Here is a 144,179-nt window from a genome sequence, read left to right as displayed (position 1 = left end):
TTAATTAGCACATCGTTAAATAAGAACCATTCACTCATATGTGGAAAGAGCAAGAATACAATGGCACTTTCTTATATATGACACTTTGAGAAGCCTTGCTGCGGATGACATTCAAATGAAACATTTAACAGAACTGGAGAAAGGTAACCAAGCGAATAGATCACTACATAAACCAGGTTTGACGATGTTAACATTACATGCCTGCTTTAGAGATGCTGCTACATTACATATTATTGAACAGTTCCAGTTCTTAAAGGGATCATATGATGCGTTTTCATGTTTTTGTTTTGTTTTTTTCCTTAAGAGTGTTATGTAGCCGTTTGTGCTTAAATAAGATCTACAAAGTTATACAAAGCTCAAAGTCTCCTACAAAAAGATATATTCTAAAAGAGAACGCCGATCCAGACCAAGCTAAAACACCTCGATCGAATTCTCCCTCACCGAGCTACGTCACTCGGTGGAAATATTTGCAAAATACCGCCCAAATGCACAAAGAAAGAAGACGTGGCTTCAGTAGCTTTGTCTCTGCCATGAAATGGTGAAAATGGTTTCTATGCGAAATCAAAAGGAGCACTTTCTTTGAGCTTGGATGCAATTACGAATCAGTGGTTAAGATTTATTTACAACATTGTTCCAGAACAGTACAACCTAAATGTTTGTGTGTGTGTGTGTGCATATTTTTTTTAACGGAGGAGGACATTTTCCTGAACCTGGGAGAGTGCAAGACCAGCTGCACAAAGACTATTTCTAAAAATAAAAAAAAAGCTTTAAGTATGTTTGGTAACTTTATTTTAATAGTCCACTTTAGACATTCTACTAACTATAAGTAACTTTGCAACTACATGTCAACTAACTGTCATTAGAGTATTAGTAGACTGTCTGATTAATATTTACTAAAACTTTATTTTGTTGGTCCCCCAACAGACATTTATACTGACTATAAGTAACTTGGCAACTACAATTCAACTTATTCTACTAACCCGAACCCTAACACCTAACCATAACCTACCAGTAAACTAATACTCTGTTGACAGTTAGTTGACATGTAGTTGCAAAGTTACTTCTAGTTAGTAGAATGTTTAAAGTGGATTATCGAAATAAAGTGTAACCGTATGTTTTATTCTTTTCTTAAAGTATTAAAGATGCCGAACATAGATTCACTATGTGTTCTGTTTCACACTGCACCCATTGTGCTTTCAAACTGGCTGCATTTGTCGTGGATTGTGTGCTGTAAATACATACACGTATCTGGTTCAGATCGATTGGCTTGGTCATCTGCATTTTCAGAATCCGACTCGGTCTAGAACTGATATGGTAAAACTGATGACTTTATTAACTGTCTTTATAATTGTTTTGGAAGCCGAATCTCGTGATTATGGAAAGGGGCAACATTTCCAACACACACTTGAGGTGTTCGGCTCACAACGCACACACTGGTTCAGCTAGCCAATCAGAGCACACTATGCTTTTTGGAAATCAACGTGTTTTGGAAAAGACTGGGTAGGCCTATAGAGGAGCTACAATAATGTACAGTATGTGAAAAATTATGTATTTTTTGAACGTTAAAGCATGTTAAATCTGATTTAATGAGAAATATTCAGATATGACATAACATCAACTATACATTAGTGCTGGGCAAATTAACTCGTTAACGCGGGTGATTCATTTTTTTTTTCAGTTTAACGCATTAAAAATAATTTTTTCAGTTTAACGCATTAAGAGCTTTTTTCACCAAGCTGCTTGGCAATTTCCCCGTAGCCCTTTCCAGCCTAATGGAGGTGTACAATTTTGTCTCTAGTGTCTTTGGACAGCTCTTTGGTCTTGGCCATGTTAGTAGTTGGATTCTTACTGATTGAATGGGGTGGACAGGTGTCTTTATGCAGCTAACGACCTCAAACAGGTGCATCTAATTTAGGATAATAAATTCTAGCTGATAGACAGGTGTTCAAATACTTATTTGCAGCTGTATCATACAAATAAATAGTTAAAAAATCATACATTGGGATTTCTGGATTTTTTTTTTTTTGATTATGTCTCTCACAGTGGACATGCACCTACGATGACAATTTCAGACCCCTCCATGATTTCTAAGTGGGAGAACGTGCAAAATAGCAGGGTTATCAAATACTTATTTTCCTCACTATATATATATATATATATATATATATATATATATATATATATATATATATATATATATATATATATATATATATATATATATATATATATATATATATATATATATATATATATATATATAGTGGGAGAAATCGGGCCTGGTGACATACTCTGACTCGATGGCAGGCATGGGCTCTGTCTCTGGGTCCGGATGTGGGAACTTGCTTGGAGTCCAAGACATGCTCCCTCTAAGTGTAGCTCCCCATATCTGACAAAACCACCAACTGCGCACTCTGCGCACTGACCCAATAGATGTCACAAGAAGCCTTGTGTCATCCAGATTAGATAACTTTGCTAACTCACAAAAGTGAATGGAATATTCCAATAGAGGAAGTCCTTTATGGTGGAGCTTGGCTGAAAACCACTGCGAGAGCTTTTTTCTTGTTAAGGCCGTTACATACTCCGCAAGAACAGAGAAAAAAAGTTCTCGCTCCCAGGGCTGCGAGAACAAAATGACGTAATTTTGTTCTCGGAGCCCTGGTTTGGGAGTTCTCACAGCTCGTTCTCGACACATCGTCTGAGCAGAACATTTTTCAGAACTGTTGTGTGATTGGTCAGAATTTTAAAGTGGGCGGGGTTAATGCGGATGTTCAGCACCTGCTTTTCTCGTGAAGTATGGAATGTACTGGCCAGAACGAACTTTGTTCTTGTTCTTGCCACCTCGAGAAAACAAACAAATGTCTTTGTTCTTGCAGAGTATGTACCAAGCTTTATACTCATTTGAGGGTTGGGTATTCTGTCACATTTACTGTGGCAAGCAACACGAAGAAGGATACTCTTTAAATAGTCTTTAATAATAAAATAACGCTCTAGGAGTACACAGGAGATAAGGAAACCACACATTAAATAAATACAATAACTGAGAGAGGACTGAACTGAACAGTAAGTAGCAACAAACGGGGAAATCTCATACTTCTCTAAATATAGTAGGAGAAAAACAGTATGTGACAAGAGTAATATTTCTGAATTTACAGTATTCATAAAAGAGCAGGCAAAAAAATGATCTACTTCTTCCAGCAAGTTTCTGCATATGATGGACACTTTACTATCCCATGAGGCCAAGGGAGAGAATTTGTGAATGGCAAGCGACGCAACTGACGCTGGTAGGTCACATGAATATGACAGCATGGCGAATGTAGTATGTCCAGATTACATTCATACTACACACAGTCATACTATATAGAACATACTATTTTAGTGGTGCGAAGTAATTACTTATTCAAAATAAGTACTTACTCAAGGGAGTATGTGATTTTGGATGCAGCCATAGTCAGAAACCAAGTGGAAAAAAATAAACAGAGCGGGAAAACAGGAACAAATGGAAACAAAATAGAATGTCAAAATAAGAGTCAACAGAAGACAACAAAAACCTGACATTATGGAACTTCACATAATTAAATAATAATATTATTAATAATAATAATACATATTTACATGCATATTTACATATGCAAAAAGAAAGCTTTAAATTGAAACCCTTAGTAATTCGTTTCTAAACAATGGTGTCTAATCTTTATAGTTTTACACACTTTGCTTTTCTAACACCACCTCTTAATTGTGGTTAAAAAAAAATCTCATTGTTGTCGTTAGATATTAGTAAAGAAGCAAGTAATAATAAATGCAAGATGATAAAATCCTATGAATGAAGTTTTTTTGTATTATCATAAAAAAAAAATACAACCCAAAAATGATTTCCTTGCATCACATAGCATACCTCTATCTAAATCAGGGATGAGCTGATTCCAATTACCCTCTTCTGGATGAATAATGTATAGAGATCTTACCATCTCAGCAAACTCTAAAGAGAAGAAGAAGGGGCAGCCCTCCATTATCCTCCTCATAAATCCATCACTTCATGCCTTTCTGTCTCAGTCTATATCACTGTCAGTCTCTCCTCCATTTCCCTTTTTAGCTTGAGAAGAATAATGATTATTATTGTCTGCTTTGGAACTTTTCATGTCTGTCTTCCTGCCTCCCCCCAGCCCTTTACATCATATGTGCTCTGCCTGAAAGTATATTTTCAATTGCTTTGGTCTCCCTCTCCATTCTCACGACAAAGGGGTATTCTTTCATGTATTCTGCGAGTTTGTTTGCCTTTTGTGTGTCTGTGAAACTCACGCATGCATCAGATAGGTCACTGGCGGTGCGTCTGATGATAAATCTCATGAAAAGTGTAATATTTACAGAACGGTTTCGAGATTATTTGAGATAAAAACTTTCCATTTCATACATAACTAAATGATGGACTATACATGCATAATGGAAATTCACTGAAGTTGAGTTCCCATGAATGTTTCAGGAGAACCATCGGAGAGCTCTCTGGTGGAAACTTCACACTGTCACAAAGGAGAAGAACCGTGATCAATCATTTATTCATCTCTCAGACATGCCAACCAAAGAAAAGCATTGCAATTCCACAGTCACCAAGAACTGCAACTCACGTCTCTCTCTCTCTGGGAATTACTTGTTGTCTTAGAGACAATTGTACAAGTCATTATAATTCAATATTTCCCAAGCTAAATATAAGTGAACATGCTTCAGCCAAACATGGATATAATCTTAAAACTCATCCGTATATGACTGCTAGATTTCAAAACCAAAACTCCAGAAGTTATATCATCGTCTAGAATGTCAGACCAAAAAGTTGTTTAAGCTGTTATCTGACGAGGGAATTCCATAGCTTTGTGGAAATCAATTTTGGAAATTTCACAAACCAATCCCAATGATCAATAAAGAAATTTAGCCAAGATGAAGCAGAGGTATTTAAATTTGATTATTATTTTTTTATTTGCTTTTATTGTTTACATTTTCAGTTTTCATTTTAATGTTAGTTTAAGTTTGACTTATTTTGTTATGTGCTTTTGCCATCTATTTGGCTTCAGATATAGTTTAGGATAACACGGCTTAGATAGAAGATACGCTAAAGGAGTCACATTTATTATTATTTTAATAGGTTCTGCTGTGAACTTAAAGGGTTAGTTCACCCAAAAATGAAAATTCTGTCATTAATTACTCACCCTCATGTCGTTCGACACCCGTAAGACCTCCGTTCATCTTCGGAACACAAATGAAGATATTTTTGTTGAAAGCTGATGGCTGAGAAAGGCTTCAGATAGGCCTCCATTGGCATTCAGTACATTTACACTCACAAGACCCATAAAAGGCACTTAAAACGTTGTTACAAAATCCATCTCACCACAGTGGCTCTACAATAATTTTACGAAGCGACGACAATAGTTTTTGTGTGCAAAAAAAATTCTAAATAACGACTTTATTCAACCTCTTCTTGTCTTCCGTGTGTGCCTCCACGACGCATGCGCAAGAATATGACGTAGCGCCGGCGTTCGGGAATCCATGAAATGCGTACTTTAGCCCGATTTTGAGCACTACGCTGAGACCTAAAGCACGATCAATGTAGAATTCAACAGCTTAGATATGCGCGCCTTCCTCTGCTTGTAAACAAATCGCTTCTGGGTCATGTGTCCGAACGCCGGACCTGCGTAATATTCTCGCGCATGCGTCGTGGAGGCACACACGGAAGACAAGAACAAGTTGGATAAAGGCATTATTTTGATTTTTTTTTTGCGCAAAAAAACTATTGTCGTCGCTTCGTAAAATTATTGTAGAGTCACTGTGGTGAGATGGACTTTGTAACGACGTTTTAAGTGCCTTTTATGGGTCTTGTGAGTGTAAATGTACTGAATGCCAATGGAGGCCTATCTGAAGCCTTTCTCAGCCATCAGCTTTCAACAAAAATATCTTCATTTGTGTTCCGAAGATGAACGGAGGTCTTAAGGGTGTCGAACAACATGAGGGTGAGTAATTAATGACAGCATTTTCATTTTTGGGTGAACTAACCCTTTAAGTTTCATATTGGAAATATTTTATTAGCTCTTTGAACACAAAGCTTCCTCTGAGAGAGCCGTTGCTAGCAAGCAGCAACTACAAACTAGATGGATATTTAAGGGATTCGGTTGTCACAAGCTAGTTGCAGTAGAGAAGATACACTAAGTGTAGCAGTCTTTCATTAAATAAAAAAAAACCTCAGAACTTCACAGAACAGGATCAGGAACATAACCAACTACACACGGACGACGACAGACAACTGAACAGGACTAAACACAGGTGCTGCGTCCCAATTCGCCTACTTATACTACGTCCTAAAAGTATGTACTCTTTTTGTGAAGAAAAAGTACATACTTTTGAGTGTGTAGCAGAAGAGTATGCCATTCGTGTGTCTTTAATGCAGAGACTCCTCTCATGTGTTTGCAAAGTTAATGGCCAAACGTATCATTACAAAAGTTCACAATGCTGCTGCAGGTGAAATATAATGCGGCTAACATTGAATAAATATCTTTTTGTCAGGTTAAATACTGATAATTGCTCACTCAAACCCCTTTATCTAATCCTCTCTACTTAACCGTCAGACTCGCGTAACCGTCATGTTTGTAGTTTTTTAACACTTTTTGGGCCCTATCTTGCACCCAGCGCAATTGACTTTGTACACCGACGCAAGTGTCATTCCTATTTTGCACCCGCGCAAAGCGCGCTTTTCCCTCCACAGAAGCACGTCGCTAAACTAGTGAATGCACTTGCGCTCCCTGGGCGGTTCAGCGCAAAAAAGGAGGCGTGTTCCGGCGCAAACAATCCCTGGTGCTATTTTGCTGTTCCATTAAACAATTGCGCCACTGACCAGAAAAAAACCTAGTCTAAAGTCAGTGGTGCTAAGGGCTCATGCTTGACCATAATGTATAGCGTGCACAACGCGCATACACTTTGCTCATGTAATCTACACAGATGCAACAGTTATTTTGGCAAATCATAAAATGTTACACTAAAAAAATATTAACACATGAGATGACGGAAATCATTGTGGTGTGCCACGAAGATGTGAAAAAATAGGCATAAATCTAGCTTACAAATGATTCAGGCTAATTGTAATAATTAAGGATAAGACCTGTTTGCCCAATAGTGGCAAGACATATATGTATATAAGGACATCTGACAAATTGGTTTGTCCGTCAAGAACCAGGAAAAAAAAAATCGACTGAAAAACTGAAAAAACTGAAAGACTGAAAAAAAAAAAGACTGTGAAATCACCTTTACCATAATGTACAACATTACAACTTCACTTCTCTGTCTTTCACTGCTCTTACAAGAACATCAGTCTCCTCGGCTGTGAACCGCTCCTGGCGTGCGCCTGGTAAATACGCCATAATAATAGCAATCCATAATGGAACTTGCGCACCTGCTTTTAAAGGGAATGTTGGATGACGCTCGGATTGGTTTATTCACGTTACGCCCAAACCACACCTATGAATAATGAAGCTACTTCAGACCAACCCATTTTAGATTTGCGCCGGGCGCAAGAGCCATTTATCCCGCCGGGAAAATAGCAACAGCGCCGAGACCCGCCCACAAAGTTACTTGCGGTTCGCGCTTTGACACTTGCGTTTCAGATCGTTAAAATAGGGCCCTTTATCCGCGTTTGTAGTTCTGATTGAATCCGCGTCCATCTCGCAATGGGTTGTGGGCAATATCAGCCGTTAGAGTGTGCATCGATCTGGACTTCGAATTATGACCGGAAATAGTAGAACATCCGGGAATCTTTGGAATACTCTTTTCAACATACTATGATTTGGGACATACTAATTATTTTTTTCGAATACTATTTAGTTTGGATAGTATGCGAATTGGGACGCAGCGAGGGTTTAAATACATAGAACTAATCAAAGAATCGAAATGAGACTAATAGGGAGGGAAACAGGATGACAACACTAATTAACACACACAGGTGACAGGGATATATCAAACAAACTCTGTTCACACTACCCAATTTTAGCGCCGATTTTGACTCGCCAACATGTTTTGCGAAATCTCAGACAAATGCCCGAAATCATAGGCAATCACGCAGTGTGAAATTATCAAAGACGTGATCAGAGAGACTCCTGTGAGAAATTTGGCATGCTAAATACCTGGACAATGGACATGTCTGCAATTCAAACTCCTGCTGTGTGAAATGTGTTTTGACTGAAAACTACATCGGTGATGACCCTACAGCCAATGAGAGAGCAAGATACAGGGCAGCGGGAAGTTCGGGGAGGAGTTATAGACCAGTATCTCAGTATTTTAATAGATGTATTTACCATTATATCAAACAGAAACCAAGCACAAACATTTGCTTGACCAGCCGTAACAGCAGCACATTGCAAAATTATTTATTTACCTCAAACACTCTTTGCAGAACACAATCATTGCTCCCTGTGTCTCCCCAACCATTTCCTCCGCCATAATCTTTTTTTTCTTTTTCTCCTTTTCGCCGCAAAACAATCCAGACAATTTGAATCACAAGCTTTCTGCAGTCTATAATTTTAAAAACAATTCCAGATCGCGCAAGACAGTCCAGGCTGGGTCTGACATGCGTGTGATCTTGCATCGTTTCCATGCAAAACTTCCATGAAGAAAAACCATTAGCAAGTGTATAGCGCTGACTTTACCCGGACAACCTGGTGTTATCAGTTTTTATAGGTTGTTTATCAGCTATGAAACTTGCAGGATGTTTTAATGGTACAAAGACCTCTTACATGCAAAAGGGTAAATATAGGGTAAAAAGGGTAAATAATTATATATCACTTATACATTATTAAATACTAAATCAATAGTAGTTATTAGGATTACTGTGGTTTGGAATTGGTCAAATGTGCCTGGAAAAAAAATATGATCAGAAAATCAACGTGCCTAATAATTCTGAACTCCCTGTATAATTTCTCATGTCATGACCCCTTTAAATTCAGTCTAATTAAAAATATTCTATTTTACCCAGTATTTGCACATTCTATATATACTTTAATGATTATGTGTTTATCTTAACAACATGCTAATGTCAAAACTATTGAAATCAATTGCAAGTCGAGTCTCTTGTGCGCCACAACAGAAGGTTGTTTTTTTTACCCACCTGAGGTATTGACATTGCCATGATCACTCTACTTTTGCACAAACACATACACCTATTCACAGATGCATTAACAGGAATAATTCTCCGGGTTTATCAGGGTTTATCTGTGCCTGTCAAAAAGCAGTGGCCGGCGCTTGCTCAAAGTGGATTACCCAGGTGAGGAACTGATTGGCTGAGGGATTTAAGGATGCTTGTATGCTTCGTTTCTGTTTATTTTTTCTGGTTTTATCTACTCAGGGTCAGAGTAATTCCTTTAGCAAGGTCTCCAAACTCCATAATCTCCTCGAGATATACCGCCAACGCAAGGTCAAAACTCGTATACATGACCCTGTGGACGGGGATGCATAAAATGAGAAAATCCACAGACTGACAGAATACATCATGCTTTCATTGGTAAAATGTTATTGGATGACAGATAAGACACCTGAAGTCCACTTATAACGTCAGTCAAGGTTTCATAATCGTAATGGTGTCATAATGTATTTATATGTGACCCTTAAAGTAAAACAGCCTGTATTTCTACTGTGCCTTTAAGACTTGTGCACAGTTCATTTCATTCATGTTTACGTTCATGAACAGGTTAAGTTGCGGATTTGAGGTGATTTGTAAATTGTTGGCTATATGCTAATATATGGTTCTAAAGTCAAAATCTTGACGATTGCTGAATAAGCTGGGGGGGGGGTGCATTTTATGGCTTAAGGTGACCAGACGACCACGGATTTTGACGTTCTGTCCCCTACTGGAGCTGTCCACAGAAGAACGTAAACCTGGATGAGAGCAGAGCGCCATTATCGTCAAATATCAAAAGAAACATGATTATCGCTTTCAAGGTAGTAACATATTAACTATTCATGTTAAAATACGGTAATACTGTTTATATGTGCTTTATAACTAGGCCTCAACAGGGTGCGGGATTGTTTTGCACAGTTTTAAACGTCCCCAAAAGTTTCTCAGTCACAACTTAGTATTTTCCACACATATCAACAATGTATATGAAAAAAATAAACAATTACACTTGCAACACATACATTTACAGAATACACATACTTTCTGCTTAAAATAAGCCTAAAATGCAAAATAGCAATCCCAATTAAGGATAGGAAAGTAATTAAGGATAGAGACATTTTCAAGCACAAACGTAACAAAACATTTAACGTTAAAAAGGTGTAATTTCTGTATGTATAAACAGCTTCTGAAAATGAAAATATTAAAAACAATTATAAAATGTCAAAATTCATAATAATTAGTAATGTCAATAATAATATACAGTGGGGAGAACAAATATTTGAAATTGATACACTGCCGATTTTGCAGGTTTGCCCACTTGTAGAAGTCTTATTTTTACGATTCATGTTGGGATGGTGTTCTTGGGGTTGTACTCATCCTTCTTCTTCCTCCAAACACGGCGAGTGGAGTTGAGACAAAAATAGAGCTTTTTGGTCTAATCAGACCACATGACCTTCTCCCATTCCTCTTCTGGATCATCCAGATGGTCATTGGCAAACTTCAGACGGGCCTGGACATGCGCTGGCTTGAGCAGGGGGACCTTGCGTGCGCTGCAGGACTTTAATCCATGACGGCGTAGTGTGTTGCTAATGGTTTTCTTTGAGACTGTGGTCCCAGCTCTCTTCAGGTCATTGACCAGGTCCTGCCGTGTAGTTCTGGGCTGATCCCTCACCTTCCTCATGATCATTGATGCCCCTTGAGGTGAGATCTTGCATGGTGCCCCAGACCGAGGGAGATTGACCGTCATCTTGAACTTCTTCTATTTTCTACTAATTGCGCCAACAGTTGTTGCCTTCTCACCAAGCTGCTTGCCCTGTAGCCCATCCTGTAGCCCATCCCAGCCTTGTGCAGGTCTACAATTTTATCCCTGATGTCCTTACACAGCTCTCTGGTATTGGCCATTGTGGCGAGGTTGGAGTCTGTTTGATTGAGTGTGTGGACAGGTGTCTTTTATACAGGTAACGAGTTCAAACAAGTGCAGTTAATACAGGTAATGAGTGGAGAACAGGAGGGCTTCTTAAAGAAAAACTAACAGGTCTGTAAGAGTTGGAAATTCTGGTGATCAAATAATTATGTCATGCAATAAAATGCTAATTAATTATTTAAAAATCATACAATGTGATTTTCTGGATTTTTTGTTTTAGATTCCATCACTCACAGTTGAAGAGTACATATGATACAAATTACAGACCTCTACATGCTTTGTACCTGTAGAATCAGCAGTGTATCAAATACTTGTTCTCCCCACTGTATAGGGAACCCACAACAATTACAAAAACATAAAAAATGTATTAACCCCCGTTTTTTAAATTAATAGATAATAATGAGATTTCAGTGATATTTTGACCACTCAAATAGGAAATATCCACGGTTTCCATTTCATAAATCTGGTCACCTTATTATAGCTAAACGGTTTCGCATTGTGAAAGAGTGTGTATTAAATCAAACATTTTCAATAGAGCAAGAAAAATACTGTTTTACATGATTTACGCATTTGATTTTCTTATTTTCCATTTTCTTATTTTCCTTTTTAATATTATCTATAAGCTATAAGCAAGTGAATGGCACCTTCAAGACGCACAAAATCACTTTCACAGACTTTACCTGGACTGTTCCCTGCTGGTGCAATGGCTTGCCTAAAGGCCGCTACATACTCCGCAAGAACGGAGAAAACAGTTCTCGCTCCCAGGGCTGCGTCGGAGCCCTGGTTTGGGAGTTCTCAACACATCGTCTGAGCAGAACTTTTTTCTTGTGGGTGTTTAAGAACTATTGTGTGATTGATCAGAATTTTAAAGTGGGCGGGGTTAATGCGGAGAAGTTCGGCACCTGCTTTTCTCGTGAAGTATGGAATGTACTGGCCAGAACGAACTTTGTTCTTGTTCTTGCCACCTCGAGAAAACAAACAAATTTATTTGTTCTTGCAGAGTATGTACCAAGCTTAACTCAAGCCGAGCAGCTGAGTCTTTAGCCATTTTCAAAACTTTCCAACCTTTTCGTCAGCACTTAATACCAACACTTACTATCATTCTATTCTATCTATATATATTTTTTCTATTTATAAAAAAAAAAAAAAACTTGATATGTGTACTGTGCTAGACTAACTGGGACTTGTCACAGCACTTACATATTGTTTAGTGATCGACCGATATATCGTTTTCCCAATATTTAAACTTTCCCCCCATTATCGGGTATTGGTTTTGTAATATCGGATTCACCGATAAACGGCGCCATTGTGGAAAATATTAGACTATGTAAATTTATTTTGCCTGTTGTTATATGCTGTTGTTATAAATGAAAAGATAAACCAGCAGTAATGTTAAAAAGACTTAAGTGACATTGACCGCAATCTAACAAACCATAATACATACAATAGACCAGGAGAAAGCAAACGTGATGCATGGAACATCTTTTTTGAGAGAAAATGAAAGGTACATTCACACCATGTGGTAATGACAAGATTTCTACATGTAAAAAGTGCTTGTGTCCTCGTAGAGCTTGTAATTAATATTTGCTGGGAATTTTCTGAGAGCTCCTACTTGTAGCTGTTTCACAAAGAACAAAAACTATAAAGATAACTATAATTATAACTATATTAGCATCCACACCAGCGGACAATAAAGTTCTGTTTATTCTTGTCACAATGTGGTTGCAGTATTAAAGCACACAATGAAGACTTTTAATAGAATAATCCAAACAATAAACAGGAGCTTCAACAGGAGGAATATACTACATACACACTTCACATTAAAAAAAAGCTTGACAATAAAAGGACAGAAACTGAGGGCTTAAATAGAAGTGAAAACACAGGAGCTGACGAGATAATTATTGAAACATACCTGAACTGAACTAACACAATCAATTAGAAACCATAGAAACAAACAGGGAGAGAACTGAACTAATTAACAGACTAGATGATGAACAAAGAACAAAAACATGAACATAACAGAGAAACAGATCAAAAAACAAACTCAAAACATGACAATTCTAAGGAGGCACTGCATTTTTTTTTTCGCATGCCGCTTTAAAGCGGAAAGGATTCTGACGTTTTTATCATTCATCAGCTGGAAAAAAAATATTATGAATGTGATTCTAACGATACTGTTTCTCTGTGCCGTTATCGTTATAGTTGCGGTGTGGACTCTGCTATTCTTTTATATTTAGAATGATTTATAGATTTATAGATCTTTATTGTTATCGTCATAGTTCTCATCCTTGGTATGAACAGGCCTTTATGTGTTAATAGTGTTGCCATAGAAAAGCATAATTCCCAGTCCGAGGATGTGAACAGTTGAGTAGAACATCACGTGTTGTCATCTCTAAATTATGGTAATTATGACATGGCGTGAAAGCAGCAGAAGACAAAATTATAACTGAAAAGACTTTATTATAAACTCAACATTGCCCATCGTATATAGTCACACGAATGAGAGTTAATCTACTGCCTGTTAATCAACTCAAAACAGATCAATCAGAGATGTCACACATATCCAGACTTTCGGAGGGGATCAAGGCCAGTTTTCAGCTTATGCTGACCAAGAACTGCCTATAAAATAGCACAACTTTTTTCAACAATGATAAAATAATAATAAATAATGAATGTTTCTTTTTTGCAAGTGCATTAGGTATCATATGCTATTTGTTATAGCATTGAAATGTACATTAACAAATCATAGTATAACACAAAATCATTCAGATTTTTAAGAAGAGCCTGAACATGTATGACATACCAATTTACATTAAATACTGATCTGTTACAGTCATTAGTAAACATTAAAAAGCACATTCTCTCATATTTCTAGCTATTTGAATATATATTAACTAATGATCTGTTAAGCATTATATAATGTTTATTAATAAGGTAACACTATTTTGATGGTCCCCATTTTGACCATTCTGTTGACTAAGTAACTCTGCAACTACATGTCATCTAACTCTCAGAGTATTACTGTCTGCTTAATATCTGCTAACTCTTTATTGTGATGGTCCTGCAACAGACATTCTACTGACTATGCAAGAACATGTCAACTTCTAACTCTAAACCTACCAGTCTACTAATACACTACTTGCACTCTAACAAGAGTTAGTAGACATGTAGGTGCAACGTTACTTATAGTCAACAGAATGTGTTAAAGGGACCATCAAAATAAAGTGAAACCGTTGATGAATTATTAATGGAACGTATACACTCACCTAAAGGATTATTAGGAACACCATACTAATACTGTGTTTGACCCCCTTTCGCCTTCAGAACTGCCTTAATTCTACGTGGCATTGATTCAATGCTGAAAGCATTCTTTAGAAATGTTGGCCCATATTGATAGGATAGCATCTTGCAGTTGATGGACATTTGTGGGATGCACATACAGGGCACGAAGGTGGGGTCTTCTGCTGTTGTAGCCCATCCGCCTCAAGGTTGTGCGTGTTGTGGCTTCACAAATGCTTTGCTGCATACCTCGGTTGTAACGAGTGGTTATTTCAGTCAAAGCTGCTCTTCTATCAGCTTGAATCAGTCGGCCCATTCTCCTCTGACCTCTAGCATCAACAAGGCATTTTCGCCCACAGGACTGCCGCATACTGGACGTTTTTCCCTTTTCACACCATTCTTTGTAAACCCTAGAAATGGTTGTGCATGAAAATCCCAGTAACGGAGCAGATTGTGAAATACTCAGTCCGGCCCGTCTGGCACCAACAACCATGCCACGCTCAAAATTGCTTAAATCACCTTTCTTTCCCATTCTGACATTCAGTTTGGAGTTCAGGAGATTGTCTTGACCAGGACCACACCCCTAAATGCATTGAAGCAACTGCCATGTGATTGGTTGATTAGATAATTGCATTAATGAGAAATTGAACAGGTGTTCCTAATAATCCTTTAGGTGAGTGTAAAGTGTTACTACAATTCTGCCCTACAAGGGCAAAAGACCTGAACTCGAATGTGGAACTGAGAAAAATAACTTTAAGGATTTTTAGTTGTCCAGCCAAATTAATTATAGGTAGGACACTGGAAATCTGGCAATCAGATGTTTTAGAAATGGAAATTATCTACAGCTCAAACTTGACTTTTGACCCCTATTTTGAAGTTACTGTGACTCTGTAGTGTTTCCCCTACCATTGTTTTGGGGGGGCGGCCCGTGCTCCCAAAACCTTCGGCTGTGTTTTGATCAGGAGATTCTGTTCTCGTGCAGGAAATGCGCTACAGCGCCCCCTACCGTATGACATGGAAAGCCGGAAAATATCGTCATTGGTTATATAAATATTGAGATAACAAAAGACAAAAAAAAAAAAAAAATCACTCACTGCTCTTGACTGAATAACTTTTAATAAGGGTTAATCTATATTTAAAGGCAGTGACATATTTTATGCAGACTATGCAGTGATATTTTACATTTGATTACTATTTTTGTACCTGACAATCTAGTTTAGACCTATTTGTATGTGTTTGTTCTGCTGTATTTATTTGTACTTTTGCTCGTAATTTGATTATTTTGCTCTTATTTTATTACTGACTGTCTTTAACAATATAAAAAAAAATATATGAGTTAGGATATTAGTTTTTAGAGTCATAACCTTATTTATTAGGCTTGCATGGCTCAAAAACAATACTAGGCCTATTTTATTTTATTTATCCGTTTTTTGTGGTGTGGCCAGTTAAAATTCTGGTAGGGCAAGTAAAAATTTGAACCCCTGAAAAAAATCCTTAGCATTGAGCCCTGAAATATATTTAGTGGTAAAAATGTCGAAGATGAATGGAGAAGTTGACGAACCTAAACAGGCAAAAATGTGCTTTTTTTTTCTTAAAGCAACAAACTCCAGAGAAACAATTCAAGCAAAGGCAACCTCTTTTGTGCTGTAAATAGTTGTGTGATGTATAAATAAATGTTGTTTATATTTATTTACCAAATGTATTTATTTATTGTCTATGGCAACACCACGTATCCATAACACTCCAGCTCCGCGACACTAGTAGATTTCACAATCTGCTCAGTTACTGGGATTTTCACACACAACCATTTCTAGGGTTTACAAAGAATGATGTGAAAAGGGAAAAACATCCAGTATGCGGCAGTCCTGTGGGCGAAAATGCCTTGTTGATGAATGAATGGAAGAATGGGCCGACTGATTCAAGCGGATAGAAGAGCAACTTTGACTGAAATAACCACTCGTTACAACCGAGGTATGCAGCAAAGCATTTGTGAAGCCACAACACGCACAACCTTGAGGCGGATGGGCTACAACAGCAGAAGACCCCACCGGGTACCACTCATCTCCACTACAAATAGGAAAAAGAGGCTACAATTTGCACGAGCTCACCAAAATTGGACAGTTGAAGACTGGAAAAATGTTGCCTGGTCTGATGAGTCTTGATTTCTGTTGAGACATTCAGATGGTAGAGTCAGAATTTGGCGTAAACAGAATGAGAACATGGATCCATCATGCCTTGTTACCACTGTGCAGGCTGGTGGTGGTGGTGTAATGGTGTGGGGGATGCATATTGCAATATTGCATATTGCATATATGCAATTTCACATGCATAAAACCAAATTCACGTGCACAAAAAACAATTCACGTGCGCAAAATAAAATTATATATTCCTAAAATATATTTCACAAATGCAAAACACAATTCGTAGATTTACAACTGTGCGCAAAAACTTTCAAATGTTTAAAATTTACAAGTTCATCCTTGAATGTGAATGTGCAAATCGTCATTCACGTGTGAATTGCTTTGGATTTGTGCGTGTGTATTTTTGAGACTTCCCTGGCAGCGCTCGCCTCCCACCTGGATCAGTCGTACTCTTTAGCCAATCAGATTTAAGCTTATCAATCGGCCAATCATAATCGTGTGAGGGCGGGGCAGGCCCACCTGGGTGTTACGTCTTCAGCTTTCGACTACAGCTAGAGATCATGGCTAAGCAGAGGTATGTGCAGTTTGATCGGTTCATTTCTGTGTTTAGTTGTAGAATGGGAGCTTTTTGCCCTGGATGTGCATCCCACAAATCTCCATCAACTGCAAGATGCTATCCTATCAATATGGGCCAACATTTCTAAAGAATGCTTTCAGCACCTTGTTGAATCAATGCCACATAGAATTAAGGCAGTTCTGAAGGCGAAGGGGCTCAAACACAGTATTAGTATGGTGTTCCTAATAATCCTTTGGATGAGTGTATTTTGGATGATTTACAATTGCTTTTTTATATCGAGCATTTAGGTAGCCTATTCATTGGATAGCTGACTAGCCTATTTATGCTATAGGCTGCTATCTAGCGAAATGAAGTAGATTGCAATCTATCTAATTTGTTAGACTAATGCATATTTTGTGTTATATAATTTCTTACCTTGACCATCCTTAAATGCTATTAGTAAAAACAACCACTCAACTATTTGTTTTACCTGCACTTTTATTCAGGTATCGTTTGTGTCAGAAGTGCTTCAGTGACAGATGTATGACACAGGCTACACTGTAATATAAACGCTGCAAACTTTAATGGACAGTAAAACAAAGGCAGAGTACCGTAACTCCAGGCTGACACATTAACTTCCAAACAACAGCTAAACAATAGCAGAGTATCCAAACTCAGTTTGACCATTCTAAAACAAAGGAAAAGAACAGTAAGTGTTAAGGTGTTCTGCCTTGGTTTCTCCTGTGCTTTTGGAAGTTACCCATTATTTTCTCGATAAAACAACGGAATTGACACAAGATACTTATCCACATGATAAAGGAGGTCTTGAATGTCCCAAAAATATCAATAACTCATTTTTGACCAAAAATGAAGTTACTGCCTTTTGCCTTTGTAGGGCAGTATTACTATCCAAAACCTTACAAAAACCTCAAAAGCTTACAGTGACTTCAATCATTAATAGAGAGTTATCATGCTTTTCACTACTTTTCCAAATAATTGTATTCCCTCTGAAGGATTCAGTAATACTTGAGTCATTCCCATTATCTTCACTTTAGAATTAATTATACATTATGCTTTATAACTATGAACCTGTATATAGTTCTTAGTAGTCCTCTGGGAGGAATGAAAAAAATAGTTATTGATTAGTAACCTCATTCAACTGATCGCTATTGTTAATTAATCAATCAGAGATTCTTGTTCGTTAAGCAGTTACTATAATGTTAATATTGCGTTACTAATGTCCCTGAGTAGTCTTTTATTAATGATGGAACCGTATTCTAAAGTGTTACCAAAAACGTTTAGTGGACTGCTATGCCTTTAGGACAACAGCTTTCAAATGTACTTTAAAACATTCTCCATTCTTCATGATAATCAAAGTGCCGCCTTAAAGTAAGACATGATGACCTGCCATCTCTCGTCACAGTAACATGTGAGTATACATTGTTCACAGCGGACATCTATTGATCCAACACCACAGCCTTTGAGGAACTGGGGATTACGAGTCGTGTTTGGTCTGCAACCAGCAATTGATTTTCATTTCCCTTTCCTTAACACCTCAAGAAAGAAAATATCATATGTCCTTTTTCTGTCTATTGCAGGATCACAGTGGTCACTGCTGAATTTCATCTCTCACAGAGCAGCCAATTTTGCTTTCAAAGTCCAGATGTCCATTGGAGCATGAGTTTCCCTTCACACTTCTCGTGTTGTTCTTAGAAAGCATAATGTTGTGACCGTATGCTAAATCTATATTAATGCAGTAAGTAAACAGCCGCTCATTTAACAAAATTATACAACATTGTTTGTCAGAACTAATGCAATCAGTTTTTCTAATCATATATTTTAATCATATTGACTTTAAAAGAGGTGACAATGGCACTCAATGCCACCAGTGTTGTTATTGTTAAAGGTCCCATGGCATGGCATTTTTCTATTATTTTATAATGTTTCCTGAGGTGTACTTATATTGTTAGTATGATTTTAACATCATAAAATGTCATAATTCAGAAATAAAAGGCATTTTTTTCAATACTGATGTTTGCCTTCTGGCTGAATGCCCTGTTTCAAGAGGCGTGTCTGCTGTGAGACTTCAGTAAAAACGGCCACTGTTGTGATTGGCTGACATCTTTGCATTTGAAATGAGCGGAGCGGGCGTGGTTTAACGAGGTCTGCGAGGCACGAGCTGGCACGAGCTGCTGCCAGAGAGACGGATGGACCGGAGTTCACTTCACATCGGTTCTGTCAGTCTCAGCTCAGTGAACTGTTTTAGTTACAGCATATACTTCAGGTTATTAGTCTATTTCTAGTCGGAGGGACTGTCACTCATGTCAGAAAGTTAGTAACTTTAGTAAATTATGGATCAGCGCTGACTGGAGACGCGAACCGTTTAGAACGATTCAGTCCGATTTGGTGAACTGATTCGGTTCACTAAAAAGAACCGGTTCAAAAGAAAGATCGTTCGCGAACCGGACATCACTAACGTACCAGAGACGGAGCTCAGCGATTGCTAACAAAGTTATTTATAGTAACTACTGAGTTATGAGAGCGCTGTCAGTCAGCGCGAGTTTATTGTGTTTGTATCTGAGAGTTCTGAATAAACACGAGTCCCAGTCACGCCGAGTCCGTCTTCATCATTATTACCAACTTTGTAACACATGCAAAGTACCATTACAGCTGTCGAGATGAACGAGTTACGAGTAAGTGTTGATTCTAGCATTATTTTAAGATATGTTCCTATCATATGAAAACCGTCAGTGACGCGCATTGAGTACCAGGCACGTGCAGAGGGGGGGGCTTTGGGTGCTCGAGCCCCTGCCCTTTTTCAAAATGAATCAAAAGTGCCCCTCTCAGACAAATAACAATGATAATATCATGGTCAATAAAACTAAATAATTGTGATTATTATAACATGACATTGATGACAATGTATACAATAGTAACGAACGGCTCAAAAGTCGGACAATTTCTGTTGAGGCGTTGCCATAACGCGTTGCTATGGGTTGCGTGCGTTTTGATTGATTGCTGATTTTCCTCTGTTCGGAAGCGGCTCTCGAGACAAATATGGTCCTTTCAGAGAGTGTGTGGCCTTACGGGAAAAAAGTAAACCAATATTTTTTTTTCATCCATAATCAGAGCTAATGTGTTGATTTAAATACAAATCTATATATTAGGCTATATATTTTAAAGTAGGCTATTACACAATTCACCAATGCCCGTTTGTCATGTATATACACCAACCAATCGTGATCTGGCAAAGCAAGTTCAAATTCCATTGGGCATGTGAAGTGGAGCGATAATTTTCTGTTTTTATTCATAAATCGGTTCAAAATTACATGGACAGACGAACTAACGTTTCGGGCTTTCGGTATGGTGCGCGTGTGTACCGAACGTTTATGAATGTAATCTAACAGTTAACAGTCGGCTTGTTTAAAGCGCGGAACACACTTCAATCCTAGTTCCCAAACGAACATATTAAGTATTCAGTCCATTTTATCACGAAATTCAAACGATAAATGCCATTTTAACGCTCTATTATGTGACGTGACAGAGAGACGCGTATCAGTTCAACTTCAAGCGGCAGCGCGTGGGTGAACGCGATCATCTCTTCCTAAAGAAATGAATATCTAAAAGGTATGTTGAGGATACATTACAACTTACTGAAACGTATCATATGTTGTGTAATCGCTCCATCGGTGTTTCAACCGCGGAAAGACAATAAAACAGCTTGTAAACAAACAATGTCATGTAGAATCACATTTACCTCAGAAGTTATTCAGTGTCCACAGCTGTGAGTTCACTAGAGAGATTAACTCTTTCACTGAATACATGCACTATATTAGCCTATATATTCGTTATATTAGTCTATATATATTCATTATATACCACTTAGCCTGTTAGTGATGTCTTGTTTATTTAATGTATGTTTAAATAAACCTGTCATGAAAATTACAGCCACTAAATGATTATATTTCAACGAGTTGGAGAAAAAATAATAATAATTAGATTTAGATATTAATGCAAAAACTGCCTTAGCCTATTTGAAGCTTATGAGTGTTGATTTTTATATCTAAAAATAAATAGCAAATGAATTTAGGCTAATAGTTTGGGCTCTGTTGTTAATCTTTAATAGCAATATGTAAGGGCTCCCTATATAGTTTACAGCATTATCTTTAAGAAACTTTTAGTTATAACTGAATTCATTTAAGGACAGACACAACATTTTTTTTCATTAAACCACTGTTGAATAAAAATTAATAAAAAGCAATTTTGTAAAACTGCTGTACCGAATCCGTACCGAACCGTGACTTCAAAACCGAGGTACGTACCGAACCGTCAGTTTTGTGTACCGTTACACCCCTAATATATATATATTTACATATTGCCCCTTTTTTACATTTGAGCCCCTGCCTCTGAAGAACTCTCTGCACGGCCCTGTTGAGTACACAGCGCAAACAAAGACACAATAGCATTAATCGAATGTAATCCAGTTTATTGTGGGGAAAGCTGCCTAGCCCGGATATGCTCACGCTTACCCCCCTTCTGCTTAATCTTGCGCCGCGTTTGGTGCCTCCGCTGTGGGCTAGATGCAGTACTGGGGGTCGGGGATGTTGAAGGCCGACCGGCCAGTGCAGCCCGAGCTTCGGCGTGAGTGAGGTTTATCTCTAAAGATGTTACTCTGCTAATGTTGAGCAGAAACGACTGTATGCTCATTTTAGAACAGATAGACGCAACGAGGACGTACAAAAACACTGACTCACAATATAGAAAACACCGGGAGAGAGAGAAGCTGCTGCGTGTGCACGAATAATAAATAATTACCTACACATAAGAAATCAATGATCACAGATCAGAAGGAACTGAAAAAAGACTTCTGTTTTCATTTGTACATCCAAACACTGAGAAACTGCCAGCGTTCACAAGCCATGATCTCTCGAGTGCTTGCAAGGGCGTGCCTGATTCTCTGGGTGGAGGAAAGGGAGGTAACCGTTCCTGCTTGGATGTCAAACCAGGAGACTTCAGGATTGGCTAGTCTGGCCTGTCATTTTCTCAAAGGCAGAGAAAGACAGCCAGAACTCGGTTTTACACCGATCAACATTTCTATCCACTTGGGGACAATATTCAGGCTAGGGGAACTCATATTAATGTTGAAAAACCTCATAAAATGAAAATTTCATGCCATGGGACCTTTAAAGACAGGATAAATTGTAAGTCAAGATCCACATTTCTTCCCTATTGTAATATGGCATTATGACCACTGACAGGTGAAGTGAATAACACTGATTATCTCTTCATGGGTAGGATATATTAGGCAGCAAGTGAACATTTTGTCCTCAAAGTTGATGTGTTAGAAGCAGGAAAAATTGAAAATTTTTACAAGGGATTTGAGCGAGTTTGACAAGGGCCAAATTGTGATGGCAAAACGACTGGGTCAGAGCATCTCCAAAACTGCAGCGCTTGTGGGGTGTTCCCTGTCTGCAGTGGTCAGTATCTATGAAAAGTTGTCCAAGGAAGGAACAGTGGTGAACCGGTGACACGGTCTTGGGCTCATTGATGCACGTGGGGAGCGAAGGCTGGCCCGTGTGTCCGATCAAATAGACGCCATTGATGTAGATGCTACTTACCACCTACCTAAGCATTGTTGCAGACCATGTACACCCTTTCATGGAAACGCTATTCCCTGGTGGCTGTGGCCTCAGAATAATGCGCCCTGCCACAAAGCAAAAATGGTTCAGGAATGGTTTGAGGAGCACAACAACGAGTTTGAAGTGTTGACTTGGCCTCCAAATTCCCCAGATCTCAATCAAATCGAGCATCTGCGGGATGTGCTGAACAAAAGTCAGATCCATGGAGGCCCCACCTTGCACCTTAAAGGACTTAAAAGGACCTGCTGCTAACATGTACACTCCTGGGCCAAAAAAAGGGCCAAGCCAAAAATGGCAAAATATTTAGTCTTTTAATGGTCTTATCCATTTTATATCACAAATCACTGCATGGTCAGGAAATTAGCAAGAATCGCACAAACACTGTAGATAAAGTAACTTAGAACAGAATAGCCTTTCCCTTTGTTTTCTTTTTGTTTCCTCCATTTCACACATACTGTTTATTACAGTAAAAGCTGCTTGTGATTCAACAGGTTGTAAGGCAAATACAATCTTATTCTTAAACCTGGCCAAACATGAGCCTGATGGACCTGTTCTCAAGCCACTTCTTGGTTGTCTTTGCAATTTGGGCAGGAGCATTGTCTTGTTGAAAAATAACATCTGATCATTCCTCTTTTGATAAAAACTCTCATTTGTGGTAAGCAAGCTATTCAGCAAGATTCTCCTCCTGTACTCCAAATCAGTAAATTACTTTTCACAGTGAAGTAGCTCACCAATACAAGCAGCTAAAAAGGGTAACAATGACACCTCTTCCTCCATGCTTCACTGTGGTAGAGATGCATTTATTATTTTATTTCTCACTAGATTTTCGAAGACACCACTCTGGAGCATCACCATGCAGCTTGTGATTCATCACTCCACACAAAACTTCCCATATTCTGCCAAAAACTTAATTCTGACTGCAATAGCATTTTAAGTAGTATATTTGCTTAAATTTTGCTAATTTCCTGACTAATAATTTTTGGTTAAGACCATTAAAAGCTTAAGGCCCTATTTTAACGATCTGAGCACATGGTCTAAAAATCAAGGCGCAAGTGAACTTAGGGCATGTCCAAATCCACTTTTGCTAACGGCAGGAAAAATTGTCGGCACACCCGGCGTATGGTCTAAAAGGGTTTTCCTATTCTCTTAATGAGTAATGGGTGTGTTTTGGGCACAACATGCAATAAACCAATCAATGTTATTTTCCTTTCCCTTTAAAAGCCAGTTGCGCTTGAACCATAGCAGATTGCTATTTACATGGCAGAATATAGACATCCTCGACCTGACGGGTCAGTTTAAATACATGTGTGTATTGCCACCATAAATAAGTAGCCAATATCATTCGTCATTATTAGTGTTGGGGAGTAACTAGTTACATTAAAAATATAATGACTATTGTTACATGAGTTACGTAATTTAAAGGTCCTGTTCTTCGTGATCCCATTTTTCAAACTTTAGTTAGTGTGTAATGTTGCTGTTAGAGCATAAATAATACCTGTAAAATTATAAAGGTCAAAGTTCAATGACAAGCGAGATATTTTATTTAAAGAGCACCTATCATGGAATTTTGAAATTTACCTTTCATGTAGTGTGTAACATAGATCTAAGTGAACAAAAACATCCTGTGATAGCTTGAAATATGACAGTGCACCGTATATATAGTTATTTTCTTTCAAAAGTAAGAGTCGACTCGGAGTCATTTTTAAGAATCGTTAGAAGACCGAAGCTTTTTCTCTGACTAGTTGACGTCAACTTGTCAAGTTATTTGAATACGATACGCCCACTTATTGCGCTCCAAGACGCCAGTGAAAACTAGAAAACATCATGGCCACGAGACGCTGTGTTCTGAAGTGCGACTCAAAAGCAAACTTTTTTCATCTGCCCAAGGATGAGCATTTGAAGACTAAGTGGCTTGAAGACAAACCATACATCGTCGCGATTGAGTGTTTATTATTAGTCGTCAAATGTATGTTTCGCGATCTCAGGAAGCTTTTATTATGGACTTTTATTATGGCACATGGTATCTTCTTCGTCTGTCTGTACCATATATGGATTACATGTGCACAGAGCGCCCTCCGGCTGCCAGTATGAATTGAAAACAACACACAAGAGACTCAATCGCTCATGATTAGGCTATTTCTGCCCATTTTGAGGAAGTATTGAATAAAAAATACTCCTCTGTTTAGAAATTTGACACAGACATATGAGAACCAATCAATATGTCTCCTCATCTGCACACTTTTGAACTAAAAGCCCTGAGGGATGTTGATTTGTCGCGAGTCTTCGTGAGGAGTTTTTTTATGAATGAGATCAGCTGAGGCTCATATTACAATCAAACAGTACCGACGCGGTTTTCATATTCATAACTCCTGACACATATTAACAAATTACTGTCATTATAAGACTTTGATGGGCGTTCCGTTTCCGAAAATATCTGCACAGACTATACCAATCACAACTGACTGGGTCATCTGACCAATCACCGCAGATTAGCGTCACGTAAAGGCGGGGTTTTGAAAAGTGAATCACTAAAGGAATCATTTGAGAATCGCTGTCAAAACAGGTAAAAATAAATGCATATTATAAGAAAACTAAAGTCTTTTTTGTCATTGCATGCATGCAAAACTGTTGTTGGGGACTTCTAAAACAATATTTGGAACATTTTAAATGCCATGATAGGTGCTCTTTAACAGAAGTTCCCTTTCAAAGCCTACAGTGAACGGCCGGTTTGGACTACATCCCTGTACATCCTGCTTTAATGACGTCAGTAGAACAGTTTGTCGACTAACCTCCGCCCACAAGAATATGCAAAAAAGGGGGCGTGGTCTTGTTGCTCTCCCACGTGGAGAAGAGGAAGTGTTGCGTTCGGTTGTTGCGTTTGTAGTGTGTTTGTCGCCATGTCGTCCAGACGCTGTTATTTTCATCCCGGAGTCAAATCACCTTTCTTTGGCCAGGGACGCTGTAGTTTGAGCGCGTTCATCTCCCCGAGGCGTGACCTTCCCGGGCAACGTGCGCTAAGCTGCTGTCGAATCACAACACGGGAACCGCTGGCACAATCAGAACTCGTTACGTATTTCTGAAGGAGGGACTTCATAGAACAGGGAAATCTATCAAGCCGCTTTTAGGACAGTGAAAACAGCAGTATACAGATAAGTAAATTGTGTGAAAAATACTGTTTTTTTACACGCGAAACATGAACACATGTTATATTGCACACTGTAAACACAATCAAAGCTTCAAAAAACAGGAAGAACGGGACCTTTAATTACAAAATAAATGTAACTGTAATCAGTTACAGTTACTGAAAAAAATATGTAATTAAATTACAGGTACTTATGAAAATGTTAACAATTACAAAGGAGGGTTACATCTGAAAGTTTTTTGTAAAAAGCTAGTATAATAATATTTGTTAATTTATATCAATAATTAATTAATGTATCCTGCCATTTAAATACTGTTTAGTAAAGAAAAGCAATTTGGATGCTTTTGATTGGCTCTCTTGTTTGAATTTGCAGAGCACCACGGCGTCTGCCAATTACATCAATCCACATTGCCACTGAAAGCTTTAGGCAACAACCTGTCTGAGAGTTGCCAGTGATAAAAATGCGTTCCGGTGCTGGAAATTAGAAAAGTAATCAAATGTAATCAGTTACATTACTTTAATAAAGCAATATAAATAGTTACACTACTTAATACATTTTAAATAGGGTAACTTGTAATCTGTAACCGCTAACATTTCCAAAGCAACCTTCCCAACACTGGTCATTACTGCAAATAGGTCATTCTGATACATGCAATGAATGACTATCCATTATAGGGCTGTAACGATTTGACCAAAAATAAAAACCTTGATTAATTGAGCATTTTACCTTAATTAATCGTAATTAATTAATGACAGGTTTTTTTGCTTTCCATTTTTTGACCTCATAAGCTAAGTAAGTTCCTGATAAGGTTTTTACTGTAAATATTTTCTACTATTAAAAGGTGGAAATTTTTTTTCTAATGAAAAAGTGAATTTCTTTGTGATTTTAAAATGCTTGAAGGAAACGGTTCACTTTCAGCAGTTATTGTCTATGGGGCAGATTTCTGCTTGTTCTACATCAGATAAATTAACACAGTAGTAGACCAACATTACATTTATTTGAATGCATTAATGAGAGAGTGATTGTGTGTGTGAATTACTCATATGTCTCTATTCATTATGAAGCTGGGGTTTCTACTTACTTCAAAGGTATTAAAATATATGCCTATAACGGTTGAGTTTCTAAGCTACTTTAGGGACTTTAGTTTAGTCACAGGACAGCGTTTATACTGCGTTTCTGCTACTCTCTGCGCGCGATCTTCACGTGATGTGCGAGCTTCTGTCTGAGTGTTCGTTTGTCACAATATATCAGGCATTAGTTCAACATAATACACATCTGATGGTCTAAAATCGCGTTAATGTTCAAACTGGCAGGACTTAAAACACATACAAATGACAAAGCTTTGTGAGGACGCAGGTGAAAGAGGTCTGCCTTGTCACAGAAAAAAAAAGCTCAAGATCACTGAACGGATACGTTTTCCGTATTGTTGTTTTTGAATAGTGCACAATCGCTTTAAATGTTCAAACTGGCAAGAATTTAAACGCATTTCCTTGACAAACTTTATGAGGATGAAAGTGAAAGCGATCTGGCTTCGGGGCTTGTGCGCGCTGTCTGTGTGTGTGTGTGTGTGTGTGTGTGTGTGTGGCAGCGCGTAGGCTATAAGAACGGCAATTAACTTACCTGTATAAACGGTGTAAAACATGCAGTTACTATAGTGATTCTGGGCATCTATATACAAAGATAACTGCTCCTGCATCTCTCTGTGTGCCTGCAAACTGCACTTGATGTGACTGACGGGGCAGAGTCACGTGACTAAAACCGATTATTAAACCGATCGATTATTTTTCGATTAATCGTACAGCCCTAATCCATTATGACATGGCATTGTTCTTTATGTACACAAAACACAATAGTCATTATATTTTTAATATTTGGCATGTTTGTGTGCAATAAGCAGAGTGTACGCACTTTGTGCAACCGCCTATAGGTGCATATTACTAACGCGCCCTTTTCATAAATTCTCAAAATAGCAACAAGCCAACAAGGAGCCTGAACACACCTTGTTTTCAGACCAGCACACCCATGGGTGCACAAATGGGCGCAGATGCACAACGTGGCACTGGACGTGAAAATAATAACTGCGTTGGGCTGAAACTAGCAAAAAACACTTGCACCACGCCTGGCGCCGCATTGCGCCGGGTGTATGATAGGGCCCTTAGTGTTTAGCCATTTTGCGCTCGGGCCTTTTTTTTTTTCGTGCACTGTCATAAGAATCACAGAATGAGATTGCATTTGCCTTACAACCTTACAATTTACCTTTGTATCACAAACAGCCTTTACTGTAATAAACAGTATGTGTGAAATGGTGGTGTTTTCTTTTTTGTAGTTCACTGTGAGAGGCACCGTTTGAGTACATAGGAGTTTCAATCTCCAAATGGAGTCTGGATGATAAAAGTTTGAGATATTTAATCTAAATTAATTTATTACCAAAATCAGATGTCTTAGACTTTTAGACTGGGATCTGGGTTTAGAACGACTGCCCAGATGTATAACAGTGAAAATTGATGTTTAACTTTAGTAGAGCAGAACAAATTGGCCATAGTTTCTTTTTAATGAGGTAACATTTTATTACTGCACTAGGGATGTCAAAATTACTGGTAATTTGGCACAAAGTTTGTTCTAATATGAAAATCAAGTACTTTAAATCCTGAAAGAATCTCCATAATCATGAAAAAAAAAATCAAGTTGCCCTCTCCAAGATATATTCAATCTTCAAAAGGTGATTTGAAAAGCATACAAAATGCATCTCAACCAAATAATGCTTGTAAATTTGTTTCTTTGTTCTTTATTACTGACTGGAATAATTACTTGAAGCTATTAAAGTTCCATTTACTAACAAAAATATTTCATTTTCTTTCATTTTTTCTTTTAATAGGATATTTTAAAAGGACTGTGTTCAGTAGAATGTTACTTTTAAATGTTATTTCAGAAATGGCAATGAAAACTGAGACAACCACTCAATCATATGGCAAACAACCTGCAAGGTTACAAACATGACTTTTTGAAACAGATGAATCACTACACGTTATGGCCTTTGCAGTGACATGACCCAACAGCAGCAGCTCATTTCATTATTTATTAATTAGATAAATGTAATTTGCAGTGTAGCCGGAAACAATTGCGAGTTTTATTTCTTAATCATTTGATCTGTGTGTTAGGCAAACTTACAAACAACCACATTATCATCATGAGAGAGAGATAGATTATGAATTCCAGAGAGGGTTTAATGAAGGTTACTTTCAAGTATAGGAAAACAGGAGCTGTGTGCAAATTATGTTCCCTCAAAACTACAAGCCAGTTAATGGAGTGAGATATTATATAACTCTTGCACACAGCAGGTCATATCAGCAATCAAATCTTCCTTGATGTTTTCAGATAAAAAAGCTTGATTGACTATGGCAACTTATGGTAATTTTCAAAACTTAAAGCTGCAGTCCGTAACTTTTTGCGCTCTAGCGGTTAATAAACAGAACTGCATGCGTCTTGCGGAAGAACATTGCAGCCGGAGCTACTTCTCTATGTTTATGTCTCTGGCGAGTCACGCAGGGACTGTGCTCCTCTGCAGCGGTTCCTACCAGACCGATCTGAAATAGTCCCAATATAAACACTTATTATAAGTGTACCATAATGATTCAACATGCAAGACAAAAACACGGTTTGGAAAATGGATTCATGTTGTACACTCTCATTATATAATTTTTGTAAATCTTGAACACAAAAAAAAGTTACAGACAGCAGCTTTAAATTAATAACATGAAATATTAAAATAATGAATATTGTTATTCTTCTTCCCAAACTTTATATTTTGAATTATTCATGAAAATATTTATATAAAAGCATGAAGCAAAGTTGCCTAACAGAAAATACACCTCGCTAAAACTACAGACTCAATAGTATGACATGCTGTCTTGCGCACACAGCTAAATACGACATTTACATAGACCAAAAATAATATTAAAATAAAAAACAATTATGAACTCAGTAATAAGCTAATTCAATTGCAAATTGATGACTATAAACTGCCATAGTTAGGGGGCTTTTCAGGGGAAAAAAAATTATTGATATGCAATTCAGCGTTTCAATTTATCCAAATTACATAATATTATATAATTTGTCTCTGCATAGATAGGTAAATATGATCAAATATTGCTGCAAAAATAAATCTGCATTGTTTATCCTTTTGATCTATCGTTCAAAAAATTCACAAATACCTAACTCTTCATTTAAGTAAAAGAATGTAAAGTCACATTAAAAATCACATTAAAAAATAAATGTTTTTCTCCAAAACACGTTGACCACAATTATTGGCACCCCTAGAATTTTTTATGAGTAAAATATCTCTCAAGTATATTCCCATTAATATTTAAATTTTTTAGCACACCAGGGTGACTAGGAACATGAAATTTTCTAGCTATGACGCCTTCCTTGTTCCACAGGAGTATAAATGTGAGGAAACACAAAGGCCAAATTCCCTATTTGGTCAAACCAAATAATATAGTTCTGATGTGCAGCAAAAGATTGTTGAGCTTCACAAAATAGAAAGTGGCTGTAGGGAAATAGCTAAAGCATTGAAAATCCCCATTTCCACCATCAGGGCAATAATTAAGACGTTCCAATCAACTAATTAATTAATAATTTGTTACATTTATATAGCGCTTTTCTAGGCACTCAAAGCGCTTTACATATATAGAAGGGGGAATCTCCTCAACCACCACCAATGTGCAGCATCCACCTGGATGATGCGACAGCAGCCATATTGCGCCAGAACGCCCACCACACACCAGTTGATTGGTGGAGAGGAGACAAGAGTGATGTAACTAAAGATGTTACGAATCTGCCTGGAAGAGGACAAGTGTCTATATCGTCCTAATGCACGATGAAGAGAGTTTGAGTGGACAAAGACTCTCCAAGGATAACAGATGGAGAATCGCAGGAGTGCCAATAATAATTATTGTATCCAATGTGTTTTGGGGAAAAACATTATTTCATAATGTGATTTCCCCCCAGTTTCAATAATTTTTCTTCAATGAAAGGTTAGATTTTTGTGATTCTTTTTAATGATCAAAACGATAAAAAAAGGATAAACAATGCAGATTTATTTTTACAGCCATCTTTAATCACATTTACCAAAGGGGCTAATAATTCTAACCTCAACTGTAGATAGACAGACAGATAAATGTGTCTTTGAAACGAAGTTGCTGACTAAAACACAAACTTTGAATGCACATGGAAATACATCTATTGTTTGGTGATGGATCAGAAGCTGTATCTTTTTAGAAGAAAAAAAAAACAGCTGTTCAGCGGTTCACTGAAAACATAGTTATGTATATTGTATTTATGTCATTAGATCCTCAAAAATGCACCTTTAAAGTGTAATATAACAAATAACAAAATTAAAATACAATTAAATAGATAATATATAATATAATGAAATATATAAAATAAAAAGATGTAAGATGTGTTGATTACTGTGCACAGGGCCCACACAAGACACCTAACTTTCCTAAACACTATTTTATTGCCACGCCTGCAGTGGTATTTCCTTTAGCAATGTAAATCTAGTATAAAAACAACATTTTTTTTTCTTCTACATCAACAAACAAACCAAAAAACTGACAATGTTCACACTAGTTGGGATCAACAACTCTACACACAGGCCATGAAGCTTACACTACCATGGTACACTTCTGTTCAACATTAGACCTAAACATATCAGCACACAACTGAAAAGAACACTGAAAATAGTTCAGATGAAACATTCACTCACTCTGGGTTTTGATGACCGTTTAAAAAAGCCCATTCATGAACAGTTATCATGCTAATGAGATTATCACTAGTACGGTGGTCATTAAATTAAGGCAAGTTAAGAAAACATCTTCATCAGTTTGACAACACATGTGCTGCAAATACTCACAACGCAACCAAATATAGAAATGCGCTGCAAAAGTTCACAACGCACCCAAATACAGAAAAGTTTTGCAAAAGTTCACAACGCACCCAAATACAGACAAGCACTGCGAAGGTTCACAACGCACCCAATACAGAAACATGCTGCAAATAGGCTACTCACAACGCAGCAGAACGCACAAACGATCAGGATGTTAAAATAAACACTCACCTTGCAGGTCACCGACAACACCACTGACGACTGACGAGTAGATATTGAACAATAAGCGGTCCCAGCCAGGTTCGTAACTTGTTGGGGTTCCCTTGAAACATTTCTATTGCATGTGTTTTCTTCAGTTGCAGCATGTTGATGTGTTGAATCCACCTACAATATATCCTTCTAGTGATCCCATTGCAGGTAGAATGTTTTAGGTGTTCTATTCAGTGCCTGATCAATAACTTGATATTTATTTTAAAGTGCCTAAATGTAGTGTGTAACATTTCTAAGTGAATGAAAACATCCTGCAAAGTTTTATATCTGAAAGTGCACCGTAAGTTATTGTCTTTCAAAAGTAAGAGTCGACTCTGAGCCAATTAAACAAATCGTGATAACACTTTACAATAAGGTTGTATTAGTTAAAGGGTTAGTTCACCCAAAAATGAAAATTCTGTCAGTAATTACTCACCCTCATGTTGTTCCAACCATGTAAGACCTTCGTTCATCTTCGGAACATAATTTAGTATATTTTTGATGAAATCTGAGAGCTGTCTCACTCCTCCATAGGCTTTCAGAGGGAATGAAACTTGATGGCCCAGAATAGTAAGTAAAAACGTAATTTAAGGAGTCCAAATGACTACAGTGGCTCTGTATTAAGTCTATCATGCGACGAAAATACATTTTGAGGGGAAAAACAACAAAAATAACGACTTTATCCCACTATTATTGTTGTTCAATTTGAGCCTCTGACGAGAGTTCGCGGGAGTGCCACGACGCATGCGCGAGAACTGAGATTACGGTGTTCTTCTTCTACTACTACTTGTTTCTGGCTGCTCACTCTTTCGGAGTAGGGTTAATCTCAGTTCTCGCGCATGCGTCGTGGCACTCCCGCGAACTCTCGTCAGAGGCTCAAATTGAACAACAATAATAGTGTGATAAAGTCGTTATTTTTGTTGTTTTTCCGCTCAAAAAGTATTTTCGTTGCATGATAGACTTAATACAGAGCCACTGTAGTCATTTGGACTCCTTAAATTACGTTTTTACTTACTATTCTGGGCCATCAAGTTTCATTCCCTCTGAAAGCCTATGGAGGAGTGAGACAGCTCTCAGATTTCATCAAAAATATACTAAATTATGTTCCGAAGATGAACGAAGGTCTTACATGGTTGGAACAACATGAGGGTGAGTAATTACTCACAGAATTTTCATTTTTGGGTGAACTAACCCTTTAACATTAGTTAATGCATTAGTTAACATGAACTACTGGAAACCACGAACAACGCCTCTGTTCAGCATTAGTTAATCTTTGTTAACGTTAGTTAATAAAAATCCAGCTGTTCATGGTTTGTTCATGCTAGTGACAGTGCATTAACTAATGTTAACAAGATTTTAAAGATTAGTTAAAAGTTGAAATTAACATTAACAATGATTAATAAATGCTTTAAAAGTGCAGTTCATTATTAGTTCATGTTAACTAATGTTAACAAATGAAACCTTATTGTAAAGTGTTACCCTAATCGCTTTTCAAACGAATCGCAAGCTGTTTCGTTGTGCATCAAGAGGAAACATTAGCATATTGCCGGTCCACTTATTGTGCGCGCAGACACCAGGGAGAACTTGAACCACCGACCTCAAACACTGCAACGGATACTGGATAGCATCATGTCGAGAAGACGCTGTGCTCTACAATGTGTTTCATATTGTGTAGGTCTCTGGCTAACCGACTAACCGTTATTACTGTCTTACTGAAATACTACTGTAAATCAGCTGTGGGCTGCAGTATTACCTAAAACTGTGTCTATTATTGCAGATTGTCTGTCGTTCCTACTACTTTGAGTAAAGATAAAGGATGGAGCAAGATTTGTTTTGCAAATTTTAAAGTTACATCAGTCCTTCACGTTAGTGCTGGACTAACGGATGTGCTGTTATTGATACAGTTCCCACATGTGCACCGCAATAAATTAGAAACACACACACACACACACGGGTTTGTTGATGGACGCACACTTGTTAATGCTGATGGTGAGGAATTACAGTTGAAACATCTCATAATGTACCTCAAACTGAGTAGCACCACTGAGAAACATCCTCTGACCAATCAGAGCAGAGTATGCTCGAGTCGTTTGGGAATCATTGAACGTTGTGGTGATGTGCATGTATATTATGAGAAAATGTCTCAAACTGTTTTTTGACCTTTGATGCATTATTTAAAACCTGTTGTTGGAGACTAAAACTAAATTAGGAAACTTTAAAATATCATAATAGGGGCACTTTAATATCCCTTGATGATGTTGATTTATCACTTGAATATCACTTGAGGGCTCTGGATAGACACAGTGAAAGTTATGGGACTGTTTGTGTTCTTGTGCTGCCATGATCTAATCAGTGTTGTCAAGGGGCCTTTCCATAGTGATCCGTCAAATGACATTTACAGTTCAAGTGATTGGCTGAAGAAAAAAAAAAATGTTCCTAGAACTGAGTGCCCTGAGCAAAGATGGCAGCAAGCAGGTGGTGTTCTTCCAAGGAATATTCTGCCAGTCAACTAATTGCCATAGAGATGAATGGGGATGTTCATGGATACCTCTCTCTAAGTATATTGAACAAGTTTGGCTAAATTTTTTGGCTTACAGTCAGCATGCAATCCAATTAGCCAGCTAAGCTAATATATATCAGGCAAATATCATATCAAAATATTAACTATTGTGCTGTATGATGAAATGCTATTGATGCTATTGACGTTCATTTGAATATTTCCAGGTAAATGTTTTATTTTTTTAAGCACCAAAAGAGAAAGATACTTTATATATATCTTCAACTTTATTCCAATATTTCTTTATTTGAACAACTTAATACTTTAATTGTATTGGAAAGTAAAATATAGCAATATGAACATTATTATTGTTTAATTTGTACATTAGGCTATACTTATAATTAATGTTTTATGGAATGTGTTGTCTGGTCTAATTCTAATTTTGGATTTATACGTTTCTACCGTGTAATGTGATATGATGTGTGTATTCCATTCTGGCATTTATTTAATAAAAAGGTGGTCAGACTCTGAAGTATTGTGCATAGGCTTGTGAGTGCCTTTTTAAATAGGATAATGAAATATGGGTCGGAATAACATGACAACATTTTCCTAATTGTAAACTGTGGTTGATGTCAGGGGTTCTCAAAGTGGGGTCGTATTTTCCAGACTAGTCACGTTTTCTATCATCTGAAACATGTTGCAATTTATATTCCAAAGTGACTTATATATAATGCATTTAATGTCAACTGGACATTTCAATTATTTCATAAATGTATTTATCACATCTGTGCTACAAGTATTCGCTGAGTTTTTGTTCATTTTTGTGACGTTAAAGATGCCGATAAATCTAATTCCAAATTTTTATATAATTTTTGAGAGCCTGATTACAAAAACAACAGTCTCAACATTAAAAGCCATGTTCTCATTATAATTTTATGTAGCATATATAACAGACTTGCACAGTATATGTTGCATTTAACTGTATTTCCCTTTTTTTGCAGTGATTCCAATCATATTTCAAGCAATTAAAAACCATCATGGTGAACAATGCGCATATGAAGTGTCTCAGCTGAAGGAAATAATCCATTATTTATCGGCTTTAATATATTGGCCAAATGTTCTTATAATTAAAGCCAGTAGCAATAACATTAAAAATGAACATATTGGCCAATACCGATATGGTGGCCGATATATCGTGCATCCCTTGTTGTTTTAATGAGAACATACGTTGTTCCCTTTCAGTCGGTCACTACGACGTACGTCGGTAATAACCGACGAATTGGGATCACTTCAGAGAGCCCCTATCAGCTTCGAGAACTTAAGAACAGGCCAATGAACAATTGGCGTGCGAGATTTGCATCTCGCGCTCCGCCCCGCGCCGCGGGTATAAACAGGAAGCGAGAGCACCGCACTGACGTCATTCACTTCGGAGCCGAACCGGCGTTTGAAGTCTACAGACTGCTTCCTGACTATTCAGCGAAGAGATTACAAGAACAGAGAGAAGAGGATCGTGTGTGTTGGTGTGACGGCGCTTTCCAGCGGGACCGCGAACTCAAGCTGCGAGGAACAACTGCTGTTATCACAGCAAGGGAGCTTGTTGGTATCGGTGGGCGTTCCTTTTGAGTGCAAACACAGGCTGCACTATCCCCTGTGTGTTGCCGCGGTTTCCCTGGGTGCTTCAGCACTCTCTTAAAAGAGCGTTTCCTCACAAAAAGAGCAACACGGGTGTGACACTGCGTCTTTTTCAAGATGTCATTCCACCCGTGCGTTTCTGGATGCGGTCGTTCCCTCTCGCCCGCTGACGGCCACACTCACTGCATCACGTGCCTGGGCTTACAGCACGCTGAGGCAGCGTTTGTGAATAGCTCGTTTTCTCACTGCGGGAACATGACTATTGCGGTGCTTAGGTCAAGACTCACCTACCTTCGGGAAGGCGGAGTCCCCCTCCCCATACCTCGATCTAGAGCTATCCCTAACCAGGATAGACCTACTTCGACGGATGACCGGGGTGACCTGAGGATTACGTTCAGGACAAACCCGCCTAGTGTTCCTACGCAGGTCCCTGAACCCTCACAAGCACCGCTGCCGGTGGCGCCACCGGAAGAGATCGCTGGTCCCGCCCACGGGCGCCCAGTCATCTCTTTCGGAGCGCCCGCGGACGAGCAGATGTCGATCGCAGCATCGGAGGGGGAGTTCCAGTCCTCGGAGGATGAAGATTCGGCTGTACTGCCTCCCTCTGGGAGAGTGGCAACGGCCGAGTCGGACCCTGAGTTGACGGCTATGCTTTCCCGGGCCGCCGAAAAGGTCGGGCTTGTGTGGAACCCTCCACCACGTCCCGAGCCTTCTAGGTTGGATGATTGGTTTCTGGGGGGGGGTCGCGCTGGTTCTCAGCGTCCCGCCCCAGTACCATTCTTCCCGGAGGTGCATGAGGAGCTTTCCAGGTCGTGGACGACACCCTTCAGTGCCAGAAACAGACCTGGAGGCTCCTCCCTCCTCACTACCCTTGACGGTGAACAGGCCAAGGGTTACGAGAGGATCCCGCCGGTCGAACGCGCCGTCGCGATGCAGCTGCGTCCGGCGACCGCCTCCGAGTGGCGTGGTGATCCTCGTCTCCCGTCCAAAGCCTGTAGGTTTTCGTCCAGTCTGACTGCGAAGGCCTACAGGTCCTGCGGACAGGCCGCGTCTGCCTTGCATGCCATGGCGTTGCTCCAGGTGCACCAGGCCCAGGCACTCATGGACATGCACGAGGGTAGGTCTGACCCAGAGCTCCTCCGGGCGGCGACGGACCTCGCCCTCCGGGCGACGAAAGTTACCGCCCGTTCCGTGGGTCAGGCGATGTCCACCTTAGTGGTCCAGGAACGGCATCTCTGGCTCAACCTGGCCGACATGAGGGAGACTGACAAGAACCGGTTCCTGGACTCCCCCATATCGTCGGCCGGGTTGTTCGGCGACGCGGTCGAGAATTTCGCCCAGCAATTCTCGGCCGCCCAGAAGCAGACAGAGGCCATCAAACATATCCTGCACCGGCGGCCCGCTGCTGCCTCCACCCAGCCACCGGCTGCAGCACCTCCGCCTGCCCGTCGCCGAGGACGTCCTCCTGCGGCCGCCCCCGCTCCCGCCCCAGCCCAGCAGCAGCCTTCCACCGGTCGTGGGCGTGGAGCCGGTCGCGGGAAGAACGTCCAGCCCGCTCAGGCCGCTGCCAAGCCAGGTGGCAAGCGCCGTCGGAAGAGACCCTGAGACGGGCCGCCCAGAGATGGAGGAAACTGCTCTTCGGGAGATGGCTGCAGCATCACTTCTTCCCCCGGTGGAGGGCCGGGGGAACCCCATTTTATTTTCTGTTCCTCCACTGGCGCCAGTGGCACCCAAATTTTCAATAAAAGAGCAGTTTCTAACATCTCTGGGTGCCAAGAGAGCGCGTCTGGCGGCATGCGACGCTACCATGCCTTGTACCCCTCAGACACCTCTCTCCTCGCCAACAGGGGGCGTCGGTTGTGCGGACGCACACAAAGTGCCTCCCCACGCTCGCCCGTCCCCTCAGCGGATGCAGGTCGTGTGTCAGACCCAGACCCCTGCACGGACCACTCCCATGTCGTCCTGGGGCCCCTGCGTTCCGCTGCGCTGCCCCGCTCCGGGTACATCCGTGGTGCCGATGGTCCCGCTTGCTCGGTCTCTGGGGGCCTGGCTAGCGCTCCCCAGCCCGTCTCGCTGGATCATCCGCACCATCAGACTCGGCTATGCGATTCAGTTCGCCCGGCGTCCCCCGAAGTTCAGGGGTGTCCACTTCACTTCTATACCGAAGGAGGGCGCCCCCGTGCTTCAGGCGGAGATCGCTGTCCTATTGGCGAAGGACGCGATAGAGCCGGTCCCTCCAGCCGATATGAAGTCCGGGTCTACAGCCCGTACTTCATTGTACCCAAGAAAGGTGGCGGGTTACGACCGATCCTGGACCTGCGTTACCTGAGCCGCTCCCTCCACAGGATGCCGTTCCGAATGTTAACCCAGAAGCGCATCTTCAGATGCATCCGTCCCCAGGATTGGTTTGCAGCGATCGACCTGAAGGACGCGTACTTTCATGTCTCGATTCTCCCTCGACACAGACCGTTTCTACGCTTTGCTTTCGACGGACGGGCATACCAGTACAAAGTCCTACCCTTCGGGTTGTCCCTGTCGCCCCGTGTCTTCACGAAAGTCGCGGAGGCGGCCATTGCTCCCATGAGAGAGCGTGGTGTTCGCATCCTCAACTATCTCGACGACTGGCTGATTCTTGCCCAGTCGCGGGAGCAGTTGTGCGAACACAGGGACATGGTGCTCCGGCACCTCAGCCAGTTGGGTCTTCGGGTCAACTGGGAGAAGAGCAAACTCTGTCCCGTACAGAGGATCTCTTTTCTCGGGATGGAGATCGACTCGGTCGCCATGACTGCGCGCCTCACAGAGGAGCGCGTCCAGTCGGTGCTGAGCTGCTTGAGTATGCTCAAACGCAGTACAGCGGTTCCACTGAAACATTTTCAGAGGCTCCTGGGGCATATGGCAGCAGCAGCCGCAGTAACGCCGCTAGGGCTGCTCCATATGAGACCGCTTCAGCACTGGCTACACGACCGAGTCCCGAGATGGGCGTGGCACAGCGGGTCCCTCCGTGTCCAAGTGACGCCGAGATGCCGCCAAACCCTCACCCCGTGGTCGGACCCTTCGTTTCTACGGGCAGGAGTGCCTCTAGAACAAGTGTCCAGGCATCATGTTGTCTCCACGGATGCCTCACCCACGGGTTGGGGTGCCACGTACAACAGGCTTGCAGTATCGGGTCTGTGGACGGGGCCCCAACTGCAATGGCATATCAATTGCCTAGAGTTGCTGGCAGTTCGTCTTGCTCTCAGCCGCCTCAAAGGGTCGCTCAAAGACAAGCACGTTCTGGTCCGGACGGACAGCACGACGGCCGTTGCGTACATCAACAAACAAGGTGGTCTACGCTCCCGCCGTTTGTCCCAACTCGCCCGCCATCTCCTCCTGTGGAGTCAGAAGCATCTGAGGTCCCTTCGTGCTATCCACATTCCGGGCCTGCTCAATCGTGCGGCCGACGAGCTGTCACGGTTGCCAGTGCTTCCCGGAGAGTGGCGACTCCACCCCCAGGTGTTCCAGCTGATTTGGAGTCGCTTTGGGGCCGCACAGATCGATCTGTTTGCCGCCCACGACACGACCCACTGCCAGTTGTTCTATTCCCTGTCCGAGGGGACCCTCGGCACGGATGCACTGGCACACAGCTGGCCCCGGGCTCTGCGCAAATATGCGTTTCCCCCAGTGAGCCTTCTTGCACAGACTCTGTGCAAGGTCAGGGAGGACGAGGAGCAACTCCTCTTGGTAGCTCCGTACTGGCCCAACAGGACGTGGTTCCCGGAACTAGTGCTCCTCGCGACAGCACCTCCTTGGCCCATTCCTCTGAGGCAGGACCTTCTGTCTCAGAGACGGGGCACCCTATGGCACCCGCGTCCAGACCTCTGGAAACTCCATGTCTGGTCCCTGGACGGGACGCGGAGGTTCTAGGTGACCTACCGCAAGCGGTAGTCGACACCATCGCTTCTGCCAGAGCCCCCTCTACGAGACGGCTTTATGCGTTGAAGTGGAACCTGTTCGTCGACTGGTGCTCTTCTCGCCGAGAAGACCCCCGGAAGTGTTCGATCGGATCTGTGCTATCTTTTCTTCAAGACGGGTTGGAGAGAAGGCTGTCTCCCTCCACCCTCAAGGTATATGTTGCCGCCATCGCCGCAAGCCATGACCTCATTAATGGTGAGTCCTTAGGCAAGCATGATCTGATCGTCAGGTTCCTAAGGACTAAATCCTCCTCGCCCTTCTTCTATACCCTCTTGGGACTTGACTCTGGTGCTGACCGCACTTCAGAGGGCGCCCTTCGAGCCTTTACAGTCAGTAGAGCTTAAGATCTTGTCTCTAAAGACAATACTCCTGATTGCATTGGCCTCAGTTAAGAGGGTAGGGGACCTGCAGGCATTTTCGGTCGACGAATCGTGCCTGGAATTCGGGCCGGGTGATTCTCAGGTGATCCTGAGACCCCGGCCTGGATATGTGCCCAAGGTTCCCACTACTCCCTTCCGGGACCAAGTGGTGAGCCTGCAAGCGCTGCCTTCGGAGGAGGCAGACCCAGCCCTAGCTTTGCTCTGTCCCGTCCGTGCTCTCCGGACTTACGTGGACAGAACGCAAAGCTTCAGGACCTCAGAGCAGCTCTTCGTCTGTTACGGAGGACAGCAGAAGGGAAAGGCTGTCTCCAAGCAGAGGATGGCCCACTGGATAGTGGATGCCATCGTCTTGGCGTATGAATCCCAAGACGTGCCCTGCCCGCTCGGGGTTAGAGCGCACTCCACCAGGGGTGTTGCTTCTTCCTGGGCGCTGGCTCGTTGCGCCTCGCTGACAGACATTTGTAGAGCTGCGGGCTGGGCGACACCCAACACGTTCGCTAGATTTTATAGTCTGCGCGTAGAGCCGGTGGCTTTTCGTGTGCTCGCTTCCCATAGTCAGCTTCACTCAAGTGCCCGTTCTAGTGTCGGCTTGCTGCGCCATTCCCTTCCCCTGGAACGGATACGTGCGCTTATTTCTCCAGTCGAGTTCCCCGGGAAAGGCGAACCCTGTTGAGTCCTCCGCACCCCTCGGCAGTCGGATGTTGCGGAGCGTCCGACGCCAGGTCTGGCACTCGAATGCATTGGTGGAACTTGTGTCAGGCTGGGTTCCGTATGTCGTGACCCCTACGGCGGTCCCATACGTGTATTTCCACGGTACAGCTCCCTACGGCGAGCTCGTGTCTTTCCCTTGGCAGAGTTCTCTGCCGTCTCAGTACGGTGTCGTCCCCCGCCTGCATTAGGCCGGGGCCTCCCCTGGGACTCCGTATGTTGTGCTGCCCACGGCCAGCCCATACGTGTTCTCCACATGGTAACTCCCTCCGGGCATGATGTGGCTCCCGCAGCGTCCTTCGGGCACGCTTTCCCAGCGTTATCCAATCAAGTCTGCTGAATGGGTCTTGCGGAACAGCAGTATGACTCTTCTAGCGTGAATCTTCCCGCCCGCTTCAGAACGGGGTCTGAGGGGCTCTCACTGGGCGCTGGAAGTGGTAGTAACTGTGGCGTTTTCCATAGGGATCCCAATTTGTCGGTTATTACCGACGTACGTCGTAGTGACCGACTGAAAGGGAACGTCTCGGTTACGTATGTAACCCTCGTTCCCTGAAGGAGGGAACGGAGACGTACGTCCCGTCGCCACAGTTCCTTCCATCACTGCTTGGCCGGTCTCTGGTTCGGCTCCTCAGTGAAAAACGTCAGTGCGGTGCTCTCGCTTCCTGTTTATACCCGCGGCGCGGGGCGGAGCGCGAGATGCAAATCTCGCACGCCAATTGTTCATTGGCCTGTTCTTAAGTTCTCGAAGCTGATAGGGGCTCTCTGAAGTGATCCCAATTCGTCGGTTATTACCGACGTACGTCTCCGTTCCCTCCTTCAGGGAACGAGGGTTACATACGTAACCGAGACGTTTTAACAACATCTCAGCTGAAAGGCTTATTTGGCCATTATATGTAACATTTTAATTTGTTTGGCTATTAACATGTAACATTTAAATTATATTATGCTGAAATTAACGAAATGACTAGAAAAAATATTAAAATATCCGAGTCCGTAAAATCCGAGCTTATGTAGGAGTATAGCAAGCTTTGACGCCTCTCGCGGTTCAAACAAATAGGGATAGGCAACAAACTCAAGCCCCTCTTCTCTTATATCTTATAAAAATTCTCGTTTAAGACTTCTAATTCATGACCGTTGTTTTGTTTTGTTCTATCCTCTGCACTTCCGCGTTCGTCAATACGTCATGCATCAGGTCAGGGGTTACTCTTTCGCCGTAAATCGATATGTATGACCGTCTGCCCAAGCTAGTTATTTTAGTTTATAAAGTTATTTTTCTCACACAAATGCATCGCTTCGCTTCAGAAGGCCTTTATTAAACATCCTGGAGCCATGTGGAGCACTTTTATGATGGACAAATGCCCTTTTATATACTTCAAAACAGGAACAGCCATTCACTGCCATAACAAAGCTTGGAAGATCCAGGACATTTTTTAAAATAACGTTATTTTTTAGAGTATATTTGTCTGAAAGAAAAATGTCATATACACCTAGGATAACTTGAGGGTGAGTAAATCATGGGCTAATTTTCATTTGTAGGTGAACTTTCCCTTTAAGGTTTAGGGATGGTTCAGGGTTAGTTATTACCCAGTTAGTGTCATTCTTACATTAAATATGTATGTTCATGTGAAACAGGACTGTAAAATAAAGTGCTACTGAGAACTGAAAAGGGCTAAACTTAGTTTAAGATTAGTTTTCTTGATTTAAGCAAAAACCGAATTCCTTTTGGTTAAAAAAAAATCAGAAAACCACACTTAATGTGCCATTTTGTTTCTGTATCTTGGTTTAGGAATGTGTACTGGAAAACGAGACAAAAATATTAGGGAAGAAACTTTTTTTTTTTGCAGTGCATTTTGTGAGTTATGGATTCTGCATTGTAAATGTGTTCAAATCCAACCACTTCATATCTGTGTGCAGTCTGCATTGTGACTGATTTTTATTTGAAAAAATGAGTGAAAAAAGTGGCCAATTCGTTCATTTTAATGGGAATTCCTAGGTGTGTGTGTGTGTGTGTGTGTGTGTGTGTGTGTGTGTGTGTGTGTGTGTGTGTGTGTGTGTGTGTGTGTGTGTGTGTGTGTGTGTGTGTGTGTGTGTGTGTGTGTGTGTGTGTGTGTGTGTGTGTGTATTCATGTGAATGAGTTCTGCATTGGGGATGGTCTATAGTCATTTGTGTGGTTTTGTAGATTGCGCCTCACATTCCATTCAATCCTATGTTTAAAATTGAAGAAAAAAAAATCTGGTCAAAATGACCTGAGGGAAGGACGATTAAATTATTATCATATCTAATAGTTATCACAAAAAAAAAAATTGGGATTTGTCTCTCTAAAAGTCGTAGGACTCCAAACAGCCGCAAGCAACACCACTTGGCCACACACTCTTACACAAACAAACAAACGCGCTCATCCACAACTGTGTAGTTTAGAGCTGTAATGTCTTTCCACTGTCAAACATCTGCTTTGGAACCGTCTTCAGGCTTTCCCTCAGATAGCTGACTGTTGTGTGCTGGTTGCCCAAAGGCATCATACATAGCACACAAAGGCAGGCAGGCTGCCGAAACCGTGGCACATATCAAAGTCTGGGAAGTTAAATTTGCCCATGATGATGGGTTTCATATCGTTTCGGGTTATGACTATAACCCTTGTTCCCCAAGAAGGGAACGAGACACTGCGTCATCGTGATGACACTTCGGGGAACGCCCCTCGCGTAAAGCGTCTGAAGAAACTGTAGAATCAGCCCAATCCGATTGGTGTTGCGTGATGACGTAGTATGTGACGGCATACCCGGAAGATACAAAGAGACGTCTGAACGTAACAGAGATAACGTTCTTTGCGATGAAGCGAGCGCTCTGATGATTGGGTGGACACGAGACGCAGTGTCTCGTTCCCTTCTCGGAGAACAAGGGTTATAGTCATAACCCGAGACGTTCCCCTTCGAGGGAACTCGAACTGCGTCATCGTGATGACACTTCGGGGAACGAGTACCAACTATCCCGCACCAATCATACCCATCCCAGTGTGAAGCTGGAAACCAGGCACAACTAGGGGGCGAGCACTCTCGTGCCAGGCGTCTCAGGGAGATGCAGACTATAATAACGAATGAAGGTGTGAGGGGTGGCCTCCCAGCCGCCTCGCAGATCTTTTGCATAGAGGCTCCAGAAAGGAGGGCCACCGAGGAGGACATGCTCCTGGTAGAATGGGCCCTCACGGCTAAAGGTGAAGGCAAGTTGCGCACCCGATAAGCCATGGCTATAGCCTGGACAATCCAGTTACTGATCGTCTGCTTTGACACAGGCAGCCCTTTCTTGGGTGAACCAAAACACACCAACAGCTGGTCTGACTTTCTCCACTGAGCAGACTTCTCCAAGTAAATCCTCAATGCCCGCACGGGGCAGAGGAGGTGAAGTCTGCTCTCTTCCGCCGTCACGTGAGGTGGAGGATGAAAAACCTGGAGAACCACTGACCGTGCCACAATAGATGGCACCTTGGGCACGTAGCCCTGACTGGGATGCAAGATGGCCTTTACCATGCCAGGGGCAAACTCCAGGCAAGTCGGCGTGATAGCCAAGGCCTGGAGGTCCCCCACTCTCCTCAGAGAAGTGATGGCAAGGAAAAAAGCCACCTTGAAGGTCAGTATTCTCGCCTCAGCCGACTCCGGCGGCTCAAGGGGGGCCTCAGCCAAACCCTCGAGCACCACCGCCAGGTCCCAGGTTGGGACCCTGGAATGAGCCGCAGGCCTCATCCTCCGAGCCCCACGGAGGAATCGTACAACCAGATAGTGCCTTCCCAACGGCCCATGACTTAGAGGTGCGTGGAAAGCCCAAATGGCAGCCACATACGCCTTAAGTGTGGACGGGGAAAGACCGGCGGAGAAGCGGTCTTGACGGAACTCCAGCACTGAAGCCACCGGGCAGATAACTGGGTTCACCTCCCGCTCTCTACGCCAAGTGGAAAATATTCCACTTCAGGCTGTACAACCTCCTGCTGGAAGGAGCTCTGGAGCTGAGTAGGGTCTCTACGACACCCGCCGACAGGCCCTCTACTAGGTACTGGGCCCCCTCAAGGGCCAGACCCAGAGACCCCACACCTCTGGCCGGGGGTAGGCTTAAATCGTGCCCTCGGCCTGAGATAGCAGGTCCCTCCTCAGAGAGACCTGCCATGGGGGACCGTCCCGCAGGTAGATGATGTCGGAGAACCATACTAAAGTGGGCCACCGGGGTGCTACTAAGAGAAGGCTGATGCCCTCCCGGCGGACACGCTCCAGTACTCCCGGGAGCAGAGTGATCGGGGGAAAAGCGTACAGACGTAGCCTCGGCCACATCTGTGCCATGGCATCCAGCCCCAGCAGGGCCGGATGAGTGAGGGAGAACCACAGCGGGCAGTGGGACGTCTCTTGAGACGCGAATAGATCCACTTCCACCGGGCCCAACCGCTCGCACATAGCCTCCACCACCTCGGGGTGGAGTCGCCATTCCCCGGGCCTCAGCCCCTGCCTCGACAGGATGTCTGCTCCCTAGTTTTGGTCCCCGGGGATGTACATCGCCCTGAGGGATGACAACCTCCCCTGGGACCACAGGAGAACCTGATGCGCCAGTCTGCAAAGAGGGCGCGACCTCAGGCCCCCCTGGTGGTTTAGATACGATACTGCCGACATATTGTCGGATCGTATCAGGACATGGTTGCCGCGGAGGTCCGGGAGAAAGCTCCTCAGAGCTTTGTAGACCACCAGCATTTCCAGGCAGTTGATGTGCCAGGAAAATGCCAGGTCTCCCACAGACCTCTGAAAAAGCGGCCTTCCATGACCGTGTCCCAACCAGTGAGGGATGCGTCTGTTGAAACGGTTTCCCGACAACATGATGCTCCCAGCACCGGCCCCCAGGACAGGAACCAAGGTCTCTTCCATATGACAAGGGAACGAAGGCATCTGCGCGTTACCCTGATCATACAGAATGAATTTCCCCTCAAGGAAAGCTCCCTGGTTCACTTACGCATCAGGACATGGTGGCCGCGGAGGTCCGGGAGGAAGCTCCTCAGAGCTTAGTAGACCGTCAACATTCCCAGGCAGTTGATGTGCCAGGAAGAATGCCGGGTCTCCCACAGACCTCTGAAAAAGCGGCCTTCCATGACCGTGTCCCAAACAGTGAGGGATGCGTCTGTTGAAACGGTTTCCCAGCAACATTATGCTCCCAGCACTGGCCCCCGGGACAGGAACCCAGGTCTCTTCCATATGACGAGGGAACGAAGGCATCTGCGCGTTACCCTGATCATACAGAATGAATTTCCCCTCAAGGAAAGCCCCCTGGTTCACTTCCGCATCAGGACATGGTGGCCGCGGAGGTCCGGGAGGAAGCTCCTCAGAGCTTCGTAGACCGCCAGCATTTCCTGGCAGTAGATGTGCCAGGAAGAATGCCGGGTCTCCCACAGACCTCTGAAAAAGCGGCCTTCCATGACCGTGTCCCAACCAGTGAGGGATGCGTCTGTTGAAACGGTTTCCCGGCAACATGATGCTCCCAGCACTGGCCCCCGGGACAGGAACCAAGGTCTCTTCCATATGACGAGGGAACGAAGGCATCTGCGCGTTACCCTGATCATACAGAATGGTCTTCCCCTCAAGGAAAACCTCCCTGGTTCCCAGCCACCACTGTAGGGGTCTCGTGCAGCAGGCCAAGATAAATTCTGTTGGACGCAGCTGCCGCAAGTCCCAGCAGTCCTAAACTGCTGTACAGTGATGCCCGAATGGAGGAACCTGATAATGATACGCTTCGCCCCCGAAAGCGAACCTCAGGAATCCCCCGTGACACAGAAGGATGGAACATGGAAGTATGTGTCCTCTTTAGATCCACCGTGACAGACCAGTCCTCAGACTGGATCTGAACCACGACACTCAAGCATCTTGAATCTGAATCTCCTCGGAGAACGATCCAAGTACCTCCGATCTAAAGTTGGACGCAACTGGCCATCCTTCTTAGGAACTATGAAGTACCGGCTGTAGGACCCGGACTCCCTGACTGGCGGAGGAATACGTTCAAAGCCTCCTTAACCGACAGGGAGTGTACTTCCTGTTCCATTACCCGCACCTGCTCTGGGCCGACCACAATCCAGACCACCCCGTTAGACTTCGGGGGAGGGAACTGAACTGCGGCCTGTAACCCGTTCTACAGTACGCAGGGCCCATGCAGATATATTCTGAGGCGTAACCATGCGCCGAGATAATCTGCTAAGGGAACCAGCCTCTCGAGGCCGGCCTCGGGTGTCAACCGAGCCTCCTCCCCGACCCCCTGAAGCGGCTAACCGGCAGGGCGAAATCGAGGAAGATTTTCGGTGTGCGTACGCGTTTGCTGGACCGCCGCAGGTCTTGCTAGAGGCGGCTGGTGCAGCGCGCGTGCGCTGAGAAACGATGTGGCCCGAAACGTACTAGACGGCGGGAGCACAACATCGATTCCCAAAAGCTCCTCAGGGGAGGCGACCTCGATCGCTCCTACCCGGGAGAGGGGGCCGGCCAGCAGGGGTCTCATCTAAGGGAGCAGCTCAACAGGGCCGCAACCTCCAATCTTAGATGGATATCCAGACAAGTCAAACACGCTTGGGCGACAGACTGATTAAGGATCTAACTTAACAAAGTCAGATAACATGACACTCAATTCCTCAGAATTAAATGTCATCATAATCACCCAACCGTGCAACCTGGTCTGAATGATAGGCTGAGTAAAAAATACATCTAACTCCTATAGTCAGATAATATTTTAATTTAATTCCTCGGAATTAAATGCAGCCATAGTAAGGTGAAAGCGAATACTGTTCGATTATATTATATACGGCTCGAAAATCACACGTTGCCTCAGCAACGCGGCTCAAGCAGTTATAATACAATTGGCCTTCCTCCCTCGAGAAGAAAGCCAAACAGTATCACATTTCACAAATACAGTGAACATGGTCTGAATAATAGGCTGAATATCTAACTCCTCAAAGTCAGATCATATTTCATTTAATTCCTCAGAATAAAACGCAGCCACAATTATCAGACAATACTGCTTAATTGTATTATATACGGCTCGTAAACCACACGTTGCCTCAGCAACGCGGTTCAAGCCGTTATAATACAACTGGCTTTCATCCCTCGAGAAAAAAGCCAAACGGGCGCGAGGCTGAAACACCCGAAGGCGCACGGCAGTACGCGTCGAGATATTTCTGAATGAAAACAGCCCGCCCCCTCAGGAGCTGACTGCATGCCTCGCACCCACAGTATCCCTTCTCACCGTGTCACGTTGTATCACTCTAATAACAGACCCAAACCTGCGCGCCGCCTCGGCAACTCGAGGTTGAATCTGCATTAGGAAAGGCGAGCCTCGATACGGAGCCCATCTAATTCCTCAGAATCAGACAGCTCACGCATCGGGTCCTCCACCCCGGGGGAAGAAGCCGCAGCGCGGGCTTCCACGCGGAGAAGGAGAAAAAATGGAGCTGCCACCGGGAAGGAGAAGATGCATAAGCACTCTCAAGTTTCCCTGACAGACCCATCTGCGAGTCCATGATAGATCAACCGTGCTGCCTCAACAGCACGGGACCGGCCATGGAATTCGCGAGCCCTGTATGCTTGTGAAAACAACGTTGGTAGATAACAACACCAAATACTCTCAGACTGGTAACACAGAGCGCTAACGCTGAAGAGCAAAAAAGCTATCTCTGTTACGTTCAGACGTCTCTTTGTATCTTCCGGGTATGCCGTCACATACTACGTCATCACGCAACACCAATCGGATTGGGCTGATTCTACAGTTTCTTCAGACGCTTTACGCGAGGGGCGTTCCCCGAAGTGTCATCACGATGACGCAGTTCGAGTTCCCTCGAAGGGGAACAGCCTCTTATTCTAACATATTCAGTTCAAGTTAGGGTCACACCACTTTAGCATATTTATTAATAATGTAATTAGTTTCCACTTTTCATTTGGTGGTATAGTATTGCATCTTTAGTATGGCTTGAAATTCAAGTTGACAGAAATTCGCTTCACTGACGCCGATGGCACTTACAGTTATAACGTCTTCAGAGATTCAATATAAAGTTTTTGTAGTCTAGTCACTTTTACCTTTAAGTGCTGGTACAGGTGACTGAATCTGCCCTGATTTTTATTCCCTGATGTTTACAACCGTGTAGGATGAAAACGGTGAGGAAAAAAACCTATCAAGGTCAACTTCAGAGAATTGTCTTTGTAATTTTCTCTAAAAAGAGCATTATGCAAATTGAATACTGCATTCTTCAAATTCAGCTTTGCCATCTGCCTCGTAATTTTCTCAAACATTTTATCTGATGTGAGACAGCTGGAGTAGCTTATTATAGGGGCGTTCCAATTACATTTTTACATTTTATGTCTACCAGCAATGCTGTTGATCCTCGCAGGTCTTTTAAAAACGTAAATGCACAATAATTGCAGATTTTGGAAAGCGTTTTGTAAACTAGCATATGCTTTCTCAATGCATTATCTCCTTATTACAGTTTCAATCTCATATTATGTCTGCTTTGATTGCTTGTTCTACATTTAAGGAATGTTGTAACTACTTTATTTGTACTGCATTGAAGTTATTTATGTTTTAATGGATTTCAGCACAAATATGCAAGACATAGCAGTCTGCATTTCCCTGTCATCCTTCTATATGCCCCAAATTCATCAAAAGGTTGTAGTTCTTTTTTTTATAATTAAATTTGGTAAATATTTCTAGATTATGCATGCTCTAACAAATTATCTAAGTGATCTTTTTGTCATTTGGTCATGTTGTTGTCTTTGGTGTTACTGTTAGTGGGTTTACTAGTCACATCACATGAATCATTTATCGGTTGTTCAAAATAAAGACGCTTTTTTAATTATTTAAACATTTATGGATGAATAAATGCTAAACGTGTATTGCCAGAAGTCTAGACATTTTCTCATTTGAGTTGGTGTAGAATAATTAATGTATATGTTTGTAAACTTGAAGGTTAAATGGAAAAATGACTTAAATATGGACATGAAATGTGCATTCTAAATGCATATTCTACCTAAACTTTCAGAAATCACGAATTCAGCCAATCATACTCAAGCGTGTGGTTTTTAGAGTTAAGTTTGCAATATTGGATTACTCCCAATGTGTCAGGAAATAAACCCAAATAAAGATTTCATTTTCATTCATTTTTAGTCCAATTTTGTGTATAAACATTTATGTGGAACTTTTGTCAGTCACTGCTGATATTACAGTGCTTCTGGTTTGTTTGGTCTACAAATGGAAGGTCATGTAGGTTAAGGTTATTAAGGCATGCATTCAAATCTCCAGAAAGAAAGTAAAAGGGAGTCAGAAAGGTCAAAGAGAACATTATATATTTTCATACTTCATTACTTCTGCTTCAGAGGTGAGTCTGCTCCACTGTGGCTCTGATAATGAGTGAGATTTTAATTGCCCACTGATCCTGTGCATCTGCTGTGATATAGAGGATCATTAGAAATGTAATTTCTGAATGGATGAGAAATGTTTGTTTGGTTACTTCAAACAGTAAACTAAACTCAATAATAGTAGCGCAGGGATATTTAGGGAACTTTGTAAGGGAATTACAAATAACATGAGTTATAAATTGAATACACACCCAAGCTGGCTGGTTCCTGATAAGCATGGCGCTCATGTGGTGTGAATCTGAACTCTGTTGTGTTGTGCTTTGATCCTTTTCCCCTAAAATGTCCTGCACAAGAAAACGCTTTCCTGCCATGACAAGGTTTTACGGCTTTTCGTTATCACTGTTATACGGTAGGGGGCACTATTACAATCCTGCTGAACGAGTACAGTATCTCCATATCAAAGCACAGGAAAAAAGGAAGCAGAAACAAGCAATGTCATATGTAAGCAGATGCATATGTGAAATGTTGACCAAGGACTGTGCAAGCTTTAGGGGTGTTGATGGACTCGATCTACCCCATCTGTGTTTTGCTCATCGTACTGAATCTTATCCAGACATAGTCTTTATGCTCAAAATGTTGCTTTTTTATGAAACTTATGTCACGGTGTGACTTTTCCTGGGGCGGAACCATAGTGGCAGAGATTTGTTCCGCCCGGATCAAACACCACTACTTCCGGGTTCCCGTCCCCGCGCCAAAAATCATAGAGAATCGGCGGCAGGTGCTCCAATAAACAGCGCGATCTCCGGATTGGGTGAAGGGGAGGTAGGAGGAGTACAAAGAGGGCCTCCAGAAGTCAGTCGGGGTCAGTCGTTGCAACGTCCTTTTCGTTGGTTCTTCGCTATACCAGCGCTTCAGCGATCTTCTATCTAATTAATTTTCTTCTAATTAATAAAGACTTGTAATTTTAAACTTTACTCCAGTGTCCTCGTGTGTCTGGTCGTCTGGGGTATCACTGGGAACCTCCCCGAGGTGAAAAATAAGGGAGGAGCGGGACTCACGCGGTCCGCTCCGACCTGTGACACTTACCCACACTCAAGTGTTGATTAAAAAAAAAAAGCATGTAGCTAGAATAAAACAGATTTTTTTTGTTTAAAAGCGGAAGGTCTGTTCTTTCTTTTAATATATTGCATGTTCATACACCACTCAGGCATAACATTATGACCTATTGTGTTGGTCCCCCTTTTGCTGCAAAAACCGCCCTGACCTGTCGAGGCATGGACTCTACTACACCCCTGAAGGTGTGCTGTGGTATCTGGCTCCAAGATGTTAGCAGCAGATCCTGTAAGTCCTGTAAGGTGCGAGGTGGGGCCTCCATGGATCGGACTTGTTTGCACATCCCACAGATGCTCGATTTGATTGAGATCTGGGGAATTTGGAGGCCAAGTCAACACCTAAAACTCGTTGTTGTGCTCCTGAAACCATTCCTGAACCATTTTTGCTTTGTGGCAGGGCGCATTATCCTGATGAAAGAGGCCATAGCCACCAGGGAATATTGTTTCCATGAAAGGGTGTGTACATGGTCTTCAACAATGCTTAGGTTGGTGGTACGTGTCAAAGTAACTTGCAATTCTGTTGCTGACTTATCAAGCATGCTTATCAAGTATGTCAGTAAAGCCGAGCATATGCAGCTGGTTAAGTGATGCAAACTCCAAAATGTTTTTGTTTACAAATCATGCACTTAGGTAAAAAGTGTTGAGGTCATAATATATATTGTGCAAGGAGCCACGTGCAAACAAGTCTTTATTAATCCATAATCTGCCCTTATAATCATAATGTTTTATGCATAATGTTTGCTGTTTTACTGCCTCCAGTGTTCATTTCTGTTGGAAACTGCAGTAATATGTACGTATTGTTGCTTTTTTCAGCTTTTTAATCAATTTTAATTTGGGAGCAAGGGTATGTGGATGGTACAACTTTAGGTGATTTTGGATGGATTTTAGGAAATGCGGCCTACTCCTTTATAGTATCTTTTCCCTTTTTCTAATGATGGTACAACTTGGATTAATGAGTCATTTTCATTGTTCATTTAATTTTCAAGGTTTTGAAAATCATCTTTGGCCTCACCAAAGTCCATACTACACCTAAATGGATTTTTACGACTCCTATCCCACACTAGTGGTAAGAAAGCTCGGAATAACTTTATTCATCCAATATGTACAATTGTTGGTAATCGCCCCACTTATGTGGAACTATCTCCGGCAATGAAACACTGACTGAGCGAACACTGCTTATATCTGCACATTGCTACCTTCTTGAAAACCTAATTTGCATAATTATAAACCAAAGCAAAATAAAAGCCATCTTTCTTTGGTTTTCTCCTTTCTAATATGCATTCTCTACGCCACAAATGCGATGAGTACTGCAGCGAACAATAATTCAGCTGTTATTGCCATGTCAGAGACCTGGATAAATATTGATATTCCAGATTCAACTGTAATTTTTCCAGGATATATCCTTCAACAGGATTGCGAGGAGAGCAGGGGAGGAGGAGAGTTGCACTGTGTGTCTGTAACAACATCACACAGAAGAGACTCACTTAGAAGATGATGAACATGAAGCTCTATGGGTCTGGTTATGAGACAATCGTCTTTCTCGAGTGGTTAAGGTGTATTATTGTTGCCGTGCAGTACATTCTACCGCATTCTTCAGCAGCGGCCCAACCTGATATGTTAAAATAGTCAATAATGTAGTAAATCATTTTATCAATAATTACTAATTTAAACGTTTTTTTTCCCCTGTGAAATAGCTTGAATGTAAATCTACACCCTTGCTTCATTTAGTATACGTATACAAAACTGAAAATCATTAAGATCTTTGTCTCAAAATATAAACATTCATTTTATTGTATTCATTTCACTTAAATCTACGACATAAAAAAAACAACAAAAAAAAAACATAAAATATTAGATCAAATTAGTGCAGAATCAACTTTGCGTTGCTGCCCGCGAGATCGCTTCAAAAATCAGACAAATTTCCATCTTGAAAAGCGGATGTTTTGGAAAGGGCTGCGGGCAAGTTTTTGTGTCTTGTTAGTCTATTACCCTGTGTGTATAGAGGGTATGCATTGACGCAACTTTCGCGCCGGAACATGCCCCATCTGACTGAGTGGCAAAAAATCTGCAGCAGCAGCAATAATATCAAATATTGGGGTGACAATTTGGCCATATTTTATTATGCTGCAGGAAACAGTAGTCTATGCAAGTATTATATTCTAAATGCAGAACAAACAGCTGACTGCTGAGTGTCAAAGTTAGATATATTTATGCTTTGTATATCGTAAAGTCTACATACATGAAACTAGTGCAATAAAAATGTGCTTGTGTAGCATAATTTTCCCAGGTGGTGAGTGCATGAAATTGCTGTTTTCTGAATTCTGTTGGTCTCTCGCTCTCTACCCCACTGGCTCCATTCATCTTCACTCCAGCAGATAAGTGCAGACTTAGCAGGACACACTATCTGAAAGTTCTCTCCTTAATAAACAGGAAGCTGAGACTTAGGCTTGGTAAATACTTTGCAAGAACAAATACATTTGTTTGTTTTCTCTAGTTGGCAAGAACAAGAACAAAGTTTGCTCTGGCCAGGACATCCCATACTTCACGAGAAAAGTAGGTGCCGAACAGGTGCCGAATTGATGTTTCTCTGCATTAACCCCGCCTACTTTCTGACCAATCACACAATAGTTCTCGGACACCCACAAGAAAAAAGTTCTGCTCAGATGATGTGTTGAGAACAAGCTGCGATAACTCCCAAACCAGGGCTGTGAGAACAAAATTACGTCATGGGAGTGAGAACTTTTTTCAGTTTGCTTTTGGAATATGTAATGGCCTTTACGGTTTACCAATTTCCCCATTTACAACAGAAATGGCAGCTCACACTGAGAGGAACAATACTCTTTGATATCATGACTAGAACTTTAGCTGAAAGCTAATTCCAAACAATCTCCAAAAAAAGAGCAATTAAAGTTGCAGTGTTTTCTTCCAGGTACTTACGAGAACATCGCCTCCATGTTGTCTCTCTGTGTAATGACTTCTCTCAGGACAATGAAGACACTGCCGCTAAATTTGGTTTCTCTTCTGAGAGCTTAATCTCGTTCTGTACACACAGAGTTCAGTCATTTGCAGGAGTGTATTGTACAAGTACAACACAGTTCATTCCCCTAAAATTTTGGTAGCGTTTATTCACTGAAAATCCCTCTGCTGGAGCTCTCAAATCGAACATGGAAATCGAAATCGAGGTGTAAACATTGTTAATGGAAGAATATAAATGCACACTCAAAGCAAATGGTGAAGTCAGTGTATTAAAAACGCTACATTTAAAAATATATTGACACAGAGAAAAGTTCTCTGTATTATATAGCTGTGACTGTGGTCGCTGTATGCTATGAATACAAATGGAAACAGCTGGAAAGCTCAGGGGAAGACATCTCCACCGAGCTTTGCTTCAAAGTCAGATCAAACTAAGTGTGTGTGTATGTGTGTTATACGGAAAGAAAGGTCAACATAATCTAAATTGACTCCTCGTACTTGCTTAGCATCTATCTATCTATCTATCTATCTATCTATCTATCTATCTATCTATCTATCTATCTATCTATCTATCTATCTATCTATCTATCTATCTATCTATCTATCTATCTATCTATCTATCTATCTATCATCTATCTATCTATCTATTGTTTATTTTTATGGTAGCTATGTACATTTTACCAGTATTTACCACATTAAAAAATTAAACATTTAAATATAAGAAAAATATGCAATATGCAAATTATTTTTAGATAAAGAATTTTTGTAACACTTTCGAATAATGGACTGTCATTAATAGGGTCATAGGTCATAGAATGCAGAAATGCCGCCTCAACAGATAAATATGTACGCCTGCTTCTGTATTCCCACCCACCGACGTGTGTAAGACATAGTGCGTTTGTTCGCTTCATTTCACCGCAGAATCGTTCGTAAACAAGATACAGGTCGAGACTGGATTTGCAGACATATTGAGATTAAAACACAATGCTCTGCCTTCTATATATTGGATCCGACAGGAATGGTGCAACACACTTAAGTGAGTAAAACATGTTTTTTATATGTGATAGTATTGCATTGTTACAGATCGTATTGATTATGTGTACGTGTCTAGCTTAACATACCTTAGCACGCTGTCACAGGCTGGTGTTATTGGTTAATTCGTGATCAGACTCGGACTTGTAACGTTATGGGCCGGGGCTCGCAAAGCCCAACGTCCCAGGCCTATGTGTTTTTCAGACAGGCTACCAAAACGTAAGCCCGGCCTCCCGACGGGCTGTCTTAAAGAGTGAAATAACAGCTCGCGTGTGTGTGTGCGGGTCGTGGTTATTCACCGATTGGTCCGGCCAAGTAATAAAAAAATAACATTCCAATCAATCGCGGATGGATGAGAGATGAATAATTGTGTATGTTTGATAAAGATATTTTGCGAGCCCTGTGTGTGTTTCTCCACACGCTTTCAAAACAATTTCCACATGTACTGAGGGGAGCTGAAGCTCATTAAATATGCAAATCTTATTGAATCCTAGCCGTGGGCGTTTACTTCCAAGTCTTCAGTACGACATGTCCATCAAAACCAAGTGTGTCTTGAGAGAGCCTCAAAACCAGGGTAGAAAATAGCCTATTACTTATTCATTATGATGTTTTTGAATGTAAAAACCATGCGAACGTCATAAGTTGACCTCAGACAACAGTATTTTTTTTTAAAAGCCAGTTCATGACCCCTTTAAAAAACGAGATTTGGTCTTCAAAAAACCTTTTTCCAAAAGGTACATCTTGAAAAAGGGATGGGAGGTCGTCTTATATTCAGGGTCATTTTATATTATAAGATTAGGATTATACCATAGACAATATGGCAACTGTGGTGATTTCTGTGGCCGTGGCTAGACAATGTCAATGTTGCATGATAATCTCACAGTGTGTTTGATGCTACGAACTACTTCTAATGACTAGCCAATAAAGATGCAACATGAAATGGAGGATTAATCAACGCAACATGGAGCTAAAACTACTTACCTCTTTTCCCTAGCCATGACCGCGTCCATATTCTTCTCTTTTGCTTCCTCTCTCATCTTGCTCTATTTGTTTACCACTAGCGCATACTGATGACGCTTTATTCTTCTATACTAACTTGTATCTTAGCCTATTCAATAGGTGTCATCATCGTACCGTCTACATACATGTCGTACCCAGGTTTATTAGATCCATGTCTGATTTATAATTATCTTCTAGGATTGCTGAAATCGAAGTCTGTAGCAGGCATAAAATGAAACTCAGCACAGGTATTCTCAATTCAATTCTGAATTGTGCACACCCCTGCATATTTTAGACAGACACCAAAATCTTCCTGTGAGATAAACACCAGGCTTCAGTGTTATTTTTGACTTTTCCAAAGAACTTTTGCTCTAAAATTATTGTTTTCCTCTTTGATTTCCTCTATTCTTCTCTTCTCTGTGGCCCTTTGATGAGAGGTCAGTGGCGAGGTGCTAGTAGATGTGCATAAGAGCTCTGGTGCTGAACATAATGGGCTGTTAATGGATAGACAGGCGCACCTTCAGAAGCCCAAGGCACGGCGGCTTCACGCAAAACCCCTTGTATCAATCAGCGGGTGTTTGTGTTTTCTGTTTCATCTTTAATGAAGCCAAGCTGGAAGCCCTCATCGCTGCCTCCTCTTTAGCGCCTGTGCTGTTGTGCGACCCCAGAGGTCACCGTGGCGGTATAATGAGAGAGCGTCTGCGATTAGAAGTCAGAGTAAAAGTACCTTATTCACTTTACTTCAACTGATCTGTCTTGATTAGACAATATACTCTGACTGACGTCTGGAGGTTTAGCGGCGGTACTGCAGGGGATCTGCTGATTTAGTTTGATCGCAAACTTTTTTTTGAGAAAAGTGAAAATATTTCAATCAAACCTGAAGTTAAGAAGCTAAAGTTCAGCTAAGTTGTACTGTCACTCTCATATCAAAATGTATTAAGTCAAATTAAAATGGTATGCTCATATACACATTTATAATGAAAGGTAAACATCCCCTCAGAAATAATCACTATAGCTAACTAGTTGCAAAAATAACCCAACAAACCAGCAATACATACACTGTACATACACTTTTTTGTGGTAAATAAAACAAAGATTAGTGGAGTACTTTTTACAAGAAAACACTTCTAAATTTCATGTTTAATTGAATGTGTTACTTGCCATTTCTTTGTTATTGTTTGTGAAATGTACTAGCAATTTCTGTGTGAAAATTGTTTCTACACATTTTTTATTTTCATTGTAGACTTGAGACAAAATGGGGTAGTACATTTTAATAAATTGTTTAGGAAATTTTGAAATGTGCCTGAAATAATCATAAAAATTAATAAAATATTAAAATAACATGTTTTTAATTGTTTTTAATAGTTATGCTCAGTGTTATTTATTTATTCCATTTTAATTGTATTACTTAAACTTATTTATTTCAGATTTAAGTTCAAGTTTAAGTTTTTAATATAATATTTAGGTTTTAATATAAGGTTTCTTTCAGAACTATTTTAAATAGATGTAGTTTTTAGTTTACTACTAACAATGCTTATTCTAATACCTATTTCAGATAATAGATATTGCTATTGTTTAGAGTAAAACTTGTGAGTGAATTGTTCTTTTTAGTTAGTTCCTTTTAATCGGTCAACTGATAAAAAAATCTCAATTTGAATGATTTTATGAAAATTTAAATGACTGAAAAAGGTGAAAAAGCGATAGAAATTCGAATTGGTTCAAAAGCACTCTATAAATCACACACTGCAATGCGTATATAAATCTCACGCTGCATTTATCAATTAATTTGCATTTTTTAATGCCAGATTTGCTTGACCTTTTCTAATACGGTTGATATGGCTGCTGTGCTAATGTGGTATTAATGTCATTGCAGAATGAGTGTCCTGGTTTTTGCTGGTTTGCATAGCCAACCTAGTTGGCAAGGATAGTTGACCAAAGACGTCTTGCTGGTTTATGTCTTGCTCAACATTCGCCGGTCACCTTCTCTTTGCAGGGTAACAACAGGTCTCACCGAGTTAAAACAATCACCACTATCAGTAATGAAGTAATAAAATGAAGTTCACTTTTTCAACTGTTTGAAATTCTTGCCTCAAGGCATTCGGATACTTTTATTTGATGAAAAACACTCAGATGGTAGATGTTTGCTTGTCCTTGGCAAAACAGTCATTGACCGCAGTTACCTCTCCATGGTGCAATTTGGAACCACGAACGCGGCTCTGACAACAAACAGACGACTTGAATATTTTCTGACAAGAGTCTCTCTGAAATATGTTCTTGTCTTCTTGATGGCTGTCATGTGTTGTCCTTGTTCCTGCCAAACGTACGTCTCAAGACTGTTGCTCTCTCTCTCTCTGTCTGTCTCGCTCTCTGTCCCGTTTTAACTCAGTGGTGTTCGACGGCTACGGAATCAAGGCTCTCCGGGCTTGTTGTAGGACTTTTTAGAAGTCATACGAGATTGTAGTGTCTCTTGAGGCCTACCAACATCAACGCTAAGCCCTCAGGTTCTTCATTCAAAGTCACATCAGTATCTCTGTGGGACCTGGAGGGAAAAAACTGAGAATAAATACAAAGGAAAAAGCACAAGTCAGTCCCTGATTTTTTTTCCCCTCACTCTATGCAGAATTGCAAACAAAATAAGATCAAACACTCTGTAATATCTGAGGGTTTGGAACCAGACAGACGTGTTGAGACGCAACAATGAGCTGGACTACACGTATCAGGATGGCTTCATGATGTTTATGAGAATAGAAGTTGACCTATTCATGAAGTTTTACTCACTTTGCTGACTTCAGGTTACCTCGTTTTCATTAACCAAAGCACTAATGTGTATGACCTTTTACACCTGGTATAAAGATGCATTTTGGTCAGTCGGATCACAAGTGGACGATGCTAAATACAGGTGTAAACATGTAGATACTCATGTGGTCGAATGTGTTCGAACAGCTGCAAAAGGCCGCATACTCTCCGCCTACTGGCCTAATGTGTAAACATTATGGGAAGCGCGATAGCCAGACGGGATTTAAAGTTTGCCTGCTGGAGACCAAAGGTTGGTTTGATCATATGTAAATGTAAATTGCACAAGCTTATTTTGTTCATTAGATCGAAAGACCTGAAAAACAACATTATACCCGTCCATAATGTTCCTCCCCTCGAAGAAAATAGGATAGAAATGGTTGAAAGTGGACAAAAGAGACAAATTAAAACACAGGAATGTGTCTACACTGTAAACAATGATTAAACAAGCACATTTTAGCTAACTTTACTTTTTGCCTAAACTAAATTGTAAAAATCTAGTAATCTGTACTGTTCCCATACTATGCCTTTTTTACTCAGAAAACCCAAGTTAAGATCAGTGTGTGTGTATATATATATATATATATATATATATATATATATATATATATATATATATATATATATATATATATATATATATATATGTTTTGATACAGCTAAAAAACGTAATATGTCACTGTATTATGCCACTGTCTTCACAAAGCAATGTATAGAGTCATGAAATTATTATTTTTAGTCATCAACTATGTTTTGTCCTGTTGTTTTATGATATTTTAAGCAGGCTAACTTTTTGGTGAATATAGTCTAAATCAGCCTGCAATGACAAACAGAATTAGAAGGAAATGAATACATATGGGTGGTGTAATTTTATAATAAAATGTCATGAATCACATATTAAGATAACCCATGTTATTTAAATGACTAAAATACCCTAAATAGACAATAAAGAGCAATAATAATTCACCGCACTGTATAGGATGTATGACAAAGGGCGACATACGATGTACATGTGCAACGACATATTCAAGCACACAATTTCACAGAATTTATTATTCATTTGTTTAGTTATATAATTTATAATTTGAATAAGAGAAGAACATCAATAAACTTGGGGTAATCATGAAAATTGTTTTATTCATTACATCATAGATCAGAAATATTGTTTTTCAGGAAATGGGCAGACTTGAATAAATGCAACACAGTAGCAAACAATACACAATACAAATTTCAAAACAAAAATGTATAATTAATCCAAAGTTTGAACATTTATAAATAGGCTAAAACATCTTAATTTGATCGTGCGTTGTGGGACTGTTTACAGTAAGCCTAAAAGTTGCTCAAATACAGCGCGGAAATAAAGGAATTATATAGGGGTAAATTTGACCCGCTGGTGCTAGGTATACATTTTTTTATCTGGTTTTATCTGAACAATTTTTAACAACAGGGAATTGTAAATAACACAATTTTGCAAATAACAGCATTTGCTGTAGCAGTTGTTTAGCAGTTGTTTGCTGTAGCGCTTTAGAAACCTCCACCTTCCCCAGCTCCACCTGTATAGAACTTTTCTGTTTAGTGTACACTCTTAAAAATAAAGGTTCTTAAATGGTTCTTTGGAAGGGTGTATGGTTCCATGAAGAACCTTTAATATCCAAAGAACTTTTCCATTGCACAAAATGTTCTTTGTTGCGCAGAAAGGTTCTTTAGGTTCTCTAGTTCTTTAGAAAACAGTTCGAAAAAAAAAATTTATTTTAGGAACCTTTCACAAAACAGTTCTTCAGGGAACCAAAAATGGTTCTTCTATGGCATCACAGTGAAAACCCCTTTTTGGTTCTTCCTGGCACCTTTATTTTTAAGGGTGTACACTCGCATTTGTTTGCTGAAAACATAGCCAAATTAGTCTGATTTTGTCACTTGCAAAATAAAAGTGCCGACATTCAGTCGTAAAGATTGCGTCAAACAAATTCCTGGACCCTTTTGTTAGGAGCATGTCATCCTAGTAGGCATGAAAATGATATTGTTCACTGGCTGCTTCAACTAGTTCTTTTGATCTTGCTGTTTCATAAATGATTTTTGTCACACGCAGTGACAGTGAGGAGTATGTTGCGCTTTACCTCCTCAGATGAGGGTTGACGCATTAACACTTTTGATTAGCATACTGCAGTGTCCTCTGCTCTCCACACCTGTGTTGCGTTCATTCACCTGTTAAACACGGTTCTGCTCAGTGTTGTTTGTGCTAGGATGATGAGTGAGGAGTGTTTTGGCACCTTGTCATGTCGGATTTCACCAGACCTTGTTATTTATACATCAGAAAGCTTCAGGGTTGCACACTTCTCTAAGAGAAACATGTTCTTTCTGTTGTCAGGGAGAGAAGAGGTGGAATTAACCACTCAAACATAAGTAATTATATCTTTATTAGTCTTTATCTTAAAGGGATAGTTCACCCAAAAATGACCCTCAAGTTGTTCCAAACCTGTATGACTCTCTTTCTGCTGCTGAACACAGAAGATGATATTTTGAAGAATGTCGGTAACAAAACAGTTGATAGGCCTCGTTGATTTCAATAGTATGCATAAAAAAATTCTATGGAAGTCAATGGGGCCCATCAACTGTTTGGTTACCGACATTCTTCAAAATATCTTCTTTTGTGACTGAAATTTTATTTTTGGGTGAACCATCCCTTCAATTCTTACCAGCTTAGTATGTTCAGTGCATGTTTTTGGATATTTGGCAAAGTACCATGGTATTTTTGGAAATGCATAAATGAAATTTGTGCACCATTTGCAGTTTAATCTAAGAATATCATGGTACCACATACAAAAACCCATGGCAGTACCATGGTATTCTTTGTGAGTGATACTGATAAATAAGGTTCCATATAGTATTATCTGATACTGTTTTGGGGCAGCAAAGAAAACATTTGGCAAAGAGAGATCCACTGACTACATAAAAAAAATGAACCTGCACTCTTCTGAATAATTTCTGAAATGTTCCTCAGAAATTACTTGTAAATTTCACAAATAATTACAAAGAAATTGGGTTACACTTCATTTTAAGGTGTTACATGTATACAGTTACATACTGAGTAATATCAATTAACAACATGTAGGCCTACTTACTATAGGGTAGGGTTAGGAATAGAGTTTGGTTTAGGTTCCCTTTCGAAAGGGAACTCTCGCTGCGTCTAGCTGACGCTATGGGGAACGCCCTCGGCGTGACTGGTGTCTGAAGCTACTATCGAATCACGGCAAAGTCTTTGACCGACGTCAGCCCATGACGTCATCATCGTGCGACCCGGAAGTATAAAAGGGCGCCGTGCCAACACATACACATCTTTCTCGTCTTCAGGGACTGTCTGTTTGAACTGCTATACGAGTTAAGGTAAAACAAATTCAATTATTAATACACACGAGTGTGTATTTACTGCCTGGGATCAAGAGCATGCACAGTCAAGTTCATTTGAAGTTGTTTGTGTGTTAGTGTGAGCGGTTTTCAATCTGAGATCGCTCCACTCTAGTCTGGCTTTTTTCCTGAGGGAAGAGAGTTTGGCATCTGGGACTGGATGATGCTGTTCCGCTCACGCTGAGGCTGAGCGTTGGCATACATCATGGGTTCTCAGATGCAGCTCGCCGATCGTCGCTAACGAGACTAAAACAGCAAGTGCTCTTAGGGATGGCTGGTGAGAGTGGTATGAATCCTCTCAGCCACCTTGACCGTGTATGCTGAGCTGATGAATGTTATGGAACGTACTGCAGGCAGGCTGCGACTGCCATGTTGGCGCGTTAGAGGAGAGATCGCTCGTGATAGATTGCACGATCGATTTCTCCTTGGCCATAAACCATCAGCTCAGATGAGCCTTCCATTGATGTCGAGGGGATAGGGGAATGTGGATATGTTGAGGCTACCGACTGGCGAGGAAAGTTTGTGAACTTTTCTCGCATTTCGTGGGCATCAACACTGAGAGCTCAAATTCTGCCTCTCTAAATCACGTTGTGCTTTAATGGCAGGGGCATACACGGCAGCAGGTCAGGCTGGTGCTGCTTTTCACACCATGGCGGTGTTTCGGGCGTACCAGGCGGACCTGCTGGAGGATCTCGACCAGGGGGCCGGGCTGTCCCCTGAGGCGGTTGCTGAGCTGCGCCGCACCACAGATCTTTCTCTCCGGGCCACCAAGCAGACTGAAGAAAAACTGCTGCTATCGGCCGCTCTATGGCGGCTATGGTGGTCACGGAGAGGCATCTGTGGCTGAGCCTGGCTGATATCGGGGAGAAAGAGAAGGGCTTTCTCCTCGATTCGCCGGTTTCGCCTACTGAACTTTTCGGCACCTCCGTTTAGGCGGTGGTTGGAAAGTTCAGGGAGGCGAAGGCGCGCTCAGCGGCATTTAAGACATGCATACCGCTGAGATCCGCGCCCCCACCCAGGCAGGCGGGACCTGGTCCTTCACGGTCTGAGGACCGTAGGCAGGACCAGAGGGCTAGCGTCTCCTCTCGTGCCCCCCCCCCCTCCATGGAGGGGCGGGGCACAGAGGAGACGGGATTCCCGCGGGAAAAAGGATCTGAGGGAGGTGATCCAGGACAAACGCTCTCAAAGAGGGCGTTGGTGATGGATCACTTCCCTTGAGGGCGGTTACATCCTAGCCCTCTCCTTTTTCCTTTTTAATGTCTTTTTATGATTTTTTACCCAGGCGCTTCTTACATCAGGCCTGAGGCGGCCCATGATATCTGCCCATGATAGTAGAACTATGTTCTGATGGCCCGCCCGGACTTACTCAGTGAGAACGCCCCTTTCAGGCATTCAAGGGCGGTAGAACATGGTGGTGAGAACTGCACAATGAGTCTTCGCTCAACATGCCGCAGGTGAGAGTGGTCATTTTTTGTGTATTACACTAAAAATATGTATTTCTTACAGACCCCAGGTTCCTGTATAGAGTTGGGTATTCATCAGAGAGAACTGTCTTTCCCCTGTTTAGTTGGCTTAGCACAGCGCCAGACTCTGGGCTGTGTAGGTGAGCGTGTGTTGGCTTTCCCTGGTTGGTCAAGATGGCGCCAGGTAGGCCACCGCGCATGGTTATCAGAAGATGGGCCTCCTCTCATATTGAGAGTAGTGTTTAGGCCGCCGCTCTTTTCTTTGAAATGTTTGCGGATTACTAGGCGGTAGCACACTTTTCTGATAGAATGGAGTGTTTGTCTAACGCTTAGGGTTACTATGTGTCTTCGGTTCCCTAAGCCACTGCAGGTTGGATTAGTTTGTCTCTGTTACGACTGAGCGCTGCGGCATCAGTTGGGATGTGGATGAAGGCGGCGCGTTGCTGAGGCACCGTCACCTTTGGTTGTGCACCACTTGGATCGGAGGCCTCCTCTCATTGAGAGTTGTTGGTTTAAGTAGCAGCCAGTTTGTTTCTGGCAGTTATTTCTCGTCTCTGCGAAACTCGTACAGCTTGTAGGCTTTACAAGCCTCCCTGGAACGGGTCCCCATAGCAATGGGTAGCTATCATGTGTTAGGCCTCAGCAGGCCTCCATGAAGACGAGCCGTAGGGTCTAATATTACTACAACCCACATTTTGCAATATGTCTGTTCCCAGTTAGCAGGCCTCTAAAGTTAGGCCTCGCTGGAGGATTGCACCGATTCAAGAGAACGGTGACAGTGGTAGGCCTTATCAGGCCTCTAGTAAGGCAGGTGCCAATGCTGAAGCATCAAGGTACTACTAGCCTAGCTGGCTATCAGGTTAAAAAGGGGCAATTACGCTCTCCTGAAGGTCGGCTGTCAATTGTAGGCCTCAGTAGGCCTCTTGAACAAGGCGCATTTGCAGTTGGAAGGTTGTAGGCCTCACCAGGCCTCCCTGAAGACCAGCTGTTAAACTCTAAGACCTTACTAGGCCTTCCTGAGGGTGAGCTCCCAGATTGTGGTCACTCCCAGAGGCAGGTTGTAGGCCTCATCAGGCCTCCCTGAAGGCCTGCTGTTAATTCTAAGGTGAGCTCCCAGATTGTGGTCTCTCGAACGAGGTAGTAGGCCCCATCAGGCCTCCCTAAGGCGTTCCTGGGACCCAGTCATTTGAAACAGTTAGCACGAATTGCAAACAGGTAGCAGGCCTCTCCAGGCCTCCCTAAAGGCTGGTTATCAGGTAGTTGGCCTTAATAGGCCTCCCTTGAGGGCGAGTTCCTTAATCAGGATGCTCGACTAGCCTGCGTAGCTTGACTGTCGAGTAGTAGGCCTCAATAGGCCTCCCGGAGGGTGAGTTCCCAGATTGTGGTCACTCGAACGAGGTAGTAGGCCCCATCAGGCCTCCCTAAGGCGTTCCTGGGACCCAGTCATTTCAAACAGTTAGCACGAATTGCAAACAGGTAGCAGGCCTCTCTAGGCCTCCCTAAAGGCTGTTTATCAGGTAGTAGGCCTCAATAGGCCTCCCTTGAGGGCGAGTTCCTTAATCAGGATGCTCGAATAGCCTGCGTAGCTTGACTGTTGAGTAGTAGGCCTCAATAGGCCTCCCGGAGGGTGAGCTCCCAGATTATGGTCACTCGAACGAGGTAGTAGGCCCCATCCGGCCTCCCTAAGGCGTTACTGGGACCCAGTCATTGAAACAGTTAGCACGAATTGCAAACAGGTAGCAGGCCTCTCCAGGCCTCCCTAAAGGCTGGTTATCAGGTAGTAGGCCTTAATAGGCCTCCCTTGAGGGCGAGTTCCTTAATCAGGATGCTCGAAAAGCCTGCGTAGCTTGACTGTCGAGTAGTAGGCCTCAATAGGCCTCCCGGAGGGTGAGCTTCCAGATTGTGGTCACTCGAACGAGGTAGTAGGCCCCATCAGGCCTCCCTAAGGCGTTCCTGGGACCCAGTCATTTGAAACAGTTAGCACGTATTGCAAACAGGTAGCAGGCCTCTCCAGGCCTCAAAGGCTGGTTATCAGGTAGTAGGCCTTAATAGGCCTCCCTTGAGGGCGAGTTCCTTAATCAGGATGCTCGACTAGCTTGCGTAGCTTGACTGTCAAGTAGTAGGCCTCCTTGAGAAAACAAGGGTAACCTCAGCAGGACCATGCTTCGCTGGCAGGTGGTAGGCCTCCCTAGGCCTCCCTGGAAGTGAGCTTGAACGCTCTGAAAATTGGCGGTATTGCTGTCAGGTAGTAGGCCTCACTAGGCCTCCCTGAGGACGGAGTCCCGAGCCAGGATGCTTGGGTTGCCAGCATGGCTTGCTGTTAGGTAGTAGGCCTCTATAGGCCTCCCTGGAAAACCCACTATCAAGTAGTAGGCCCACAGTGCCTCCTTGAAGGTGAAGTTCCTGAGCTAGGCACTTTTGATTACCAGTTCTCTGTGAGAACGTGTGGTAGTTAGGCCTACAGCTGGAGGTTACTCACCAGGTAGGCTCAGCAGCTCCCCTCAATGAGGGTCGTCTATGAGCGCTCAGCCGCCTGAGCCTGGTCAGACGGTCGTAGGCCTCTCATGAGGCCTCCCTGTTAGATCAGTCCTTAGGCCCTTTCGGCCTCCCTACTGCTTTGAAACACAAGCACCTGGTAGATCCTTGATTTGAGCAGGCAGACTCCCCTCGCTAGCAAGGGTTCTAAAGCGCTACGCTGAGTATTGCTCTCTTGGATAACCCGTCTCTGAGTTCCCGGCTAAGTAGGACTGCCAGTTTTTCAGTCCCTTAGTTTGGATGCCCCCTGGGCACCATCCAGAGGCTCTGTTTTTGAACAGACAGGGTTGGCTAAACCGAAGTGTCCATAACACTTAGGGCACCAGGTCAGGCCTCCCTGGTGGCACTCGGGAGAACTGGTTTCCCGAGTAGTGACTGGCTGGGGTTCCTTCGGGTCCCCTAGCCACATTCCCTTAAAGGGACCCCTTCGGTGGAACTAGTGGTCCCGGGCCTTCGAGCTGTCTGGATGGAACCCCACGCAGTGCGTTAGGGTTCCGTTTAGTTGCATAGCTTGGGCTATGACCGTAGGGAGTGCTGTCACTGTCAGCCCAGTGACCTGAGGGGGAATCACTCAGGTTTTTCTATGAATTACTTGTGTTGACAGTTGTCACTGCCAATGGGAAGACACTCCCCTCAGCATGGCGGCGTTGGTATTTCGCTCCCCATAGCGTCAGCTAGACGCAGCGAGAGTTCCCTTTCGAAAGAGAACGTCTAAGGTTACGTATGTAACCTCTGTTCCCTGAGAACAGGGAACGAGCGCTGCGTCGCGTTGCCATGCTTCAGGGCCTATCTGCCATACAGTCCCTTCAGACGAGAAGATGTGTATGTGTTGGCACGGCGCCCTTTTATACTTCCGGGTCGCACGATGATGACGTCATGGGCTGACGTCGGTCAAAGACTTTGCCGTGATTCAATAGTAGCTTCAGACACCAGTCACGCCGAGGGCGTTCCCCATAGCGTCAGCTAGACGCAGCGCTCGTTCCCTGTTCTCAGGGAACAGAGGTTACATACGTAACCTTAGACGGTTAGTTGCTTGTAATTATGCATAATTTACTGTTATTACTACAGTAAGTACATGTAACATATGTAACAAGGACACTGTCAAATAAAGTGTTACCAGAAATAGTAAGTAAAACTGAATGAAATATGGTATTTAAAAAAATAATAATTTAATTGTAATTCAATAATCTTTGTTTTATTTGACACATTCACACCATGACCAGGAAAATCTCAAATGATCCTGTTTGGGAACCCATTTCCTGAATTAGGATCATATTTAATCAAATGAATGTTTCATTGACCTCATTAAATGCTCTGTTATGTCACTCGTGGCACTTATTCAAAACAAGTGAGACTTTTTACATTGTTCCCAAGCTAAGAACACACAGTACTTTGGGTGGAGCCCACCAGATGTTCTGGGCCAATGAGAATAGAGCCTCATTTCCCTCTTGTGGTGATTCAGTGCCATAGCGCAGAGGATTTTCTGTCACAGTTTGAGGTTTACAGAGGAGAGGAGTCATAAAGTTTATCTAATGAGATAAAGTATAAATCATTTAGTGTAACAGGCAGAACATTAAATAAGACTATAAAAAGTGCAAACAGCAGTTAGGTACATTTTAAAGGTTGAGATTATGGGTTCCATTCAAAGATGATAAATAATGGATGAATTAAGTAGATTTAAGAAACAAACAACTGTCTAAAAGATTAAAGACACTTTATGTAATATAAAAGGCTTCATATAATACACTCTAAAAAAAAGGCACCAAAAATGGTTCTTGGCTCGTAATCATAGGGGAACCTTTTTAAGTGCTATATAGCACCAATTTTGGTGATTCAGTGGTTCTTCAGCGGTTCTTCAGAGGTTCTTCACCGGTTCTTTGACTAAGGTGCTATATAGCACCGCTAACTAAGGTACTATATAGCACCGCTATCATATACAGAGCATGTTAAGATATGGTGCTATATGGCACCAAAAGTGGTTCCTCTATGATTACGACGAAGAACCATTTTTGGTGCCATATAGAACCTTTTTTTTTTTTAGAGTGACATAAGAAATAATGCTTACTTATATAAAATATTAGTATCATTTGCAGAATTGCAGTACACTTGTATTTCAGAGACAATCAACTAGAAAATTCCTTATTACTTAAAGGGATAGTTCACCCAAATATGAAAATTAGCCCATGATTTACTCACCCTCAAGCCATCCTACACTCTAAAAAAAAGGTTTTATATGGCACTAGAAGTGGTTCTTCGTCGTAATCATAGAGGATACACTTTTGGTGCCATATAGTACTTAAAAAGGTTCCCCTATGATCACGAAAGAATAACCAATTTTAGTGCCATATAGAACCTTTTTTTTTTAGAGTGTAGGTGTATGATATTCTTCTTTGAGACGAATACAATCAGAGTTATATTAAAATATGTCCTGGCTCTTCCAAGCATTTTAATGGCAGTGAATGGCAGCCCAAAATTGAGTATCCATCCGTAAAAAAAGTGCATCAAATCCATCCATTATAAAAAGTAATCCACGCGGCTCCGGGGGTTAATAAAGGCCTTCTGAAGCGAATCGATGGGTTTTTGTAAGAAAAATATCCATATTCGTAAGTTGTATATGGAAGGCAGTCCATTAGAAAAACACGTTATGTTTTAATTTATAACGTGTTAAAGGTCCCATAGCATGGCATTTTTCTATTATTTTTTAATGTTTCCTGAGGTGTACTTATATTGTTAGTTTGATTTTTACATCATAAAATATCATAATTTAGAAATAAAAGGCATTTTTTCTATACTGCTGTTTGCCCTGTGGCTGTAGGCCCTGTTACAAGAGGCGTGTCTGCTGTGAGACTTCAGTAAAAACGCCCACTGTTGTGATTGGCTGACATCTTTGCATTTGATATGAGCGGAGGGGGCGTGGTTTAACGAGCTCTACGAGGCACGAGCAGGCACGAGCTGCTGTCAGAGAGACGGATGGACCTGAGTTCACTTCACATCGTTTCTGTCAGTCTCAGTTCAGTGAACTGTTTTAGTTACAGCATATACTTCAGGTTATTAGTCTATTTCTAGTCGGAGGGGCTGTCACTCATGTCAGAAAGTTAGTAACTTTAGTAAATTATGGATCAGCGCTGACTGGAGACGCGAACCGTTTAGAACGATTCAGTCCGATTTGGTGAACTGATTCGGTTCACTAAAAAGAACCGGTTCAAAAGAAAGATCGTTCGCGAACCGGACATCACTAATGAACCCTATGAATGAACCAGAGACTGAGCTTAGCGATTGCTAACAAAGTTATTTATAGTAACTACTGAGTTATGAGAGCGCTGTCAGTCAGCGCGAGTTTATTGTGTTTGTATTTGAGAGTTCTGAATAAACACGAGTCCCAGTCACACCGAGTCCGTCTTCATCATTATTACCAACTTTGTAACACATGCAAAGTACCATTACAGCTGTCGAGATGAACAAGTTATGAGTAAGTGTTGATAATACCATTATTTTTAGATGTTCCTATCATATGGAAAGCGTCAGTGACGTGCATTGAGTACACAGCGCAAACAAAGACACAACAGCAGTAATCGAATGTAATCCAGTTTATTGTGTGGATAGCTGGCTAGCCTAGCCCAGATACCCTCACGCTTACCCCCTTCTGCTTAATCTCACGCCGCGTTTGGTGCCTCCGCTGTGGGCCATCGGGGATGTTGGAGGCCGACCGATCAGTGCAGCCCGAGCCTCGGCGTGTGTAAGGTTTATCTCTAAAGATGTAACGACTGTATGCACATTGTAGAACCGATAGATGAAACGAGGACGTACAAAAACACTGACTCACAAGATAGAAAACACCGTTCTGTCGGGAGAGAGAGAAGCCGCAGCGTGTGCACGAATAATAAATAATTAGCTACACATAAGAAATCACTGATCACAGATCAGAAGGAACTGAAAAAAGACTTCTGTTTTCATTTGTACATCCAAACACTGAGAAACTGCCAGCGTTCACTCGTTCACAAGCAATGATGCAATGATCTCTCGAGCGTTTGCATGGGCGTGCCAGATTCTCTGGGCGGAGGAAAGGGAGGAAACTACGGTGGCCCAGTAGTGCACAACACAACGAAATTTAAAAAGCATACATAAGTTCACAACACAACGAAATAAATCCACAACACAACGAAATCAAGCCACAACACAACGAAATCAAGCCACAACACAACGAAATCAAGCCACAACACAAAGAAAAGTCCACAACACAACGAAATAGCCACAACACAACGGAAATGCTCCCGACCACTCGGGGGCACTCGGAGCGCTGTAAAGTTTGCACTGTTCTATAGAGTCTGCAATCTTACAAAGAAATCAATACCACAATTAGTTTTAACAGTATGTAGGCTAACCATTGTTTATCTATATGAAATTTTAATTTAAAATCACCTACATGCATTATAGCTGCATATTTATGCTCGAGAATGCTTTGACCTGATACCACGGCGCTAAGGGAACGTCTGCCAATTCCACCAATTGGTTGAAACGTATAATTTGTATGAATTAAAATTACTTTTAACATTTAAAAACAGACATGTTAAAATTCCACAGCTTGATTGTATTGGTAAAATTAACTTAATAATGCACAACACAACATTGGAATTTGAAAATTAAAAAAAAAGTTAATTTAATTCATACAAATTATTTTTCAACTTGGTGGAATTGGCAGACGCTCCCTTAGCGCCGAGGCAGCGGGTCAAAGCGTTCTCGAGTATAAATATGCAGCTATTATGCACGTAAGTGATTTTTAATTGATATTTCATGTCGATATACAACTGCACACTTAAAACTGACCGTAGTGTTTAAATATTTGTGAGATTGGCGAATCTATATAGAACAAGGCAAGGAAAACTAACTTTACCGCACTCCGAGAGTCCCCTAGTGGACGGGAGCATTTCCGTTGTGTTGTGGCTATTTCGTTGTGTTGTGGACTTTTCGTTGTGTTGTGGATTTTTCGTTGTGTTGTGGCTTGATTTTGTTGTGTTGTGGATTTTTCTTTGTGTTGTGGCTTGATTTCGTTGTGTTTTGGATTTATTTTGTTGTGTTGTGGACTTTTCGTTGTGTTGTGGATTTTGCTTTGTGTTGTGACTTGATTTCATTGTGTTGTGACTTGATTTCGTTGTGTTGTGTCTTGATTTCGTTGTGTTATGGTTTCATTCCGTTGTGTTGTGGATTTATTTCGTTGTGTTGTGAACTTATGTATGCTTTTTAAATTTTGTTGTGTTGTGCACTACTGGGCCACCGTAGGAAACCGTTCCTGCTTGGACGTCAAACCAGGAGACTTTAGGATTGGCTCGTCTGGCCTGTCATTTTCTCAAAGGCAGAGAGAGACAGCCAGAACTCGGGTTTACACCGATCAACATTTCTATCCACTTGGGGACAATACTCAGGCTAGGGGAACTCATATTAATGTTGAAAAACCTCATAAAATGAAAATTTCATGCCATGGGACCTTTAAATATGGATTTTTGTTTTAATATACAAAAACCCATTGATTCACTTCAGAAAGCCTTTATTAACCCCCGGAGCTGTGTGGATTACTTTTATAATGGATGGATCCACTTTTTTGGTCTTCAAATTTTGGGCAGCCATTCACTGCCATTATAATGCTTGGAAGAGCCAGGACATTTTTCAATATAACTCTGATTGTATTCGTCTGAAAGATAAATGTAAAGTAAAGTACCATGGTATTATTAACATGTACCATAGCACCACAGTTTTTTTGTTTGTTTTTTTTGTTTTGTTTTTGACATTTCAATAGTAGTACCTACCATACCATGGTATATTGGACGTACCTTGAAGTACCATGGAAATGCCATGGTATGGCAAAAGTAATTTATAATGAGACTGATTTATGTGCCATTGTATTTACACTATGGTGCTCTAAGGTACTTTCAAGAATAACATTGGAACTACCATGATATTTTAGGAGGTGAAGTTTGTAACCCCGATCTGCTCAGAAAACGTTGTAGCTGAGTGACTCTAGTCCAAATGTCCTGTATTTGTAAAATCTCTCTCACTGTAAATTCATTAGACTGTCGAGTCTGTTCATTGTCAGAGGAGGGCGCTGTTGAGTTTCTAATCTCGAGAACTGGAACTCTGTTGACATAATTTGCTCTGACGTTCTGTAGCAACTCATAATGTAGCAACTGTACATAATGTCAAAAAATGCACATAATGTAATAAGTATATTATTATTATTATTATTATTATTATTATACATTTTTCTCAAAATATAATACAATCTTGAGCTCAAAATATAATAATTTTTAAATTATGAGAAGATGATTAGCCTACATTATAAACACCAAAAACGCGTCATATTGTCATTATTGTAATAGCTTTTAAAACATAAAAAATATTAGTATTCCTTAAAGTAGGCTACATTTTAAAAAATCTAACGCCAACCTTAAACTACCTGCGAAATGCAACATTTAAATATTCATGCAATTATTATTAATTATTATTATTTGTAGTAGTAGTAGTAGTAGTAGTATAATCTGGTGGATGTTGTTGGCAGGTTGAGACTGGATTTAAGGGAATACTAATATTTTTACAATATTGAAAATGTGACATGTTTTGGTGAGTTATACATTTTCCTCAATGTAAAATTTTTTTTATTACATTATGAGTTCAAGATTTCATGACGTTTTGAGAAAATTATTACATTATGAATGTTTTATTATAATGTAATACATTATATTATGTGCATTTTATATCGTTTGCATATAAGGCTACATTATGAGTTGATATCCCGTCTCCGGCCGATCAGACTGCGCTTAAGCAACTGTCAATTTTTTTTTTAACATGTAGGCTAATAAAAAATATCAAAAATGATCATGGAATTAAATGTACCATGTTGATATCATGTTGATTATGGAGATTCCATTGTGCTCTTTGAAGTAGTTACTTTCTAATACGTTACCTACACCAGTCTAGGCTTCACTGAATAATTACCATGCTACACCATGTCATACAAGTAGGCCTACTGTTATTCGGTATTTAAGTAAGGGGATTTATTTTTGAGGGAATTAATGTAATATAGGCTATATTGTATATAACTACGTTTCAAATAATCTCTCAAGAACACGAAAGAAAAAGCGATACAGATGAAATTTGATCTGTTATCGTGTTCGAAACACAAGGTGGCATTGTTGTTCTTTCCCAGCTAACCGAGCTGCTTTCTCTTTATCCTGCTCACTGGGGAATTGGCCGTTCAGAATGGTAGCAAGATTTATTCATTGCCCCACTTGTTGAAATATGAGACTAGTTTACATATTTCCTGTTTCAATTGCATGAGTCGCCTGTAAAACCCCTTTCTTCTCCTTCTCCTCATGCAGAGGTTCATTACAGACACTAGAGGGCTCGTGAACTATTTTTATTATATTATATCATATTATATTATAATATAATTATATTATATCGTTTGTTGTTATTATTATGATATATTTATGTATGTATAAAATGTTATATTATGTCTGATTTAAGCAACAAAAACGACCATGTGTGTGTGTGTGTGTGTGTGTGTGTGTGTGTGTGTGTGTGTGTGTGTGTGTGTGTGTGTGTGTGTGTGTGTGTGTGTGTGTGTGTGTGTGTGTGTGTGTGTGTGTGTGTGATCAATAAAATATGAAAATATATGAAAATATAACAAAGTGTATATATATATATATGTGTGTGTGTGTGTGTGTGTGTGTGTGTGTGTGTGTGTGTGTGTGTGTGTGTGTGTGTGTGTGTGTGTGTGTGTGTGTGTGTGTGTGTGTGTGTGTGTGTGTGTGTGTGTGTGTGTGTGTGTGTGTGTGTGTGTGTGTGTAACAATAAACACACACACACATATATATATAAACGGGGACCATATTTTATGGATACATTTTTTATTATTTATTTACAATATTTTATTGATCTCTCACAAAAAAATATTTTAAAAAATGTATATATATATATATATATATATATATATATATATATATATATATATATATATATATATATATATATATATATATATATATATATATATATATATATATATATATATATATGTATGTATATATATATATGTATGTATATATATATGTATATATATATATATATATATATATATATATATATATATATATATATACATATATATATATATGTATGTATATATATATATATATATATATATAATATATATATATAATTCAATTATGTAATATAATATTATAAATTTTTTATTATTTTAAAATATTTTATTGATCTCACACACACACACGCACACACACACACACACACGACTATACATATTTATATATATAGCAATATACAATAAAATATTTTAAAATATTTTATATATATATATATATATATATATATATATATATATATATATATATATATATTTAAATATATATATTTTATATTTATATATATATATATATATATATATATATATATATATATATATATATATATATATATATATATATATATATCCATAAAATGTTTATTGTTATATTATTATATTGTTGTTGTTGTTAATGATAATATAAATATTTAAATAAGCCCTACATTTCCTGCTTAAAATACAGCAACACTACAAAAAAAAGTGCGTATGAACTGCCGCATTTTTCTGACTTTTGCTGAGTCTGCTTTCACATAGACTACACATACATGGACGTTTATGCATATGGATTATTAAAACAGAATATGGCTTCTTTTCATGCACACGCATGCATTCATATTTGGCCATATTGGATGATTTTTGCTCGTGCATATGGCGAATGGATGGTGCACTGAGTGACTGGTGCGTTCAGTCGTGCGTCAGACAGAGAGGTCCTCCTCTTGTGTTTCCATGTTGCTGCCCCCCTCTCTCTAGCTCTCTTTCTGTCCCCCTCCCTTCCTCTCTTCTCTTCTGGCATCCCCCATCCCCCATCGCTTTATGTGCTTCCATACAGCCTGAAAAATCAACCGGAGGAGGAAACCTTCACACTCACGGAGAATAGACTGACCCTCTGCAACCCAGAAGATCGCTCTAAACCGGGATCACAGACTGGATCAGGGTGACCAATCTAAAGCATCGCACTCCGGTGAGTAACATTTGATGTAGTTTGATTTCCAAAGTAGTGTAGGGATTTCTAAAGTCCAGAAACACCATCCAACCACCATTAGAGCTTCACCACCATCAAACAGCAGCAATGCTTTTCTCCTGCCAATGTGTGTTAGTGATGGTGAGGCTCTTTCTAAAAGTGTCTGATGGCGATTGAAGACAAAACAAATGCACTCGAGTTCAGAATATCGGTTAACGCCGTTTTCGGGACGGCTCCATGAATGAGAGAGATTTTTCATGCTGACTTTGTTCATTCCCTTGTCATGCATTTGGACATTCCATAGAGCTGAGACACAGAGACACTCAAAATGGTGTCTGGAGGAGTTTGAGGCCTTTAAACACACAAGAGATCAAATCATAAACGCTGTTATGAGGAAATACGAAGCGCGATCATAAAATCGGACGCATCCATGTGCAACGATGTAACAGCGATTCTGACGCAATAAAGCTCTTTTGTTGAACAGCGTTACAATGTAACGCGCATTCGAGCGCCTTTGCTACTTTCTCTTTTTTGTTGTTGTTGCATTGATCCGCGATGCTTTCGTTTTATGCCATTATCATTTTTCATTTGGCATATATTTTTTTTTATCAATGCATTCCTGGTTGATTGATACAAAGGAAAACTGCACATGGGTCCGTATCGAATAGCAGTCGGTGTGTTTTTTGGACATCCATGACCGTTTCTGTGCTCGTTTATGAAATTAATTTAATATTTACAGCCATGCATAGCCAGTATGAGGGTACTTTGTGTTTTAGTGAGGGAATGCAAAACAATATGAACTCCATCAGTTGATATAACAATGGGTGACATTTTACATTGCATTGTCCATGTTACATATTGATAATTAATATGAATTAAAATATATAAGCTGCTTGTAAATTATATAAAGCGTACAAGCATCTTATATGTTATATTGATTTCATAAACAACAAATTATTATAATTTTTATCCAATGTTGTGTTTTTAATGTGGTTGTCTAATGTTCTGTTTATATCTGTGCCAAAATCCAGAAATAAAACATTATTTGCGCCTTAAATGTAAAAATAATCACCATTTGCTATTTTTATTTTATTGTTATTGATTACAATAATAATGGTATTGTTCTAGCTCTAACCAAAACGAACAGAGACGGTGTAATGTGATGTTACCCAACAAAAATGTGAAGTGTTCAGAATCCAAAGGCCAAAAAGCTGATGTTTATTAAAATCTGTGACGATGCTCTGAATCGGTGATCGGCTTGGATCACTCCAGACGGCTTGCTCATCATGTGCTCTCCAATCCACCATTCCTGCAATAAAAGTGTCAATAGCTCTTCTGATAGATAGTCTTAACGTTACAGTGGCTGAAGAGACGCTTCGTTTGTTTTCATTGATAGTTTCATTATCCGCTCGAAATTCAATTTGTAAAGAAAAGCTTGCCATTTCAGTATATGACTGCAAGTTATTAAAGGTTTATGGATTGTGCTGCAAAATGCTGAAGCATTTGGGGTTTTGTCATTATTATAGGATTTATTGTAGTTTGTTGGAGTGACAGGTGCTGGAATGGAAGACTGGGGGGGTAATCATAAAGGTTATTTAATCATAGAATTACTATTGTTTTGCATTAATAAGTACAGATAAGTTTATTTCTTGGAAATGCACATTTGACAGTAAAACATTGAGCTTGAGTTTATTATAATGTTATATAACGTTTATTAACAACAGTAACACTCAAAGACACACATTTTTATAGGGAAAAAATGTAAATATTCTGCTCTTTAAATTAAATATAGGCTACCATTTTTCTTATAGTATCATACTGAACTGACAACTTCAATTATTATATAAAAGGAGCAGTCTTTACTTTCTGTCTGTGTAATTCCATCACAATCTGAAGAAAAGTTTTTGTTTTTCATGACACTTTATGACTTTTCATACTTCAGTACAAAAAAGTGTCAAACTTTGAAAAAAATTAGATTATTTGTTATTTTATGATAATGATTTCATAAAGTATAAATTCAAAAGCATGTGAAAAACGTGGAAATGTCTACTAAGTGGAAATGTCTACTAAGTCAATAAGTGCTCTTCTGCTGCCATCTACTGGTTATAGTGGTAATTTCATATTTTTTATTTTTAAATAAAAGTGTTTGTTTGCCACCAAGTGTTACTTTTCCTGGATCTTGAAACTTAGTTTATAACAGAGAATTCTGCCCTGAATTTGAATGCTTCTCACTCGACGCGACCCTCGCAGTGCATTATGGGTATTCTCGAGTTGTACACTCATTATTGCGGTGCGTTGTGGGTTTGAATGAGTGCACTTGATACCATCCACTGTAGCCCTGTCCCAAATGGCACCTTAAACCCTAACTGTCTTCCTCTGAGTCCGCACTTTCACGTCGTAATGCCGCTTTGACTGCCAGGTAGAAGTCCTCTGCGTAGCTCGCGAACTTGCGGGCTCAGCTGAAGTGCGGATCGAGGGCGCATAGCAGCCGCAAAGGGGGCGCTCACGAGCACCCTTCTTTAAGCTTAAATGACGAATGGGACAGCCTACGGTCTTGTGGACTTAATGGACGCGCGCACGCAGCGGCTATTGTAAGTCCACAAGACCGAAAGTGCACATGAAGTGTGCCATTTGGGACAGGGCCTGTGGTTTCGGACACCACTACAAATGGCTGTCCCCTCAAATAGTGCTCTATTTAAAGGTATAGGGGGAGATTTCGGACACAGCCCCCGTTTATACTCGGCGCGTCCGCACAAGCGCGAAGGTACGCATGGCAAAGATGATGTCACTGCGGTGAGGGCAGTCGTTTGCGTTGAGTGTGTGAGACCCCATTTCGTGTGGTGGTGTGCACAGCATTTTTTTTTTACTTTTCGCGCGGCTCCGCTTCCGAAGAGGCAGGAACATCTGTACAGTACTGGCATCTCTAACCAGCACCCAGTTTGCAGTTGTCTAAATTATTTTTTCTACATTTACAAAATGAGCCAAATCAAAAATATAATTTGAGAAAAACAAATAAATTGAGCTGTAACAAATTACAGTCATCTTTTTTTAGGTTATAGCAGAAATAAGCTTTTTAATGAAAATAAAGGGCCATGTTTAATACAAAAGTTCATGAAATTAAATGAAAATGTTTAATGAAATTGAGATTGTTGTTTAATTTAGTTTTATTCATATGCTCTCATATCCATATGTCACAAGTTTAAATCTCAAGGTTTCCTGGGTTTCACATGACTCTTCTGTAGCATGGGTTTGGTAATAAAAAATAAACATCGTCACGTGTGTACCTTACTTTTCACCGCTTAAGAGGACAATTACTCCAAGTCGCCTAGGCGTAGAGCATAGGTGAACAAGTAGCGCTGTTTCATTCCGCTTTCAGGATGCTCCAATATCAAAAATTGATACCACGCAGAGAGTGTACAGTGTTTGTGTCCAGACAAAGAAACACTGACAACAGAGCAAACAGAGAGCATAATGGAAAAACATTAACTGTTTATGTATAAGAAGTGGTTCCCTACATTATTGCAAGAAACCGTCATGTGATTACTGTGCCGGTGTAGTGGAGCAGCCCTGAATATTCGCTTTTCTATTAAATGAAAGATAAAATATGACAGAGCAATAGAATGAACAGGGAAAGTAACAGAAGATTATACAATACGTTAACACAGGCATAATTATGCGTGAAAATAACTGAAAGAAATTTCTATTTGCTAAACAAATTAAGCCAACTAATATACTTCATGTTCTTTAGTTTTCTCTAGCCAATGCTTAAAAAAAATTACAAATGCAATGAAAATACAGCTATCGGTAATCGTATCGCGAGTATCAAATTGAAAGTATCTGTATTGGACTCGTCCTGGAAGTGGTATCAGTGGAGCCCTGCTTTTTTATTTGGCAAAATGATCCAATTTATGATGAAAATAACCTAAACCACTATGATTTTTGTAAAGTAAATAACCATCTAGCAACGTGCTAAAATACACTCAGAACACCTTAGCAACTACAGATAACACTGTGCAAAATTACCAGTTGAGGTTTAATGGTTTAGATTTAATATTTTTGATTATTTTATATATAGAGTCATGGATGTAAAAGGAAAGTATATGCATTGAAAAGTAGAGAAGCTTCTGTGTACAGAGTGCAGGAACCTTTTTATAGTTCTATTGGCGGAAGTACCTGCTTTTTGGCCTCTTCGCAACGCAGGCAACTGGAAACTATTTTACTTCTAGGAACTCCTGTTGGGAAAACTAAATTAGCTCATACTTCAGAGTAGGGTCTAACGCAGCACAATAGGGACCAAGTGGCGTAAGTGTATGCTGATTGGCCGAACGCATGCAAAACATTGGTACCCGCCATTTTTAACAAAAAGCTGAGTACACACACAGATTATTAATTTACTAAACAAACTGACTCTACGAACGCTAAGGAGAAAATTCAACGCAACTTTGAGGGGACTAAGCAAAACAATGATTATGTATTTCTGCTCAGCTAGTGACATTGGGCATCAACTACGCGGCAAAGGCTAATCTTTTTTCATATACTGTCTACTTTCTTTGTACAACAGTTAGGGCTGTGCAATTAATCGGATTTCGATTTTGCCTCCCAACGATCACCAAAATAGTACAATCGAGAAAAAACGATTATTTCGCCATGTTCAGTTTTGCAAGAACAGTCTTATTTTGTCTTGCGTTCTGAATGAAACATCCGCCCCTCCCGAAGCCACAAATCTCTCTCAGTTCGTGAGTCTCGTGACTCGTGTGCATATCATCCGCTGGAATTTAAAAACTCGGCGCGAGTAAAGATGGCAGAAGGAGGGCAGTTACAGCAGCGTTTGGTGAGCAAAAAAGCCAAGGCAAAACCAACTCCGTTGTCTGGGAACAGTTTGGCTTCGAGGAATCAGACGACGAGCAGAAATATGCTACGTGCAAGATTTGCTACATGGTATTTGGTAGTGACTGCAACGCAAGGGAACATCACGAATTTGTTTAACCACTTGAAAAAACACAGAGTGACCTATGACAATCTAATAAAGAAACAAAAACTGACGAGAGCAGGGGTGCCGTGTAAACGTCCTTTTTTTCCTTCATATTTTTCAAATAATTCTCTCTTTGTAAACTTTGTTCAATGCATGCGAGTGCTGCCATTTCGCCGTCTTCACCCGGGTTTAGTGCCAGAAGACGCGAATGAGAAGACGCGCGCGCTGTGAGAAAATGTGCGCCTCACAGCGCGCAAATATTGAGTTCTCTTTGAAGTCTTGCTCTTGAACGGACAAACTCACACAAAACGTATGTCAACATGTCCATATTGATGAGTATCCTAGCAGACATAGTCTGTATATGCCTTAAGTGAACTTTATACAGTCGAGAAAGACGACGCATATCCTCTTAAAGGGGCAGTAGCCTTTACTTCCGTCTGTTTAATGTCAAACAACAAAAGACAAGAACATCACTCACCGCTCTTGATTGAATAGCTTTTGTAAGTTTAATAGAATTAATCTTTAATTTATGCACTTAAATATGCAATGTTATTTTACTTTTGATACATTTCTGTACCTGAAAACTAATGTTAGACATACCTGAAAAGCATATCTAGCCGAACCATATTGTTGATCTTATTTATTTGTGGTTATCATTTTTACGTGAATACTTTTATACTTTGATTTGAATATATGTTATATTATTTATTTTAATAGTTCAAAAAGTACAACAAATGTTTCAATTTCAATTGAATTGTTGAAAGGTGTATTTTTTATAAATGCAACACATTCCCAAAGTCATGTGAAATAATCGTGTTACATAATCGTGATTTCAATATTGACCAAAATAATCGTGATTATGATTTTTTCCATAATCGAGCAGCCCTAACAACAGTTCTATCTAACAACATATTAGACTTGACTGTTAAACAGATCGTAAACTAATGAAGACTGTCTGGGAGCACTGTGTTCACAGGCTCTGGTGCTCTGGCGGTGCGAATGCAACCAGGAAAATGGCCATAGGGGAACATTTAGTTGACGGGGGAGCCACCCTGGTGGTTAGTTTCTTTAACTAAGTTCCTAGGACTTCCCACGGCGTAAGGGGCTATAATGTTCGTCTTCTTTAATGATGTCCTGGAGAACTCTAGCATAGAGAGGGCACTTAAGTTGTACAATTTAAGGCTGCACGATATATTTATTTAGCATCGATATCGCAATGTGCACATCTGCTATAGTCACACTGTAGAATGTGCGATGTCAAGTAACAGGCCCCACTGTTCGAAACGCACTTGATTCTCGGATTAATTTCAAAGTTTAACCATCATACAGTCATTGTTTATCATCTGTATGCATTTTAGGACCTGTCAGATTAAACATTCAATTGATTTTAAACCATTCAAGCGCAAGAAGACGTGAAAGTTCTACGGAGGTGCTAAGCACCCTCAAACGCAAGCAAAAGCACCCTCAGTTGATACTGTAATAATATTGGCGAAACAGATTTGCACATTTGTGTCCGAGCTCTGGAGAGCATCACATGCATCTATTTGCAGCGTGTTTTTGCAGCGGTGAGTAATGTAGCCAATCACAGATTGTTGCTCTCTTGAACGCGATCAGAATCTCACGGCTCAAAACGCCAGTTTCTGTGAAACCTCTCATTAACAAAGTCAAGACACAATGTAAGTAAGAGATTTATTGTTGACAACTTCATTTTTATAACGGAACTTTGTGAGATCGCGATGAACTGACAAAGCAACAGCATTTTAGTGATCGTAGCGATCTTGGCTCGCTTTAGAGGCTACAGTCTATAACATTCATTGAATAAAACTATTGTTGCTAAGAGAACCGACAGCCAATTGCATGCAGCAAAGTTTCGGAAGTGACATCTAAATATAAATGCCACTCTGCACGAGACAGAAATATCCTCCTGAGGTTTTGCCTCTGTAGAGGACATTATATTTTAGCAAATTTCTCTGACAACATACACAGTTTTAAGTCTGGATATTCTTATGAAATATAAGACATTCTTATGAAAATATTATTACCCATTAATAAAGTATTATTACCCAAAAATCCCGTTGTTTGTCTTTTCATGTCTTTTAATTTTCTCGATAAATGGGTTCTGGTGTCCTCTACAGAGCAGAGGATATAGCATATAACATAGGTTAACATTATGCTCCAAACAATGTAATGACCGGGGAAAAAAAATTCACAAAAGCTTTTTTTATGGTTCTCAGGAAGATGACATGTTAAAATACCAGTAACGCTTTAAAGCAATGTAAAGGCAGACTAATAGATTAGTAGACAATTTGTAGCAAAATATTTTTGAAATTCCAATTATTGGTAAAAGTGATGACTTGTAAATAAATCATCATAAATTTCTCACATAACTTTTACACTGCTATGGTGGAGCCATTGCTTAGCCTATCTGGCTAGATATTTTACTTTATAAAGTTTTAAATATGGATATTTTTCTTACAAAAACCCATCGATTCGCTTCAGATGCAAATGCTTGTTTTTTTTCCAATATCGTGCAGCCCTAGTACAATTTTGATAAAACTCACTGCTACGTTTTCCTTGAAAAGCGTCCAGATTTTGCGAGAACCTCTTATTCATCTGCTCAGTAATTGGGCTGCTGATATTTCTCACGAGTGTTGAAAGTCTGCAGTTTGCAACAAACATGTTACAATGCGAGTCCTTGGCAACGTCTTAAATGTGTCATGATACGTGTCTGCGCACTTCTGCGTTAATGCGTCTTTTGTGAGACTCCTTTTTCATCGGAGGTGGTTTTATTTTTTACTGTAAAAAATAGATGGATGTTTTTTGATGAACTGTGTGTGAGCCAAATCCACAGTGAAATGAGAGGATTATGATCGACGGCACCTCTCAGCTGTGTGTTAGCTTATACATTCACTGCAATAGTGCTCATAGACCTCAGATTAACCACACACACGCACACCCTGAGGGGATGTTGGTTTCCTCTGATAAGCAGGAGCAGAAAATGTTCAGAGATCCTGCCTTGTGGCTGCAGGGAAATCCCATTAGATTTGCGATTCCGTTTCAAGCTACCAGTGTCTCCTCATGAGATCATCTCTAACAATAACAAAATGTAACGCTATATATAATAATGATATATAATTGAACATCAGTATCTTGTGATTTGAAAAGGCAAACCTGCAGGGGTCATAATGAAGAGTTGTTGTAAATATTGTGTAAATATTCACAGTGCTGGGTAGATTACTTAAATTGTAGTACGTTATTGTTTGAAAATTACATTGCGAAAATTGTACTTCGTAACTTAATCCTTCCATTACACATTTCAGGTAATATAAACGGACTACTTTTTGATTACTTTTAGATTACTTTCAAACTAACCTATCTTGTAAACAATTTGGAACATTAAGAAACATGAATAAACTTTATTTTTAACGAAGTTCCAGTCAGTAAGATACTGTTCTTTTGTTTGCTTCATTTTACTGCGGATTCGTTTTTAAACAAGATACAGTTTGGCACAGGCTTTTCAGAGAGACTGAAACTAAAAGATGATACAGTGTCAACTAGCAAATAAGTGTGAGTAACAAGTATGTGTCAGTGCCAGTAAATCAAATTGCTTAGTATCAAATTGCTAAACTGTATCAAATTGCTTAGTACATTTTAAACAATCTGTAAGAGACGGAAAATGTATACTGTAGCGCCGCAGTCAAACTGAATAGTTGTGATTTACTGTTCTTTCCTTCGCTTCAGCATTTATAATGGGGTTAATGCGTTGGCTTATCAGATACGTAAGAAAGCACGTATATAACGCTGCTTTTATTATTTTTGTGATTTAAGCCTCTTAAAATCTCTTAAGATCTTAAAATCTCAGCAGGAGTTCAAGTCAATTAATTAGGTCAAAGATGTTTGGCTGACAAAACAGTTTGGGAAATCCTGCATTACACTGAAATTACTGTGAAATTGTGCAAATAAATATTGAAGACAAAAGCTTTCCAAAGTCATAATAATACATGGTAAAATGACTTATTGGGTGATAATTAAAATAATAATTCATGTGTTTGTCCGGAGTTGATTAGATAGATAATGGTGAGAAAACATTCCTTAAAAGTTAAATAATTTCTGTGAATCCAGAAAGGACATTTCTATAAAGTAAAATTTAAAAGATAAAAAAGAAGAGTTAAAGAGAATCAATAAATTATGAATAATTTACTGGCACTTGTGTGATGTAATCATCATCAATCAGTAATAAAAAGAACTTTGATCTGATTATGAGTATTTTAAAACATAATTTAATCCAATTACAAATACCCAATTTTTAGAAACTGATTACATACAGTAATCCAGATTTCATTATCAGTCTTTAGCGACCCGGATCAATATTTAACACGGATGGATCTCTACCTGCCACGATAATATAAAACTCTCCTGATATTAGTGTAACAATTACAGAACAATTACTTGGTAATTCATAAAAGATTGGCTATTCATACAGTTTTTGGAACCTTTTTTATTCTCAAACACATTAATGCACCTTTTAGTTTTTCTACCAGGAGAGATTTTAAAAGTCTCTCCATGGAGAGCCATATAGCTAAACAGGTATGTTTTTCAGGTGTTCGCAAATGCCATCAACCTCAACCTAGTGAATAACATGACTCAAACGGTTAGAATCAGAGCAAAAGACATTTAAGAGGATAATAACCAGACAGTGAAAGCAGGACTTTACTATAGTTAGTGAGATTATCCTTTCAAAGTCTATATTATGAAAATAAATGCCCTTTGGTTAAAGTCTTAGAAGAGGTTGCTGAATATATCTTTGACTTTTAGCGCTTTCAAAGCCTAATTAGTGTTCCTTTTTAGGAATTAGTGAGAAATGATACGAAAATTTTGATAACAAAAGTGGCATTAGCAAGTATTATGCTAATGTTAGTGAGTGTGTTTGGCATGATGCTGACACTAATTATTAGCAATGTAGTGAACTTACGCATTCTGTGTGAGAAGTGGTGAACAAACGTCTACTAAACATCATCCGAGCGCCGTGTAGGCTGAGATGGTTCTGGATGGGCGTATTTTTGGACTTTCTGTGGGCAGACACTGAAATCACAGCCTTGCTGAATTTCTCTGTGGGAAAAAATGAAACTCCTACTGGTTTTGTCACACCAAACATATTAAAATGAAAAAAGACTAGTCTCCTTTTCAAGGGAGTAAACAAAGGAGTCTCTCGCTGTGTGAGCGTCTCTAGCTCCTTTGAAAAGCTGCTGTAATTGCGCTACTATAAACTACAGATCATAAACACATACGTACACATATGCTCACAGCCACCCAAATATTCATTCAAGTCTATTTCAAGACATCCCACAGCTGTGACATGCAACACGTGGTTTAGGAGCGTTTTAAGAAAGTATAATGAAGGTTATGTAGTAGTTATTTGCAGCACCGCAGATTGAGTAAGGAACCTTCTACTTATCGTTTGTCTATATAGGGTTCTTGAGCTTCTTTAAGGTTCTTTTTTAGAGTAAAAAGGTACTTAATGTTTCATTATAGTATTTATTTACTGATACTTTAAAGCACCAGATGGTTTTCTTGAGACCCAGCGTAATTTTAGTATATGCCAGTACATGTAGTATATTCATATTAGGGATGTGCCTGAAGCCGAATACCTTATTTGGATAATGGCTTCAAAGCGAATAACGAATAATTCTGCAGAATAATATTGTTGGCTGACATAACCCGGTGAGTCCCCCTTACGAAAATTAACCTGGTTTTATTTGTAATCGTAAAAAACCATGGTAACCACAAATTAACCATGGCTTTGCTACTTTAACCATAGTTTAACCATGGTAAAAAAAAAAAAATTGGTTATACAAATGGTAATCAATTAGCCAAAAAACATTTTTACTACACTTTTACTATAATAAAACCATGGTTAAATTTCCGTAAGGGACTGGAATTAGCATTAGGCTAGTACAAGCATTGTTTGTTTACACTCTTGTGAAATCAGACAGTCCCTATTTCCACCTTCTCGATTACATCGTTAAAGATGGCTAGCAATGATTGGTCGAGAAGCACCGTGTAGTCTGACATGTAGTTTTCACAACGTGTAGTTTCTTATCCGTGACACAACAAGAATTCAGGAGTCAAAATCGCATAAAATCGCATAATCTGACAGTGACTATCGTGACTATCTAACAGACAAAAATATTATGTCGTCTGAACCCTGCTTAATTTACAGCGACAGAGATATGGAGACATGAGCTGAAGGTTTTAGATCCACTGTTCTCCACTGGAGCTGCTCCCATCAGTTTTGTGGTCTACATGTGACTCCACCCAGATATAAAAGCTGCTGTCTGTTAATGAAGATTTGACGGAAGAACTCGAGCATCTCAATCAGCTCCCTAGCTTCTAGGTCATGAATTAGTATAGTGTACTGTGTACATTAATTCGGGCACCTGGGAAGGACAGTAAGGACCATGGCTCATTACACATTGGGACACTGATGGCGACATGACAACGTCCTCATTGTACACTACTGGTATTAATGAACAACAGCAAAACCGATATCTTTCTGACATTGTTTTAATGTTATTTAAAGTACCTTATGATAAATACTTTGCTTGTTACATACGTGCAACATTTTAACCGTAAATGAATGATAAATATTAGCTAGATTATGTTCATTACCTGTCTAGCGATGAATTATGCTGACATATAATTAAATAATGGTTTATATTTTTAAAAAACATCTATCACGTGTCATTAAGTGTAGAGAGTGCTCACGTGATATATGTTTCGTGCTTCAGAACTTCCGTTAAGGGAACATAGTGAGCATCGAGGCTCCCTTGTTTTCACGGTGCATTGTGGGACTTTTTAGAGAGCAAACGTTTCAGTACACTGTAAGGATTCTGCGATTGAGACAGCCCTTAAAATGGCCGACTCCCTGATCAGTGCCCTCACTACTGAACTAGGGAGCGGATTGAGATGCACCCTATATAAAGTATTTACAGTCATTATATTTATAGGCATGCAAGAACTCTCTTTCTCTCTTTCTGTAGATGTAAACATCTCTTACAATGCTAGACATTGTAAACAGACTGTGTGGTCGCAATTATGAATATGGGACTACTGATATAAACTTCTTGTATTTTATATGTACAATAAGCAGAATAATTGCAACAAAAAAGTGGATTTAAGGTTAGAAAGAATGAAGCTTGTGGTGTAAGAATGCCAGTCAAGTCCGAAGCAAGATGCAACACTTAACAACACGGTATGGCAACAACGTCTTAGATAGTCTGACGGCAGATAAAAACAGTCAAACCTACATGCAGACTGTGCTGTTTATAGATTAGATATTTGTATTCAGGAGAGTGATATTATGTATTTCCCACCACCCCTCCCACCCCTTCCATCATTCATATATGCTCACCATCGGCAGTAGTATTGTAGACCCTCGGGCAGCGCGCGCACACACACACACACACACACACACACACACACACACACACACACACACACTTGCCTTCAGGTCTGACCAGCTTGCAGACAGAGTTTTCATGTCCAACAGCTGCCCGTCAGATCTGAATGTGTGATAGTTTCTGATATCCTTTGATAAGATGTGTGCATGTGTGACCCTGGTAAACCCAATGTTGTGGGGACCAAATTTCCCCACAAAGGTAGTAATACCAATAGTTTTTGACCTTGTGGGGACATTTTTTTGGTCACCATGAGGAAAAAACACTTATAAATCATACGGAATAGTGTTTTTTTGAAAATGGTTAAGGGTTAGGGGATAGAATGTACAGTATAAAAATCATTGTTTATAGACAGTCTCCATAAAAAATGGAAACCTAACGTGTGTGTGTGGGGGGGGGGTATGGTCTCCGCCAGCTGCTGGCTCCTCTCCATTGTCATAATTTGCACAGAAATCCTGCTGAACCAACACATTTGGGTAAATGTGGACTGAGAGTGACTCGGTTTGTGTGTGTTTGGATGCTGTACAGGCTGCTAAACATAATTTAATGTCACACGAGTACTGAGCATGTTCAGTATGAACTCCCTCACACATAACTATCTGAAGAATGCAGCGTCATGACTGAAAAACTGTACGACTGTACGAAGAGAGAATGTGAATGAATGTTTGCGAATGGAATATTAGCATAATATATGGGTTCTGCTTGTTTTATTTTAATTAATAAGAGTGCGAAACAATATTCATTATCCAATGGTAAATGTTTCAAACAGTTGTAGTATGACTAATTCGGTGAGTGCCGTTCAATTATTTTATATTTTTTAAGCCGTTTGTGATCTGAACTAATTGCAGCTGTGTTTGCAATGGAAATGCTACTAAATTTAGCCTATTATTTACATTTTGTAGAAAAATAGTATGTAAATCAGTACGAACTATTCAATGTTCAATAGTAAACAGTAGCATGGTTCTAAATTTAAAGTATTGTTTATGTATTAAAATGTAGCAGTCCAATTTAAATAGTTGAGAAAATCTCTATATTGTTCGTAAATACTGTGTAGTATGAGTAGTATGGTAGAATTGGTGTTAAAAATCATAGTTTGCTTCCTGTTTATGTCAGACTGGAAATGTATGGTACAGGTACACTGCCATTCAAAAGTCTGTATTCAGAAAGAGTTTTTTTTAAAGAAATGAATACTTTTATTTAGCAAGGATGCATTAACGTGATCAAATATGACAGTAAAGACATTTATAATGTTATAAAATATTCCATTTTAAATAAATGCTGTTCTTTTGAACTTTCTATTGATCAAATAATCCTAAAAAAATACAAAAATATTTGAATTGACAATAATAAGAAATGTATCTTGAACAGCAAATCAGCATATGAATAATTTAGCATCACTGGAATAAACAGTTGTTTTAAATTATAATAATATTTCACAATATTACTTTTTTTATCCAATAAATGCAGCCTTGGTGGGTATAAGAGACTTCTTTCAAAAACATCTTTCCGACCCCGAACTATTTGTGCATGTGCATCATTTAGAAAATTCACATAATGTGTGCAATATACACAATGCATACTACAAAAATAGTATGCTGTGAGTAGTAGCTCCAGTCAAGCTCTTTGATAAGAAAACCATTCCCTCCTTATTTCCACGGAGGAAGAAAGTGTCAAGGTGAAGAAAGGAAAGAAGCTGATAAATGCATCTCTTGTGGTGCCGACGTTTGTGGCACTGTGTGTATGTCGGGGGGGTAAATGGATGGAGAAAGCGGCAACAGAAGAACCCGGGGTTTGAATACTGACAGGGGCATCTCAGCACACCATGTTGGTTTTGAGGCAATTGTTTGCTGGATAATGTCCTATACAAAATGGAGGTTGTGCCTCAGTGAAAGGCAGGATTTGAGGCAGAATAGACCTTTTTAGAATTAGAGAGGACAAGCTCTTGCAGGGCAGTTAAAACAATGGTGTTTTTTGGGAGAGGGGCACTCCCCTCCATGCCCTGTTCTCATTCAGGTCCCGTTAGGGAGCCGCTGGGAGGGGAAGGGCCTATTGTGTGGCTGTTGTTTTTGAATAGCTAATTAAGCTTCTTATAAGTGTTTTTATGAAGTCAGTGTGAGATTAAGGCTCGAAGGGCTTCCCTTGGGTTTCCGGATGGCTCAGGTGAAATCTTTCCTCAGCTCCTACACCTGGAAGCCGGTAACAAATTACTAGCATTAACTGCAGCTGCGCCAGAAGTTTTCTCTTGTGCAAATCAAAAGTTAGTGCTCGACCCAGTTAGAGGAACATTTGAGGTTCAGTTAAAGGGATAGTTCACACAATTTACTCCCTCTCATATTATTCCAAACTTGAATGGCTTATTTTCTACTGTGGAAAACAAAAGTAGATTAAAGTTTGGGGTCAGTATGATATTTTTGTTTAGTTTTTTATTAAATAAATTAATACTTTTGTTCAGCAAGTATACATTCAATTGTTCAAAAGTGACAGTAAAGACACTTATGTTTCAAAAGATTTCTATTTCAAATCTATTTCTTTAAAAAAAGAATCCTGATTCTTCCTGAAGAAAATGATGCATCGGTTTCCAAAAAAAACCTAACAAAAATATGAAGCAGCACAACTGTTTTCAACATCGATAATAATAATAAATGTTTCTTGAGCCGCAAATCAGCATATTAGAATGATTTCTGAAGGATCATGTGACACTGAAGACTGGAGTAAGGATGCTGAAAAATATATTCAAAGAGAAAACTGTTATCATAAATTGTAATAATAATTTTACAATATTACTGATTTTACTGTATTTTGGTTGAGCATAAGAGGCTTCTTTCAAAAACATAACATTTTCCCAACCTCAAACTTTTGAAGTATGTTGTCACAATATCAAAATTGAGCAAAAACTATTGTAACTATTTATTTGACATTTGACATTTAGCGGTTTGAAAATAAAATAATAAATACATTTAATTAATAGTTAATTACTTATGCTATTAATAATTATATGTAAATAATACATTCAAATTTTAGCATAGCTTTCAAATTTTGTAAACATTGCACTAAAATAGACTTAAAAGGTTAGTTATAAAATGAACCCGGTAAAATTGATCCAGTACTCGGTACTACCAGTACTGCAGAAGAAAGGCTGATATTGTGACATTTATAATGTAAGTAGGCCTATCGACTGAAATACAGCTACGTTTGACAACACTGTTTTGAATTATAGTGTATTTTTTTAGTGAACTATCTTTAATTATGCAGGATAAACATTTCACAACAGTTAAACATGTCAACAAATGATGAAATCAAAAGGTATCTTGAAAGACACATTACAACTTACCGAAATAAATCCTGCCTCATGTAATAATTTCGGTGCATCCCAACCTTTTAATTATGGAACAACAAGGTATATTTGAAATAACAACACCAAAGGATATGGGTATAAAATAACTTAAATTGATATTATTGATACTGTTAAGTGATACACAACATGTCCGTTGTGTTAGTGGCCTGCTATATGAGAAACATATATTAAAGGAATATTTCTCCACATCATAGACTTCCATGGGAACCAAAATGTTGAAGGTCCAAATCAATGCAGTTTTTAAAGGGCTTCAATGGCTTCAAAGGGCTCTACACGATCCCAGATGAGGAATAGGGTCTTATCTAGCCAAACGATCTGTCATTTTCCCAAAACATCTTGCGCTGCTCTGCGACGTGCCACGGATTATGCAATCCCATCGTAAAGGTCACGCTAGACGTAGGCGGAAGTACCGCCCCAAGCGAATTTGTGAGGACTAATACAAACGCCTTTTACCAAAAAACACTCCATCTTCAACTTCAAAATCGCCCGACATCATTGTTTTACCTTCTTTTTTTTGCTAAAGGACGTTTGTATTCGCACAAAAGACTAAAACATGGGGGCGGTACTTCTGCCTACGTCTAGGGCGACCTTTCCAACGTGATTATGCACTCCTTGGCACGTCGCAGAGCAGCGCAAGATGAGCAATTTAGGTTAAAAAGCATATTCATTTTTAATTTCTTTTGAAAATGACTGATCGTTTGGCTAGATAAGACCCTATTCCTCAGCTGGGATCGCGTAGAGCCCTTCGAAGACATTCGAGCCCTTTGAAACTGCATTAATTTGGACCTTCAGCATTTTGGTTGCCATGGAAGAAAATCCTGAAATGTTTTCCTTAAAAAACGTAATTTCTTTTCGACTGAAGAAAGAAAGACACGAACATCTTGGATGAGATGGGGTAGAGTAAAATAGCAGGAAATTTTCATTTTGAAGTGAACTAATCCTTTAAAAAAAATCCCACTTATAGTCTGTGTTGGAGCTGACGTTTAGATGAATCGTAATAAATCTTCTGAAACCAGAAAGCAGGTGTAGGAATGCAGTATTTATAGACTGTTTGCGGTGGATATGCATGTGTCCTTTGCTTTGTATTAACGTTTTTAAGTGTGTGAAGCCCAATTACGTTCCCAGCTGTTGAAGTGCTTCCTCTACTAGCAAATGATATGACAGAAATTCACACGTGGTTTGGCATCGGCGGATGAATAGCTTTCTCTTTGTCTGTTTCTCTTGTTATTACTCTTGGGAATTGAGAACCTGTTCTTGTACAAAACTTGAAATTGGAATTATTAACGATTCCTGTCTCTCTTTGTCGATCTCCCACCATCCTGCCGTTCAAATCTGTAATGTTACTTTAAATCACGGTTATTCCTCTCGCGCTGATATTATAGACCTTGGCAAGTGCAAAAAAAAAGGAAGAGAGGGCGAGCAAGATGATGTGAGGGGGATGGGGAGGAGAGACGCTCTGGGTTACTGCTATGAATTGACGGGGGTTCAGCAGGCAGCTCGGGAACTGAGACAGGCTTTGTTAAACAAGACTGTCTGGAAGGATTTTCATTCATTCAGGACGTCGTTGAATGTCAGGTAGTTCGTTCCTTCATTCAATGCTGCAGTCGATTATTGTCCTTTAAAACGGTACATTTGTACCACAAATGAATGGGTTTCATTGATTACTGGTTAGGTGGTCGGCTGTAAACACATTGTAAGTATCTAGAGGGAATTTCGTTTTCACTCAAAAACATAATTTGTGAGTTCGGTTATTTGAACAAGCAGTCAATTACTGATAGACTAATACACTGGCCAGATTAACAAGGCTGTTTTGTGATTATCTGACATAGCCTGCCATTTTATGCATGGTTATCGCCAACTATGTCATGATATAGAATTCAGTACATCACAGTATATATAATTGGTTCATTTTTTTAAATTTAGCAAACACATGAGAAAAGCCCAGTGTGAATCTATGGTTTGAAATTTTCCATAGTATTTATACAACAGTTCTTTCTGGTTCTCGAATCTTATTGGCTGAGAGCCTTTTCCAGCCGTGTGATATTCACCCAGTATCATCACTCAAACCATTTCACCGTTTGTATTACTCCGCTTGTGGCGACTGTCGTGGCGATCGAGGAAATCCACCATAAGTGTTTAAAATAATACTGTTGTTATGTCATGAAATGTAGTTTTAACAGTTTTTAGCGAAAATTTTGTTATTTGGACCTCAAATATGTGACTCATATATTAACATAGCGGGTACATGAGCGCTGAACGGCCACTGAAGGAGCATCTGCGAAAGTGTCGAAACAAAATGGAAAATAGGCGCTATATTTATATACGAGTCACATATTTGAGGTCCAAACATTCTACATAACTACATTCTCGCCTAAAAAACTACATTTCGTGACACAACAACAGTAGTATTTTTAATTTTTTTGATTTGCTCGATCGCCACGACAGTCGCCGCAAGTGGAGTGATACAAACGGTTTGAGTGATGATACTGGGTGAATATCGCACAGCTGGAAAAGGGTCTCAGCCAATCAGATTCAAGAACCAGAAAGAACTGTTGTATACACATATATATATATATATATATATATATATATATATATATAGCTTAATAAATCATTATTAATTGTAATTAATACAGGAACCTGAATGACAGAAAGTATCACAGTATGTAGTAGGCTTGCTACGATAGTCGGTGTTGCCGGTGTTACCGGTGTCCAGACTCAACACCGGTTACATCACTTGCACACCGTGGCACCACCCACCGTCTTTTTGATTTTTTTATAGTAATAAAATAATTTAGTTCAGTTAGAGAACAGACAATACAAATAAAAACTGAACGTATCTGCTTAATAAAGCAGGATCCGACCGTGAGTCTCGGCAGCGGCAGGAGTCATTCATCAGATTTAAGAGTGAGGAGCTGACTGAGATGATCGCGGAAGATTTGGTTTCAAAGCGAAACGTAAAAGCGCCTATTTAAGGGAGTTTGTCATTTGTTTTGTTGTTGTGTTTTTCATTAAAAATAATAGGCTAATGAACCCACAATTCAAGCATCCCGCCACCGAATTGGCGCTAATTCAAAACCGAAAGTAAAATGTGCACGGCCGCACAGAGCGCGCATTGTTTACTTTCGCCTGGCTCCGCAGAGCGAGCCTCCGCGCTACGCTGACTGCGCGCATTTATTTTTGCCGCGCGCACCGAGTATAAACAAGGCTTTACGGACGAACTGTTATTCATTCATGGCGTGCATCTCAATCATAGACTGATCAATGCTTGATCAGTGCCCTGACTACTGAAATAGGGAACTGATTGAGACGCACCCATGGCCTCACCGAGCGCGCATTTACAGACGAGCTGTCATTCACTGTGTGTGCGCACTGGTGCGTTTTCAGTTCAGAGCGGTCGTGTGCATGTTACTTTCGGTTAGATAGAATTAGTGATTTAAAAGCCTTTGGTGATACCGGTATTACCGGTGTTGTCACACATCAATTAACGAGTGGGGAAATTTCCTCACCGTCACATCCCTAGTATGTAGATATATGGTATTGGCACATCTCTAATGCATGTCAATTCCCAAATCTATTGAGTGACTTAGTGTATTTTGAACAATTTTTTGTAACTGTTTTGGCACAGATATGAGAAGGCTAAACTGGGCACAGTTATAGGCTGATAAAAAGGTCCTAAAAAGGTCAAATATATCAGCCAATATGTTCTGAGCTGCATGATATAGCTCTTTTTGAGATGGTGAATGTGTCTGTCTTTGACAGTAGCCCATTACACCAGGGTATGTCTGTGTGTGTGTGCACTGCGGTACAGGTTAGCTTGTCTTTCTCCAACTGTTTGCACAGCTCACACAGCTGGACCTCACAGCAGAGACTGTTTTGTCCCCACAGCATGCCCACTGGCACACACACTCGCACAGAAACACAGCAGCTCTTTGAGCACTTATTACTAAATAATTCAGACACCCCTGTGCTTTACGGGTCCCTCTTACACCCTGTGTGTGTTTGTGTGTCTTTGTGCGCTATCAGATCAGAGTGACAGAGGGTGAAAACCCTCTTTTCCATCACCCCTCTCTCATCCCACACTGCAGGAATGATGGACAAACGGGATGTAAAGACACTGTGATGTGCTCTTTTTATTTCACTTCGTTTGTGTTTTGTTGGTATACCTTCCCTCATGCCAGCCGTCAGATCAATCCCATGGTGTCTGAACATAGATAGAAATAGATTTTCAGATGTAATTTTTATGAAGAAAATCTGACGGGTGTTTGCACACACATCCATTGCGTGTGGTTTCTAGAGCGTTGTTAGGTGGTCACTAGGATGTTCTTGGTGGTTGCTAGGTGGACAAACAGACATTAGATGCAGTAGGGTTGCCCCTGACTAAAGACTAATCTTGCCCCCAACTAATCACGCATTTATATTATTTTAATTACTTAAATATACAAGCACAATATAGCTTGCCACAAAGCAATGGCAAAAGTAATGATTATGAATGTGTTGGAAAAATGTCAAGGAGACATTTTAATTGTTTTATTAATAAATTTGTGTTTTCTGAGTCAGTCGACTGCAAAGATGAAATTGACGTTGCTGACTCATCATATCTGCTGTATAGTAAACTCGCCTATAGAGAGAAATGCACCTTGGAATACATAAACAGAGAGTATTTGTTTTCGATTTGAATTGGTTTGTTTAAAAGTAGGAATTTCAAGCTTTTTATAGATATATTTCTCATGTATGTGAGACAAGTAGCCTATACGCTAAGTTTCGGTTCATTTAGGTGACGCGCTGCTGTTCAGGTAGACCGAGATGGCAGAAAGCGCATCCTGTTTGTGTTCTTTATTTTACAAAAGCACAACTTTTAGTTGTTATTGTGTGTACAGAAATAAAAAAAAACTACAGTTTGGAATGACAGAGTATTTTAAGTTGGGAAAATGCAGGTGATCGCACCTCCGCCTCCATGTGATGCAGTAAAGCGTGCTAATACTTCAGCTTCCACATTTCGCACAAACACTTGGATATGCGCCTAATAATAGCACTAGGTTAACGTTAGAGTGAGCAGCCATGTAAATTTGCTACTTGCATGTTTCAAATGTTAATTAATAGATTGATAGTTGAACAACGTTTGGATTTCCTGCCCGACATACTGTAATTATCACAAGTGCCCGCCGATCGGTCCCTCACAGACTGCGTGAATTTCTGTGGATTTTTTTTTCTCTACGACTAACCTACTAAAAAAATGGCCGACTAAGCCTCTTCTATTAGGGGGCAGCCCTAAGATACAGCCTACATATTAATATTTCAGGTGAGTATTTCTGAGTATCTGTGTGTCTTTTACTCTTGTGTGGTCCTCCTCACACATCACACCACTTGATAAAAGTAAAACTGGTCAAAATCATTGTGTTATGTTCAGGAATCAGTCAGGGATATTCCATCCCTCTGGTCGGGCCCTTGAGCTGTTCTGTGCTGCCTGCAGCAGCCATCATTAATTCAGTGTGTTTCTGCTGTTGAGCAAAAGAGAAGAGAGATGTGTTCGCCTCAGGGCCAATCCACATAACCGGGAGGAACCGTTTTACCTTGATATTAACTCACAGGTTCAGGCGCTCGAGTTAGTTATAAAATCTGTGCTAGTTCTGCATTCAGAGATCGGCTCATGTGTTTATGCAGTAGGAATGCAGCAATGTTGTCATTTTGGCAAGTGCAGGGGGAAAAAAATGGCTTATGTTTTTATGATAGCCTGTGTGTTATATGGTATTTTTTTGAAGGATTTATCATGGAAAGGATGCTCACAACAGGTATTGGATTTTGATCACCAAAAGACCTGCCAAAGAACCATGTGTTCGTGTAATCCTTCCGCTGACTTAATAGGGCATTTAGTCTGAAAAATCATTAATATTATTCACACATGAACTGTAAAAAGATGTCAGGTTCAGCCTAATGTGACATGAGTACACTGTACTGGTGTAACTGTGAATTATAGACATGAGGTGTTCAGTATACAATATTAATCGACCGTATGCATTTACAGACACTTTGTCAGGAAGTTTGTGTTTAATAATAGAGTTAACTTCATTAATTTGACCTGAATGAAAATGAGCCATTTGAGAGGCATATGCTCATTATGTTGTGCCGACATGAAAGACATTTTTGAAAGCACAACTGTCTTCAACATTGATAATAATAATAATAAATGTTTCTTGAGCACCAAATCAGCATATTAGAATTATTTCTTAAAGTTTATGTGACACTGAAGACTGTAGTAATGATACTGAAAATTCAGCTTTGCATCACTGGAATAAATTGCATTTTAACACAATAAAACAGTTATTTTAAATTGTAATAAAATATCACAATATTACTGTTTTACTGTATTTTTTTTTATTAAATTAATGCAGCCTTGCTGAACATAAGATACTTCTTTTTAAAACATTTTAAAAATCTTACTGACTCATGTGACAAACTATGTGAGCATTTCTTTAGTGTATGAAAAAAAACTTTGGGTTTTGGAAATTAGACATGATGTCTGACATTAAGATAGCACTATTGAATGAACAAATGAAATATGGCATCTACTCTGCCTGAGGATCTTTGAATGAATGAAAGTCGTGACTAAGCAGCAGAAGACGATCAAATTGCTTTTGTTGGAGCTTTGATCAGCAAAATCTTTGCTTCTTTGTTACTGCAGTCATACCGTTCAGTACAAAGAATTACAGTCTGGATTGTGAGCCGCATTACTGAGACACAGTCACAGGAAAGCGTGGTGTGTCCCAATGTCACTATGACATCATCGTCATCGTAGGGTCACTGCGGGGTCAAAGTGCCGAGTGTGTGTAGTATGTGTGTGCCCTTAGTTTTACCCCGACTGCCCAGTCAGCAGGGAAAACCTCCACTGGACTGAACTGCTGTCTAATGCGTTTTGAAAGACACAAGCACCTGAGTGAATCTCACAAATGGTCAGGGTGCATTTTACCCCAAAATTAAAAAGGGAAAATAGTCAATTCTGTTTTTCATAAAGAATATTAAGTCTATTGGTAACACTTAATTTTAGGGTTCAAATCTTGCTATTAACTAGTTGCTTATTAGCATGCATATTACTAGGATATTGGCTGTTTATTAGTACTTTTAAAGCATATTAATGCCTTATTCTGCATGATCATATTCTACATCCCTTAATCCTACACAATACCTAAACTTAACAACTATTACTAACTATTAATAAGCAGTAATTAGGAGTTTATTGAGGCAAAGGTCGTAGTTTATAGTGAACGCGTTCCCCATACTAAAGTGTTACCAGCCTATTTTTAAGAGCATTATTTTTTATATTTATGAATTGTGACATTATTTTCGTGAGAATTAAAGGGTTAGTTCACCAAAAAATGAAAATTCTGTCATTAATTACTCACCCTCATGTCGTTCCAAACCCGTAAGACCTTCATTCATCAGAACACAAATTAAGATATTGTTGATGAAATCTGAGAGCTCTCTGACCCCTCCATAGACAGCAATTTAATTTCCACTTTCAAGGTCCAGAAAGGTAGTAAAGACATTGTTAAAATAGTCCATGTGACTCCAGTGGTTCAACCTTCATTTTAACGTTATGAGGGTGAGGAATTAATGAGAGAAATTTAAGCACATTTTCTTCATTACTGTGGTGCGCATTGATGCTTTTATTTAAAATGTGCTTTTAATTCTCATTATTATTCATGAGAATTTGATCAGTTTGATAGTAATGTCATAATTAAAAGATGTCCATGGTTCTTTGACCATTTATTTCTCATAATATACTCATTTAAAATAGAAAAATAGATTATTATTATTAACAAGTTGTGGTTAAATATGACCTAGACATTCTTAGTTAGGATAGGATTTGTTAAATTTAAATGTAAAAATAAAAATAAAAAAATCACCTGAAAAATTGAAAAAAATATTTACTTTCTATCGATTCAGGCTGTGCTCACACGGTTTAATGCGGCTTCGTAAAATCAAATCCAGATTCACATCATCCTGAATAGCCAAATGAGGTGAATGTAATGGCGCTCAGCTAAATTTTGCTTCTGGATTTCCCCTCATTTTGTTTCATGTCTCCTGATGCTGCAAGGCAAATATAATGAGCACAATGCAATGCACCTTTCAACAACGTGTTATAAAGAGCAGCGGGTTACATAACTGCAACATAACTGCCAAACTCTGTGTTCTGCCTGAGAGAGAAGGAGAGGAGTGAGAGCTCAAGGGCACTGCAGTGCGTTCAGATTCACCCTGATAAAAAAAGGAGGGAGAAAAAAAGAGAGTTATTCATAGAGATTGAGGAAAAGGGGGGGAGGGACGGATAGGAGGAGGAAAGACGCTGGAATGGAGGAGGTATTGATTTGGTTAGAGAGAGGACGGGGAGATTATGAAAATCAGTCGAAAGGAGAAAGCAAGGGAGGAGAGATCGCACTCATAAGGATTCTGATTTGGAGTCCACGTGACCAATGACAGAATATGACTATGACGAACATGCTCGTGTTTTAAAGCGAAACACACACAGGAATGATTAATTCTCTAATTCTCCCTGGACTCTCTGATGTCTTCAGCCTGGTTTTATTTACATTAGCACTGTTTTGAACGGATTGTTTGAATGAATTTGCTTACTGGATCATTGGACTGAAAACTTTCCTGGAGTTTAGCAGCTTAAAATGATCTGATTGCAAACAGAAATCAAAATTGGGTTAAAGGGTTAGAATATAAATTTTCACCTACCAGGGTTACAGGCACTTGCACTATTGTAGATGCTCAGTGTGATAAACTCCCGACTTCTAAGATCATCTAACTGTGTGATGTAAATTACATTGAGACAATTTCACATGCTTCAGTAATTTATTTGCGTTAAATTATTTTAACGTGTTAAGGATTCAAGGATCAAATTAATTGAAAGCCCTAATATGTGTGTGTGTAGGGCCCTATGAAATCCGTTTTATTTTTTCCCAAATTCCGTTTTATTTTTTCCCAAATTCCGTTTTTTCCGTTTTAATTTTTGCTAATTCCTTTTTTTTCCGTTTTAATTTTTGCAAATTCAGTTTTTTTTACCCTTAACTGTTATTTTAGTCGTAAAAAGAGTGTTTTTAATGTTAATATAATAGAACATAAAACATAAAATAGGAATGACAAACATCAAACAGGTAACAAACATCACATTTACTTTTCAGGACAAATACTGCAACATAACACTGCACTCTAAGCACTTCAAGTCACAACTAGATATTAGTGCTGTGAATTGATAATAAAAAAAACCCAGAATTAATTGCATTTTTTCTGTAATTAATCATGATTAATTGCAATTAAAAACATTGGAGTTTTTAATATTTTGATATTGTAATAATTTCAGTTACTCTCCAAATTAATTTAGAAACAATTTAAAGACAGCATATTTTAAATGTGTGTTGTAATGGCATCTTTTTATGAATGAAGGCCAGTATCACTGATATTAATGTCTATATGAAACATTAATGACGTTACATTACAGTATAACTGAAAGCTACCAATTTCACCATTTATTAGGCTTTAAAAAATAACTTTTAATTTAATTGAACTTAAAACAATCTTTACATGAACCCATTATAATAAATGTTATATTTACCTGTGGCCTTCCCTGTCAGACATAGTCTACACAGAAATTGAATAAAGTTATCAACACCTTTCTTAACTGCATAAATAATAAGTGAAATATAGATGAATCATCATTAAAGCTGCAATCTTCTGTTCCCGTTGTTCTTTGAACATTAATGACAGACATTATCAGTGCTCCTGTCACTTTAAGAACAGCCGCTTCTGAACATGATGTGGATAATGCTGCCTTCACGTGCTATCGGAAATTTGATGATTCCGACTTCTGAAGTCGTGATTACGAGCGCATTGCATTCAAGTTTCAAAATGTGAGGGCGTTCATGTGCAATGTTTACCTAGGAAACTCGTATATTACGATAATTCCGAGAGCACGTGAAGGCAGCATAAGACGCGCTGATCCGCGCATCTCATTTTCTCTCAAGTTCATTTAAGGCATTATTTTCCATACAGTACATTGAAGTGCATCAAAAACAAGGCAAAAAACAGCAAGCACTACCTGAGGGAACTGCTCGGCTCTGTACTGAGGGCGGTGTGAACGGGGCTTTAGCGTTGAGTTTCTTAACTTTTCCGCTGATGAAAGCAGAGCCGTGGTGAGCCGCTTCACCATACTTTCATTGTTTTGAAGGCGGAGCTGAAATGACGGGAGGGGTTGAGTCGCCCAGATTTCCCCCGGTCTGCATTTTCCCCAGACATACGTTCTTCTCCCACACAAAACCGTTTCATTCCAAATATGTCAAATTCCGGGAAATTCCGCGTTAACAATAGATTCCGCGTTAATATGCCAATTCCGCGATTCCGTCCGCGATTCGGTGATCGCGGAAATCATAGGGCCCTATGTGTGTGTGTGTGTGTGTGTGTGTGGCAAAATGAGTCGCAATGATAGGTATTGTTGTTTTTTCTCTATTAAAAACCTTAGAAATGATGTATGGTTTGTTGGAATCAGACAAAAAATGACTGAGCTACACCTATTTGAAATCGATGGAGTCAGCAAAGTCAAATTTTAGAAAAATCTGGAGTTAAAGTTTTCTGAAGGTTCCAAATCAAAATCACCTAGCAACCATACCTTAAAATCACTGGTGATAACACAATTTTTTTTCCATGATACCACAATTGTTTGATTAACATTAATAAAACAGACAGCATATATTAAGACCTACTGGACCACACAGATCTAATATACTGTAATGCTACACATCAGATGTTTTTCCCCAACAGTCAACAAATGTTCACTTATGACATAACAGATGATGTTTGCATGAATACTCGCCAAGACAGATATTTTGAAATACTGTAATTCTGTGTATATGTGTGTATCGGGATCGCGCGCTGTCTGAGGCGTCTTTGTGCGCACGCTTCGGATCTGTCAGTCAGTGTGAGTAAGATCTTTTTGTTTACATCAGCATGAGATTAAAAATCACATTTCATTGGTTCAGACTCAAGCCATTGAGAATTCACTATGAATATTCACAAAGTTGGAATGCTGCATTTAAGGCGATACCAAACTTGTGCTGAGGGAAGCACCAGTCGTCGAGAAGCGAGCAGTGAAAACAGTACTCCTCTCAGGAAACATACAAATAAAGATACTTTTAGATGTGTATTTGCTATTTGGAGCATTTGGATCGATAGACGAGGGCTTAATGAACAAATTTTTGTGAAAACCTTTAACCTTTCAAATTTTTCACTTGTTTTGCCTGTTGCTCGTAATTAGCCCGTGTGCATTCAGACTCATTTTGACAGCATGGGTCACATATACGTATATGTAACGAAGTTTGTTGGTAAGGGAAGGAGGAGGCAGGAACCAGCGAACAATCAACGTAAGGTTTAATGACACAATACAAACAACAAAAACGAAAGTAAAGCGGCAGCCCCTCACTGACATCTGCCGTACAAACATAAACAAAACACAAGGTAAAGTCCATCCTTCACTGTGGTCACTCCTCCTCTTATCCTTCCGAAGCTCCTCCGTGAGACTCGAGACTCGCGCCACCGGCCTCACTCCGTTCCCAATACTGTCGGCCTCGCCCTGCTTGCCACTCATATAATTGGTCATTTTGAGAACTGAGCATAATAAATCATTTAATTCCAGTATATATTTTAAATATTTAGAACTAGTTATCGATTCCTGACCCTAGAAGTAAAGGTTGTGACACACCAAGTTGACATCAAAGAACTAGCGGCAATGAAAGCTAACTGTGTTTTTGCCTCACATCTGCTGCGTCTGGGCCAAAAAGCTGCATTTGAACACACCGCAAAGACTACAACTGACTGCCAACTAGCATGTGCGTTCTGTACCTGCATGTAAAGAAATAACTGTCTATATCAGCAGGTATCAATAGTCTATATTCGTCATTCAAAAAAGAAAACCGAAACTAGTACTACAGATATACAAACCGTGAACAAAGCAGCGCTCGCTTACCATTTTGAATCATGCTGATCACTTTCTTCATTCCAGGCGGCTCATGTTGTTATGAAAATATTCACGTATTGGAATGCCTTAGGTAAGATGACATAAGATTAGAACAGCCTTTTGTCTGTGCCATCATGACTTCTTTGCTCGCTTTGATCGCTCTCGCTTTTATTCTCATGCACTGGCTCGTTCGCTAAACTGAACAACCAATCAGTGTGATCTCTCTCACCGATGGCCAGACACCGATTCAACATGCGGAATTGAGGAACTCCTGCCGACTAGCCCAACAGACATTCAACGACGGCCCGCGTTTGCAATGGCCGAACATCAGCTTGGTGTGTCACGGACCTCAGCAAGGAGAGGAAAGGAAAACCTTTATGAAGACAAAGAGAAAGTCTTGAGCACCTGTCCCTGTGTCTCGCTCTTACTGTAAGTGTTATGCATTAAAGCAGTGGTCGGGAACCTATGCCTCGTGAGCCACACCTGGCTCTTTGACAAAAATCATGTGGCTCGTCAGGTCTCTCACCCTTTACCAACAAATGATCGATAAACAAATTAGACACATCAACAGAGATCCGCTCTCTGCTGAAAAAACTGCCTATTACAATTCCCTTGTTGTACAGCCTACCGAAGTTAATGAAAAGTTTATGATAATAATATTCAAGTTGTGCGTGTGTTCAATGCTGTTCGCGAGTCAAACTAACCACTTACGTTTCTGTGGTAAACCTACAGCTCCTGCACAGCAGCGAAAATGTAAAAGTAGGCTTTATAAACTTTAATATAGGCCTATCCTTTTATTGAAACTGGTGCTTTGCTGTGCAAAGAGACATTTCGAAAACATTTCACCCGCTGGTCCTTTTGCTTTTGCCATGGAGACCCTTGTGATAAATAAATGTTGTATTTATGATAATCTGCGCAGATTTCAGTTGACGAAAATAAGTAATAAAAGCCTGATTAGTCGCGAAAGAGAACTGAATTCTACTGACAAGATGCTCTGCGTAGTAGCCTTTGTCTTCGGTTGCGCTCCTAACCGGCCAAATAAACACAGAAATATATCAAAATGCCAAGTCCAGTATTCACATAAACACAGTAGATGTAAGCACTGTGTGCGTTCACACACACATACCCCTTTTCCACCAGAATGAACCAGGTGCTAGTTCAGAGCCAGTGCGAGTGCCTGTTCTGAGTTGGTTTGACTGAAGAGCCTTCTAAGAACCGGTTTGCCTTTCCACATGCGAGAGCCACCACCGAGCCAGGTCTTACGTCACTCTATCTCATCTTTCTCAGCAACGCTAGCGAGGCAGCAGGAAACACAAACACACAAGGCTTGTTCGAGATGCATCGGCGCTGTGCAGACCGATGAGCATATGACATCAAAATACCACATGAGCGATTCAAAAGCATAAGGAATCTTATGCTCTGGCTGAGCTTTGATGTCATACGGCGATCGGTCTGCGCAGCGCCGATGCATCTCGAACAAGCCTTCCATCAACAATGGCGAACGTTGCGTTACTATTAATGCACATGGCTTTACGATCCTACATCGGCATCAAAACACAGCGAATCCAGCGCAATCGTGCAGCTCGCCGTAATTTGTATAGATGGAGATTACAATTGAGCAGCTATTAGCTCGATTAGCTGCTATTTCTAAAATGGCGGATCTCAAGTTTGTGTTTGTCTTGTTGGTCACGTTAACCAAGCAGTTCTTTGTTCTAGACCAGCAATGTTTTGGTGCTACTTAAGAACCACTTTTCCTGGTTCGGCGCTGGTGCTTTGGGTGTGGAAAGACAAAGAACCGATTTGAAACTAGACTCTGGCTCCGATCCAGCACCAGCACTGCCTTGGTGGAAAAGGGGTATCAAAGAGGATTTATAACTCAACCTCAGTGAAAGCCCTGCACAATTAATTCCATATGGCAACTTATTTGTTTGTTTTTAGTTATGGGCCTACTAATTACTACTGATGAATTTTCATTGAAAAAGCATGTTTTTTCTAATATTAATTTGAATTTTTTTTTTACTTTGGCTCTTTTGGAAAAATGCATTAACCAAAAATGTTAAAATGACTCTTTGGTCAAAAAAGGTTCCCAACCCCTGTATTAAAGGGATAGTTCACCTAAAAATGTAAATTCTGTCATCATTTACTCACCCTCATGTTTTTCCAAACCTGTATGAGTTTCTTTCTTGTGTGGAACATAAAAGACTATTTTGAAGAATGTTAGGAACCAAACCGTTGCTGGTCCCCTTTGACTTCCATAGTATGAAGAAAAAAATACTATGGGAGTCAAGGGGAAACAGAAACTGTTTGGTTACCAAAATTCTTCAAAATATCTTCTTCTATGTTCATCAGAAGAAAGAAACAGGTGTTGGAACAACGTGATGGTGAGTAAATAGATGACAGACATTTCATTTCTGTGTGAACTATCCCTTTAAACCAGCCCTGTATTATAAGTCTGCCATTTTCCAGCACATATCTTCCCTAATGAACGACTCTTCGGGGATGTAGGAAGGGCAGTCTGGTGCGTTAGTTACCCGAGTGTGCACTCAGAACCCCATTCTCCACCCTTGATGAGCCACTGTGCGTGTTTGGCTTGTAGAAGAGCACATAAAGCAGTGAATAATACCTGCCCGGGATAATGAGTGCTCTTCACTGCGTTCTGCCTTGTATTTTGCTTTGCTTTCGGTCATTGAGCCATAAAAAGGTTCGTTTGTGTCTGTGTGTGTTCCAGTTAATTATTTCAAATAGCATTGCTGCATGCCATTGAGGGTTGTGTGTGGTATTTATTTGGTATATGAATATGATATTCTGTTTTTTACATTCCAGAAGAGAAATAGAGGGTGAAATAATATCATAAAAAATAGAAAAAACAAACATCCTTGAATATGTACAGTATATAATCATTTTATTTGGTGTATTATGATCACATGCAAATGTGTGTCAGTGTTCTGATTATTGAAAAGCTGGGAATATCAGGAAATCTGAAAGTTTGTGTAATTTATAGCATTAATTAATATTTTGAATTTGTTTTTATTTTATATTTCCCATTGTAATTGAATTTTGTCTTTTTATTATAGTATGTATGTCTACTTAGTTTTTGTTAATTTTATCACAGTTTTAGTAATTTTCTACTTATTTCAGTTAACGTTTATTTGAATTTAATTCATGTTATTTTTTAGATGCTGGAGCTTTACTTAATAATATGCATTTTCCTGGTTATGATCTGCTACGTTATGAAAATATTGTCTAGATATTATACTTTATGAGTGAAAATTTGCCAGCTTCATCACAACAATATGCCCATTGAGATGCACTAAAAATGATATTGTATATTCATACTTGACATACAAATACAAGTCTGCCGCAAAACCTCCATAAAATGATTTGTAAAAATCCATATTAATCCAAGTGAAACGGTCATCCAAATTCATTGGTGAAAAATTGTAGCATCCCTGATTCGTGCCTCTATGGCACATGAATCATAGAAGATATGCTATCTGGTCTTTAATGATATTTGATAAGAATAAGAATCTGTGAATCCCGAGGCAGTCAAATACGTTTGAACATGTTCTGAATGCATGCATACAATTTCAGTAGATGTCCCCGTTACATCTGTGTGGCAGTTTGATATCCTTCATTACGCCATCAATCATACTGTCCTACTGAGAAAGACATTAGTGCAGAGAGAGAGAGAGAGAGAGAGAGAGAGAGAGAGAGAGAGAGAGAGAGAGAGAGAGAGAGAGGTGGCTGTGTATGTGATGTGAGGGGCACCTTCATCCACGAACAGCTCAAGGTGATCCTGTCACGTCCTGATTAATGACTTACGCTCTGCAGAACACAAGCTGCTCAGAGCCGCCTCTGCACATAAAAAACAACATGCACATGTACAAAGTACAGCCAAACCTGCTTTACATCACTTACAATTGTCCATTTAACAGCAGTGATATTAACCTGAGGTGATGGCAAGCATGAATGCATAATACCTTCACTAGAGGGCACTATTGGATTGCTTAATGAAGTCACCTAACAGGTAGCATTACAAAAACATGCATGCATGATTGTTACCTGGATGCACTTCATACTTGCATTACATTTCAATAAAGAAATGACAGGCATCTAAAATTCAGCATATGTGAACCTGCATCAAATGTGCCATTTTAGCTGTTTATTGTATCACTTTGCACTCTCTCACCTCGTACAGATAAACACTAGGATATAGATTGGCAGGATGAAGACATAATATGTTAAAATTGGCAATATGACTGTTAATTAGGAAGCAAACAATGCATTCACTATGCATGCATATGAAAATGATGTGATGAGAATTGATACTGTGTGCTTTCAGGCACATCCAAGAATAGTATAATAGTATTGGCACATCCTGTATTTGTTTTTTGTTATCATGCAACTGACCAGATACAATTTTATGTTGTTAAGAAAATGCTATGTGCTACTACAACATGTGAAATGATAAGAGCTTGTGCATTAATAATATTTTTTATGCATATTTTTCCAAAGAAATCTCTACGTTGTTCAGTTAACTTTTCAGTTAGTGTAAACCATTATTGGAGATGTAGCATTAAAATACCTACTTGTGGTTATTAACCTATTTTATCATTTTGTCTAATCAATAATATCACCGTTTTTTCATGTTGGAGTAAAATTATTTGTAAAAAAAAAAAATCATCAAAATGCAAATTTGTGGTTGAAAAATTGTAGCATCCTCTGGCCTCCATTGCACATGAATCATGGGTAATATGTTGACATGATACAGTCTCTTTAATTGTCCATCAGTATTACAAGAAAAAAAAATGGTCATCACCAGTTATTACATTTAAAGGGATAGTGCTCCCAAAACTGTAAATGTAGAACATAAAAGAAGATCTTTTGAGCGGTGTCATTTTTTTGTGTCTATAAAAAAAGTCAATGGACTTCTATGTTCTTCAAAATATCTTCTTTTGTTTTCCGCAAAAGAAAAACATGCATACTAGTTTGGAGGGTGAGTAAATAATGGTGAACTATCCCTTTAAGCACATTTATACAAAGCAAACATTCCTACTTATGCTGTGAAAATAACCAAAGAGTAATGTAAAATGGAGATGATATTCCTTGTTTTCCTCTGCACATTAGCCCGTATGTGTTATGTATAAAAGTGTGTGGGAATGAAAGAAGTGTCTCATAAAGGAAGTGATAATAAATGGGTTTGAGTGCAGTTTAACTCACATCTATATGCACACAAGAACACTGCTCAAAGCCAGCGCTGTTTGTCCCCGACGCACTGTTATTCACCCCCATACTGATCTGTCCATCAGTGTGTGAAGGTGTGTGAGCTTTGATTTCTGCTGCTTATCACTCTCTCTCTCTCTCTCTCTCTCTCTCTCTCTCTCTCTCTCTCTCTCTCTCTCTCTCTCTCTCTCTCTCTCTCTCTCTCTCTCTCTCTCTCTCTCTCTCTCTCTCGCTCTCACTCTCTCTCACTCAGGCCGCTGCTTTGCTTGCTTTATGTTGCATTGTGTTTTGCTTTGCTCTGCTGTGCTTGTGCTTGATGGTTTGCCTTTTAATCATATCCTGCTCTCGTTTTTGTTTGTTTCCTTCTTTTTTGTCATTTCCAGATTTGCATATCCATTCTTCCTACCTCCTTCATTTGCCTTTCCTTCACTGAGAATGGCAAGCGGGCATTCCACTGACAAATTCAGTTTTCTGTACCCAACAGACACCAGTCAGAACGTTAAGAGGTCAGTCTAGTGCTCAGCACCTTCCACCGTGTCTGTGGTGTGTATGTGTGTGTGTGTGTGTGTGTGTGTGTGTTTGGGGTTGGGTAGAAGTTGATGTTCTGTTCACCCTGATGTATGTACGTTTCCAGCTGTTTTGACCTACATATTAGCTAGGCTATATGTCATGTCTCTCTCTAGGGTTTGTTTAACCTTGGTTTGTTTAGTCTCGCACACGGCTTTCACCTGCTCATTTCAATTCAATTGTACTTAAATTGTGTTTACTTCAACTTGAAATTGAATTCATTACCCTTTTCATCTTTTTGTTATTTGTTTGATTTAATGTATTGGATTGTGAAAAAATTCAGCATCATTACTCCAGTCTGTTACAATTTGTCCCCTTGGAATTATAAGGTTCTATCTGACATTTTTGTCAAAATTGAGTTATTCACATATTCTTATTCTGTGACAACTTCTTTACATTATGTGATGTTGTTTTTTTAAGTTTTTTGGAACTTTTTATTTAGAAAATAAAGAGGTTCTTTCCACACAGTCAAATGGAATGCAAAAAACGTTAAAGCGCAATTATAATTATAATTCAAGGTGGCGAATTGGAAAGAGGCCAGCTTTGTTTCTGAATGCCCCAAGTAAAGATATGCTGTCAATTTTCTAAACTTTTGTAAACCCATCCATTATAATCACAATGAAAGCATCCAAACTACAATATTTAAAGGATTAGTTCACTTCAGAATAAAAAAATGTCCTGATAATTTACTCATCCCCATGTCATCAAAGATGTTCATGTCTTTCTTTTTTTCAGTCGAAAAGAAATTTAGGTTTTTGAGGAAAACATTCCAGGATTCTTCTCCATATATTGGACTTCAACGGGGAACCAACGGGTTGAAGGTTCAAATTGCAGTTTCATGCATCTTCAAAGGGCACTACACGATCCCATCCGAGGAATAAGGGTCATAAAAATGTATATACTTTTTAACCATATGCTCGTCTTGCACTAGCTCTGCAATGCATCACACATTACATGATCACGTTGGAAAGGTCACTTGTGACGTAGGCGGAAGTACTGCGGTAGAGCGAAAAACTCCATCTCCAACTTCAAAATCGTCCGACATCATTGTTTTACCTTTTTTTGTAAAGGCCGTTTGACTTAGTCTTTGCACGTTCGCTTTGTAAAGACTGGGTCGGTACTACCGCCTACGTCACGTGTGACCTTTCCAACATAATTACGTAATGCATGGCGCATCGCAGAGCTAGTGCAAGACGAGCATTTATGGTTAAAAAGTGTATAAATTTGCTAGATAAGACCATTACTCCTCAGCTGGGATCGTGTAGAGCCCTTTGAAGCTGCATTGAAACTGCAATTTGGACCTTCAACCCGTTGGTTCCCATTGAAGTCCACAATATGGAGAAAAATCTTGGAATGCTTTTGTTTTTCTTTCTTCAGTCGAAAAGAAACCTTAATTTCTTTCCGACTGAAGAAAGAAAAACATAAACAACTTGGTGAGTAAATTATTAGGAAATTTTGTTTCTGAAGTGAACTAACTTAACATATATATAATAACTGCAAAGCGTCCAATGTGTTAACAATATGAATTACGCACTAAATCCAGCATAAACTCTGACACAACCTGTATATTTTTAAACGGTCAAGGACATACGTCACTACATGAACCTCACCGCGTTTGGCTGCTGACCGTGTTTTTCGTTTGATATTTGCATAGGGGTGTAACGGTACACAAAATTGACGGTTCGGTATGTACCTCGGTTTTGAAGTCAAGGTTCGGTACGAGTACGGTACAGCAGTTTTACAAAATTGCTTTTTATTTTTTTTTATTAAACAGTGGTTTACTGAAAAAAAGTGTCTTTACTTAAATGAATTAAATTATAACTAAACGTTTATTGGAGATATTGCTGTAAACTATATAGGGAGCCCTAACTTGCACATTAATATTAAAGGTTAACAACAGAGTCCAAACAATTAGCCTAAATTCAGTTGCTGTTTGTTTTTAGGTATAATAATCAACACTCAAATAACATAGTACGCAAACATGCAAACTTCACATTAGGCAGTTTATGCAATAACTTCTAAATCTAATTATAAAATAGTTTTTTCTCCAATTCGTTGTTGAAATATAATCATTTATACACAGTGTCTGTCATTTTTATGACAGATTTATTTAAACGTACATGAAATAATCATAATAAAAATGATATGTGTTTAAAGCGGCAGTCCGTAACTTTTTGCGTTCTAGCGGTTAATAAACACAACTGCATGCGTCTTGCGGAAGAACATTGCAGCCGGAGCTACTTCTCTCTGTTTATGTCTCTGGCGAGTCACGCAGGGACTGTGCTCCTCCACGGCCGGTTCCTACCAGTCCGGTCTGAAATAGTCCCAATATAAACACTTATTATAAGTGCACCATAATGATTCAGGGTAAGACAAAAACACGATTTGGAAAATGGATTCATGTTGTACATTCTCATTATATAATTTTTGTAAATCTTGAACACAAAAAAAGTTACGGACAGCAGCTTTAATAAAAAGCAATAAGTCATGAGAGGCCATGTATTACAATGAATTTACAATAGTTAAGGGATCTTGTTGACCACAACTGACTCTATTAAACATGGTAAATCACTGTAATGCGTGACCTCTCATGACTTCCCACATTGGAGGGGATGTTCTTGCGACCTAGCACAACGTTCCCTAAAAGTTATCTAAAGGTGACGAAAATCCCAAACCCAAACCTAAAACGTCCTCTTTTGGTTATGAAAGTGCTGCAGTTCAAAGTTCCTTATATGACTTTAGGGGGACGTTCCATTTTGGTTATTTTATGGTCACAGCAACATTAAAAAGAGGACATTTGGGACATTAACAGAACGTTCTCACATGGCCCTCTGTTGGTCATATAATAGCATTCCTTATATGACTTTAGGGGGACGTTCCATTTTGGTTATTTTATGGTCACAGCAACATTACAAAGAGGACATTTGGACGTTAACAGAACGTTCCCACATGGCCCTCTTTTGGTCATATAATAACGTTCCTTATATGACTTTAGGGGGACGTTCCATTTAGGTTATTTTATGGTCACAGCAACATTACAAAGAGGACATTTGGACGTTAAGAGAACGTTCCCACATGGCCCTCTGTTGGCAATATAACAACGTTCCTTATATGACTTTAGGGGGACGTTCCATATTGGTCATTCTATGGTCACATACCAATGTTTCAAAGTGGACATTTGGACGTTAACAGAACTTTCCCACATGGCCCTCTGTTGGTCATATAATAACGTTCCTTATATGACTTTAGGGGGATGTTCCATTTTGGTTATTCTATGGTTACACAGCAACGTTACAAAGAGGACATTTGGATGTTAACAGAACGTTCCCACATGGTCCTCTGTTGGTCATATAATAACGTTCCTTATATGACTTTAGGGGGACGTTCCATTTTGGTTATTTTAATGGTCACAGCAACATTACAAAGAGGACATTTGGACGTTAACAGAACGTTCTCACATGGCCCTCTTTTGGTCATATAATAACGTTCCTTATATGACTTTAGGGGGACGTTCCATTTTGGTTATTTTATGGTCACAGCAACATTACAAAGAGGACATTTGGATGTTAACAGAACGTTCCCACACGGCCCACTGTTGGTCATATAATAACGTTCCTTATATGACTTTATTGGGATGTTCCATATTGGTTATTTTATGGTCACACAGCAACATTACAAAGAGGACGTTTGGGACATTAACAGAATGTTCCCATGCGATTTCCTGTTAGTCAGATGGGGACATTTCATTTGGGACTGCGCTGCAACATATCTTGTTCAGTGCAGTGGTCTTTACATTACATTTCCATAAAGTTTCCAGGACCTTTAGGGGACTGAATGTTTTCAGAACATGTTTGTGTGAGTCAAGGTACACTGTGCTGCTTTGCAAATGAGGGTCAGTAAAACGCAGGATTTGCACAAAAGTTGCTTCTCAAGGATGGATCAATACCAAGTTTGTCCAACTTCATATTCAGAACATGTAAGTACCGCACGTTATATTTTGTGAATGTACGCAAATTGCCTTAGTGAGCGCTGACGGCTAATGTGGCTAAAGTTACCATTGCCTGTATTCACAGAGATCAGAGCTATTTCATTAGTTTTATTTTTTAAGAAGTAATAAAAGTGCGTTTCTGAATTGTACAGGCGGTGATCATTTCCGGGCTAAAAATAACAAGCTCTGGTCTCTGTGAATACAGTAAGAGACAATGGTAGCTTAAGCGACATTAGCACATTCAGAAAGGCGATTTGCAAACACACACATTATAAAGTGCAGTACTTGCGTGTTCTGGAAATGGAGGTTGGATCAGGAAGAGTTGGTATTGATCCATCTTTGAGCAACCCCTGCGTTTTCTGACCCTCATTTGCAAAGCAGCCCAGTGTACATTGATTCACACAAACATGTTCTTAAAACATTTAGTAAACACGATGAAAGGACCTAGGAACAAAAAATAACATTCTAGGTTGGTCCCCTAAAGGTCCTGCAAACGTCATGGGAATGTAGTGTATAGACCTAGAGGGAACGTCCTATAGTAATGGTCCCTTAAACATTCCCAGAGCGTCCTGAATGTTCCCTGAAGGTCCACCAAATAACGTCCCCCAACCCATAAAAGAACTCCACATTGTGAACGTCTCGTAACGCTCTGGGAACGTTACCAGGCGACGCCCTTGACACCAGCAGGGACGTTTTGAGAACGTTCTGGGAACATAAAATCTCCAAATACAATACGGTCCCCTAAACGTTCCGAGAACGTCCTGAAGGTCCACCAAATAACGTCCCCCGAACCCTTTAAAGAACTCCACATCATGACTGTCTCGGAACGTTCTGGAAACGTTACTAGGCGACGTCCTTGACACCAGCGGGGACGTTCTGGGAATGTAACATTTCTAGCAGGGTTGTTGCTTTTATAAAAGACAGTTCGGTTGTTTTCCGAAGTTTGCCAAATTATTTTGATCTCTAATGCATTTTACATGCTGATAAAATGTTTAGGATAATGGAAAAGTGTGCGTTTTATTTTCTTTATTAATCTTTAATATTTGTGAAATGGTTCATCAAGCTCCTCATGACCTTGATCTTTCATACTTTTGTGAGTGTGTCATCCGCTCGCTCTGACGGCACATTCCCCTCTGACAAATCCCCTCTCCCACACACACACATGCGCTTGTGACACACACACCACCACGGCACATCTGAACACCTGCTAACAGCTCCATGCTCACACAGCCTTCTCCCGTTTCCGTCGTGTGTGGCGGAGATGTAAAGGGAAAGTTCTGACGCATAATCCTCCCCTATTCATGTCTTTCCCCCCGACTGACTGACTGATAATGCCATCAGAGTGTTCAAGGGAGAACAGACACACACACATGCACAATGAGGGAGGGTAACACACTCGCATACTCGCACCCCGTTTGCTAAAAGTTTCAGAACCTGCAAGGAACAGGATATGATGTCACAGTCGAGGGCTTCTTTTTGCAATAAATAATACATTGCATGATACATAATAAATAATAACAAATTGAAATGCTCTTATTTACCATATACTATCCTGCTTCTCTTCTTAATTGAAGGTTGTTTTCTTTTACATGTTTTGATGCAAAATGGAGGCATTTTGCTAATATATATATATATATATATATATATATATATATATATATATATATATATATATATATATATATAATATATATATATATATTATATATATATTATATATATACCATATATATATATATATATATATATATATATATATATATATATATATATATATATATATATATATATATATATGGGTTTATATATATATGGGTTTATATTTATATAATTTTTTTATTCCGCAAGGATGCATTTAATTTATCAAGTGACAATAAAGATATTTATTATACTACATAAGTTTCAATTTTAAATAAATACAGGTTTTTAATCTTTTTAATCTTTTTTTATCAAAGAATCCTAAAAAAAATTTGCACAGTTTCCACAAAAATATTTAGCTGCCCAACTGATTTCAACTTTAATCATAAGAAATGATTCTTGAGCAGAAAATCAGCATATTAGAAGGATCACTGAAGAATGTGATGTTGAAGAAAGAGAAATAATGCTGAAAATTTTACTTTGACATCACAGGAATAAATTACAGTTTAAAAATAGAAATAGAAAACACTTATTTGAAACTGTTATTATATTTCACAATATTTTCTATATTTTTGATAAATAAATGCAGTCTTGGTGAGCATAAGAGACTTTCAAGAACATTAAAAAATTGTACTCACCCAAAAATTTTAAACAGTAGTATAGACAATAGGGATGCACGATATGTCGGCCACCATATATGTATACCATATGCACATCATATGTATTTATATTCTATGTATGTATATATAGCCTATATATATATATATATATATATATATATATATATATATATATATATATATATATATATATATATATATATAATTTATTCTCCTCCTTCCAATTGCATTGGTCTAAACTGTTTGTTTATATTTAATTTCTGTCTTTTTTGTTTTTAGTGGTTTGTACAGCACAGTGGTCAACTACTGTTGTTTTTATTGTGCTTTATAAATACATTTTGATTTGATTTGATATATGTTCATTTTTTAATGTTAACATTATCGTCCCAATTAGAACATTTTGCCGATATATTAAAGCCGATAAACAATGGATTACTTCCTTTAGCTGAGATGCTTCAGATGCGCAACTGTTCGCCATAATGGTTTTGAATTGCTTGAATTATGATTGTAATCACTTTGGAAAGTAAAATACAGTTAAGTTTAACATGTGCAGATCCAAAACAGAAGTTACACATTCTGACAAGCACATTGTGCATCCATGGCATTCCATGCAGAAATAAATTGTAATATAAGGTTTATTTTGTGTATATATATAACTGATTTATCTTATATAGGATGCGTTTGGTTAAGTTGACGCTGTAGTAAAGCGCACCAGTTTACAAGTTGATCATCTTTAGCTTCAGCACATGCAGCTCAAATAGCTATGCACAACGCTCGTCTTTAAAATGTCCGACACATATCGGTAATGACTACATTATCTAACAGCTAATAATGTGTTGCTAATGTTACACAAACCATGTTCTAACCTTTTAACAATCACTATCCTTAGAAATGCTTTGAACAACTCAGAACATCAGTGGAGAAAGGCATATATTTCATCATAACATCGTAATATACATCATACACACGCTATATTGCTAAATCTACCCGATTTTTCATATCAACAGAAAAATATACCGGGATAACCTGGCTTCTCTTGAGACTCCCCTGCATCGCAGCATAGTAATGGTGATATGCTAAAGCCCGCCCACACGTTGACGTGATTGGTTACAAGGTAGTTTGTGATGTAAGAAACACCACCGATTTCAAACAACATTAACAGTATTATTAATTTAAGATGTTTCTTTTTTCAAAAACATTGATGCATTATTAATAAAAAACTAGCATTTTTATTTTTAGCTTATTATTTTCATCAACAATATGGTTTAATTAAAATCATTATTGTCCATGCAGAGGCCATTCCATTTTATTTATTAATGGCACATTCTTTATACCGAAAGTAATGATGACTAATGATTTGTTTATATTATTTAGGCATTATTTTATTTCTTTGTAAGGCAATAGATTATTTTTAATAAAGAAAGTTGGCTATAGGAGTGTAAAATAGTGTATAATTTTTAAAATGTACACTTGTTCAAATTGGACTTCTGTATAGGTTTGATTTATTTTGAAGTGCTTGGGACATGGTTTTTAATGGTAATAGTTATTTAAATCAAAAATTATATAGAAATTTGGATGTAAATGTATCGGCCAGATTATCGGTTATCGATATTCAAATATAAAGCATTATCTATTAACTCCATTACAAATACCTTTACAAAAATAACCAAAACATGTGAAAAGCCACATCCAAACACATTGTCTTGAAGATTGACAGCATCTCCTGAAACGTGGTCTGAAAAGTCTTTAGGGCTTTTTACACTGCGCTTACCCCCGGGTTCTCATCATTCTAAAGCTGGATTAACACCGCTTTTTACGCAGGGTTATGAAACCCTGCTCCTTATATTTAAGTGTTTTGGGCAGTTACAGATACACTGCTCGATGTATATAAACAATCGTTTCAGCGTTTGATAGGAAGAGACCATTTCATTCTTACCTTTTATAAAAACCTTTATGTAAACAGGTCACGTGTGCTGTGTTTATCCAGTCAACGACACTGCAAATATGCAAATAAGAACATTAACCCAGGGTTTAGGAATGTACAGTGTGAAACCTCACCTTATGAATACCTAGGATAAATTGTTAACTCCAGGTAAATTATAAGCAGTGTGAAACGTGAAGCAATAACCCAGGGTTTAGAATGACCCAAGTTTAACTATTTCAAGTGTGAAAAGCCCTTTTATGTAATTCTTCAAAATAAGGTTAAAAAAAAAAAAAAAGACCCTTGAAAAATGATGTCTTGTGACTGTAGAGCCTAGAGTTTTTGAGACTTGTGCTTGTGTGTGTCTGTCATATTTTATTATCATTTTGGTTTATTTAGGCATATGATTGTGTTGTAGAAGTTCATATCTGTCAAAACAACATTTGTGTAACTTATCTCTCTCTGTCTCTCTCAGTAAGAACAGGCTGTCTTCCACCATGAACCCGGTGTACAGTCCCGTGCAACCGGGAACCCCGTACGGAAACCCCAAGAATATGGCATACACAGGTATGTGATGAGACACTCACATGTATTTAAAAACACAACATGCTTTATTCATAAATGCCTGTGATCTTACACTATACAATTCATCAGTGCATGCTAAAAAAGGTTTGTTTAATCTGTCATTAAAATGTAATGAACAGACTATGAAAGGACTTTTCTGCTGATGTAACCCAGACCACAAATAATATTAGCCAATAGAAAAACTACTAATGAGGTTTTCCGGTTTCCTTCTGAAATATATCAAAAGTTAAAGGTGCAGTAAGTGATTTGTGAGAAACGCTGTTGAAAGTGTATCGGACCGAGCGCCACAACACACTTGTAGCCAATCAGCAATAGGGTTGGGTACCGAAACCCGCTGCCCAAATGGCACCGGTACCTATATAACCAGTATGTAACCGGACCGAATCAGAACGCAGATTTCTGTGCCCCATTTCGGGAGGCCCATTTCGAGAGACAGACGTGCTCGGCGCTCATCACACATCACAACTATTCAATGTTTTCATCCACATAATGTTTATTTTAGGTTTCAGACATTTAAATGCGCAGTACTAGCAAAAAACACACACAGACAGTTAGAATTTGACTACGTGTTATATTCATATCAGATGCACATTATATAGTTAACTATATAGTTTACTCTATTCTTCTCCCAGTTCAGCGGTCACTTACTTTCATGTATTTTGTGAGACGAGGATGAATTTACGTGAATCTGACAGATCCGATTCTTTGAGGCGCAAACTAACATGTCGGCGCCCATCGCGCATTATAGATCAAATAACACACATTCACTTAAGTGTTAGTTCACCCAAAAATGAAAATTAGCCCATGATTTAATCAAACTCAAGTCCTCCTTGGTATATATGACATTCTTATTTCAGACGAATAAAAAGTTATATTAAAAAAGTCCAGGCTAATCCAAGCATTATAAAAGCAGTAATAGTTGCTCTGTTTTTGAAGTCCATAAAAAATACATCTGTCCGTCAAATAACGTGCTCCACGCGGCTCCGGGTGTTAATAAAAGCCTTCTGAAGCGAATCGATGCGTTTGTGTAAGAAAAATATCAATATTTAAAACTTTATAAAGTAAAGTTTCAGCCGACCGCCTTCCGTGTTCAATTTATGGAAAAAGTGTTGAAAGGTCCTCTGCCGATCGAAAGACTAACGCGACTAGGTAGGCTCGTCATGATGTCACGTATGCATCTTGAGTTTCACTTTCACCACTTTTACACGGAAGGCGATCGGAATAAACGAAGAAAAAACGAAATAAACCCGATACAGCTGAGCTGTCATACAGCACTATTGCGGCTGCTGTGTGTTATGTGAGAAGCATGACGCATTGCCATGGAAACAATAAGGCGATGCGTTCTAAAATATTTAGCCAGAGAATATGGTCATATTTCTGCGAAAAAAAGCTGAACCTTGAAGCTGGTTTGTAGCATACCAAGAATATCGACTACTTTGCTGTTAGTAGTACTGTAACTTTTATTTAGTGTTAAATGGCTTAGATTTTACTGTGAATTTGTTAAGTAAATTGTGTTTTGTATCTATTTTTATTTATATATTTAAGTATACTTTAAACTTGTAATAAATTGTTCAATTTAAAGATTTTTTTTTTCCAATAAAAAGCCATTCTTTAATGTCATCCACCGTCGTTTTGTATCTCTTTTTTATTTTTAAAATATCGGTTCAAGCACTGTTTAGGCACGGTACTGTTTTAAAAGTATCCGTTTGGCACGATACCCAACCCTAATCAGCAGTAGGGATGTGTCCACTTATAATGGGGAGGAGAGAGTGAGCAAGAGGGAGATTTGGCTGAGAGACATTACAAAAGAGAAAAGGTCGAGGAAAATCACTGGAAAAGAAGGGATATGATCAGGCAAGAGCTTTAGGACCCATATAAGAAAAGATTTCCAGCGCTGGAGAGGTCTAAAAGAAGGCGTGATGTGATGTTTTTTTAACAAATTTTGGGAGGAACACGTTCAAGTGATCTATCCAATCTGCATGAGAGGAGGCGCATATATATATATATATATATATATATATATATATATATATATATATATATATATATATATATATATATATATATATATATATATATATATATATATATATATATATATAAACATAGCCCACTCATCTATGTCCCTCGACAGTTTTCAGCATCCCTCCACTACACTCGCTTGGTTAGTTACTTTCCTAACCAGAGATACGGGGGAGTACTCTGGGTTCGGGCCAAAATACCAAGCTCGGAGCCCTCTCCTCGGACAGCACGCCAAATACACATAATTCTTTACTCTATCTGATTATTTGTAAGTGTGAATTCGTGAAGTGAGTAACATTGGCTTTGCTATGTTTCACAGAACCAAGATATGCTGTTTTTGTAATGTTAACTATAGTAACCGAACGGTTGTGAGTGTCATTGTTTTTCTGGAGCTGGTGTGCTACGCTTCAGCTATGATAAAGTGATATAAAGCATTTTGGAGGCGGAGCAATTTCAAATATCAACAGTGTTTCTCAAAAATCACTTACTGCATCTTTAAAGGTGCAAATTCTGTTAGGGATAGAGCACCCAAAAATGACATTTCTGTCATGATTTAGCTGTCCTGACGGGAGCGCTTGTCTGTGATGTGCAGGAATGGGTGTGCATTAATTCAAACTTCACCTCTCACTTCTGTTCCGTGTTAGCGTGTGTGTGTGTTTATGCATGTAGAGCCATGTGTGTTGTGTGTGTCTGTGTCACTCATGGCAGGTGTTTGTCTGCTGTCATGGCAACAGTGGGCTCATATTTGATGTGCTCTTATTGAAGGGATCCTCTGGGTCAATAGAGACTGTTTACACACCAGCATCTACTCTCCTTCTCTCTCCCCTCTCTTTCATTATGGCTTTCTCTCTGTAGTTACCCAGAGGAAAATGTTATTTTTTAGAGGTTTTCTCACGTATAATTTTGTTTTATTTGAGAAAATTCCTTAGGAGAAATCGAACTGTAAAATATGCATCTAAAAAGCAAAAAATAGCAGATCATTTGATGAGAAATTAGTTGAAATATTGAGATCTTTGACTTTGATATCTAGGCAAAATTACGTTTTCAGTTTTATTTATTTTTGGAATATTAATGTAATAATAATAATTATTAATTATAATTGTATTATTATCATTATTATTGGGTTATATTACATTTATCAATGTATAATTGTTTTTAGTAGAAGTAGTAGTATATAATTTGTGTCTTGGAGAAAATATTGTGTATTAAGAGATCGTGTTTGTGATCTCTGGGTATGAGCAGCATAGTTCACAGACCTAATATTTACCTGATATTATACATACAGTACCTGTCAAAAATTTGGAAACATTGCATTTTTTTAAATGTTTTTTGAAAGTAGTATCTTAATCTCACCATGGCTGCATTAATTTGATCAAACATCCAGTAAAACAGTAATACTGTGAAATACTATTACAATTTAATTACAAGTAACTGGTTTCTGTTGTAATATTTAAAATATTTAAAATGTAATTTATTCTTGTGATGGTAATTTCTTTTCTTTTTTTTCCCCTGGAAATCATGATACACCACCATTCAAAAGTTTGGGGTAAGTAAGATTTAAAAACAAAAAAAGAAAATAAAAAATATATATTAATACTTTTATGTAGCAAAGGTACATGTACAATTAAATTAGTAAATATTACAACATTTGTATATATTTATAATAAATGCTTTCTTTTGAACTTTCTATTCATCAAAGAAAAAAATTATAGTTTCCACAAAAAATATTTAGTAGCACAACTGTGTTTAACATTAATAATAATACGAAATGTTTCCTGAGCAGCAAATCAGCATATTAGAATGATTTCTGACACTGAAGACTGGAGTAATGATGCTGAAATTTCAGCTTTACCATCACAAGAATAAATTATATTTTAAAATATATAAAAAATAAAAAAAAACAGTTATTTTTGTTAATAATATTTCACAGTATTACTGTTTTATTTTTGATAAAATAAATGCAGCCTTGGTAAGAGTATTTTCAAAAAAATAAAAAAACCTTATGATAACCTTTTGACAAGTACTGTATGTATGTATGTGTAAATATGAGTATGTATGTGTGTGTGTGTGTGTGTGTGTGTGTATATATAAAGTAACTTCCAGTGAGAGAGATGCTCCATTTAAGACAAGACACACAGCTCACAGTTCATTGGACACATTCTTATAATGATTGTGTGACATTATTAAATTATAAGCAGTTCTGCATGTCTCTTGTAAATGCAGGAATGACCTGAAGTGAATGAATGATGAAATGAAATGTTAATGTCCCAATTTAAAGAGAGTTGCCGGTCAGATCAGATGTAAGTGGAGAGAGCATTGTTTGTATCGGAGGCTGGAAACACTTGTAATCAGATTGTGTCTTTGTGAGCGCTGCTTAACGGATGAATGAATTTTCAGGTCATTTCAGTGAAGAGATGGAGGGACAGAATGTATAGGATGCTCTGTATCTAAAGATAAGGAGAGTTTGAACTTCTGGTATATTAAGATACTGTTTGGTGTTGCTTGGGACGATTTAAAAAGTAAATTGTGTAATTTAAAATACTTTGACGTCAGCTACTTTGACGTTTTCAAAATATTGTTTGGGAAATCTGTCTGAAAAAAAGAAATTATGTTTTCATTTTCCTGCTGCTAGTGATGTGGAAATTAGAGGTCGACTGATAGTGGATTTTACAGATAATGATAACTAGGTTGGACCACACTGGGGTGCGTTTCCCGAAAGCGTTGTTCCAACGAACGTTCACAAACAGCATCGCAAAGTTGCGTGTTTGGAACTACAGCTCTCGACCTGTGGTTAGAAGCATAGTTTCTTGTTTGCATAACATGTGGACTTAATAAATCCTTCTCTTGAGTAAAATAAGCAAGCTGACATTCAGTACAACCTATATATTTTATTTAGATACATACAAATGTCATTTACGTCTTTTAGTTTGTCAAGAGATTTAAAGCACTGTTTGTAAAGAGCCGTGCGTGCGTACGTGCTCTAGTATGTAAGGACAAGCCAATGATTGAATCTGGAAATTAAACAAAATAAGTGAGAACAATTTGAATTAGTCCTCAGATGCCATGTTCATAATTTATAGCAAAAAATCTAGCATTAATTCAACATTAAACGGATTCATTAAAATAAGTTATTACTCTACCACCTGCGTGACATTAACCAATGTGGTTGAACAACAAATTTGTAACAATACGGTTTCGGGAAAGTTGCTAGTTGATTTCTTCATCGATGCATCGTACTATGGTAGTTAAGCAGTAAGTTACGTCGTTGTACGGGAAACGAACCCCTGGCCGATAACCGATTAACCAGCCAATAGTTTTTAAATGGACACTGAATGAAAACAAATAAAATGCTCCAAGTAAACAAGTGCTGAACCATAAAATATACAGTACTTAAATAAAATAATCATTAATTACTTGATCATTAATGTTAGTTCAAAGTGCATTAACTAATGATACAACTTTAAAATGTATTAGTAAATGTATTAGTAATGAACAATCTAACCATTAACAATACTTATTTATTAACCGTAGTTAGTGTTACAAATGGACTCTTATTGTGTTACCATTTCATATAAATCCAAACAGTCATGCTTAAAGATAGCCATCTTTAAATATCTACACAAAGGCCATAGCATTGAAAATAGATGCACATATTGTATGTATACTCGCAAACGTTATTTGTTTCTATTTTATAACACTTGATGATTATCTAATCAAAATACGTGTTACAGTGCAGATAAAAAAGAACTGAAATCTGATGCATTTCTGATTTGTTTCTGTTGGCTGCATAACACATAAATTCACTTTATCTCTCTTTGCTTTCGCTTTCTTTTGCTTTTTATTATTGGTATAGAAATGCTCTGGTGAGTCAATTTGAACTTCAGCTTATTTACATTCCAGGCTTCAACATAGAAAAATATAGCCTGAACATTCTTCTAAATATCCCCTTTTATGTGCAAATAGACATAAGGGTGAGGTAGATGGTGACAGAATTGTCATTTGTGGGTGAACTGTTCCTTTACGGAACACATGATCAAGCAGGTCCTCACATGCTCACTCTTATGAGTGTAACAAATTGAACGGCAGTATTTCTCCTGCATCCTCCAGTGTTAATATATTGCATCCCGTGCAGTGAGCTGTTCAGACCTGGATACTGCCCTCCCATGATGCCCTGTACGTCTGACAGCTCGTGCTGTTCAGTATGGAGCGATGCACTGGGTTTCACACTCATCCGACTGTGTCTTATTGAGACAGACATGTCGTAATGGAGGCCATCTGTGCGCATCCTGTTCAATAAAGAGCTCACCTCGCTCTCTTTCTCTCTGTCCTTTCTTATGATAGCACAGGTTACAGAGACTGATTTAGATCAGTATATTTTTATGGAAAAAAAAATTATGTTCTGGTGACTCTAAAAAAAGAAAAAAACATTTGTTACTTTTCTAATCTACTGTATTGCTGAGTGAAACAGGATATTCAACTTGAAAAAGGTTGGATAGGACTTGATTTTATCCAATTGGGAATGGTTTGATTTGTGAAAAGTGGGCATTCAATGGGAGAATGAAGCCAGATTATGTTCTAAAATAAAGCCTATATAGCTATGTTTTATTTATAGTCTTATCCAAAGCTCAACAAGAATAGGAGCTCACACACATAATAGTAAAATATTTCTCACAAAAAAATTTTTACTTTATGATGTGAATCGAAAATTGTCTTTGCATTTGGCCTTTTAAAAAGAAATTAATACTTTTATTCAGCAAGGATGCATTAATTTGATCAAAAGTGGCAGTAAAGTCATTTATAATGCTACTATTTTAAATAAATTCTACATCCTGAAAAATAAATTATCACAGTTTCCACAGAAATAGTAAGCAGCACAACTGTTTTCAACATTGATAATAATAAGAAATGTTTCTTGAGCATCAAATCAGCATATTAGAATGATTTCTGAAGGATCATGTGACACTGAAACCTAGAGTTATGATACTGACAATTCAGCTTTGCATCGCAGTAATAGATTATATTTTAAAATATATTCAAATAGAAAATGGCTATTTTAAATTGCAATACTATTTCACAATATTACTGTTTTTGCTTAATTTTTTATCAAATAAATACAGCTTTGGTGAGCATAAGAGACTTATATACAAAAATAATTTAATATCAGAAAATTACTATGATGATTTGCTCAAATGACTTAAAGGATTAGTTAACTTTTAAATAAACTTTTGCTGATAATTTACTCACCCCCATGTCATCCAAGATGTCCATGTCTTTCTTTCTGCAGTCGAAACGAAATTAAGGTTTTTGATGAAAACATTCCAGCATATTTCTCCATATAATGGACTTCAATGGGCTCCAAACGGTTCAAGGTCCAAATGACAGTTTCAGTACAGCTTCAAAGGGCTTCAAACGATACCAAACGATACCAAACGATGAATAAGGGTCTTATCTAGCGAAACGATAAGTTTCTGCGAGAAACGAGCAGTATTTATGCTATTATTTTACCTTTTATCAGACGAACGTGATCATCTCTGAGCTCCACCATAACTTCTGCTAAGTGAGGTCAAAATACAAGCCTGGTCATAGATGTATCGATCGTAGATGCCTCATTCTACTGATCCGTGCAGGCGCTAATGAGGCATCTACGTATACTTCTATGACCATGCTCGTATTTTGACCTCACTTAGCGGAAGTTATGGCGGAGCTCAGAGATGATCACGTTCGTCTGTTAAGAGGTAAAATAATAGCATAAATACTGCTTGTTTCTCGCAGAAACTTGTCTTTTCACTAGATAAGACCCTTATTCATCGTCTGGTATCGTTTAAAGCCCTTTGAAGCTGTACTGAAACTGTCATTTGGACCTTGAACCGTTTGGAGCCTATTGAAGTCCATTATATGGAGAAATATGCTGGAATGTTTTCATCAAAAACCTTCATTTCTTTTTGACTGCAGAAAGAAAGACATGGACATCTTGGATGACATGGGGGTGAATAAATTATAAGCAAAAGTTTATTTAAAAGTTAACTAATCCTTTCAAATTCATTTAAAATGTATCTTGTTTAATAGAAATTCTTTATATGTTGTCACATCGGATCAATACATGTTATTAACCAGTGCAGATCAATTCAATGAATTGCTAATGTTGATTTTAAGCAATGTTTTAGTGTCATTTCTAAACTGTTGTCTCTTTGAATGTGTACAGGCTATCCCGGAGGTTATCCTACGACCGCCCCGACCTACACAGCCAACCTTTATCAGACAGGTAGCCCAGGATACCCACCAGGTATGTACACACACACTCACACACACCCTCTATACTTTCCAGTACATATGGCATAGTACACACTTACATTTGCAAATATATGAAACCAAACATTTACACATGTTAGTGATCCATTAACACCAATGAAACACATGCAGTATTCACAACACATCCTAATGCATTCTACTGTCTAGCCTCATTTTGATGATGCTGGCCTGTTACTGAACAATTAAACAGCATATTACTGTTTTATAGTGCTGGTTCCATCTAGTGACATAATGTTCAATGTATACAATAAATCTTCATAACGTTTAGAAAATTGCCTGTATTTGTATTCATATAGCTGTGCGTCTCGAAAGCTGTACTGATGTACGAGGCCACTAATTGTGTTTTGTTCAGTAATGAGCTGTTCCCTGAAATGGGTTTGGTCAATAAATCTGTTTGCGTTTCGATCTGGCAAGTTATATGCGAATAATGATATTTTGAAATTTAGAAGCTGCTTTCAGTTGTACATCTGCAGGATTTGAGTGTGAAATTCAGTCTCGAGAGAAACCAGACGCAGTGAGGATGAGTCATGTGTAGAAGGTTGACTTTGAGTGCAGATAATTTCACACTAGTCTTGTGTTAACAGGCTTGTTTGAGTCAGCTATGTGTGACTCAACTTGTAGCATGTTTAACACTGTTTTGTTTAAAAAAAAAATGGATTTGTGCTGTAAGCAGACATTTTTGGATCTCATTTTGGATCAGGATAGTGGAGTTGATTTGTGTGGTCTGTGATATGGTCAATATGATCAGTGCCGCCCTGAACTGATATAGTTTTTTGTACAATTTCCTCTGTGATGTTAGGAAATGACATGCCACTCTTATAAATGCTTCTACATTCTTACGTGTTGCAGGCTGTTTCGTAGATCAAGTTGACATTTTGCTGTTATATATTCATATTTTTTATGTTTGATATAGTTGATGGCTTGCTTGAATATGATCTCAGTTATCAGTAAATGGTAGTTTTGGTTGACCAGCACTACTTTCACACAATGTGTTACACTTTCTCTAAAAGTTCCTGTGGATTTTTTACCCGATATCTTCATGAAAAGCATGTGTACCTCAAAGATTTCTGCGAGATCATTTTGTCATTAAAATTACATGCTACAAAAATGGCTATCAAATGCTAAATGCAAAGTATAAAAGCATTGTTGTGGTAGAAAATTATCTGATTTTAAAAGGGAATTCCTGTCAATTTTGTTGTTGACATCAAAGACTAAAATCAAATGTCCAATGAATTATAGCTTTCAAATAAATGAATCGCATCCCAAATAAATAATATAATAACACATATTATTATTAATAATAATAATGTGTGTGTGTAGCTACTGTGTATAAATATCATGCATATATAAATACACACATGCATGTATATGTGTGTGTGTGTATATATATATATATATATATATATTTATTTATTTATTTTTATTATTTTTTTAATCTATTTATATATAATATGAATTATAGTATATATGCTGTATACACATGCAAATATTTCTTACATATATATATGAATGTGTGTGTGTGTATTTATATATACATAATTATACACAGTACACACACACATATATTATGTAAACATAAAATTTTATTTTGGATGCAATTAGTTGCGATTAATCGATTTAACAGCACAAAAAAGAATGTCTTGGTGCAAATGAATCATTTGGTAAAAGGTAGTTTAAACTAGACAGATGCTAAATGGGCAGATCAAAAACGGGGACATGGTTTGTGCCAACTGACTACTGCATGATTAATCTTTAAAAGATGGCCATCTTGATTCAAAGACCCACGTGATCTCATTCCTAAATGACAAAGATTCATCTATGTCTATTAAACCTTTGATAATCGCACCAGATAATTCAAATCTGCGCTGCCGCTGACCCAGAGAGAGCAGTTATCATGTAGGCCTATAGGTATGAAACAACTTCACACTATTGTTATTTCTGTGTTGCAAACATTCAAATTATCACAGAAGTACTGGGATAAAAGTTTACAGCTTGGATATAAACACTGATGTCTACGGAAGCTATCAAAATAGAGCACATCCTTTTGAAAGCAATGGTTTCAAATAACGATTGTATCAATTAAATTGTTACACCAGTAGGTGGCGACACGTGACTAAAACATGTATTTCATTGAATCATTCATTCAAGAGATTCGTTCAAAAACAGTGATTCATCCAGTAATCAAACAAGAGAATTATTTATGAGCGAGTCATTGAATCATTCATTCAAGAGATTCGTTCAAAAACAGTGATTCATCCAGTAACCAAACAAGATAATTATTTATGAGCGAGTCATTGAATCATTCATTCAGGAGATTCATTCAAAAACAATGATTCATCCAGTAATCAAACAAGAGAATTATGTATGAGTGAGTCATTGAATCATTCATTCAAGAGATTCATTCAAAAATAACGATTCATCCAGTAATCAAACAAGATAATTATTTATGAGCGAGTCGTTGAATCATTCGTTCAAGTTAATTAAACATTTTAAATAGACTGCAGCAATTAACAGTTTGTCAGAAGAACCTGTAACAAATTAGGCTACATGTTATTTTGCTTAGTTGTCTCTTGTCTGTGGAGAATTGTGGGAGAATCGTGATTCCCAATTCATCCAGAATCGTGAAGCTCTAGTATTTGCAATGAATATGCAATGAATAATTGGCTACCGTCAAACTTTGTGTTTTTCGTGACAATTTTAGCCCTGTGTTGGGTCGCCACTTGATGTCTAATGTAAAATCTGGGTCCTGAGGCAAAACCTTGAGAACCACCGAGTTAGACAACTACAGCTGATGTCTTTCAGTTCAAAATGCACCAAACAGTAAAAAAAATGAACCTCTTGGTTGAATAAATGTTGGCTGTAGTACTTTGTCTTTAGCTCATAATCTTATTCTTTACAATACAATGCCATTTTTTGGTCTCTTTTTTCTCTTCCCATTTCTTGAACTTTATTTTTATATATTTCATATGACATAAAAGTAAAAATAATAAAAGTGTCAGTATGTCAGTAGTCATGACTAGCTTAGCAATATTTGATTGATTTTAGCTATCAGCGAATAATCGGTTACCGGCCATATTTTCACATGTTAGTTAACAGTATCGACGAAATCGGTCAACCTATAAACAATGCCATTTGAAATTGCATTAAAAAAAACTGTGAGTTGATTTCTGTCCCTTTTCTCTCCATTTCCTGTACATTATTTATATATTTCAAATGACAATGAAATTAAAAATATATTGATTTTAAAAACTACCTGCGATTAATCAGTTTTCTGTCATATTTTCCAATTTTGGTTATCGATATCGCTTTAACCCACAATCATTTATATTAAACGTGTGGATATTTGACTTTATTCTTCCTGCAGTATCATCATTATCATCATAATAAGTATCTGAATCACATAAAGCCCTCATGCATGCATGCATAAAGCGCAGCACTGAAGCGCTGCAGTGATGTCATGTGTGAGGCGTCTATGCGGCACTGATGCCATTGTGTGATTTCAGCAGACTCTCTTTCTCTTTGTCCCTGTGCTCTCTTGTGTTTGGTAACATCTCATGAGTTTGCATCATCGCCCCCTTGTGGCTCTGAAAGGCTTGCTCCATTTGGAAGGAAGAATCCAATTAAATACTTTTGAATCATTTTGCTGAAGAGTTTATCTCACGTAATTTAGAGTAATCTTATTACAGGGGCGATCCTTCTGTAGTAAATCCGGGGTTACGTGGATTTCTTAAAGGGAGTAGTTCATGAGGCATGCTTAGATATTTAACCTCTATTACAACACATACAGTCATTATGGATTAGCATCCTGCTGTATTATTAATTCTATTCTTTGCATTATATATAGCGTGAACAGTCTACAGCTTTTTTGTATGCGTGGAATCCACTCTTGACCTACTACATTTGCTAAAATGTGCAGCTACGTTTGTCGAACACTGCGTTGAATATCTAACAATGCAGTGCACTTAATCTTCCATTTCTAGTGTAATGAATGAAAGTTGCCAACCATGATTTTGTTATTTTAACACATTTCACATTTTTTGATTAAACTGCCAAATGTAAGGCATTTTACACAAAAAGTGCAAATAGCCGTTCTGACAAAGCTGCACTATATGCAAGTTTTCCAATCTCTTCTATTGTAATCCATAATTCAGATTGTGATTTTGTCACGTAAAGGGATAGTTCAACCAAAAATGAAAATAAGCCCATGATTTACTCACCCTCAAGCCATCCTGGATGTATATGACATTCTTCTTTCAGACGAATACAATTAGCCAGTACATTTTTTTATATAACTCTGATTGTATTTGTCTGAAAGAAGAATGTCATATACACCTAGGATGGCTTGAGGGTGAGTAAGTCATGGGAATTTTCATTTTTTAGTAAATTTTTTACTGCCAAATACACAAAATGGAAGTGATTATGGAAAATAATTATTTTAACCCTTAATCACCCCTTGGGGTCCAGCTGACCCCTCTGGACTTTTCCTTCATTTTTAAAAAGTGTTCCCTTCTTCTCAGGGGTATGAGACTCTGTGACTTTTCCTAAATAATCGATCTAAACATGCACAAAAAACCTGGGCTCGATTTGGTTGTTCTAAAGGTGTGTAAAAAAAAAAAACATTTAAGGTCCTCTGGGTCAGATTGACCCCACATTGAAAATGAATTTTTAAAAAAAATTCACTTTGTTTGTCACAAAAATAAAACAAAATCAAAAATAAATCTGAAAATGTCTACATTTAAATCAAGGTCTGGTCCTAGAGCATAAACACAAAGTGGAACGAACTTTCTATCTCTCTCTCTTTCACACACACACACACACACACACACACACACACACTCACACACACACACACACACACACACACACACACACACACACACACACACACACACACACACAAACACACATGTGTGTGACTGAAACAGAGAGCATTTTTATAGAAATTGGCAAATACAATCAACAATTCAACTACAATCAACTAATACTAGAGCCCAAATGCAACATGCATGTTCACACACACACACACACACAGAAAATCAATGAAGTGAAAATGAAGTTCCTATGGACCTCTGCTGGATATATGTGGTCATTGCACTTTCTTTCTTTAACTATAATTCCTAAGTTTTTTCCACAAACCTGCAGATGGCAGTATTCTATCCCTAACACACAGAGCAATGTCCAAAAACGATTTAGATTTAATTAAGATCATCATTAAAGTGATTTTGTCATAAAAAAAATATATTTTTAATGAGCCAATTTATGGCCTAGTTAAGTAATTGTGCAGTAAATAGGAAAAAAAACTACCAAATATCCACAAAAACACAGCATAAATGTAAAGTTGAGAAGTAAATAAAAAAAATGAAATCTAGTTTTACATGTAAAAAATTTATATTTCCTTATGCAATTGCTCTGTAAATGTTTAAAAAATCAGACCCAAAGGGACTTAAACGTAAACCCTACTTGAGGGGTGATAAAGGGTTAATATTCAAGCTGAAAATATGACACCACTTAATTGTAACAACACATTTATCATTGAATAATGCCTGTTTTATATACTATTTTCTAACAAATATTATGCAATATACAGCGCATACTCCGTTGTATTCAGTAAGCAGTAACCTAGTATTTTGATTTTGAACATAGCCATTGAGTCGGATATGTTTATATTCACTGTTGTTCAGTTTGATGGGAATTGAACCATTCAGCTTTCAATTGCAAGCCCAGAGTGTTTATTTACAATACATTTACATTTATTTTTAGCAAACACTTTTATCCAAAAATTGTGCAACTGTGCAAGCAATTTCACAGCCAACTGGCTCTGTAAAGACATTTTAGCAGCTAATAATTTCCTGGTTTCAATTTTGTAGTTTCATTCTTGAATGGAAAATCTTTTTCAACCATTTTCTTTTTTTAGTAGTTTCTGTTTTGAATTTGGACCATTTTTGAATTCCACTCAGAGGTTCATGTGTTACTGCCTGAACTGTCTTTCTTTATTGCTGTTAGATATGCATTTCAATGCCAAATAGAGCGCATTTAATGTATTTTATACAACGCCACATTCCTTGGTAATGTTGGTAATGTTAGCGTCACTAACCTGAAAAACATACCACTGTGAAGATTCCCAAGATAAATTCAGCAACTTCTTGCTTCAAAAAGTGTAGGCAATTAAATACTTTTGAAATCAATAGTTTCTTATGGTATTTCTGTTTGTTTTTTTGAGTAGTATTTGTACTTCTGGAAGCCTACTTTTGCGGTAAATATAAGGATCCAGAGGGACAGCGAGAGGAGGAGAGGACAGTCAGGGTACCGTTTTGGAGATTAAGATCGTGACGCATGTGTAACCCTTCTTGTGTTGTTGTGTTTGTTTGGGACAGTGCTGCTGGTGAAGCAGGCCTGGCCCCAGACGGCATCTGCTCCGGGGCCCGGAGAAGGCTCCTATGACCTGGCCGTGGACGCTGGCTCAGAGAGCAGGCAGTACCAGGCCTCATCTACAGCATTCAGTAAATATGATTACTATACTCTACTGTAACTGCTGTGTGTTCCCCTGTTAACTCTATAACACACAAACACGCACTCTTTCACATAAGCCTCGTTCAGACAGTCAGTCCAAATCTGATTTTTGTGCATATCCGGTTGGAATCCGATCATATTTAGCAAGTGCGAACGGCAAAAAATCACATGAAATGCTGTTTTTACGAATCCGTTTTGAGCTACATTCAAATGCGCATTTCTGGAAATCTGTTTCAGTCTGACTGCTCTGATCGGATTTTGCCTGGTTTATGTCGCTTTCTCACGCTACGATAAGCGTAAACATGTCATACGTCGCTGCTGAAACAAGGTTGTGTTTTTGCAAAGTGCCGGACAAGCAGAAAATTACAACACAATGGTGACATGTGTTGAGATCGACGGAGACGACAGCATGGAAAACCAGCCTTCTACGTTTCTTCTCCTCAGAAGACGCAGTAGTCCAGCGCTGCGGCTACACATTGTCAGTTTCATATAAATGAGACAACATCTATATTGCAAACCCCTCCACGTTGCTGTTATTGTTTTTGGTGTATGCCTACCAATGCAACGTCATTGCCATAGAAACCAATGCAGATATTCAAGGAAAACATAAGAGCACCACAGGACACACAAATCGGATCTGAAAAGTTGTGATACAGAGTGTGAACAGTCAATCATTTAGATCAGAATCCAATCGAATACAAAAATTATTGGATTTGGACTGATAGTGTGAACATAGCTATAGAGTCCCGTTCTGCCTATAAAGAACACTTGCTCTGCAGGATTCAATCGCATAATGACTTCCACGCATGCTGTGTAAACAAGCTTTAAAATGAGCTCTGTTCTAAAAACCTAGTGAGCTGCAGTGCTGCCTACATAGGCAACTGCCTACTAAGGCAACACTTTTTATTTTCTATTTATTTTAAGTATTTTTATTTGATCAGGTGTGATTTTTCTCATATATTTTTTTCTGACTTGAAGTATAATCCACGTGAATTACGTAAATCCAAGAAAAACATTGGATGCAATTATTATTATTTTGAATTTAGATTATTTTGATTAGTATTATTATTATTATTCAAAATAAATATATTTTAATTATTTATTTTTTTACAGTATAATATAATTATTTCAATAGTGATATATGTATCTATTGGCTGAATTAATTGTTATAATTTAAATAATAATGAAATATATTAAAAATTTTGTCCTTTGATCACATGACAAGTTAATATCTATGTTGATTTTGATTTATAATGCTCTACATAGGCAGCCACTGACATGAAGCACTCCGGAGACTTGATTCATAACAGATTTCAGTCAAATTTGACATAAGCATATAAAATTATTTTAATAAGATTTAAATAATTTTTATATAAATATATTTATAAATTACATTTCTCTCGCTTTGTAAGGCATCTTTTATTATTTATTATTTTTCACAATGCATTCTGAGATTGTCCTCCCCACAGAAGATATAATTTATTTATTTATATATATATATATATATATATATATATATATATATATATATATATATATATATATATATATATATATATATATATATATATATATATGTTTTTATCAGATGTATTAGCTATATAGTTTTTTTTATTATATATTTTTATTTCAGTTAAGTTTATATATATATATATATATATATATATATATATATATATATATATATATATATATATATATATATATATATATATATATATATATATATATATATATATATTTACTCAACATATTTTCTTTTGTAAGCCTTCGATGTCTTAAAATGCTGTCCAGGTTAGCAGCTCACTAGTGTTTGTGACAGGTGAAATCTCACATTGCATACTGGAGACACACTGTCTGAGATCTAATGTTTCATTCAAACCGTAGACAGCAGAGCTTTTGGAGTTGAGATTGTGTAAAATTGTGTTGTGTGGGATTGAATTAGACAGGAGTGGCTAAGCTAGACTAAAGACAGTTGAATCTGGTGTGTTGCATCAGTGGTTCGTCAAATGTGGAGTAATGACTGATAGCATGTGTTTGCTATGTTGGGCATATTTTGGTGTGTTGTGTAACTAATAACGCCTCAAAGCAATGTATTCTTTCTTCAAAAGACTTCCGTTTGTGCTGCTGAATTCACATACTTGTGCTTTTTGTTACTACTCTGCTGGCAAATAAAAAGCCAACAGATGGTGTGTGTGGAAAAAGAGAAAGTGTCGGTGTGTGTGCTTGGTTGTGATATCTCTGACTTGAAAGGGTGTGTGAGTGTTTGCACTTCAGATGTGCTTTAGTTTAGTTTGGCGCACTCCCTCTTTACACGTCTTGTGTGCTTTACTGTTGCTCACCAGAAGGTGGCGACATGGATGTTTTGGAAATCCAACCAGAGCACATGGATGCGTGCGAAGGAATATCTATGTATTATATTCGATTATTGTGTGCCAGATGCCTACTGGACCTAACAATCTCTCTCCATCTCTGTTTCAGGATACACTGCAGGAACGCCTTATAAAGTCCCCCCTACTCAGACCAATGGAGCCCCTCCCCCCTATTCCCCATCCCCTAACCCCTACCAGACGGCCATGTACCCTATTAGAAGTGCCTATCCCCAGCAGAACCTCTATGCTCAGGTAAGGCCTTATTCTATACTGTGAATATTGCAAAGCTGCTTTGAAAACATTTCTATTGAGTAAAGCACTGTGAAAAAAGTAACACTATAATCCATGATAAGCATAATGTTTTGTGGTGTTTTGAATAATTAGTTGTCAAGTGAGTACTCAAACTTGATCTTTCTTATCTTGTGCATTATTTATCAGGGGGAAAAAAAGGTTTTGTATTATAATAAAATAACTTGCTTGACCTGAAATGAGTTTATAGCTGATGAAGTCAGCCTGTGGCTATTCAAGTATTGTTATAGGTTACTTTTGTCAGTAATGCTGCTCTTTTTAAAATCTTTCCAATAGTTAATGCATTTGTTAAAAACTGCAAAAAAAGATAACAGCACTAGTAGACAATAATGATAGAAACAAATAACAATGAGATCAATTCTCAGTTAAAGGATTAGTTCACTTCAAAATGAAAATGTCCTGCTATTTTACTCACCCCCATCTCATCCAAGATGTTCATGTCTTTCTTTCTTCAGTCGAAAATAAATTAAGTTTTTTGAGGAAAACATTCCAGGATTTTTCTTCCCATCATAGACTTCCATGGCAACCAAAATGTTGAAGGTCCAAATCAATACAGTTTCAAAGGGCTTCGAAGGGCTTCAGAGGCTCGGTGCGATCCCAGACGAGAACGTGCCACGGATTGTGCAATCCCGTCTGAAAGGTCACGCTAGACGTAGGCGGATGTACCGCCCCAAGGGAACGTGCGAAGACTAATACAAACGCCCTTTACAAAAAAACACTCCCATCTTCAACTTCAAATAAAAAAACAACATCATTGTTTTACCTTTTTTTTAGCTAAAGGACGTTAGTCTTCGCACAAGCGCTTTGTAAACATGGTGGCGGCACTTCTGCCTACGTCTACTGTGATCTTTCCGACGTGATTACGTAATCCTTAGCACATCGCAGAGCAGCGCAAGATGAGCAATTTAGGTTAAAAAGTATATTCATTTTTTTTTTATTATTAAAATGACAGATGGTTTGGCTAGATAAGACCCTATTCCTGCTGGGATCACGCAGACCCTCTGAAGCCCTTTGAAACCTCATTGATTTGGACCTTCAACCTATGATGTGGAGAAAAATCCTGGAATGTTTTCCTCAAAAAGCGTAATTTCTTTTCGACTGAAGAAAGAAAGACATGAACATCTAAAATGGGGGTGAGTAAAATAGCAGGAAATTTTCACTTTGAAGTGAACTAATCCTTTAATAAAATAATGATTTTTCCTCATAGAATATTCTGTTTTACCTCAAATACTTCACATTCCTAAAGTAAAAGGGACGATGGTAGTACCATGGTGTCATTTGAAATACTTATGAATGCAATAAATACCATATGGCTATCATTCAGGACAGTTATTTTAGTATTATTTATATTCTGCTATAGTTTTTATTCATATTTTGAATTAGCTTTTATATTTATGTTTTAATTTTCATTTTCATAAAAAAAATTAATTTTGAACATTTCTGTAGTTTTTGTTCTTTAATATTTCTATTTAGCTTTAGTTTATTTTAGTTTTAGTCATTTTACTACTTTATAACTTAAAGTTATCTGTTTCAGTTCTATTCTCATTTTTTTATTTCGTTTTTCAACTAATATTTTATTTTATTTCATCTTTATTTCATTTACTGAAAATGTTTTAAGCTTTATTTAGTTAATGATAACAATGCTGGTTCTGTATTGTAGTAAATTAGGGATGCACCAATACCGGTCCGCGCTTGTGTACTCGTACTCATTAAAATGCACCGATACCAAAAGCTGAGAACATGCAGCATACAGTGTTTGTGTTCAGACAAAACAACACTGACAACAGAGCAAACAGAAAGCAGAATGAGGATATCAGAGAAGGATGTCTATGAAGTAAATGTATTCATTAATTTGAGAAAGAAAATGTGTGCGTGTGTGTGTGTAGCAGTACATTCAAAAAAAAAATGGTGCTATACGGCACTATAAGTGGTTCTTGGCTCGTAATCACATGGGAACCACTTTTGGGGCCATGTGGCACCTCAGTCATCCCAAAGAACCGGTGAAGAACCATGGTTCCCCTATGATTACGAGCCAAATAACTTACTTTTAGTGCTATATAGTGCTATATATATTTTTTTTGAGTGTAAGTAGTATACGTACAGCTCTTAACGTGACAGCAGCCTAATAAACATACAGCTTTTTTTGTCTTTAATGTTCATCTAACAACAAAAGACAAGTAGAAAATCACCCACTGATCCTCTTGACGGAATAACTTTTGTAACTTTGATGAGGATTCATATTTAATTTATACAGTGAAGAATATGCAGTGTTATTTTACATTTGATTACTTTAATTCAATTTTGTGATGTTTCACTTAAAAATTGTAACCACTGGTCTGACCAACCAGTGAAAAAAATCCTTAGCATTGAGCCCTGCTGGAGCAGCTCTAAATATTCACTGCTATTAAATAAAGGATCAAATATGATCAATTGGATGTGAAAGTAACAGAACAGTACATTTCAACAGGCATAATTAGGCATGAAAAAACTGAAGGAAATATCTATTTACTAAACAAATTAAGCCAACTAATTTGATTCATATTCTTTTGGTTTCTCTACCCAACAAATGCAATGAATATACAGGTATCGGTATGCAGTATTGGCAAGTACCACAAATGAAAGTATCAGTATCAGACTCATTCTGAAAAAAGTGATATTGGTGCATCCCTAGTAAATATTAAAGTAATGTGGTATTAGGATCTGATACCATCACTATACCACTGCACCACCACAGAACCATTTTGGTTTATTTGCCTCACAACCAGGACTATTTGGATTTAATCCAATAACACCCACTATGCAATACAATGGATCACTCCTTACAGGTTTTGAACATACAGCCATTTAGCTACTTGTAACTATTACATTATAATTTGTTCATCTTCTCCTCAGGGTGCTTATTACACACAGCCAGTGTATGCCGCCCAGCCTCATGTAATCCACCACACCACCGTGGTCCAGCCCAACAGCATCCCCTCCGCCATATACCCTGCTCCTGTACCTGCGCCCCGCTCCAATGGTGTGGCTATGGGCATGGTTGCCGGAACAACGATGGCCATGTCTGCCGGTAAGAAGCTCAAAAATGATAATATTGTTGAAGCTAAGAAATGATATAAACAAAATATTAATACATTTTTTTATTATTATTTATTTAATCGCTTTCAAGCGATTTAATCTAATTAATTACATGACATGGCGATGAATTAATCGCACATCAAATTTGGCTGAGAAATTACCCCCCACAATAAATCATTTAAAGTCATTATTGTGTTAAATGAGAAAAGCAAATATATCTTATAGAATTTATTACACAAACATTTAGGCTACAATGGCAATTATTTTTCTTTTTTTAAAGCTGCATCTGGATTTGTATTTACATATATCTACTGACTAAAACAGTTTGGTTACCAACATTCTTCATTCTTCTTTTATTTTATTTTTTAATTAATTTAATTTTATTTAATGAAGTGATACTCTAAATGAGAAACTAAAACTGCCAGTAGGTGGCGATAAATGTCTAAATGTGTGTGTATATATTGTGTGTGTGTGTGTGTGTGTGTGTGTGTGTGTGTGTGTGTGTGTGTGTGTGTGTGTGTGTGTGTGTGTGTGTGTGTGTGTGTGTGTGTGTGTGTGTGTGTGTGTGTGTGTGTGTGTGTGTGCGTGTGTGTGCGTGTGTGTGTGAAATTCATATAATAAAATAAATGTTAAATTACAGGAACCTTGCTGACCACCCCTCAGCACACTCAGATCGGAGGACACCCCGTCACCGTGCCAACGTACCGACCCCAAGGAACACCTGGGTACAGCTACGTGCCACCTCACTGGTAGAGCCCACCTGCCAATCATGTGAGTTCCCACCCACGCGACACATTCATTGTGGCTTCACCCAGCCAATGAAGAGCAGTCTCTGACTTCTCGTTTTCTTTCTCTCCGTCGCAGATCTGGAGTCAAACATTGTATGCAACTACTCAAGTCTTACATCGGCGCTCTGTGCTCAACAAGGAGGTGCCACGTCTGTTTGCAAGAACAAAAGAGAAAAAAGTGCAAGGGTCACTTTATGCATTCTTACGTGTTTTTGTAAAAGCTGCTTTTTTATCTTTTTTTATTTAATTTTACTTTTTTTTTTTCCTTCTCATTTTTTTGGGATGATGTTCTTGCATTAGGTTATTTTAATTCTTCATTGTTCCATAGTTACTTCTGTAAGAACTCCAGAATGATTTCGACCAATCACGCCTCTTCAAACGATTTGTCTTTGTGTTCAGTATAAACGCTGGTGTGTAGGAATGTACCGACGCAATATCAGCACCTCTTCGGATCATAATCATCCAATTATGCTGCCAAATTTTATAACCTTTAGATATTAGCACAGGGTTCATGTTTTTTTTTTGTTTTTTTTTATTATTATTTATTTACAGCGGCGTTTCATTTCAGCTTTCCCCATTCTCTCACAGAACGCTCTCGAATTGTTGATTTTTTTTAAAGGAAATTTAATTTCATCTGATTCAATTCTCCCTCATTTCATTCTATCATCGATAACAAGGGTGTCTTCCAGCTTGTAGCTGTTCATGTAGATTTGTAAGGAATATATCATTAGTAGGGCAGTGCAAATGTGGTTTAACCTTCATTAGGATAATGAGAACATACAGTAATCTTAGTTATTCACTAAATAGAGAACGTTTGAGTGAGCTGGTTACTTTATTAGCTTATGTGTCAGGATAGCGTAAGCTTCTGAACTATAACGTGTATATTCGATTTATATAAATGTGCGCGCATGGGTGCTCTCGCAGGGAACGCAGCGGCACGCGAGCATGCGCTCACGGCAGAAGGTGCAAACCCACGCGCTGAGAATATTGAGGGGGAAAAAAATACTATCAGTGGCACTTAGCTGGAGCCTCTGGGTGCAATGTCATCCCGGTGGCATTGAACCTGATCAAAGCGTGTGCCAACTTCGAGGCCAGACAGGACGGACGCTACTCTGACGGAACGATTTTAAGAATTTAAAGGGACTTTATCGCATCGAAAATAGCACTGAAAGCAAAAAAAAATACAAATAAAAAAGGAAGGGAAGGCGTTCCGGCATTAATCTCCAATCAGCTCCGGGTCTAACCCCTGGTCCTCTGTGAATTCCTGGGCCTTTAGGCCTGTAGTTGCACAGATTGTAGGCGTAGAAACGGAGTTGTTCAATGCAATAATAAGAACGGCCTGCTTGAATGGCTTTTAATTGTAATTTACAGCATTTTTAGAGAGAGAGAGAAAGAGATTGATTTCCTATCCCAAGGCCTCGCCTGTATCCATGAATAGTGTACTCAGAAGTGACATATCAAGTATTCTATGAAATGTTATCATACTGAAGCATTGCACATTGACAAATAGACATAACTTAATAACCAATTATACGGTACACTCTCATATTTAATGATGTAATTAAGAAAATCAAGCATTTACTCTACAAACCATTAGTCTTGGTAATGTCTCTGGAAGTAATATTATTGTCAGAACAGAACAGTATCATTCTCTTTTTGTTATTTGTTTGGCTGATCAACCACTATTTCGATATATAGTACACTCAAAAGTGGGAAGAACCGATTCTCTGATCTTATGTGAAGTAATAACGTCTAGTAATGCATGTGTCATGCGGGTGAATGCAGTATAGTGTAATCAGATGGAAACTATGCCTTTGCGAAGCATGGTTGCATCATGTTGAATCACAGCTTATGGATTGCTTTTAATAATACATTTACTTTACAGCACATTCCCTTCGATGTTTTGAGTAGAGGGAGAGAGAGAGAGAGAGAGTGAGGGCGCAGAGTGTCTGAATCCCACGGAAAACAGGAAAAAAAATCAGATTTCACTTAAATAAAGTGAAGCCTATTTTGCATTATTATTCAATTCACATTATTCTCAATAGTGATTCTCGTTAGAGTCTCTGCAATATTGTAATTTTTTCTTTTTTTTCTTTTAAAATCAACAAAAGCTAATTATTCATAGATATCAGCATTTCAAGAGGAAATTGTGAAAATAATAAAAACAATTGTAAAAATAGGCTTCATTTTCTTCGTAGACATTCGTCTGAAAATGTCTGTAACTTCATTGCATTATATACAACAGTATAATCATTTGCCTTTAGTAAGAGCAAATGTTTTGGAAAAAGAGTCAAGAGGCCTTTGGTAAATGTAATATTTGTGTAATGGTGCATTTTTTTATTGGCATGTCATCGATAAGCAATGCAAATTAGTCAAACCAGGCTCATTGGTTGATTATTGGATGAATTCACAGCACATTCACATACTCCGTTTCTCTGTAGCTGTTTTGATGACGTATGATGTCCTTTTCATGCCCTCTCTGCCCTGCTCTTTCCTTTTTCCCCAGCTGGTCTTATACAGTATTATATCAAGCAGTGAACTATATTTTCTTTGTCTTTTCATAAGTTTGCATCACAAGACTTGACTGATGCAACTAATCGCTGTAGTCGACATTTTAAACATTGACTGATCCGTCAGACCTCTGAACTCTAGGACTAGAGTGACCTTTTACACTGCAAACGAATAAAGGGTCGATTCAGAATGAGAGGACGTTACCATCCACTCTGACATGTAATTTAGGCGCTTTTTACGTAAGTGTTATTTAAAGTTTTAATTAAAGATTGATGTTCATTTTTCTTAAATAGAAGATCTTTATAGTTGATCTGGAGTGGAGTGATGCAGTCCATGTGGTTGAGAGGCATTTCAGAGCACAAGTCTTCAAAGGGTTTCCTCTTCATCTACATGCATTTCCCCCATCTGTCTTTCTCTTTTTTTCTCTCTCTTTTTTTGTTTTGTTTTTGTTGTAATGACAGGGGGAGAGAGCTCCACTCTTAAAAATAAAGGTTCTTTGTTGACATAGTTTCATGAAGAACCTTTAACATCCATGGAGAAAAAGATTCAAATATTCAAAATGGGTTTTTTTTAAAGAAAAGGTTATTCGTGAAACCTAAATTTCTTTCTTTTCTTTTTTTTCAATGGCACCTTTATTTTTAAGAGTGTAAAATGGTGGCAAATTTTCACTGAACTATTTCAATCATTTTGAGAAAAAAAAAAGAGCCTGTTGCAGTTACTGGGATGTACGTTTTAACACAGGGTCATGGTGAATTTAAAGGGATAGATCATCCAAAAGTGAAAGCAGTGTGAACATTCTGCAAAAAACATCTCCTTTTATGTTCCACTGAAGAAGAATGATAACAGACTTTTATTTTTGGGTGAATTATTCCTGAACAGTTGTATCAAAGTTGTTTTTCCCCAATATCAGTACTCGTATATTTTCCCGCTCACTCCCATTCTAAAATCCATTTTCTGTGTGAAATCAGGTGTTTTTTTGGGGGGGAATCAGTCGTAAACGGAGTCATTTTCACTCGGCGTGATGTGGACGAGGCTTCGATTTCCTGTTTTTTCTGTTTCAATCGTATTGAAAAAATGTGATGTCGATATTGCAACCCCATGCACTGTTCTGTTCTTTGGTTTCAGGGCATCGATCAAAGGATCGTTTACTAGCGCCCGTGATGCATGCAACGGGTTATTAGCTCTAGTGAAGTCAGTGTCACGTCACCAGTATGTAAAGGTATTTCTAAAGTAATTGTGGCACTGGTTTCACACTCTTGCTGAAAACCTGTGATATGTACCACAGGCTTTGACGCAAACATATGAGAGGTTGCTATTTGACGCTACTGTTTAGGAAAACGCCTATTTATGTTTGACCCATATGGAGAATAAGACTTTGTTGTTTGCATTCTATATGTAAAGCAAAAAGGGGAAAGTCTTCCAGAATTGATCTCCCTTCAGTGAGTGTTAAAGAGTCCTTGCCCCCATAGTATGCATTTACGCACTACAGCACGGTTCTGGCGCCATCGAAATCCCATGCTTTCAAGGTTCCGGCAGGACCGAGCGCGTTTTCGCCAGTGCCGTCCAGACCGTGCTGTACTACCGTTTGAGCAAGGAGACCCGCATCAGGCTTGTGAAATGAAGTGTAAAACTGTTTTTATTATTTTGGGGTTTTTTATTGTTTTGTTTTTGTTTTTGAAGATCAGTTAGTGATCTCTGTGACATAATTAAGCCAAGTTTGTAATTGTATAATATTTACTGTAAGATGTAGAACATTCAATAACTATTAAAATCTTTCCAAAAATCTTTCCTTTTCTTTTTTCAACACGCACTCACACATAACATCATGATGGTGGATTGATAGGTTCTTTTTTGGTCCAGTCAATACATTTATTAAATTGTCAGTTGGTTGAATTATTAGTAATAGATGGTTTACCTTTAAATAAATGTTTAGTAGGAGAAGACCTCAATTTATTTCAAGGTGAGTAATACGCTTGTATGTGATTAAAAACTGTATATTTAAAACGATAGCAATACACAGTGCATCCGGAAAGTATTCACAGCGCTTCACTTTTTCCACATTTT

General features: G+C 38.9%; 1 protein-coding gene across 5 annotated transcripts; it reads left to right on the top strand.

The window, feature by feature from the left end:
* The first annotated feature begins 75,395 nt into the window (after window positions 1-75,395).
* Window positions 75,396-143,893, top strand: fam168a (family with sequence similarity 168 member A). Of its 5 annotated transcripts, XM_079824979.1 has the most exons (9): window positions 75,574-75,886; window positions 109,284-109,406; window positions 118,110-118,201; window positions 126,444-126,524; window positions 132,925-133,050; window positions 135,542-135,684; window positions 138,634-138,808; window positions 139,457-139,587; window positions 139,681-143,893. In XM_079824979.1, the coding sequence occupies exons 2-8, from the start codon at window positions 109,336-109,338 to the stop codon at window positions 139,567-139,569; spliced, it is 801 nt and encodes a 266-aa protein (XP_079681105.1). In that variant the 5' UTR covers window positions 75,574-75,886; window positions 109,284-109,335; the 3' UTR covers window positions 139,570-139,587; window positions 139,681-143,893. The 5 variants fall into 5 exon arrangements, with proteins under 5 accessions (XP_079681106.1, XP_079681105.1, XP_079681109.1 ...); XM_079824980.1 differs by lacking the exon at window positions 109,284-109,406 and having other exon boundaries at window positions 75,396-75,886; XM_079824983.1 differs by lacking the exon at window positions 132,925-133,050.
* Window positions 143,894-144,179: the final 286 nt, after the last annotated feature.

This window comes from Gobio gobio, assembly GCF_949357685.1.
Source record: "Gobio gobio genome assembly, chromosome: 9".
Classification (NCBI taxonomy): Eukaryota; Metazoa; Chordata; class Actinopteri; order Cypriniformes; family Gobionidae; genus Gobio; species Gobio gobio.
Note: the sequence above shows the minus strand (reverse complement) of the source record. Positions and strands in the feature narration are given on the sequence as shown.

What these genes read in the sequence shown, in the direction of transcription:
- fam168a (XM_079824979.1), top strand. Translation starts at nt 109,336, where the DNA reads ATGGCAAGCGGGCATTCCACTGACAAATTCAGTTTTCTGTACCCAACA. An exon ending in CAAGAATATGGCATACACAG is followed by an intron (nt 118,202 to 126,443) that starts GTATGTGATGAG and finishes GAATGTGTACAG; the next exon opens with GCTATCCCGGAGGTTATCCT. An exon ending in AGCAGAACCTCTATGCTCAG is followed by an intron (nt 135,685 to 138,633) that starts GTAAGGCCTTAT and finishes TCTTCTCCTCAG; the next exon opens with GGTGCTTATTACACACAGCC.